Source organism: Anabas testudineus, chromosome 9, assembly GCF_900324465.2.
Source record: "Anabas testudineus chromosome 9, fAnaTes1.2, whole genome shotgun sequence".
NCBI lineage: Eukaryota > Metazoa > Chordata > Actinopteri > Anabantiformes > Anabantidae > Anabas > Anabas testudineus.
In genome coordinates, this window is record NC_046618.1 from 21,359,617 (window position 1) to 21,503,795 (window position 144,179).

Here is a 144,179-nt window from a genome sequence, read left to right on the forward strand (position 1 = left end):
TAGAGAAATTCTACTTTCTCCTAAAACAAAGAAATATAACAACAGTTGAACGACTTCATTTCTTTAATCAGTGAAACGTAGTGCCATAAATTCACCAGCACATACATTATATGCTGCTTTGTGATGTAGCTTGACATTAGTTTTATTTAATCAGTATGTTTACATTAACATTCAAATGGTAGAAGCTGTCTCTATGTGTCACTTTTTGTTTTTGTGGAATTTTACTATGGAAGTTTATCTGTACATCTCCGCTGTCTCGCAGTTGAATTTCAGTCTTTAAAATCTTTATCATGCTCATATGCAACTGTAAAAAGCTGAAACCGGCTCAACATATATGTGAGCAAAACCTGTGACTGGGAAATTCAGGTTACTCAAGTTGTCTCCTCTGATTACGGAAACCATGCTTCTCATATGGCAATAACAAAAAGGGTTACATGGTCGGATACAAGCAGATACACTGAAGTGTTGTTTTTAGGTTGCAGGGGGTTTAGATCTGCACCAGGAGCGACCAAAACCTGCTCATTCAGGTCAAATCTTACAAACAAGATTAGAAAATTCACTCCCAGCATTGTTATCTCCATTTTTCTACAAACAACATTTCGACCGGTTTGAAGTGGCATCCAATAACAAATATTTTCTCATGCAGGTTTTTGCTGTGTAATTACTTTGGCTCTTTAGCTTCAGTCAGCCCAACCTGTAGCCTGATATGAAATCAATCAGCTGTTTTTCTTTCATCATATGCACTGAGGAGCATTGTGAGACACTATGAACATCTATGAGAGGGTCTTTAACATGAAACGACCTCAATCGAGCGGCGCTGAGTTAATTAAAAGTCTTTTAATCACAGTTTTAGCTGCAGAAGAAACAAAACATTGATCTGTTTGATTCCTGATAGAGGCAATCACGTGAGGGGCGGGGCCTGCGATGAAAACAAGAGGCGGACCAATCAGAGAGCTCGGTGCACTTCCTTATAAAGTCAGTGGGCCGAAGCCGAAGCACAGTTCGTGTTCCTCCGTCTGCAGCCGAAGATTTTACAGTAAGTTTCACATTTTACCCTTTTATTCGCGTCTTTATGTCACATCAGGAAGGTTTGATGTGTAAATGTAGCACAAAAGGCAAGAAAATAGTACTGATATTTGTGTTTCTTTGGGATTTTTTTGGGCGATTACGGTAAGATTTAAAAAAAAAAACATCCCAGTGTTCGTTTAAAAAAATATATGCTTTAAGATGCATCTCGCTTGTGTTTGTTTTTTTAAGTGAGACATGTTGACATTTTTATTGTTAACATCCATCCTTGACCACCTTTTTTCATTCGGCTGCCTTTGTTTGTCCACCAATTGTTGCTAAAGGAGCCGCTATTGCTAATGTCTTGGTCACGGTTTGAATTAATTAGCAAAGCTGTGAGATCAGGTTGAATATGCCGCTAATGGGCTGCTGCCTGTTAAAGTTCTGCTTTTATTTTCGTTTTCCTGGCTGTAGTTTCGGTGTCCAGGCCGACATGGCACCGGTTTCCTTGCTCCCAGATCCCGTGACTCTGCACAAAAACAACACGGGCTCCGTTTATTGTTGGGATCTGTCCAAGTTTCAGCTCCTCGACTTGAAGGAGGAGGAAAAAAAAAAAGTCCCAAACGCAAAAAAAGTCGATGTTTTCTGTCGTGCATGTTATAATTTACCATACACACAGTCCAGTGGTCATATTTAGCGTTTTTTTTAGCCTGAATAACTTCGGATTTCGACCGAGCAGTCGCCAAATGACGGTGCTGCTGTCGGGAATGTGCACTGCAGCAATAACACGTCTGATTCAGGATGAATCATGCAGGATAGTAAACGTCAGGACGACTTCCTGTTTCCCAAGAAAATAAACTTGATTCCTGCTGGAGACTCGTCATATGTGATAAAAGGCTTCACTGGAAGTTGTGCACTAACTCTTCTATATTGTTTATTTCCCTTTAGGAATAAATGATCATGCTGCTCCTCGGTGTTTTGGCCGTGTGTCTGAGTGCTGTCCTCTCGGCCCCGAGTCTGGATGCACAGCTGGATAAACACTGGGAACTGTGGAAGAACTGGCACGATAAGAAATACCATTATGTACGTGTTGTCTGTTTGTGTACATGGCCACATGATTCTGCTGTGTCATCGTCTGTGGAGTCGGTCTAAGCTGTGGTGGTTCTGTGCAGAAAGAGGAGGGCTGGAGGAGACTGGTGTGGGAGAAGAACCTGAAGAAGATCGAGCTGCACAACCTGGAGCACTCCATGGGCAAACACACCTACCGCCTGGGCATGAACCACTTCGGAGACATGGTAAGACCAACAACAGAGACCCATATCTCCAATAAAATCGATTAATATTATATTTATGCTGCATTTATCCAGAGATAATCACTTCACTTTCTGTCTCCACAGACACACGAGGAGTTCAGACAGGTCATGAACGGCTACAAGCACAAAACTAACACTACACGCAAGGGGTCCCTGTTCATGTCGCCCAACTTCCTGAAGGCTCCTGATGCTCTGGACTGGAGGGAGTATGGCTACGTCACCCCCGTTAAGGACCAGGTACGGGCCGTTTTCCTTTTGTTCCTCTCTGGTAGCCACCTCTGAGTCTCCACATATAGTTTTGGCATCTGCAGTGAAGGAAGATGAAGTAATGGCAGCTTCTTGGGTGAAGATCTTTAGATTTTAAATTAATTTGGAACAGAAACAACCCTAGAACTAAGAAAATGTCCTCATTTGAGTCTTTTTATGACAAACAAATGTCTGTAAAGCAGGTGGCTCCTGTAGTTCTGCTGGACTCGCTGTGAATCAGCTCGTTGTTGCGGATGACCACACACACTTTTGTTAATGGTTGTCTGGCAGGATCCATAAAGACACGGCCTGCTGTTGATGTGATTCGGTAAACACGATGTCACGTGTAATTTTGGACTATTGCGTCACTGTAAATGGGCTTGTTTGCAGCAGTGAGGCCACTGTGTTCACTGAAGTTAATGTTTGCTGGGACAGAAAGATAACGTGACCAGTCGTGGGTTGTTTTTTTATTATCTTATGCCTCACACACCATTTTCTTTCCTCTCCACCATGACTGCTCAGTTTGTTCTCTCCGCCCCTTTCAGCATATGTTCACTCTGTAAGCTGAAACCCACCAAACAGGTTTAGCGTGGAGTAAACAGTCGTGTGCATTAGGTCATCGTGTTTATATATAGAAGCTTTGCTGAACAGGAAGTTAAATGTAACGGCGATCAATATGCAGGTTTTAATAAGAACAGGATTAATTTAGTAAAGCAGATAAAGATAAATGGAAGAGGATCCACGTTATCCAGTGTTAACTTATCCCATCCATCCCCTCTGTCTCTCAGGGTCAGTGCGGTTCTTGCTGGGCTTTCAGCACCACTGGAGCTCTGGAAGGTCAGAATTTCAAGAAGACTGGAAAACTGGTGTCGCTCAGCGAGCAGAACCTAGTGGACTGTTCCAGACCTCAAGGCAATGAGGGCTGCAATGGCGGTCTGATGGACCAGGCCTTCCTGTATGTTGAGCAAAACCAGGGCCTGGACTCTGAGGAGTCCTACCCTTACCTGGGAACGGTACGTATCTGATGAGGGTCACCTGGATCTTTAAACATGGTTTTTAAAGGCCTTGAATACAGTTCCCAACACCCTGTTCACCTGCTGCTTCTGTCTTTCAGGATAGTCAGCAGTGTCGCTACGACCCACAGTACAACTCCGCCAGTGACTCCGGTTTCGTCGATGTCCCCAGTGGAAACGAGACCGCTCTGATGGAGGCAGTGGTCTCTGTGGGACCTGTGTCTGTGGCAATTGATGCTGGACATGAATCTTTCCAGTTCTACCAATCAGGTTAGTGTTACATGAATAAACAACACGTGACTTGTAATGAAAATAAGTTTACAGCACAGTTTGTTTTAAGCCATTGCTGATTGGATCTTTGTGTTTTTAGGAATCTACTATGAGCCAGAGTGCAGCAGTGAGGAGCTGGACCACGGCGTGCTGCTGGTGGGTTATGGACTTGACGAGTCTGGCAAAAAATACTGGATCGTCAAAAACAGGTCAGTAAGAGAAAATCCTCTCTGCTGTTGGACATGTGCTGCAGCCAGATGTTTAGAGATGTGAATTTCTAAAAGGGCTTTGTACCATACTGTATGTTAGGATAAGTAGACACGGACTATGAATGGAAATCCAAGCTCTTGCTAACTATGTTTGTCCACTTGCAGCTGGAGTGAGAAGTGGGGACTCCAAGGCTTCATCTACATGGCCAAAGACATGAACAACAACTGTGGCATTGCAACAGCGGCCAGTTACCCTCTGGCTTAACATCTGCACCGTTTAGTGTTTTTTATTTGTATTACCGCCGTTTGGCTGAAGATGGGAACGAGGCTTCAGTCTGAGCGACACCGGCAGGAGAATCTGCAGGAGAAGATTTTAAGAGGACAAACACTGTTTTTAGGGAAATTGCGCCTTTTTGTTTTCAGTGATTTTTATGCCACTTTGTTTTGAAAAGATTTTAGTTTAGTCTTTTATTCTGTAAATACGTTTAACTTGGTGACACCGTAACACTTGCTCTGGTCATTGTAAAGTTTTTGTTTAGTTTTTTTTCTTAAATTCTTTTACTGTGATCAATTAAAAAAAACATTGAAACACTAGTTTGGTCTGTTTTGCATTTGTTGTTGTTGCAACAATTATTTTACAGTCGAATCCCTATTTTGAAATTAATTAGTTGCAGCTCTACTGTGATGTGAATGTGTTTCACCAGCACAGTTGGGAAAAGCTCAGACATGTTGCTCAACTGGGACAATGAGCACATTTAAAGTAGTTAAATATTGTAGAAGTGTCTTGATACCTGTTAGAGGTACTTCATATAAATCAGTCACCCTCTTAATCACATTACCTTCAGATTCATCTTAAAACCTTCACTGAGGAGGTTTTCAGATGGTGAATGGTAAATGGTCTGCACTTATATAGCGCTTTTCTACCTAGCTTTAGTGAACTAGTCACTAAATCATTTCTGGACTTGGTTCTAGTTAAACAGATTGTAACTCACTAAATAATCCATCGTGCTGACTTGACGTGAGCACGAAGACGGAGTCACATGATCCCACGTAGCCGTGCTGCCTGACGTCTGGTGCTTTTAGGATCTTAGAGGATTATTCATGAGTCACTACTTTACTATGGGGAAAGCAGTTGATTAATTGAAATCAAGGTGAACTGAACAGAGAAATACTAAAACGAGAACAGTTTGATTAAATGATAATTTAGCTGACATGTAAGGAAATTATTAAAATTGTCTATCACACATTCAGAAAACTCAAAATAAAGGTGTTCAATTTTACACACTGATATAAAACTACAGCAAATCTTACCATACGTTTTCCTCCTTGCTTGACACAAGACTTAAATCTTGTCTGATTAATCAATAAAGTTGTTTTAGGACTATTAACTGCAGATAAAGCTTAGCAATCAGCAATCAAAGGTCACTATAGAGAAGTTGTTAAACATTGCTGAACCAGGATAAGTCCAAACTTAATATCCCATCATAATACTTTATTACGTTATATTTTCCCTGTGATACAAATTTGTGTTCTGTTGGGTTTTCACTTCACCTCTGAGTTTGTTGAGCCGACAGTTGGAGCTGGTGGAGTGTGATGTGCATCCTGAGAAAAGAAGAAGAATGAGGAGGACTGAAAGAGAGATTAAAGGCTCAGTTCACCCAAATTACAAAACCATACTGTAACTTTTCACTCACCCTGGTGATGCTCCGGCCATGCTGCTGGTTTTGGTTTCTGAATTTCCTGCTTACAGGACTCTGAAAACTAAATTAGTTGAATCCAAATACGTCCAGACTATCAGACAAACTGTACATAATATTATATTTTTTGTTATATATTAAATGTAATATCGAAATCATATAAATACAGTGTCTTTGGAAATATCTCATCTGACCACTGATCAGGTTAACTCAGTCAGTTTAATTACAGTCATGACATTTTATATTCATATATTTATATATACATATTTTTTAAAAAGTGAAGTTTGTTCCAAGCAGTAAAATAAAACCCTGCAGTTCTGTAATTTGTTGATTAAATCTAATCTATCAGGACATCTGCTTCAATAAGATGAAACACGATGGACCTGAATGTGAATGAGGTGGGGAACTGTAGCCGCCCTCCTTTATTAATAACTCACTAAAGAGCAGCTTTACAGTAACAACCGTGCCTGGACATTACTGAAAATAAAAATCTGCTGTAAGCACGAACATTTCATGTCTCCATAATGATCTAAAAATATCAGATTGGTGAATAAGAAACTGGACTCTTCCTCTTTCTTCTTATGGAAATCTATGCCTGGTTAACACTACATGAGAGTAAACGCATTAGAAAGTGGTTGTGTGAAAGTACATGTCCAGATATTTGTGAAATTTACTTAGACCTGATATATAAAGTGCTTTGTTTTGGAAACAATGTTTGCTTGTGATAACAAAATCATTACTGCTGTATAAATATAACTTTATTTTAGATTTATTTGTTTTTCTGTCCTCTGGGTCTTTCTGTTTTAGGCTGTAAACAATGCTGCACAGCTTCATGAGAACTTCTTGACAAAGGACAGGTACTCGTTGACGTCATCGGGGGAGCCGACCACGAAGGGCACCCGCTGGTGGAGCGCTTCAGGCTGCACGTCCAGTATCCTCTGGGTGCCGGTGGTGGCGAGGCCGCCTGCCTGCTCGATGAGGAAGGCGATGGGGTTGCACTCGTAGAGCAGCCGCAGCTTTGGGGGACAGCCCATTTAGAAATTATTAGAATAAATGATTTAGAAGGTGTAACTAATGTGCTGAAAGTAAAATGATGTGACTGAATATGATGATGTTCATTCACAGACTTTGGTAGACATGTAATCATGTAGACACCTGGTCACGAAAGAGTTTTGCTTGTGATGTTTGCTAAACATAATATATCAAGGTAGTTTCACTTCCCAGTCAGCACTGACTGACATTAAGTCAGATGTAATGTGGTTTAAATGTGAAAGTATTTTGGTTTTTTTGGTCTCTTGGTTTCATTTTACTCTGTAACTAAAAATCTCCCTTTAATTTTAAACTGTTATCGTTTCCAATTCCATTTTAAGGCTCCAGTTGTGCCACATGTCTTTGTTTTCATTCTTATTCTGCTTTCTATCAATTTGTAAAGCACTTTGAACTGTGACCTGATGGGTTTTCAACATGCTATGTAAATAAATTACCTCGCTCTGCAGGTATATAACATAAAGTTAAAGGTCAGTGATTAGGATCTGAGTTGTAACGAGACAAAAGTCCTCAGTGCTCGAGGAAATCACTGCTCAGAAAGATTCCTGGTTGAATGTTTTGCAATGATAGAATACTTTTTGTATTTGTTTGGAAACACAGGTCACAGAAAAGTTACTGGGAAAGAACAAAAGAAGAAGGAAAGGAAAGAAGGAAAGGTTGTAGTTTCTCTAGTAAGACCAGTCTCAGCTGTGCCTGAGCTTTATTTAACACAGGATAAGAAAAACTCCTCCAACCTCAAGTTACACTGCTGTACGTAGTACAGTGGTACAGTCTCACTGGAGGTATGTGTGTCGGTCAAAGGCCTACATCTGTGCAGTTACCTTTCCTTTGGGGCTCTTCTCGTTGGCGGGATACATGAAGATCCCTCCGTAGGCGATGGTGCGGTGAATGTCTGACACCATGGAGCCCACATAACGAGCTCCGTAGGGGGAGCTACCATCCTGCAGAGGGAAAGATGCTTCAATTATTAGTTCAGGGAAATTACTAAGTACAAATACTAAGTTTAAGCTCTAAGCATGGAGAATTCATCTGCACATCCAGACTTTACAGTTTTAAAGTTTGACAGTAAGGTTCCTCATTTTTGATGTAACAGATGTGTCATCCAGAGATCACAGGTTCTGCTGTTGAGAAATAAATTATACAGACAGGTCACATTTCCTCTGCAGCAGGTGCAACTTCTACTGTATTACACCTGCTAAAGGAAGGGACGCTCTGCTTCTACATAAAAAAACTAAGAGGAAAAGTCCAGTCTTGATGATAGTTTGAGTAATTAGTTCAACAACTCGCTGGCATTATAACCACATGAAACGCCCCAGTGTCCTCTCGTACATTAGAATCTGAGCGCTGCCCTGAAATGAGCTTCGTGTTCAGACCGGCACAATGTGAGACAGAGTCATGTGCTTGCTGAGTCACATCCCAGTAATCGCATGTGTGTGTGTGTGCGTAGTATTTCTGAAATTGCACACTCACTAATACACGCTCTGAAAATAAAAAAAGGGAAACCACATCCAGCTGTTCACAGTAGAGACGCAGTGAAACTTCCTAAAGTTAAGAAAAGTAAATGAATAAGGCGACGGTAAGAGAGCACGGGAAAGTTTATGTGGCTAAGATTCGTGTCAGTGTCAGTAATAATCATTCATTCATTATTTGCTTATTTCTCACAATTGGATTTTCTTTTTTTCTTTTTGATGAAAGTTAAATAAAGAATTGCTAATTATTTAATGTTAGTTTCAGAAGTTACACACATCACTGCTTTGCAAAATCTAAAATAATGATTACAGTTTACGACTCTGCTTCTGTAACCTGTGATGCTCAGATAAACAAGTTGCCAGTAAACTGGGTTCAAACTTCCCTTTGGGTTTTTTTCCAGCTACATTAGCATTCCAGTTAAACCTCGTGAGACACGTTTTTGGTATTTCACAAACTCATGTGCATCACAGTGACAACCGTGTGGTTACTGGTGCCGGGTCATGTTGAGACAAAGCACATCTGTTCACCCTGCGTACTTTTAGGTAGAAGATACACACTGTGGCACGATGTCTGACATATTTTCATACTCAAGATAAAATAGCAAGAAAAAGTAAGTGACAGTCTTAAAATATAGTTAGTTAATCTATTTTAACTCATTGAATTGTTCTTGTTCATGTTGATCATTCAAACATTCACAAGTCAAACAGTGACGTGGGCTGAACCTAATATGATTAAAAAAACTAAAATACATTAAAACCTTTTCAGTTTTCTATTCACAACACAAGCCAACCAATCAGGCTTTGTGCTGGGAGCTTCTCTTGGTTGTGCAGAGGAGGAGGATGCACTGTGCTGCACCTCCACAGCCTGCTGGTCCAACACTTTCAGAAAGAGGCTTCTGCAGATCTTGAATGATTCACTTTACAAGTCAAAGAAGCCTCTATATTGTAACTCTCCTCTGTGTCGAGAGGGATTTCTTATTATTACACAATTTACAGGGTGGTGCAGCAGGAAATGAAGTAAATCTACTACAGAATAAAAGTAAACCAGATTTTGGAACGGCCTGGCCAATTAATGCAAAAATATAATTAAAAAAACAGAGGATCACATACTTTTTCTTGCAATTATACTACATTATCTATGACCTAAACAAGTCTTTAAGTACCATGGGACATTCAAACTCTCCACTGTAGCTGACTAACCAACATGGATTAAACTAGAACATGTTTAACGCATCTTTAAGTGACTGAGCCAGAAAGTTCTCTGATAACAAGACGACAACTTACATTTGCAAAAACACGATTTCCCAAGTTTCATATAAATTAAATATATAGCCTTACATACAGGTCAGTGACACCTTTAAAATGAACGATTCACCCTGATTTTGCGTCATAGTTTTAAGGAAGTATTCCTACGAGATGTGGTGTGTAATCATATCAACACAGAGGAAACAGTTCACACGCAAACTGTAAACTTCACTGTCAAGTTTGTGACTGTGTTGGGAAAGTGCTGAGTGTCCACATGTGGAGCTGCTTCAGTTTCCTGTGGAACAAGATGTTTCCTTTACTAACTGGGTCACCATCCTGAAGTCCAGGCCGCCCTTCGTCCTCTCTGCTCAGACTGGTCACGCTCAGCTGACTGTCACATGTTTGGGTCAGGATGTTTACTCTTTGCCCACTCGGACCTCTGGTACCTGTCCGCACAACGTCTCCTCACCTAGTTGTTCCCTTGCATTTAATTTTTATGTTGCATTAGTATTAGTAGACTTCAAAAAAGTCATATGATGTTTGCAGCATGGCTAAAACTGCTCCCAATGAGCGCAGAACAGGATACTCACTTTCTGCTGTTATAAATTCACATATTCATTCTACAATTATTTTGAAGGCTTGAACCATATAGATAAGAAGACAAAATAGAAACTGAGAACACAAAGTAAATAAAATATGCTTCAAGAAATATGTAGAAAGCTACAGGTGCTGATGTGTCTGAAAAATGTTTTTGCTCACATGATGAGTGTGAGAAGCCGCTGATGTTGGACATCCTGCCTCTGAACCATGCAAGACTTTAGCTGTGTGTCAGCGAAAAAGACGAGGACACAGCACAGCTTCAGTTTAGGTTTTCAGAGCACACACCATGAACACGAAGCAAAACCGGTGGCTCGAGTTAACGGGGAAATGTTGTAGGTGTGTCTCAGATACAGTGTGTGTGTGTGTGTGTGGGTGTAATGTTGTAATATGTTCGCACCTCAGGATACTTCTTGTGCTTTAGGTACTCATTGATGGACGGGTGGAAGTACTTGGCATAGCCCTCGTTCAGACTGTAGATCTTTCCCTTGGGCTTAATCTTCACATTCCTCTCAGTCAGGATGAATTCACCAATGGCCTGAGGAACAAAAACCCAACCTTTAAGTTTGATCATCTGAGATTGAAACAACCCAATGCAGCCTGTGTAGAGACTTAGGGAGATTTAATTTGTGCTTATCTGGGGAGATTTGAGTTTATTTAGATGAATTGTCTAAAAAGTGCAAAATATACTCATCATTTTCTTATGGATTAGGCTTTAACATTGCTTTTACAAACTAAATGTTTAGTAATTTACAAAAAAGCCATAATGTTCTACAGACAGCAGTGACCTTTCTGAGAGAAAAGTGTTCTTTACTTCCTGTCACTTCACCATCAGTAGGTTCTGACATGCAGTTGTCCACTGAAAACCGGAGACATTTCACTGCAATGACACTCACAGGATCCAGCATGAAGAAGTTGAGGCCGGCACCGGTGCTGAGCGCTACCAGGGTAGCGCTGCCATACAGAGCATAGCCCGCACACACTATGTTGTTCCCTGGCTGTAGGGCGTCTTTATCCGTGGGTTCCCCTTCTGTTATCTGAGCGGCCAAAAGTGAGAAAACAAATGCAGAACAGAAACAGAACAACAGCATCCTGCATATGCTCCAGATACCACTAACCAAGAAGTGTCCACTAAAGAAGACAGGTAAACATGTAACAACAAAAGTGGATGAAGAGATATCAAAGTGATGTGGAGATGAGAGAGGCCACGTAACATCAGAGCTTTGCTGAATTGTACAAACTGTGAGAACAATAAACCAACACCATCAAATTATGTTTTAAAATATAATTATTTACTCCTGTCTTTATAAAAATTCCAGTTCACATTAAAAAGGTGAACAAATATATTTATTCCAAATAAAGCAAAACAAAAAATGAGCAGTAAGCATCTATTTACTGAGAGATACAGTAACCTCCCTTATTACAGTTCACTAACTGAACCAAAACCTGGATTAGCTGCACAGCAGCGCTCTCTTGTGTCTGCAGAGTCTAACTGTGTTTAATTCTATAAATAAACCTCTAAATCTGCAGGTGCTGTTTAACCCTCAAACTACTGTATATTAAATATGTTAAAGTGTATATTTTTTCAGTGACTGTGTGGTTTGTGTTTTTTTGCACTGACCCGTTTGTAGATTGCAAATATGGTGCCGATAGAAGCCAAACAGTCGATGTTACTGGAGCCATCCAGAGGATCAAAACAGACGACGTACTTTCCCTGTAACAATAAAACCAGGCCAAGAAATTAATAAAGAAAAAAATAAAAACACTACAGCAATGGATCAGAAATTTAAAGTTTGTGCTCATATATACTCTCAAAATATGAAAGTACTGCAAAGTTTTAATAATATTGTCAGTTTTATTCCACTTTATTTCACATATAACCAGTTTCAAAGGGGGCAGTTTCAAACTTTTATACTCTATTGTCTAACATTAGTTGCATACGCCTAACATTACTGCATACTGTTTAAAATATTTTACACAATAACAATTGAAATAGTCATTATCACCATCTGGCTCTACGTAGGGATGGTGACAGTCATTAAGAAAAAAACATTACCCAGATGGAGATGTAGATGTGACACTTTTGAAGGATATTTTTCTTTGGGAAGTAAATGGCACTCAATTATTTTGTTGAACAGAATCAGAATTTGTACAAAATTATTTTTGATCATTTACTGTGGTGCTGAAATGAATTATTTTGTGGATTCTTTAAACTGCCTCTTCGTCGAAATTCACACTTTGCAGGGCAACGAGGACTTCTTTACCTAGAGGTCATGTGATGTGCTATCAGTAAATTTGACTGTCAACACATTTGTCTAATACAGAGTAGCTTTAAAGTGAAAGATATACATTAGATCCAGTGCCTTACAGTGCTGTTTTGGTTCCTATTGAACATCGTTTATTTACCACTTACCCTCTTATCCTTGGGAGTGATGATGAGCTCCTTGTTCTCCTCAGACACCATGCAGCAGGTGCTGTAGGAGGCCTGCAGCATGTTGATCACAAGGTCATTAGAGAGCACATCCAGCTTCTTCACATCATCCCCTGTCACGTTCACTGAGCCCGCCAGGCCCTGCCTGCACGCACAGACCAATCAGCAGCCAAGCTTTACTTTTACACACAAAACAACTGCACGGAGAGGGACAAATTTCAATGAACATACAAACAAGAAGATAGAGAAAACGGATCCCAATTATCCTCTTCATCAGCTTGTGACTGCCAATTACCTTTATTAAAACAACGCTGATTTATGCTTTGTTTTTAGTTTCTGTTTGTGTTAAACTCACTGAAAAACAACTCACATCTTCATGAGTTGGCAGAGGTACAGGGTAAGACCTGGTAAATCTTGTGTTTCAGGTTTGTTCATGTTTTTTAGAAACACAACTTAGACTCCAGAAACCACAAACCAACATTTCTATCCATAAAGAATTCACAATGATCCAGGTAAACTGCAAAGTCGATTCTCTCAACAAGATCTGGTTACTTTTCAACAATCATCTCCTGCTAATAAAGGCTTCGCAATCCCACACAATCTTTTATCACCTTCGAGATTAGAGTGTTGAAATGAACCTAAATCATACAAAGTTCGCCCTCCTGCTTACACCACACAACTTGAATTCCTACCACTTCTACCACCCCTATTGTTTCACACCTTCATTGTTTGAGTGTTGAAATCAGAACAGACGTATCTTCTACATCCTTGACTTGAGCAAACACTGTCTCGAGCCTCTTGGCTCTAAAATCTATTGTGGGAGTAAACATAATGTCAAACACCCACCCTGAACATGACACTGAAACTCTACCCGCTCTCTGACCGCTGTTCTGCAGCTCACCTTGACCCCTGACCTCTTTGTGGAGACGTGCAAGGAAAAGACATCATATTAACTTCAATATTTTCGCATGGTTTTAATAAATATCAAACAGGTACATTAGTATTTAGTTTTAACTGCACATAGGGTGCACAAAAGTCCCATTCCAGTACCTCAGTACTTACAGGTGGGCCAGACCTGCCTTGCGCACAGCAGAGGAAATGGCTTTAATGGCAGTCAGCATGGAGTTAATGAGCTGGGTCAGCTCACCGGTCGCTCCTTTAGCCTGGCGGCCAGTCTCGATGACAAACCGAGTCAGAGTCCATACGTCCGTGTCAAACGCCGACTGATCAGACATGCTGGGTTCTGGTTTTTCAGTTTCTCTCGCTGAGCAGCTGATTGCGTGTACGCTGGGCCGGGTGTACACAGCAATTGAGCGACCTCATCACCAGCCAAGTCCTTTTCATACTCAGAGCCATGAAGGGAAGCCAGAGGATCTATTTGTGAGTGCAGCCCAGTGGAAGAGTGAGTGTGTGGGTGAGGGGGTGTCAGGTATCAGCTGTCGAGATAGAGCAGTTTAATCCTGCACGACGAAGCAGATATCAGCTCTTTCTTTGACTTTGTCAAAAAGCTTGCAAAATGTTAGACAATAGCAACTCAAGACTTGAGTAACAGGAGAGCTCTTAAGTAAATTTCATAATATTTTAAACATATTGTTTGCACATGAGTCTGAAAACAATCTTGTGTTGCTGCAATAGTGGAAAAACTTCCTTACTACTGTCCAGAATCATATCAACAATAATTTGTGAGTTTTAAACGAATCTAATATTTACATAATAGTTATTACTAGAACTTTTATTCAGTAATTTATTGTGTGTCTTTCTGCAGGACACTGTGTTTAAAGACTGTAGGATGTGAAAAAGTTATTATTTTAATATTAATGGAGTAGAAGCAGACTCACTTGCTACGTTTTTAGCACAACAGCAGCTACAGTGAGCTCTAAATGTCATTTGGGCTCTCAGAGCACCAACTGACCTTTAGCTTAAAGGTCGACTCTTCTGGATTAAGTATCTTTAGGTATTGTTCCCAGTATATCTTCCAACTTTTTAAATTTCCAAAATTAAAATAAAATAAAATTTTTCCTTGCGATACTGGCAATTTAAAACATGCAGGATGCACGAAACAGGACTTGTGTTTTTTGAAATACTTTGAACATTGTTGCATTTCTAGGCATTTCAAATCTATAATCAACACATATACTACAGAATAGTGGATGCATAAAACTTGTAAAGACAAATTTTAACAATTGTAAACAACAGTGATTCTGTATTCTTAGACTTGTTTGGATTTATTAGCAGTGGAGTCATCATTCCAAACAGTAGTCCACATATTAAAGGCATCTGGTTTTGCATAGTTTTATTTGGTCCTTCACAAAAGTAGAATGTACGTTCATTCTAATTAAAGGCACAAGTGGAGGTAAACTGAGGAGTAAGGTCCTTCAGTTTCATTTATTCAAAAGCATTCATCTTTGTTTTTGGCACATATTTGGTCTTTGGTACTTTCTATGTTTGTGGAATGTTTGTTCTGTTTGTAGCTGAGCTTATAAGCTACAATATTTTATCACCAGTCAGTTTTATACAAACACAGTAGAAATATTACTGGTACATATGACATGAAAACCCTGCAATTCCAAGATTTAAGATGGACGGTGATGATTATGCAAGTGAATCGGTGTGGCCTCACTTCTTGGCATGTTTCTGGCAGATGGCAATGTACTCCCGCACATCCTCGGGTGAGCCCATGGCCACAGGGGCCCTCTGGTGGATGCTCTCAGGCTGGATGTCCAGGATGTTCTCGAAGCCGGTGGAGGCCATGCCGCCCGCCTGCTCCATGATGAAGGCCATGGGGTTGCATTCGTACAGCAGCCTTAGCTTTGAGCAAGAGGGGGGAGTTTAGTATCTAGACACAATGTCAAACTCTCCAAAAAGCATAGTTTTAATTTAAAACTGTAATATTTTACAAAGCTGTGATACGTTTAGCACTTTCATACTCATTCAACTTGCTTGCCTCCTACAAAGTAGGTCATCACATAAACACTGAAACAGGCTTTTCTTCCTGTAATGATTCCTCTTATTTGTGCAGTAAATAAAGAGAGTGTTCTTATTTACAATAAAACACATTTTCTAATAAAGCGCAGGGACTTTTTACTTCTTTAACAGATAATATACTGATTTGATCAGCTAAACTGCACGCTGTAAGTAGAGGTACTGAGTTACTTTACACCTTCTCTGTTGTCAAATTCATTAGTCAACTGCCTTCTAGCTTCTCAAAATCTTATTACAAATATTGGAAGGATGTGAAGAGTGAAGAAACAGCATTGTGACACATTGTTCAACATGGTCTCATGTTACAAGTGACACTGTGGTCAAGTAAAAACAGTGTTTGTCTGACAACAGGTACATGTCAATTTAGAATGGATCCTATCAGTGTATCCAAATCAGATATATTGTGTTTCTCTGGGGTGTAGAACTCTATTGTTGTACAAAATCAAGGTCAAGATCACAGATTACCTCTGTGTTGTGGGCTTTGTGTTGTCTACACAGGTCTGTGGTTGTTGTGGTTTATTTTGCTTTGCTATGATAGAGGCTTTATTAGGTCTTCAACTTTAACACTTCGAATAGTTAGATATATAATGTGAGGTGGCAGGAAGAGGAGAGATCAGTAGTAGGTCCTTACCTTTCCCTTAGGACTCTTCACATTTCCTGGGTATAAAAAGATGCCTCCATACATCAGTGTTCGATGGACGTCTGCGACCATAGAACCAATGTATCGGGCACCGTAGGGCTCACTGCCATCCTACAGTCATTTCAAATGTGGCATTAGTTACTGGACAATATCCGCATTTAAAGCTAGAAACATTTTATCAGTGTTAACAACAATGAAGAAAAGTATCTCAACAAAAATACTTTTGTAATATTGATGGAAACGTTTTGTTGAATTCACAGAATTACAGTTAGGAGACTAACTGGCCTTTATATTAGTTTACACTTCACTAATGAATGAAAATGAAGAACAAAACATTTCTTAATGCTAATATTACCTCAGGGAACTTCTTCTTCTGCAGGTATTCTGTCACAGAGGGGTCGAAGTGCTTTGCGTAACCTTCATTCAAACTGTAGATTTTGCCTTTCTTCTTGATCTTCACATCCCGATCAACCAGAATAAATTCACCAATTGCCTGATGAGTAGATGGAAAAGAAATGTTAAAGCCAGAGTTTTTGTACAAAACACAATTTTTAAGATTTATTATTTTAAAAATATGAAAGTCTTGAAGAAAGTACTAACTGGGTCAAGCATGAAGCAGTTGACTCCTTGTCCGGTGGAGAGCACTATCATAGTGGCACTGCCGTAGAGAGCGTAGCCGGCTGCTACGAGCTTCCTGCCAGGCTGCAGGGCGTCCTTCTCACATGGCTCAGTATCTGTTGTCTGAGAAAAACAGTAAAATTAGCACAATAGATTCATAACTTTACAATTTCAAATTTTAATCACTTATTTCCTTCATTTTATTTTCTATTTACTATAATACTGACAACTTGCGTATAAAGTGACTTGTCTTAGTCTTCAAAAACCCATGGTAACTTTTTCTTTACATCTCATAATATTTTGACTTCAGAAATGCATGCGTTGTCAGTAGAGCTACATAAGAGCTGTCACTTACTGGAAAATATGATAGTAATGACTGAAACATGTCTGAAATCTGTAGTTCTCATTAGAAAGTAATGTTTAGCTAATAGAAAATGAATGGACTTGTGCCTCCCAGCTCTAGCTTGATTGAGGGTGATGGCACTCGTGGAGTAGATCACAATTTGTTGTGGCTAAATCAAATCACTCTCTGATCATTTGGCTTTAGTCTATAAATATAGAAAATATAAACACAATGTACCTTTCTGTAAATGGCGAAGATGGTACCGATTGAGACCAAACAGTCGATGTTGGAGGATCCATCCAATGGATCAAAGCACACAATGTATTTACCCTGGAAAAGAAGGAACAGTAACAAAATATATCAATAATGTAAAATGAGCTCACTCACAAAATGTTGTGGTTTAAAGTGATTTTATGGTTTTTATTGGTTCTGACTTTTCACATAACCTATAATTTCAAACAAGTAATTTAAGTGACCTTGTGCTACTCTTAACTTTAAGCTTCTATGTAATAGAAACGTCTGTAAGATGGTCACTGTGACAACTCACGGGCTCAGTCTGGTTATTCCAGTAATTCAAGCTGGAACCTAACATGTCTACTCTCTCCTTACCACAAGAAATAGAAATAATTTCTATTACAACATGTCACTAAAGTCTATTCTTTCTCCACTCGTCACACACACACACACTTACCCTTTTTTCTGGCTCTATAATGATGGCTTTGTCATTCTCTTCAGACACCAGCACACAGGAGGTAAAAGATGACTTGATCATGTTGATGACCAGGTCATTGGACAAAATGTCCAGCTTCTTCACCTGGTCACCTGTCACATTGGTGGTGCCATCAATACCGTAACTAAAAAAGCACAAAAGATTAAAAACAGTAACTTCTCTGTATGCACAAACTCAGATTATCATAGTATCCTATTTAGATGTAAAGTGTAAAAACTGCAATCAGTGCATGACACGGCATTTCTAAACTGCCGAGTTTTGGTGGTTAATGAGTCAAGTATTGCATCAAAAACACATGTAAAGTCTGAGTCAAACAACTGTATAAATAAAACATTTCTGCACACAAAAGGTAACAGGATACTACACAAAGTTATAAAGTGCACATAAACAGTTACCATTTAATTACTAATTATTATAAGTCTAATTTTAAACTGAGAACTGGCTGTAAAGGCTTGATTAAAGAAACTTCATGTAGACCAACACAGCAGACTGGATTAATATAGAAATAATACAGACATAAAAAAAGTACCTAAACAAATAGAGGTATACCTGAAGGTAGTCTACCTCATTAAATATACATTGGGTAAATAATGTCAAAGTGGGAGTGACACTTTTCAGGTATGAGCTTCCTTATGCACACACACACACACACACACACACACACACACACACACACACACACACACACACACACACACACACACACACACACACACACACAGTGTATCTCCTGAGTTTGTGCCAACGTGGAGGGGAACGATCTCACTCAGTTCCACGTTTAAACATCTGTGCACGACTTTTTTTTTTTTTTTTTTTTTTACCAACCACTGCTTCTCAAAAACCTAAACTACGCTCCTCTCAGTGACGCGTGTTCACTCACAGGTGAGCGATCCCCGCCTTGCGCACTGCGCTGGAGATGGCCTTCACGGCCGTGCACAGCGAGTTCAGCAGCGTCGTCAGCTCCCCTGTGCCCTTCGCCTTCCTGCCCTCCTCCATGACGAACCGGGTCACGGTGACCACGTTGGTGTCGAAGGCGCCGCGGTCAGACATGGTTGCAGAGGGGGGGTCTCCTGCAGCCTGAGAGTACAAGTTTGAGGAAATGCTGCAGCACTTAAATGCACAGCAACGCGGAACTCGGTGGAGGAGTGAGGCTGCAAGGACCAATCCAGAGCTGCAGGAGAGGTGTGGCCCCCTGGAAACACTGATACTGATAAACCAACAACAGACGGATGTGACCTGCACAATACATGCGTGGATTTATACTTTTCTTACGAAACACGTCGTGTATTGCATTTTTCTGCAGTTTCACAACTTTTGCAGATTTCCATAGTCCCATTCTTACCTCTGCACTGATTAACTTTTCAGCATTCTGGTATTCAGCTATAATCTGAACAAAAACGTAGAGCAGTGGGCAATGATGTGCAATATGCAATTATTGCATAAACAGTTCTCCAGTTTGCATCAGTTAAAGTAAAACTCCTGCAGAGACATGCATACAATATCAGTTTGGGTAAGTTACCCAACTTTGTGCAGAGCCCAGGCCTCAACCCCCATCTTCTGTGTGTGTATGTAATATCTACTGCAACACCAGCATGTCCCTTTTGGTCTCTATCTATCTTTTTATCGTTTTTCTCCCGTGTATTTGTCTTTATAGACTTTATAATGTCATATAGTATAAGACTGAATAATACTGTGACATAACCTGAAAGAATGAGAAATGTAATAAAATAGTAAAACCACCTATTTAGTCTAAAATAAACGAACATTACAGCACAGATTGTAATTTATTCTACATTAAATAAATCACGAATGCATAAATAAATGCATTATTATACTAAAATGTGTTAAACTACTGTAGTTTACACTGAATGACACAAGATGGCGGCCTCGGCCAGTCAACCCTGTTTGGGACGGTGACTCTGTCCTAACATCCAATATAGGTGTAGATATATGTGTGTGTGTGTGACAAATAGTAGATTTAGTCTTATTCTACAAAATAATTACATTATGGCTTTACATTTTTATAATCGTGTAGTTTAACAAGTTGTTTAACAACAAACTCTTCTATGAAACCGTTCATATTAGCCGACGGACGCACTTCTCTGACTCATCACAATTTAGAATTGTTGATATCAATGCGCAAACCGCCCCGTTCACAATACGTTTCTAGGACTATATTGTCAAGCGGAAGGAAAATGTAGTTAGCTGCGATAATTGTCACAACAAGTCGAGTTACTTGTGCTTATTTGGTTTATTTACACAATGACAGCTTGCTATGTTTTCTTTTTAATGAATGCGGCGTGCGACTCGATGGCTTCTGTGAGTACTATGAAAACTAAAAGGCGTCAACGTCTCATTAAAATATGAAATGAATTAGTTGACGAACAGCTAATGTTAGCTAACTCGTTTGACAAAGCTAAGTTAACGTTATTCTAATTCAGAAGATTCCCAGCAGTGTTTGTTTGTCATGTGATATTTGTGGAGATAATATCCTCGTAGCAAAAGTAGGCTAAACCCTCACGGCAGGTGAGCTACACCTGGAGCAGGGACTGACCTTCATTGGCGGACCGAGGAGCTTTGCCCCGGCGTCGACTGCGCATGACCGCGGGTTAACAACTTGCTGCCGCAGCGGACAAGTACAAAGCAGCTGGTGTTGGTGTGGACGGGACGTGGTGTGTGTCCCCGGGGTCCAAGTAAGAGCTCCTACGCTTTTATGCGAAGTTATTACTCTAATCGGACGAGTTCACCTGCAGGAGTTTGACACCAAGGACAAACAGTCGAGTTATCAGACAGGAGGAGTTGCATTCAAGTCCTAAAAACCTGCCTGGGAGACACACGGGTGAGTGAGACGCGTTGCAGTCGCGTTTTCTGCTAAATGCACCGGGTTGTGTTAAAAAGCACCTGAGAGCAAACTTGCGTGGATGTTTTTTTTCCCGCTTCAGCTTCACTTTAGTCTTTGGTTTAATCCCACTTGTGCGTCTTCGGTGCATGCTCTTCGTCAGGTGGTCCTGCGGCGACCAGACCAGACCAGACCAGACAATCCCATGAAGCGCTGCTGGTTAAGCGGGATTATGGTTAAAGTCATATGGTGTTTGTTGGACCTGCTCCTTGTGGTAATCCTGTGTGTGCTTTTTCTTCAACACTCATGCAATCAGCAGTCATGTTTGCCCCGAACAGGTGTTGCAAGTGTCTCACATGCTGCTGTATGGGTTGAACTTTGAGCTCCAAAGAAAAGCATGTGTATTCATTAAGATTTAACTTGTGATCCTTATTTTTTGCTCTTTTGACACTCTGCAAACGATGACCCATCTATCCCGTGTGACTTAATTATCCCACACCATTACATGATTCATAGTGACTCATCTTTCCTATGGATTTGACAGCTTAAATTGGGTCTCACTGTGGATTTGCACCGTCCCAAAACATCCCCATCAGCCTTTAAACTATACTGTTGAGTTGTTTTTCTTTCTTCAGCATGCAACTGCTCATTTTCTCCTTGTCAAAACTGCACTGAGGAGCTGAGGCATTTGTGTATTGGAATAGCGGGAACATAAACCAGGATGGTGGTCCCTATTGTGATTGTGAAGAGCTGGAGCATAATAGAGGGCCCTTCATCTTTTCCAGGGTCTGAAGCTTTTCCAGCTTTCTTTAGAGATAAAGCTCTGAATTGATATGTCAAGAGGAAGAATATGAGCATTGTGACAGTGGTGTAATGAAATTCCTAAGCTTCCACTGTGGCACTTTTGGCATATCCCTGACTTAATCTTTCTACACTTGAGTATATTAAATACAGATTATATCAATGCTTTCCTCCAAGAGGCCAAACACAACAGTCCTTCAAACTTAAAAGTCTAAATCTTGGTTATCTTGGCTGAATTTGTAATCAGAAAATATTTGTTTAGCATAAATAATTTTGAAAATGCAGATGTTTGTGGCCAGACCTGTGTTCAGCTCCATTATAATTCATTAAAGGTTTGATTGGTCCTTTTTTTGTATAACTTTGATCTACAGTGTTAATGTATAATTTGTGCCATAATTCAAGTTTAATTTTCCTGCATTGATAAAAAACCTGGAGATTTAAGTGCTGTCGTTTATATCAAACCAGCTCTTCTTACAAGAAACAAATATAAATTTTATCTGTCGTCACATTCTTGAGTAACAATAACTTGAGGACAGTGATATATTTTTTGTTTTTAGTTAGAAGCACAGTGATATCTAAATATGGGAAAGGCTGAAGGAAGTTTAATACCATGCAGCATGTACCCCCAAAACCAGAACAAGAGCGTTTTGACCTTGATAAACCTGAAATATCAGTATATCAATATAACTACATGCCTTTTTTTAGTGTGTAGGCAGCTCATGTGCCTCTTGTTTATTTCCCTGATATTTTCTAAGCTCGGACTTTCTCATAGGGTAAAAAGCTTAGTGTTAAATCTGTACGTTGTGCACGTCCTCCAGCAACATGCAGGGCATTCCTCAGCCTCTCACTGTTTTCTGCTAACACATAAGCAGATCTGGTGGAAGTACACCCTGGTGTCGGTTGGTACATGAGGCTTAGCAGCACTCTGGGTCCACATCATCGGGACAGTCATTCAGCCTTTGTGGACATATGGCAGAGGTCTCTCAATTAACACCTTAGTGAGATGGCCCTTGTGTCCACATGATCAAAGCTGGGCCTCTGATGTGCCCCCTCCCCAGCCATCGCCTCTGTGTGATTATGACTGCCATCCCTCCTGTGTTTGTTTAGAGAAAATGACTTCCACTCCACTGCGCTGTCTGAGTGGGTTGCACGTCAAATCTGGCCTTGCTTTTCTTGCCGCTGTTCAGGTTTTGTGGAATCCTAGTTGTTGCGTTTTCTCTGTAATTTCATGTAAAGAGGGTGCTGAGTTGTAATTTTAGTGTTGGTTGAACATCTGTGCATGCCTCTGTCCCGGCTCTGCTTTTCTTGCATGTTTCTGTGCTAAAAATACTACGTTCTTGGGTTGTCTAACTTCAAAAGATGGATTTTTATTTACTTATATTTTTTATGTGAGAGCTTCACTGCTGGATAACTCTAAAGAAACCACTTTTACTGCTCTCAGTGTTTGTGGAGGTGAAGGGAGTTGTTACAGCTGTTCCGGTTTAGAAGTGTGGGATGAAGAGCATCAGTGACTGCCCTGTTATTACCAGATCAAATCTACTTTGAATAGTAGATCCACTGACACTAACCAATTAGATCAATTACAACTGTACAAACTACCATAAGTAAAAAAACTAAATCTGTTTAGTGAGATATTAGATTATATAACATAAGTAGTGTGTAGGTATGGATCTGGAAGAACAGGGCACAACAGATCTTAAAAGGACCTGTTGAATTTAATAAAAACAACAGGAAAAGTCAAGATTCAGGGAATCCTCCTAAAAGATTTTCAGAGGCTGTGGCAGCGGCTGGGCAGCACCGCATTGTTTGCAAATTCGCTAGGAAGTAATTACTGGAGTGATCAAAGCTCTGGCAGAACAGCTCAAAATCTTTTTAAATCAGTGCTTGCTGGAATTAGAGGCTTAATGGAGTTGGAGTGGCCTGAGATGGATTTGGAGACATTTGTGTTGGGTGGGTTAGGGTCCGTCATGCATTCAACAATCACAGATGATATGTAGAATGCTGTAAGGCATCATTTATATACCTTTAATTTACCATTATGATGTAAACAAGGATGAGGTTTATGTCCGATTATGTCAGGTTTATTATTATTTATTTTTTTAAATGGATGAAATAAAAAATATAAAATATGTTAATTTGTGAGATTTAGAGGTAGTTTGTTCTACCACTGCAGTAAAAAGTTGTTAGTTTTTTTGTACCAGCACTGACCTGGAAAAATAGAAAAAGCAACATTCTGCCTCCATTTCTCATCCTATAGTAATATGTTGGCCGTTTTATTATCTTAAGAACTAAACTTTCATACCACTGTGACCTGTTTAACAGCTTCAGTGCTTCTTTGTGTCCAAAACAGTTTGAGGAGAGGAAGCTGTTGTCTTGCTGATGGCAGACTTGATAACCTCTGTTGCCCTTCAGGCCTGCAGAGCTGTAGCTTCAATCAGTGGCATCTGCTGAGTTTGTGAATTTAGTTAAACAACAATACACTTGCAAAACTTAGGCTGTCAAGTGGATGTGAATTGAAATGTTCCCTTCTTGTGACCTGGATAGGCTTTCATCTGTTTCAGGAGCTCGTGGTTTCCACTGTATGTTGACCTGTTGGATGATTCAGTTGTACATGCTGCAACTTGTGCAACTTCCATTAGCAAGAAAACTGTTGCAGTGAACATGAATGAGTGAAGATTTGACTCTGTGTAGCTGAGATTATACCCAGCTAAACCTTGAAGTGTGTTTCACAAAGTTTGTTTCCTCATATGTTAAACCTTTTCTTTCATTCATATATTTTCTCAATCATCAACTGCTCCTTATACAACAGGTGGCCGATGAGTCATGAACTGTTGACTTCTCTTAGATGGATATCATTTCTCTTGAGCCCCAACATACCAGATAAATACCTGCTGAGTTGTTGCCAAAGCAGATTTTATTTTGACCTACCTTTCATAAACATCTACTTTTATCATTCATTCATTAGATTTAGGGTACGGCATGCACACAGTTACCACTTCTATTATCAAAATACCAGACTGAAGACAGGTTATTAGCGCTGTCTGTACAGGCATGATGGTGGCAAACCTGAAAACCAATTGCAACCTGTGCAAGGCTGTTGTTTGCAAAGAAATAGAAACTGTAAACACACAAGTTCCCTAAAACCACAAATGTCATTTTTACATCTGTTTCTGTTCATGTTAAATCAGATTTATCTTAATTTGTGAGTTCTATTCTAAAACAAACCCTACGTCTTTAACTGATGCTCAGACATGAGATCAACATATTAATGCCTCTCCCTCTCTCTTGGAAACAGCAGCTCATAAACATTGTTTGAAAATCATTGAACTTAATAACTTTGAAAGTTATAAAACACTTTACCCACAATCCTTCACATTTTTCTAAACAAAAAAAGAAAATCCTTTGTTTATTAAGGATTTTTTATAGATTGTAAACATTTCTTGTAGGACCATTGTGTTTTCATGGTCTTTGCTAGGGCTGATCCTGTTAATAAAATAAATTACACTCTGAAATGATTTTCTGAAGTGAATGTACGCTGCTTGAGCAGGCTTGCTGTAAATGATCGTTTTGATATTTGACCACAATGGGAGGAGTGCTGTGGTGAAGCAGACTTCTCCACAACACTCTCATTTGCTTTCATTGCCTTTCCCGTACTTTGAAAGAAATACAGATTATTCCCACTTGTATTTCCTGTTGAAATTGGCTAGGTGATGGAGAAGAGGAAGCATGCCCCAAAAAGACAACCATCCAACACACTGGTCCAGGCATTAAACCAGCAGTCTTTTTGTTGTTACTGGTCCACTTATTCTAACCATAAGACCACCACAATACTAACTTTTGCTATCAGTTTTCATGATCTGGGGATCTTAAGTGGAGCAAAAATGATAGAGATCAGCAAAACATTCAGCACTCGTGTATACCAAACATCCATCGATGCCTACGTCAGGAGGAAGTGTTAGTTTGCAGAAGCAGCTCAGACTTAGCTTGTCATTATGCCTTCAGGTCTGCTTGTGAATGAAAGGCGAGTCTTCTGACAAAGGGAGGAGTGATACATCCCGCCTGTTTCTTGTACTTTAAGCAGGACAAGGCAGGTGCAAGGGGGAACCTAGGGCTCAATTGATACTGTGATAATCCCTCAGCTATGCAGGCATGCACAGACTTTCCCTGTCAAGCTGAAGCATTCCACGAGAAGGAAGATTGGACTTTCTGATTCAATTTAGCCAGAACTCAACCCTTATCGGGAGAGCTAAGCAGGCATAAGTATGTGGCATGGAGAGCAAGATGTCACAGAGGGATATAGTCTAACAACTTGGTAATGTTAGCTTGTGTCAGACCAAGCAGTCTAAGCTGTCTATGATGTTTTCTGTCAAAAGCCTAATGTTTAATTTTACTGCTTTTCTTAATAGCTGGTAATAGTAAAATGAAAACATCTTGGATTTTTAGCTTTTGTATTGTTTGTCAAATAAGCAAGTTAAAGACTTTAGAACATTAGATAGTGATTTTTTTAATAGACTAAATGGTTAAATAAGACAAAAACAGCAAATGCCTGTGCATAGACTCTCCCTTCAAGCTTACACATGGTGTGTTTAATAAATAAAAGATATATATTGGGTGGAGTATGACTTTAATGAGAGGTGAGGCACACTTTCCAATAGAAATCTTGCCTTGTGCAACCTTTTACCCAAAGGCTATTGGAAACACCCCTGTTCTTTTGTATTTTACTCATCCTCTATACTACATAAAGATCTGCTGAATTTGTCTCCTGCCAGGGATGCCACTGTTTACGGCTGAGAGAACCCCAGCGCCTCGGCCCACTGGTCACCAGGCTGCTCATATTACAGCCTCCCTCACTGGCTGGTGTGGTCAGGTTACAATGTGTGTGTGCTTGGTGTCTGTGCGGCTGTGTTGTGATTGGCTTGTGATCTGCCGTGTGAGACAGCGCTGGGTGACGTCTCCATGTTAATCCCTCATCTATCTCGTGGATGTTTTCTCTGTGGTTATACTGGGAGCTGCCTGTGAGTTACACGGTACAGAAATGCACTCACAAAATCACTCTATAACCTGAGGAAGGTGAGTGCAAAATCTGTTTTTAGGTTCGTAATCTGTTCCTCATACAACTGTTGCATTGTTTTGTGAAGATGTATTCATTAAAAAAACTTACCTTCTGCATAAAGATATAAGTAACTTCCTGGGAACACAAGAAAAATACATTTAGTGTCTGGACACACCAGTTTTACATTTTGTTACTTGTTTTTTCTTGTAACAGATTATGCACAAGGAATATGAGTTTATGGAAAGTTTTACTGTCCTGGAGACTTGTAACTATTAGTGTTGATTTCTTTGCTTAAAGAGTGGTGTGAGTGTGTGAGGAAAATGGATTAACTAGAGCAGCACAGTTGTCTGTGAGATGGTATGGACTTGATTGAGGGTCTGGTCAAGGATTTGTGGGCGAAGAGGGGGAGTCTGTTGTGTCTACAGCTGCTGCTCTAGACACTCCTATCTAGATCCAGTCTGTCTGACCTCCACATTTTTGTATTGCATGTGTAGCTGAACAAAAATGTAGATGTTATTTAACAAGACACTTGTTTTAGGATAAGAATGCTTTCACAACTAAATTGCTTCTAATGTTTACCTCTTTGGATCATGATGTTTAGGCTGGTGTTCAACACAAAAGGTGCAAAAAGTGAAGTGCCCACTGCAGATAACTAATTTAATGAGTTTAAAACTAAAAGTTTCTAACTAAAACCATTGTATGCTAAAAGACTCCTCTTTTTTACCCTGTTTCTACACGTTCTTTGCATTATGTGGTATATCTGTTGCTTTACCTGTTGGTCTCAGAAGTAAAAAGCACATGCAGTGTTAACAGACACACAGTATAAACTACAGGTTAGCTGCACATGACCTTGACAGTACTGGCATCTTGGCTCTTTATATATATCAACTTATTGCTAATAAATTGTTATATCAGCCACTAAGTAGCAAGAAGTTCTGTAGTTGGAAGAACTGTTCTTATACCAGTCATGTTATATCACATCCTCTGTAATTGCAAACTGCCATCTGGTGGGGGGAAAAGTCTGTAGGAATCTTTGTGGAAGTAATTAGCAGGATACTGTGGAATTTGTGTGGCAAATTTCAAGACAGGTGGCAGCCAAGGAAGATGGTAATCGGGTTACTGTAAAATACACAGTGATTTACACTTTCAAGGCAACAAGCAACATCAATATCTGATGTCCACTTATCAGGTTAGAAATTATTAGTCACTCCGACTGGTCATCAAATCTGAAGTAAAGCTTTTTTCTTCTCCATGAAGTCAACTGTCTGTAGCCCCATGGCGTTGATTCAGTGTAAACATCTTCCTGAGAAGGTCGGGCGTTCCTCAGTAAACTGTTGCGCTGCAGTAGTAAATTATTTCCTCTTGCAGTCAGCAGGGCTTTGTTTACAGGGGAGATTGACTCCCTAGTGACACCATTGATCTTATCTCCTCTGGTGAAAGCTTCTGTGCACATGAAGTTCTGCTGTCGGCACACCACATGGGGAGTGTTTTAATATGAGGCTGCATTTAGAGGAGGCCATATTTTAACATCCCACTGTAATTATACAGGGGAAAATACTTGTGTGATCTGTAATCAACACATAACTGACTAAGTAATGTGTAATGATCTGCTGTTTTATTGTGATGATGGCTTAAGTTGAGACTTTAATGCGTTCTTTGGTTTGAAGTAGGAACATTTGCTGCTGTTAGTACAGTGAACAGCTCTCTGACTGTGTGACTTCAGTCCTCGTTGCCAAGCTGTGGTGACGTCAGCTCCACAATGGCCCTGCATCCTCTCAGGTTTCAATTTCCACAAAGTGAGGGGCAGATCACCCTGGTAACGCCGTCCACAGGTTTCCTGACCCATCCCATGTTTCCCTTCTGAGGAGAGTGAGCACAGGTTGGCTTTTTCTGCCTGGTGCCTGTAATCAACAAGACTTCAGGGAATCAGAGGAGAATGTTTTTGGATGCTTTTGAGCTGAACCTCTTGTGAGGGGACATAATATAAAAGCATCAACACTATTAATATTTAATTTAGAGGACTCTGTTTGATGTAGTTGACTTGACTTTGGTCAACATTTAACATGTTGATTTAGGACTTGTGTGAAAGCTGCCATTCAAACTGAGTCTGCTAGAGATGCCAGTAAGGGGATGGGGGTTCTTAAAACAAAGAAGATTTTATAGAGGAACTTTTGCATGTGTTATATATTTGAATATCTTCATACATAATAAAACAGACTAGTCTGACTAAAACTTTTTACTCAGTTTTCATTCTGGTATAGCATTCTTGTCGTCAGGAAGGAATAATCCAAAAATCACTCATGCTTTTTCTACTTCCTACATTATAACACTGTTAAAACACAACAGTTGGCAGATAAAGTAGATGGTCAAAAACTTGACAAAGAACAGAATCCTAATCATTTCACTACATGAACACTATGAAACACTGAGTTTTGTAACCACAATTTATACAATGTCATTTCAGTAGCAAAGATAACACATGACCACAGGATTTTTTCTTTTCAGGTGGTTTGAGGGTATTGTTCATGCTATGTTTACACATACAATAGAGGCAATGGTGATACAAAACACAGATGGGAGACTCGTGGAAAAAGGCAGAATGCTGTCCACATTTCAAAATAATAAATAATGGTAACTAATAATAATTCTGATTGGATTCGTTTTTCAATAACTACACATACAAACTTAAGAATGATAAAATTAAACATCACTCTGTCCTGCTGCTAGGGATGGTGAGTAATTACAGTCCTGCTTTGATGTAATAATGTTGTAGATGTTTTATGAGATTGCGTTGTAACATACATTTGTGTTATGTTTTTGTAATGGTACAAACAATAGTTTTATCTGACCTTAAGATGGCCACGTGCCACTTGAATACATAACCACCAGACCAGTTTAACAAGCTGCTGAAAGTCAGTCTGTTTTGTTTATTTAAATTAGAGATGGCGACTGCTCTTCTAACAACTCAGCTGTCTTTAGCATTTGTGCTGTTAGAAAACAATCCAGTAAAATGATTTCTGGCTGAAATACTTTAACAAGTGGTGTATATGGCTCCCCAAAATCATATTTATTACAGGCATAACGTAATAAATAATGTTTAAAAAAAAAAAAAAAAAGAAGAAGAATACTCTAATTGTTAAGCTCAACAAGATCAACATTATCTAGCTCAGCCTAACCAGCTTACTAGCTAACTTAGCCCCACTGCTCTGTTCTTGAACGCATCACAGCATGAATGACCTACACTCTTTATGGTCCCTGAACACCTCACCAGAGCTGATGCTAACACTCACAATGCTTTCAGTATAGACACAGTGTCACTTTCTTGTGAGCAAACCTGCAGACAAAGCAACTGATAGGTCCTTGTATGACAAGAAATATTACATTTCCTGGATATTACGTCAAACTTTCCAGTGAAAAAAGGAGCAGAAGGTGGGATGCTGATAGCAGCAGGTTAGTGGACAGTCACACAAGACTGCAAATGTTTGTGTTACAAATTTAGCCTTGGTTTTATAACAATAATTCCTCCAAAAAACTGTAAAACAAATGTATGAATATATTTTTCATGTGATCATTTCAAAGTGCAGCCGTAGACTGGTCTTGCTGAAATGACAGATGTTGCGTGCAAGTCTTTATCAGCAGTGACTAATGTTAATTACTAAATGTAAACAAACATTATAATGTGCTCTTTGTAAACTTGGGTAGATATTCTCAAAGATGGTTTAATATTTTATCCAGTAGTTAGTTTGTAATGAAAACTAAATGTTTGTGGTAAGGTCTCTGGCTGACTGGTCTGAAAAGAAGAACCCAAAATGCATTTATTTAATATTTTGTAGTTGCAGGATGATTACTTTTCCAGTGAGCTCATATTTGAAGGACATTTTAAACAAAAACCACTGTTTCCTCTGTTTTGACCACAGATGTAATGATGTTTGACATGTCTGTTGTTCATTGTTTATATAACTACCCTCCCTTCCTCTTGTCTTGCTGTTTTACATATTCAGTGACATCTGCCACCAAAGCTTTCTACCAGCAAATGCAGATTTTTTTTCTGCTCCCCCGCATCGCTGAAACAATGGCATAGCATGGGTCACCGCTCAAGTCAATATTTGTTCATGGTCAGTGTTGGGCAGGGGATGCCTGTTCATTAGGGATGACTAGTGGTGTTTGAATTTATAGTAGAATATGTTTTCTCGACTGGCTTTAGCCAAATCTTTAGATCAGTTAACTAATAAAAAGAGTTTGTTGTGGGGGTAAAGTAATAAGTCTGATTTTAAAATGAAACATGACATAGTTGTTTTGTTTGGCTCTGAGGTTAATTAGGTTTGTGGTCTTGAATTCTTCCCTATAATATCTGTATAAGAGTGCACACGATTTACACAGGGTTGATTGTGCGTCTATGTCTGTACATAAGAATATTATTATTATTAGAGTATTACTTATTCAAAACCTGAGAAACTGCTAAAGATTATAAACAATGTACTCAAACCAAAGATGCAGTTGCTCGACTTGTATTTTCAACAACACCCATGCAGACACTGAAACCAACAATGAATCACCTCTACTTGCCCATAATGACTGTCAGTCTGCAACTTGGATTAGTTTATTTATTTGTGCCATACCCCTGTTGTCCAAAAACATGTAAAAACACGATGGGGATTTGGAGTATCTGGGGAAATCTTTTAAAAATATCTAATAAATAAGTGTTTTGTACTGAAGAAACATGTCACATTGTTGCGCAGTGTGTCTATGATTAAAGATAATTGTTAGGGATTGTTGAAAATGGTATTAATTTAGAAAATTATCAGAGTTGTCCTGGTTAAATTAGCAGTTCTGTAATTAACCTCTTTGGTCTTCACCTGGGTGCTTCTGCCCGGTACAATGGTTATAATTGTAATTTTCTATGCAGCTCTATAAACCTTATTCTGTGATTGCAGTGGTTTGTTTTGCCTCTCGCTACTTAAGCAATAGATCAAAATTATATTTTCTTAAGTTGACAACTATTTTTGATGGCAGATGCTCAACAGAGCTAATCTAAAGAAGCAAAACATAGCCAAAAAGAAAATGATTAAATAGGGAAAACATTTTGACATAACATATTTTGTTAATGTTTAGGTATATCAGTAAAACTAAACTTGACTTTTAATGAATGCTAACTTCAGCAGTAGTTTGTCTTTTTTAGTCTCTGAACCATTCCCAAAGGTGATGTAGAAAATTCCCAGAATGCTGCGAGAGATAATCTCTTTTGTTTTGGTGGAAGTGGGGATACTCCCGGTGAACAGAGGGCAGCCATAATGCCACTGTGTTCACAGTGGAATGTCACTGCTATTGTCGACTAGGATGACTCCCACTGAGAAGACACCCACCCTCCACCATCCTCACCCCTTCACTGCCAACACAATACAATGTGTTGCATTATACCTATGAAGGCATGCTTCTGTTTTCATAGTCTGTGACCCTGTGACCGCAAACTCAGGCCAAGAGAATGAAAAGGATGACCCGGAAGTTATTAGTTAGTCCCACGGTTATTACAGCTTCCTCTGCTCAACGACGGCTGGGAATCCAAGCTTTTATCATTTCCAACACAGAACCCTACCTAAAGACACTGCAGGGAAAAAAACCCAGTATGTTTAGTCGGTAATTTATATAAAAGTATTTACTGCTAAAGTTCACTTATCAAAAGTAATGGGACCCCTCTCCAAATGATTGGATTAAGGTGCACAAAGTAAGGTCCATAAAGACATGGATGATCGAGTCTGAGGTAGAGGAACTTGACTGCCCTGCAGAGTCTTGACCCCAACCTGATAGAACACCTTTGGGTTAAAATGAAGCGCAGACTGAGAGCCAGGCCTTCTTGTCCAACATCAGTGACTAACCTCACAAATTCTCTTCTGGAAGACTGGTCAGACATTCCCATAGACACACACACTCAACATTACCAGAGGAGTTGAAGCTGTTATATCTGCAAATGGTGGGTCAACTTCACATTAAACTACAGACTAAGACTTAAAGTGCATGTGCATGTGAAGGCAGGCGTCCCCATACTTTTGATAATATAGTATACTTTGTGGTGAATTTAACCAGTATATGACAGCCTAAAAATATCCTTGCTATTTTAAATATTTTTTTTCTGTGTGAAAGTGTGCATTTGCCTGTTTTCCCAAAAAGTAATTTTTAGCAGCATAAAATATGTGTTTCGAGGTGATTTTAGTGGACAGATTACACCAGTACTCAAAGGCAGTGTTTAGGGCAGCAGTTTCTATTTAGCTTTTGCCATGCAAGTAGGCCAGAGTGGACTTTATTTATGTCTCTCAAATACTGCTCTATTTCCAGTCATACTAGTTGTGCCAGCATGGTAGACCAGTTTCTAATGGCATATTTGCCACTCAGCTTTTGTCTTATTGTGGTTTTTAGTGTTTCCATGTTCACTGCAGTGAGGCAGTATCCCAAGCTGAGATATAGATATGAGATATGCATGTTCACATTTTAACAGCACAGGTACAGTTAAATTATGGCTGATATCTCACATTTTAGGGAAAAAAAACTAAATTTTAAAATTGAAAATATACCCATCTGACAAACTAATAGATCCAGATTTGTAGGTCCAGCCCTAGTTCCTGTACACAGCCAGGTTACCATAGCAATCATTACCATGTCACAATATGCATAATGCTTAATTTTATTTATTTATTTTTTTTTGTGTGTGTACAACTATTTTAAAGATATACAATTAAGGTTATACAATTAAGTCTTTTTTTATTAATTCCTTTCAATCAAAACCTGAATGGTTTGCTGGATACGACATGAGTTGGTAAAAAAAAAAAAAAAGACTGTTTTGTTTGTTTTCATGTTGTACTCTTTCCGGTATCTTTCTTCACTTTGTCCTCTCCCTGAGCCAAACACCAGTTTATTCTTTCAACAACTTCCTAAAGCTGTTGAAATTTACTGTATGGAGTCAGGGAGTCTATTTGTTGTCATTCTTTGAGAATGAAATCAGCCCAAGTGTCTGTCAGGCTGTTGATACTGAATGACACACCTCTCTGACTATTATACCTTCTTGTATGTAATCAAATACAGTAAAATACTAATAGTTTTAACAGTTTTTTGTGTCTTTTATAGGAGGTGGTTTTGTGGCTTAATCTGCTATGTCACCAGCCCCATCCACTCTCTCTCTCTCTCTCTTTTTGTTCTTTCAGTTTTTGTTACCCCCGATGGCAATAAATTAGACTTTCAAATGAGGGAATAAAGTGGCGTGTGGACAGCTTTGAGTGCTGTCAATGAGGATGCCGGGGTCAGCTACCAAAGAGAAGAAAACCCTTTGTATTTGGAAGATGTTTGTGCCTCTTTGCTACTGTCATCCCAATGTAAAACACACCCCCTTCCTTCTACACACTTTTTTTTTTTTATCTCCCTTTATCTCAGTGGAACAAATCATTTGGCTTCCATCCTAATGGGATTAGTCCTCTGTCTCTTATCCTCTCTTGTCTTCTTCCCTTTACTTCTTGAGTCCATTGTCTGCATTTGGAAAAACACAAGGGCTTCTTCTCAATGAAAAGCTTTAGAGAATGAAAACGGTGGATTAATGAGTGGTAAATTGAGGATTGACATATTTCTATAGTGCTATTTTGCTTCCTACCATCTACCGAATTAATTTTAGCATTTACTGCTAAAATGTCCATAGCATTGATCTTATGGATAAGGTGACTTTTTATTCAGTCCTTCTGCACTTAAGGCCAAATAAACTGCAGTTTCTGTCATCACAGGGCATCCCAGGGACTGAGCAAGGATAACTGCGGGTCCCCCGGATTAACATGCTCAATATCCCTGATGACAAATGCTACTAAAGCCAATTAATCAGGCCTAACCACTGATGTCACCACATTAAGCAGTGCCGTCCTGACCCCGCCATCATAAACAATGAGGCCAGCTGAAGATTACACAAACCACCCCGCACAGGGCAGCTGAGGCCGAGTGCTCAACAGATGGACACAAATTTATTTTACATTTAAATTGGATGTTTTTGTGTTCTATACAGAGCACCTCACAATAAACCAACTCTGGCAAATGGCATGATTACAAAGCAAAAGAATACATTTCCAGTCACACAGTAAATTGGCACAAAGTTGAGCATTAATATTTTTAATCAAATCACTGTGATGGTGTGCCACCTTTCTCAACCATTAAGTTCATTTGTATTTTTGAGGTTGAGCTTGCACTGCATTTCCACTGGAGCTAATTAGATGACTACTTGGTGAACTAGTTTGTGTGTCATGCTTAGAGCTCTATGTGAATGAGGATGATCTGCAATTGGCAATTAAATGTGATGATGAAGTTAATTATGAGACTGGTGGGGTCTGCATTTTGCCTTACTTGGGGTGCTGTGACCATGTATGTCTGTATTATATTGGCACACTGCATGTTCTCTCTGAGTGCAGATATGCAGTACTCTGTTCAACTAATCTACATTATGCATGTTCAGTTTGCTTTATGCAAAACAAATGACATACTTGACATAAAAAATGTCAGTGGGCACATTGTTAAAAACAACCCCTTACATATGCATGTAAATATCTAAAATTATGTGTTTTTGTATGAATTTTCAGGTTATTGCTGTGTGTGTGTGTGTCTGTATGTGTGCCTGGATCAAGTTCTTCAGTCACCTGTTGGTCACAGTGTCTGCCTTGTGCTCTGCCTTGTGTTTGCATGATGATACTGATCCATTTAATGATCAACTGCTTCCACAAGCCAAGCGGTTTAATGACTCAGATAACGCATTCAGTGCAAAAAGCTAAATCTTATCTCTTGGATGCAGCATCATGCTCATCTTGTGGTTGAACTCCACTGAATCTGGCAGGTGTCATTCCCACTCGCGGTGATGCTTGGCTGTCTTTTGTTCCCAGGTCCTGGACCATGGCATGGCTGGGACTGTGGCTCTGTGAGATGAAAATCTGCATCTTTACTCAGAGTTGACTGATTTTGAAAGAGAGCTTCATAAAAACATAGCCTGGTTTCCATTCTAAATGAAATATGTGTTCTTTTTCATTTGAATAAAATAATAAGGGGAGTTTTTGTGATGTTGCTGATCTGTAGTTGAACCTAGAGGAGGATAAGAAAAGCGTATTTCCCCTTGGGTCTCACGTCATAGAGCCTTGACATGCCAGTGCAGGTCATTTTTAGAAAATGGATCAAAAACAACCTTTAAAAAATGAAAATAAGTAAAAGATCATAATGTGTGGGAGCAGGCCAGGCCATGAAAACTGTCTTGTCTTTTGATGTTTCTTCCATTCAAATCTTTCCCAAAGAAACCTCACTTACTTTACTTTGAACACATGATCATGTTCCAAAAATGCTCCATAGTTTTATATACTCTCTATTATTTCAAGTGCCCCGAAGAGTTGTTAAAGTGGAACACAGTACACTAAGGATATTGTGATCCAGCTTTTTGGCCCTAACACCATTTATCTCTGCATGTCCTCAGTACAACAGTGTCCCATCATTAGTCGCACTGCAACAGGTCGCATGCCTACGTGACAGCTTCCCTGCTTTTCAATGGGTTCCTCTCTCATGATGTCTATGCAGCTCTTGATCATTATGGGACCCAGAGCGCCATCTCTATACATTATTGTAACACTCCCACCACCACTCGCCTTCCCCTGGCAGAAATCCAGCACTACATGGACCGTGACTCATTAACACTATAATTTGTCCTGGAGCTCAAGTGTTTGGGGTGGACTGAACAAAGAAAAGTCTAATCATGACAGACAGGTTTTACATTACATTTAACTGTATGATTTTGAGCTTATTTCCGCTGAGAACAGACGATTCAACCCACAACAGTGCGTTTGAATAGGTATAAAAGGTTTCTTTGTAAGGTAATAATAATAATGCCTTGGTGTTTTTAGGCTCATTTCTGTGTCAGTTGGTTAAGTTTAGTGAAAGAGTGTCCTTTGCCTCCATCATGCTGTCGTCGGTTTAATTAGCTTGTTCTTCATTGTCTGGCAGTTGTCAGAGACGTGCAGCATTGGACCTCGTTGGTTGGTCTCCAAAAGGTCAGCAGAGTGGGCTCATTTGGCACAAAAGCAAACAAGGGAGTGCTTAAAATGGGGAATTTCTCCCACAATGCCTCTTTGAGCACTCTGACAACAGTGAAAGCTTTGGGAGTGGCCGTGCTCTCATTGTGGCAACAGACTTCTTCTGGAGTTCTGATGATTCTTGGAGACTTTTGAAGCACATTTGATATATTTTAATAACATTACAGTTCTTCTTCTATGTTCCCATCTTCAAGTAATATTTTTAGTGTGTTATTAATCATGACAATCAAAACAATCCAAACTTCATTGGAAGCTTTAGAAAAAGCAAATACTTAATGTTTTGCTTAAATAATATCAATAGAGAGGTGGGCTGCAGAGAAGGAGCTCTTTAATACACAGGCCTCACATTAAAGTGGTAAATAGGCGTCCTGCAAGGCCTGACACTATGAATACTAATGAAACTACCCCAGTTAATGGAAGTGCCCTTTTGGGGGACTTTTGTAATAGTGACTGGAAAATATTTTATCAGTTAATTTTCTTGAACTCTTACTAAATCAGTCTCCTCTTATTATTCCTTTCCCCAGATCTTTAGGCATTTTCTCCTCCTTTGTTGATGTCGGTGCATTAAAATATTAATAAATAAGAGTAGCTTAACATGTTGGAGTTTAAACAGTCCCTGCACGTCATTGTAGTCGGACAACAAGGTCATGTCATGCACAATATTTCGGCTTTAAACTACTTGTTAGGAGATTATAGTCAGTATTTTGAGACATATGCATTTTAACTTGTTTGGTGGGTGCCCTATTATGGAGGGTCGCTCTTCATGGGTTGGTGGGGAATGAGTGGTTGGTGGTGTTGATCTGTCTGCGGCTCTCCTCCGCCTTAGTGGCTCCACTCAAGAGTTAAACAAATAAGTGGCTCCAGCCTGTCCTTGGTCAAGTACAGGCCAGTCAGAGGAGGGCATGTGTGGGGGTGGAAGGTATGAATCAGGGAGAAGGGGGGTAAGAGAGAGAGAGGGTTGAAGCCAGTGGGAACAGTGGAATCTTTAAAGTATTCAAGGCCAGATTGAACAAGTGATTCAGGGAGGTGAGGATGATGAACAGATACAGAGATACAACAACTACAGAGACACAAGGAAAGTTTTATTTTTGCACGTCTGACTCTGCTGCTGTTGGGAAACCAGCTAAGAACTTAAGTCTCTGTTGGTAAGAGACACTGTAAAAATTACAGTGAGCCTCTTCTGGGACCCTCTAAAGCTCAAAACAGGAGGTTTGACTTTCAAAAGAAGTTCAAAAAGGTCTAGATAGTTTTGCACCCACATGCCATTATCTCTTGTCTGGCCTAGAGCTTAAATGTCTACTCCTTAAACAAGCCATATCATGGTATGATAAAAAAAAAACTGTTACAGACAAGCTACGAAAATGAATTGTATTCCTTTTTATTTTATTTTTTGCAGTTAGTTTTCATTTGAGTGTTGGTCAGACAAATTTTTTACAATTTACTGATAGAGTATTCAACACAATAAGAACATATTAGGTAGATTGTTTAAGAAATTAATCTCTAACTACAGTCCCAATGTGTTTTTATTTGAAAAAAATGTTTTACTGACAAATGCTCTGAAATATACCCAGTGACTGTGGTTTTAGAAGGTAAACATTACTAGAGTTGTCTTCCTGTTGTTGAAGTGGTTACAACAGAGCCACTTGCACCCTAAACTTCAGTTTTCCTCAAGGGGGCAGTGTTGTCAACAGAAGGAGTTGCTGGACTTAGATAAAAAGCTTTTGGAAAAGTCATGTGTCTTGACAGTGTGTTTCAAAATCACTGCTCAGGGCAACTTTATGCTTCAGTGAGCTGAATAGGCTGATTAATGATATACCTCATACCTCAAAGTGTCTGGTCTAAAGAGTAAAGTTATCCTTTCCCTTTGATTAAGTATTCACCAGTGAATGAGTGAAGATGAAAGATGAAATTAATACCTGGGTGTCTGAGGGTTAATCATTGTTTAAATGAAAGATGATAAATACTGAGAGAAATTGAAATGTAGCCTAAATCACAGTAAACTGTTCTAAAACGTTAGTATTGGTGCGGATAAATTACACCTGTTTTGTAAATGTTATTACTTTAAACAAGCTGAAGGCTTAAGCTGGTTGAACAAATAAAAGATGAGGAAAAGAAAACACTTTGACAACTTGGCAGAAACTTGAATTGTAGCTTGTCAGAAATTGTACCCAGATTGACTCCTGCTGCAGGCGGAAAAAAGTAAATCTCAATAAATCATAGGTGGAGTACAGCGCAGGGATTCCTCTGCCAGACTTTTATCCCACAAGCCTCCTACAGGCTGTCATCAAGCAGAATAAAATGTCAGGATAATCATAACCAAAGGTGCTCTGGAATCTGGGATAGTGAGATAGTAATGTTTTTCACCTTTCTTGTTTTTTGTCTTTTGCTTTAAAGTCTTTGTTTCAGTTGTTGAAACCTTACTGAAGAAAGATGTAGGAAAAAATCTGTGTTGTTTGCATTTGACGTCTCACTAAAGTCTTGTAAAGGAGACCTTGAACCTCTGGAGAGCAGCTGTTAAGATAAATGGTTGAACCAGATATAGGACATTCCTAAAATAGAGTTAGAGCATGTCTCAAAACTTATCTTATTGTGGAGAGGTGATGTTGATGGCTCCCACAAAGTCAGACACATGAAACAGCCTGGCAGCTGTGCAGGGATATTGGCTTCTAAAAGTTTTGTTTATTAAATAAGGCTCATCCCTATAACCCAGTCATGTAATTGAAAGTATTTGTGTGTGCTTGGTTAATTTTGCAGCTCATTCACTATAATTACCTGGAGGGCTGTGCAGGGCATGCCGGGGTGTAGAAGATGGTGGAAGAGTATAATGGAGCAGGGAGAGGGAAGGCTGGCTGGAGCAGAGTGGATTCATTTTGAGTTCCATGTTAGCACTAGCTTAGGTGGCATATCAAAGGTTTACATTGTAATAGAAAAAAGAAAGTTGAGGGTTTTTTTTTTTTTTTTTGGGTACGGCTCTGATATGTGTAAACGTGCTTTTAGTAGCCAAAGTATTCTTATTATTTCCTCGGGATGAAATAAACCTTTGGACTAAATGACCAGTTTTTGCCCTTTCACATTCTCTGAAGTTCACCTTTTTGGTACAAATGGTCAAAAAGGTTGAAAGAATGATAGCTGGGAACATGATGATGGGGCGATGCATGTATAATTTTCTTTGATTTACATAATGGTCTTAATTGAGCTTGTACATACTTAATGCTATGTTTATGCTCATGCAAAGGTCTGCGGCTTCACCATGGGAAGAATAGCAAGTGATGAAGCCAGAAATAACTTGACGTGTGATTATACAGTAACAGGACAGACTGAAGGTTGAACAGCCCTCTCGCTTCATGTGAGCACTCTTAGTCTACTGAACTGTTTTGTTATACCTGTGGCTGAACACATCTGATTTTTGAGCACTTGTAGTAGAGATAAAATTTTTGGAGACCTGTTGATTTGGCTTCTTACCTTTTGACAAAGAGTGGATCAGTCTGTTGAGGTACAGTTCTTGTTTTGAGCATTATGCATGTAATAACTTCTGCATCCTTTGTCCTTACTGTACATGCTAAGTCTTTAGGTTTTGGATTGGTGAAATGCATTTTTGATGTGTGTTGCTTCCTGATGAAGTTTAAACAGTACAATCACAGTGACTGTGGCATGTTTTTGGTTTTTAGTTGGAAGGAGGTAGATGCATCTAGAATAAATAACTAAAGCTGAGTGTTAATCAGTTTCAGTAAGCCTGATGACGGTAAGTGGTTTCATGAGGTCAAATGTAAATTTTTCACAAATACTTGCAAAACTAATAACTAATCCCATTAAAGCTGCAATGATAAGTGATGTAACCAATGTAAATTATTGTATTAATATGATAAAAGTTACTTTTTTTACTGTTCGATCATGTTATATATAAAATACCTAAGTTACAGCCCCCATTCCTATCCATCTTTTTATTTAATATAGATTTAACTAATGCTCACTTAAATTTCGTTTCTGCTCATTGTCATCTCTAATATACAGTATCTCTCATTTTAATCATGCTAACACACTACAGTAAGACAATGAACAAAGTTAACATTATACCTGCTAAACACCAGCATATTACTATTGTAACTCTGACATTAGCTGTAGTGATTTTGCAGACCAAGTATGTATCAAAACATATGGATATTGCACTTAAATAAGTGCCCACTGACTGACAAGCCAAAAAAACAGTAGATTTGTGTTTTTCCTTTTTACCCTGACCACACGTTCCCACTCAGACATATGACGTCATCTAAATTAAAAATCCACATTAAAGCTCAGGGAAAGATTTACAGATGTAAAATGTGACTCCTGAGCCAAATGGCAGAACCCAGCTCTATTATTTATATTTTTATTATGCTGTGTTTAGACTTTTAACCAAGTTCCAATATGAACTTTGGACAACGTCCAGAGAATCAGGTCCGGACATTGTGTTGAGTTGGTTGTTTTAGACGCTTTTTCACTCGTATAATAACTTAGAGTGGCACCGCTCACTAAAATCAAACTAACATAATACACAACTTACAGTATAGTAGCACCGTCTTATTCACAGCACATTGTGGTACATTGTGTCATATGATGGAAACGTCACCATACACCCCCTCATTTGCAGTGAATTCTCCGGTCAACTACCTGCTGTATTCTAACATGGGCTCAATCTGACATTACACAACCTTTGTACAAGAGAGCTGGCTTTGTCCAGTCAGTTTAGTATCTGGACATTTGCATTGTTGAGTGTTCTCCAATGATCTTGTTTGTCATAAATTGTTCCAGCTTTTTGAAAAATGTACGTAGAGTAGAGTAGAGAGTAGATCCATAGAGTTTGGACATTATATTGGGATTCCTGTAGATGGAGTCTTAGACCTAAGAGGATACCACCCTTGTGACATTAAACTCAAAAGTGGAAGGCAAAAATCCCTTCGCCTGACTTTTCATTTCTACTTGTTCCTGCCTCCTTGCTGGGATAATTGAAAAGCTTTGAGGCTAGATTTCTGAGGTGAATTCAGCCGGCTCACACGGGGCATCAAAGGGAAAAAACAGTTGGACACCACAAGCCATCGTCCATTCCTCATTTAACACTGCCAAACTGTAGTGAAAGTTAGTATTGAGGCGTCTGGTCTCCTCATCCGGCCCACATCTTCCCCACAGTCGGCACAGCAGCTTCTCCTCCAAAACTTTCAAAGGCATTTCCTAATGAGGGCCAGATGCAGAGCTGAGGCGACAAGTAACCACGACTTGTTCTGCAGATATACACATTAGCACTTCTCTGTGCCCAGTAGCATGCAGACTTACAGTATTGGGCAGACATTGGACTTTGGTTCTTTTCCTGTTTTTAAAAAGAGACCTGATTAATCAGAAATACAATGCTCTACATGATGCTGCACAAACAGTTTGTGTTTTCACACTACTGAGCCCGTCCTGATGCTCTTAAGAAAAACATTCAGGCCTTTTTTCCTCCATTTAATCTGTAGCCTCAGCTTTTATTAGGGGAAAACAAGCCTGTTGAATATTCAGCACAGTGGGTTTGCAACCTTAACAGCCCTCTCTTAACTTTTAATGCTGTTTACTGTCGACACACAAGCTACTGAGTTGAAGCTTTGTTGTTCGGAGTGGAAAATGTGAACTGTTGCACCACATCCTGTCAACACCACAGTTTTTTCCCTTAAATTGGTATAGTTAAAAATGTGTATACACATGGTGCTGACTGATTGAACAGTTGAATAATTATTTTTGCTCCTGACTTGATTATCCACACAACTGATCCAATAAACTATCTTCAGCAAAGTTTTCAGAAAACATTTTATTTAAGAGGTGGTAATCCCCTGTTTCTGTCTTTGCGACATTTGTTTTGTGTGATTTCTTTTCCACAGACCTTATTTGCCTCTATATTTCTACTTGGCTTTGGTTATGTGACAGCTCTGTCTACTTTTAAATGCTGTGGTAGATCTCATCAAACAGTAAAAGTTTGATATTTAGTCCCTCACATCTTGTGTTTTGTACTCTCATAATTACAAAATTGTAGAAACTAGTCAATACGTTGAATACATTTTGGCCCAGACTTTGCCTGATGGACAAATTACACACTGGCACACATTACATTAATATAGCACTCCAATTAGCACTCATTTTTCTTTTTCTGCATTTTTTTCATTGGTAATTATGTGGTTAATAAAAAACTCTACAATGATCAGGAATGTTGATTAGTTTAGTTTAGTCAGTAAAAATAACATCTTCATATTGCTTCTTTGTTAAAGATGTTGGTTCAGTCATTTAGAGAAAGCGAACAACTAGGAAGCTGAAAAGTTTGACAGATCTTGCAGTTAATTGATTTATTCTTTATTACCAGTTGATATTCTGTCTATTGACTTATCAATCAATCAAGTAATTTTGTGTGTACACATTATACATACATATACATATTTAAAACCTTTTTTTCTCCTATACACATACACACAGTGACTTGCAGTTTCTTAACCATGAAAACACCAGCATGCTATAACAGTTTTGTGTAGGTGAAATTCAATCCGTGTTAGTTTACATCTGTCCTTGTTTGTTTTGCATGTTTAGTGTATTGTATCACAATGAACCCTTTTAACTGTGTGTCTTTTGAACACATAAACTCACCTTACTGTAAATAGGAACCTGACCTGACTCGCTGTAAATCAGCAGACTTGCACCTGGAACACCTCTCATACCATTAAAGGCGGTACGTGCTTGTTTCATATTTAACAGCTGAGGAGAAACAAAACAAGTTGTACTGGTTTGAGCTGCTTGATGTGACGTTGCCAGGCTCTTTATTGTCGTTCTTTGGTTGTGAAACGCTTTTGAGTCGTGCTTGGATCAGATCAGACTACTTATAATTTCCTTTTTTTGTTCAGGAACAAGTGAAATATGGTGAGTTTTCACTTCTATATCTTGTCTTTTATAAATGGAAATCACGGTTCGTAAAGCTTTGGATTTCTCTATAAGGTCATATAGACAGAGTGATGATTTGATTTTGTTAGATTTTTTTTTATTTTGTTAGATTTTGAGAATTGTTGCCAAAGGTTTAATTCAAGCTCTAATTTATTATGCTTTTGTTATTATCAGTATGATAAACTTTGACCTAATGTTCAAATATATTAGTAAATATGTGTTAGAGATCAACATCAATCACTATTAATGATTTTCATTGATTATTTTAAATCATATGATTTAGACAAGGATGTGCGGCGCAGCTTACAGAGAAAGCACCATAATGTACTATAACCATACTACATGGTTTGACCACTAGGTGGTGCGTCTTACCATTTAATGACATGGAATTATATGTTTGCAAACCGCTTTATTATAGAATGAATGAATCTCCTTGCCATTAAACAAAGAAAAAGTATCCGGTTAAACTTCTGTATTTTAACGTAGAGTCACGTTGATGAATTCTGCTGCAGAAAGTTTTTTCTGGCGGCTGCCCTGCCTTGTTGTGCTAGCTAACGCTATCTTAGGCTCACGCTAATACCAAATTTCAACAGAAGCAGAGCAGCTGCTTGTTAACGCAGTGTCAGACAGTGGAGAGCACCACTCTGAGTGTTAATGATCAGGATCAGTTGTGCTCTCATTAAACATCAACACTCAAGTCTATAAGCTACGCTGTGTTAATGGTTGTAGCGGAGTCACTCTGGTCATGTTAATAAAGTAGAATAGATTATATAAATTATCATACTGTATCTATGTATGATATTATTTGTTTGATATTGTTGTAGGTTATATATTGCCCTATTGCTAATCTAGCATGTTTAGTCTGATCTAATGTTTGTTCTCAAATAAAGTAATGAAGCCTTGACATTGTCCTCCGTTGTTTGTTGTCTTCAGCACTATGGGTTTCATGTGAATAATTGTTGAATAACGTCTCCCTGTAAGCACAAGTATCAGGTCTTGTTTGTTGAAATGAGATGCTCTCGGCTCAGCTTTTTAAATCTTGGTGATTTTAAGCTTTTTGTTAACACTGTGTCTTCACCTTCAGCTCTTGAGGACTGTGAGGAGACGTTACTCTATTGGTTAATAAGTAACCATTCATGAAAAACCTTTCCATTACCTTCTGTTGTCTGCCCCATTAGTGGTTTGTCATCCACGACTTGAAGGTCACTGGACATTAAAAGGCAACTGAAGAGGTTATTAGCCACATTAACCCACCATGTTTCTTACCTGGAGGCCCAGTGGAGGGGTTGGTTCTACCCAAACAACCATAAAGTCCTGTTTCCTCTTATAGGACACATATCGTTTGGCTGTCATCTGAGGAAGTCGTCTAATCTTAGCCATGAAACGTATCCCTCTTGCTTAGAGGACCGCCTGGTGTAGGCTAGTTGTCTGGGGCTTGTGGTCTCAGTCTTGTTTGCTACCTGCATGCAGTAGGAGGAAGCTAGAATGAGAGTTAAAGGTAAGCTGCATGACCTGATAGAATTGAATAAAACTCTGTTCTGGTTTTCGATGAAGCATAATTGTTGATGTCTGCTGCAGGCAGTGACCTGCAGCATTTCTCTGTTCAACAAGCCACAAAAACACCTCGTTTTCACTGCTGACCTCACATGATCTCTAATTCTCAGCAAAAAAACAGAGTTTGTCTGTTTTTAGTTTTTTATGTGGATGAAACATAAAAATATTATGTAATAACCCTTTAATTCAAACCAGGGGGCTTGTAAATGTGACATTGAAGTCTAAAAACTCTGGTTGTATTCAACTTTAAAGTAAATAAAACCAGTTTTACTGCAATATTATGCAACTGAACATCATGGAAATGTCTGTCTGTTTGCTTTTTTTTAATTTTAGTTTGTTGATTCACTGATTAGTTAATTCAAAGAAAAAGAAATATTTTAACAATTGAGCAATAGTTTTAAGTTGTTTTCAAGCAGAAAAGTCAAATATGTGATAATTTACTTTGCTGTAAAAACTGATTTTACATTCAATTGTAATTCAAATGTTTTTGACTTTTGGACTCTTGGTGAGGGAAATAACGATTGAGATGATCATGAGCAGATTAATCTACAGTATTTATTTCTAGTGGTAGTTGGAAATTATAGGAGATAATATAAATAAAAAATAAACAAAGATAGCAGTTTCCACATCTCATCTTTTATTTAGAACCAACCAAAATATTTTACTTTTAATTTTTCATTTTTGGAAAAAACTTCAAATTCAAATCTCAGCCTCTACATGCTAAATACAGTGATGCTGATTTTAATAAGGATGAGAGTTTGACTTTGCAGATTTAGTTTTTTCTTTTGCATTAAATCTGAGGACTCCCTGCTCCTTCCTTCAGGTTTACTTTCTGTCAGCCCATGGAACAGGACACTTGGGAGATGTTTGGTCAGTCTGATATTTTTTTACTGCTAGTCTACCGGAGTGAAGTTGGTGAAACGTGTTGGAGTTGCTTGTTTGGTCTTAAGACTGAATATGTTTGGACATAATTCAAGAGCCAGCATGATTTCTCCCTTGCTTTGTTTGTTTCATAATGAACAGATGTAGTGTGGTACACAAGGCTGCTGAATTGTCTGAATACAGGTTTTTGCTTCCTGAAATCTTATTTGTTGGTCAACATGTTATTAAAGTCAAATAAAACCATTGCTGAAATGATTAGTCAGTTTTATTTAATGTAGCATTGTTTCTACTCAGGAGCTTTCGGTCTCTTTTATTATCAACCTTCACTCCTTCCATGTACTATAAACAACTTTCTACTCTGGAATAACATTGTCTTCTTCCTGTTTTTTGCCCTAAAGCGGCTGATTTGTCTCTAAATGATGCAAATTAGAGGCTGACAATCTTCAAAATGAATCCTGTAATTTTTAGTTATTTGATGCACTGTAGCCACAGTCATTTTAAATGCGAAGGGGATCAGCTCAGAGGAGTCAGATGGCATGCAGACTTGAGAATCATGGCTGCCGTCTATATGGGTGTTGGAACAGTTCACTGTGCTCAGTAATAGATGGTTTATATCTCTCCTCTCTGTGTCATGTCTAGAATAGTTCCCCGGGATGACAGACGGTCAGGATTTAGACGCATCATACGTACTCACGGTGCCTGTACTACTTAATCTGGGTGCAAACAGTAATGTAAACAAAGACTTGCATGTTTTAAAAATGAATAAAAGCACATCTGTCCCTCAAATATACTGTTGTGAGGTTAATGACGGTAAATTAACAGGAAGTCTTATTTTGCTAAAAAAAAGTATTCAACTTTTAAAAGACCACTAGGGGGCTCAAACTAACTTTAGACCCAGTGATCAAGAGAACACACTCTCAGAGATAAGAAACCATGCTGTAAGAGCTGTCAATTTAGTTCCAGTTTTCAGTTTATAAAAATGCTATAGTTGCATCATTTTCATGACATGATCCATGCAAGCCTAGTCTCCATTTGTGCTCCTCCAGATGCTCTCTTAACAGCCCAGCCCTCGTTGTGACCCAAGAGGTCGACTTTTTCCCCTGTGTTGGCTTCTTTTTATAAGAGAAGAATAGCTCTTTTGTTTCTGCTCATAATGTATCCATTGATAATGACCAGAACACTGCACACAGGACCTCTGTGTTCATAAATGTCAGATGCCAACACACCTGTGGAAAAGCAGAGGTCAGCCACGTCAATCACACTAAAAGTGCTGCAGCTTTCCCAAAGAAAGACTTGTGAACATAAAGCATACGTGTCAGACAGAGATCCCTCATATCCTTATTCAAACTGCAGGAAAACTTTAAGTAGAAACTCATAACTTATGTCTGCACCCTGTGTTTCTATGTAAACCAAAGGATCTGGCCACAGGTGGTGTAGTCATGACAGGCTGCTGTAAAAGAAAAATCTGAGTTTTCAAGGAAATAATTAGTTTTTAGGTAATTTCTTTGAGTTTTATAATGCTTCTCTTTCTGATAATTATACTGTCTAGAGCTGATTTGTGATTTCTCGCAAAAACACCAGTCAGTCCCAGACCCTTAAATGTGAGGATTATTTGCTTTTCTTTTACTTATATGATTAGAAACCCAGTGTTTGTGCTGTTTGAGACTGTTAATTGATGAAAACAGGCAGTTTTGTAAAAATAATCATTACCTGCAACCCCCTAGTGACGTATTTGCAGATCTTTCTCACATGAAGAGATTTCACTAATTGCTGCTTACATGTCTGCTTGTGATTTAGTCCCTAACTTGATCTGTGACCTAATGTGTCCCTTTGTGTTTTGTCTCAGTTCGCAGGTTGCATGGTAATCTGGACTTGATGCATGGCAGTTGCATGACCACAGTAGGTGTTGTAGTGGGACTGAGAGCACACAGCTGCAGCCATGGCCCAAACCATGCACGTAAATGGCAATGGCCCAGGTACAGTAACCAAACTTTTTGTTTCATTATTTAATCATACCTGCTTTCATTTAGTGAATTTTAGATTTGAACATATTTGTAATGAATTTGTCTTGGCTTGTGTTAATTTTATTGTGATGATGTTATAAGATGCCATAAGTCCTTTATACACAGAGACCCCACCATATTGGAGCTAAATTGACCTTTAAGACACCTCTGCCTATTTACGCAGAACTTACAACTGCCCTGAAAACACTGCTACTGTGCATTTTACACAGGTATTAGTATCCCAGTATGAGCACCATGATGTCCAATGCACTAGTGCATCTCAAACAATTTTAATATGGTAAAAATGTTACTAAAACGTTAAGCTATGCTCTCAGGTTGAGACTCTTACAGCACAAATAACTGAATCAGTGTAGCGTGCCATGCATACCAACCTATGGCACAGTTAAGACATAATTGAAGACCAGGTTGTTTTGATAGCAGCCTTCAGTTCGTCTGTATTGTTGGGTTGTGTCGTTCTCATCTGGACATAGATTTGAGTCAGACCAATCCCCTAGCTAGTTGGGCACTGTAATATAATCTGTAAGACATAATAATTGAAATTAAAATATTAAAATATTTGAAGTATTTCACCTTTCACATAAGTGTGATATGGTCACATAGCATGGTACCTATTTTATTCAGGACGGTACAGTAAACCTGCCTTGAATGGTCAGTGTAAAACGGGCTATAGTTACCTTGTTCCCTGCCTGAATTACAGCTTAAACACAGCTTGCCAACCACTGCATCTCAAATTAACCCTGAACAATATGTAGTCATCCCGGCTAAATAAAACTTAGTTAGACAGGGATACAATGAAGCTAAACGTAGGTACAGTAGGTATCAAGTTTCAAGCCTAACTCGGGCGTTTATATTTAACTGTTCATCTCCTGCAGCATAAACATGAGTCAAAATTTTCTCTTGCTAAGACTTGTTGTGGTTGAAATCAGGGTTTTAACTAAAATACCCAAATAAATAAAGACTTGCACAACATCTCCTATACTTGCTGCACCTAAGACTGCCTGAAGAATGTTCTATTTAGTGTGATGTGGGCAGTTTTCATCTTCAAGAGCATTAACAGGACAAGCATGAGGCCTCTGCAGCATTAGTGCTACAGTATATGGTTACATGATATAGCAACATCACATGAAATCTTATAAACAATTTGCACCGCTCTCCAAGTAAGATCGAAAGAAACATGTTTTCATTTAGGTTTTCTTGATGTTAAGTTAGAGAAAAGTTAAATTCAATTCGTATAAAAGTTTTTTTAAATGCTAAAAAATATCTAAAGCATGTTTTAATCTGTGCTTTATGTGTTTGGTACACATTCTTCTCATGGGCATCACATATACTTTCAGGAATGTTAAACACTGGCTTACACTGAACCAAAAGAATCTCTTTTTGTTCAAACTGTATGTTTTTCCTGCATGTTCATGCAGCGCACATTTAGAGAAGATTTCCACGCTTCAGTGTGAAATAAATGCTGTCAGATGAGGCGTAGAACAGAACACACACCTGCAGACAGCTCACATTCCTGGGCAGACTAACAGGAGAGAGTGAAGCTTCTTACTTTCAAAATCCCTCCAGGAATGCACAGCGTGCAGGACACATGCACACCATCCTCAGCGTCAGGTTGCGACCACCATAGAGCTCAGAGATGATACCTTTTAGTGTGTAGATCTTCTTGAGAAAGATGTGTGGATTCACCTCAGAAGCTACAGACCATCAGAGTGTTTTGTTGTCGATTTTAAAAAGAATGTAAAAAATGCAGAGGAATGCTTTGCTAACGGTGCAAATCTCCTCCCCCAGAAAACTGTAAAAATAGCTTCACTGCAGTACTGGCAGTTAACATGCCAGAGTGGTCACCTGCTGCACCAAAAGAATTTCATGAAGACAGATGCTTAACCTCTAGTGTCGGGATGCTCAGATGCAAACAGAAAACTACTAAAAATTGGGCAGGATTCACTCTAAACTGTTTTAAATCAGAGGTTGAGATGTTAGTTTAACGTTATCTCAGCTGCCTTTGCAAGTGCAAATGATCTGGAGGTGGAAAATAATGTGGGCATTTACCACGCATGCAGAGTCTAATCAAGTTTAGATGCACTATGGGAACTATAGAGTCCTTTATTTTTAGGGAGACTCTTGTGACTACTACGACCTGCAAGGTGAGGAACACACAAGGTTGTTTGTTTCTATTTGTTGCCGTCCTTGATTTGTAATTGATCATTTTAAAAACCCTTGGTTCAATGGAAAACAATGACACATTATGAGTTAATTATTTCCTATAAAGCAACATGTAAACACACAAGCAATAACCATTTTTATTTATGTTGAATTCAGTTTTGTTAGAGACATAATTATAGGTGGTCGAAGGATGTTGTCCTGTTTATTTTTAAGACAGTTTGTGCGGTAATGCCTCTCGGATGAAATAAATGCCAAATGTGGGATGAGGGACGCCTCAGTGCATTGAGCAACAAGGCATCGAGCTCATATTTCAAATCAAACCTCAGCTGATCTCAATTTAACTTGAGTTATAGTCACTACACTGAGCTGCAGACCTGATACCACATTCTCAAAATACTATTCCATCACTGCACCAAAATCATCTTTTCAGTGAAAGGTTGGTCGTTTAAAACTTTTTTAAGAACCCTGCAGGGGCTGACTCATGTCTCAGAGCAGACCATAATGGCCTGACTCGAATGCCACCAGTCTATTGTGGACAGAAAACCCACAGCGCAGCAGTCACATTCGGACCAATGGTTTGACCCCCCTGCATTTCATTCTAATGCAGTGAACTGTTTTTCTGTCTTCAGCAGGAATGGACCCAGCTGCCTTATGAAATAGCCCACAGTCACTTTTCCTATTGTATTTGTGTTTACGTACAGTAAGTGCTGTGAGGTTATAACAGTGTGTGCCAATGGGGCAGAGCGCTGTGTCTTAACTAAACAGTGTAATGGTTTGTTTTATTCACGTTCTGACGGCTCTGGGCTCTTACACAGCAGTGAGCACTGAATTAATGCAGATCTGGCATGTTGAAGTGTGACTCTATTTCTTTGTGTGGTAATCAATCGTTGTCTGTGCTTTAAAACCAAGAATAAGTGAAATAGCAACAATAAAACACCTGATATCCACACCTCAGCTTACTCTTACTCCCAGTTTAAACACTCACAACCCCCCAAAACATGTCCAAAAGTACTAATCAGCCAGATATCATCTGGCTCACAGACTAAAACTTGCTGATGTTTCCTTTTCTTCGTATCTCCTAATGTTTTCATAATCAAAAAATGTTCCCATGTCGCCCATCTGTTCAGGACTTTTCTGTTTTGGACCATCTGTGAGAAAGTACTGAGATGGGAAAGGTTTTTCAAACTACCCCTGTGTTTGCAAAGGAAGCTTAAACATTTCCTCGAGTCTGCATCATCATGTCCAAAGTTAAGTTGTTGAATTTGGCACCGGCATCTGGCACAGCCCTGTGAGCTCAGGAGAAGCTAATAGATCACAGTAGGCAGCTCTGCCCCGTATTTCCAGCCTCGGTTTAGTTGGAAAACTGTGAGAAGGTGCAGCTTTATTGTACTTATTGATTGTTGTTTTGTTTTCTGATGGTGGCTACTGCAGTTTGAGGTGAGGATTAATCGTTGGCTCTACTTTTCATGTGAGTAATTAGTCATGTACAGCTCACAGACAGTGCCAGGAAATGCCAAACTTGCAAGAGGAAAGGGTGCGTAACCTGTAGATTTACCTCTGCACAGGCACTTGCGTCGTGCTTTGTTCTTACTTAGTATAATGCACTAAACTGAGTTACTTCAGTCTGTTATTTCTCTCTGCGGATGTGTATTAGATTTCTTGTTGATGGATTTTTTAGGTTTGTAAGGAAATATGTTTGTGGGCGTCAAAGAGAGGTGTAGTTTTTGACCATAAGTGATGGTCTGAATTTTTTATTTAAATTTTTTTATAAAGTGAAAATAAGGGAAAACTCAAAGCATCTTAAGATGTTTTCAAACCTATAGTTCATATAAATGCAGTCCTTTGTCAGATATTTAGAAGGCAGTGTATCATGTAGTTAGTCAAGGTCAAATTCAGTTTCTTCTCTGAGAAGCTGTAGGCAACTGTTCTGCATCCCAGAATGCAAGACTGAAACTTAAAGAGTTCTATACGCGTTGCATTTGGGTCAGAACGAGGTCAGATCACACTTGTTTGTGACCTGACTCCGACCACTTCCTCTCAGGGATCTCACTTCCCCCTTCAATTTCCATGAGCTCCAACCAAGCATCCAAAACAGACAAAATAATAATTTTAAAATCTGGTTTGCAGCCTGATCTAAGCAACACAATATTAATGTAATCCTGTTTTACACTGAGACAGCAGCAACAGAGCTACACTAATGTGAAAACAGATCACTGATATTCACTTGTGATAATTAAAGTAGGGGGACACTATAGTTACAAATTTACAAATAGTTCAAATATGGAGCATTAATTGTTTATTTCAAACCAAGAGACTTCTGTGCTCTTGTTGGATGACAAACAACTGGCAGACAGATTTAGACCACTGGTCTAATTTATTCTGTCTCTGAGGGTGCTGTGAATGTTAACAGGCTTTTGTCAGCTCTAAATTTAAACGTACAGAGCCAGAGCAAAAAAAGCCCGGCTTGTATATTTTGCACCAACATCAAGGCCCACACTGTCCTTCAGTGCAGTGTTTAAAGAGCAAACAGAGAAAATGAATAGGTTTAAGGTAACCAAATGGGTGTTGGAGAAAGGTTTCACTTGAATTTTAAATGAACTAATATTGTTAAAAAGCACAAAAAGAAAAATATCTTTATTGCTCAAGCAAACACATGTCCAGAGAGCCAATACTTAGATGTATTTAAATAGACTTTATGCAGAGCACATGTCTGTTAAACTGGAAATGGCTGAAACATGTGTCAGATCACTGTGTTGGTAAATTTGGCTACAGAGCAAAGTGTGAATAATTAGATTTTGGCTTCTTAGGATGTCGATGGATTCAGCTTCATTTAAAGAACAACTGTGTTCAATCAACACATGGTTTCTGTTAGAGCCTCTGGCCTGGAAATCATCTGTGACAGACGTGCAAGTAGCTGCTGGAAACATGCAAGTAAGAAATCGCTTTAGAGCTCATACAGAATATAGTGTTGGCTTTAAACTACAGCTAATGTTTGTATAAGATACATAACAGGGACTGGGAAAATGTGTGGAAAGCTCTGTGCTATTTTTTATTTTTTTTTATGTTGTAATTAAAACCCCTCCTGGTTGGTCAATTTAATCAGCTCCTGTTGAGTGAAAAGGGAAATTGATGCAAGTTGATTTTTATATTCTGCTACTTTGATTTTAATAGGGATTTCAGTTACTACATGCATAAAAAAACTAATAGAATTACAAAGTTTTCATTTTTTTTTATTTTTTTTTTATCCTTGTCATGTACTACAGAGAGCTTAGAGAGTGAAGTATAATCTAGGTGGAGATCACTTGAAATGTTGGCTAAATACTAGTGGTATTTCGTCGTTTTGGTGGAGCTCAATTTGGGAAAGTTTCAGGGGATTGGTTCATCTACAAAAAATGCCTCATTCTAACCATCGAGTTTTAGTCACAAATGGCTGAAGAAGCTTTTAAAAATGACACACATCTTGCTGTGTCCCATAGTTTTAACAGTTACTGTATGTTTAAAAAAGCAACACTGATCTGCAGATAATTCTGCAGATCAGTGTTGCTGTTGTGTAACCCCATTTAAAGTGACAATGCAACAGCTGTAGATAAGAGACGAGCTCTTGACTGTTGGCACCGTCACTGGAGCGTGACCTCTTCAGTTGTCCCGTGTTGATGAGGTCATCTCTCAGCTGTTGGGGGTCTCTGCAGGACCAGAGAGCCGCCTGTCACTCCTGTGTACGTGTATGTGTGTGACATGGCCAGTCAGCGCTCAGGAACCCTGTGCCAGAAGGGAGTCCTCCAAACCAGACAGCACAAGACCATGACTGTGCTGCTATACAGAGTTTATTTATACCAGGGGGAAAAAAAAAAACAGCATATCCTTTTTTTTTTAGGGTGGCACAGGAGAAAACACAGACAGAGCTTTGTCTTTAAAAAAGCACTCTTTTAAATGCCTGGTATAAAATTCAACATTACTTCCTAACAATAAAGCAAAACAGATTTATTTACTCATATAAATTCATAACTGTAAAAGCTGGACTTTAAAGCGTAAAACAACAGTCCTTATAATTTGTCAGGCAACAGGAGATACATTAATACAACAGGAAACTTGATTTCTGCTTATTAATGATTTATCAAGGGAATTTAAAATATGTTGTTTCAAGGTTCTTAAATGTGTGAACTTGCTGCTATTTTATGTTTTAAGTAACTGCAAATTGGATAAGATCACCAAGGATCTCTGTTACTTTCCCACAGGTTTTCCATAATAACTGATTATCTAAATAATCAACCATTTAATCAAAAGTTAAAATAATATTTAGTTGGAGCCTTTCGTGACAGTAAAGTAAGGGTTATGTTCTGTTAAAGTTTTATTGTAAAGCCTCAGTTTAATTTTATCATGTGTAAACTGTTAAAGTAAAAATCATTTAGGTTCCCAAGACATTACTCTGGGAAATTCTACCACTAAACATCAACAGTTGTTAATAAAATGACAAAAATGCTAGTAGATCTGCTTGATATAAGACTTAACTTCTTAAAAATGAGAGTTTGATTTCTACATAAATATGTAGTTATGAAACTTTGATTGACTGATAAACAACTTTAATTTAGTCAAAGTGGATGTTGTGCAAAGTTTGACACAGTAACTAAGCTTTTTGTCTTGAGAACAGGCTTTTATTGTCATGAGCTCCACTGAATAACAGGACTCTTATTTGGGTAGGGAAGCGCCTGGTCCAGAGCCTCACGGGATTGGAGGAGGCAGCAGTCCAATAGTGCGCCAGAGCAGTGCTGTGCTTAGTTTACACCAATAGTGAAGTTTTTTTCCCCTTATGGAGAGAGGATTGAGAAAGAGCACAGAGTGAAGAGAAATAGCAGTTCTGCAGCTAACAGTCTGGTCTCAGGACAGTTTATCTGGTACCATAAGGGAGGAGAAGAAGAAAAAGTCAAAATGAAGAAAGTTCACTTGGACTGAGGTGAGTGAAGCATAAACAACAAGGCGGTGAGGTTTTAGTGGTAGATTTAGCCTTGTAACTCCCTCCTCTGTTGCAGCTGAATGGAAAAGATTGACGGGAGAAGTTGCTGGAGCTGGGCGGACTGGAAAGGAAGAGCAGGGCTGTTTTATTTCAAGCCTGTGTTTGCTTTAGTCTGTGAGAGTTCCAGGCATACCAAGAACAAGACACTGTATTTAGCCAACACAGTGTGAGTGTAGTGGACTCTTGTAATGGTCTGGGAAGCGGAGTGGCTCCACAGATCTGACGGAGGGTGTTTTGAATTGAATGTGTGGAGTTTGAACTTTGACTTAAGCAGCTTTGATTAATGTGAACAAAGTGTAGAAACTCTGAAAAAAATCACGGTAGCATTCTATTGTATTTTAAATATGTGATCAAATCTTGTTAGTTTATGTTTTCATTTTATTTCTGTAAATTGTACATTTTGTATTGTTGAAATCGAGGATGGATTTTGGACTAGAAAGTATTGACATGTCTCATTGACCCCTTTGACTATGTGTTATCCAAGCTTTGTAAACAACAGGCTGTTTATCTGTCTCAAACTTTGTACTCATACAGTTTGGTTTCCTCAAACCTCAACAGGATAAATTAAACGAGGACAACTTGTAGAATGTTTGGTTGTTTGTATTTTGACACTTTCTAATTTTTGTTTGCGTCACAGTTAGTTGGATCATGCATAGTTTTGGGCTGACGTGAACCACCCCTATGCCAAAATGATTATCACTCATGTTTATCCAACAACGTTGTGAGAAACCCGAGACATGTTTGTACTTGCACTGTCAAATTATGGCTGTTGTCAGTGGCTGAGGAAACACTTTGCACTTCACCTGACACTTGTGCTGTTTCAGTCTTTCTTTTTGTCAAGAAATCGGTTTACAGAATACTAAAATTAGCCTTGAATTGTTAATGTATTTCTTGTCTAATACTGTGTTCTTGTGGCTGCTCTTTCAGATAGAGGACAAAGATGCCCAAGCACAGAAGACGATAAGGACACTGTGGCCCCCTACTATGTTGAAACTCCCTATGGTTATCAGTTAGACCTGGATTTCCTCAAATATGTCGACGACATTGAGAGGGGTAACACCATTAAGAAGCTGAGTATCCAGAGGAAGCCCAAAGTGACCAAACCCTTGGCGGGGCCTCGGGGCAGCACTCAGGCTGAATGGACCTCCACAGACTCCCTGTCCTCCTCCAACAGCGATGACAAGCAGTCCCCGGTCTTCTTCACCTCCAGAACCTCAGTTGCTGCCCCGCTCACCCCCACTATCTCTAAGGAGACCTGTGAAGTCCCATTGCAACAATCCTACTTGAGCATCACGGAGATAAAACCTCTCCTACCACCTCCTTCACCAAGGTTTGCCCCTCGTCACAACCCCCAAGTAGAGAAGACCCTTATGGAGACCCGTCGTCGACTTGAACAGGAGCGTCTGCTCATGCAGCCCCACGGCGAGCCTTCCATGCCCCGCCGCCGTCTGGCCAGCTTTGGTGGTATGGGCTCCAGCAGTTCGCTGTCCTCTTACTCGGGCTCCATTGCACCGAGCCAGATGTCCCCCGGCACCCATCAGCCTCTGCCCATCAACGGTCACCACCCCAATGGAGAGTATAATCTCTATTACCCACCATCGATGGGCAGCTCAATTCGCCACAGCCCCATGAGCTCTGGCATAGCCACGCCTGTGACAAATGTCAGTCCATTACACCTCCAGCAAATTCGGGAGCAAATGGTGGTAGCCCTCAAGAGGCTGAAAGAGCTGGAGGAGCAGGTGAAAACCATTCCTATCTTACAGGTCAAGATTGCTGTTCTGCAGGAGGAGAAAAGACAATTGGCTGCTCAGTCCAAAAATCAAGGTCCTAGTGGTTTCCGTAAGCGCTCCTACAGTGTAGGCAGTGCTGACCAAATGGAAAACCAGGGTCTCGTCCAAAAGGAACCTGAGCTGCATATTATGGAGCCTGAAGCCCAGCAACAGAGCGCTCAGCGACTGGAGGAGTTCAGGCGTCTGACTGCTGAGGTGCAAGCTCTAGAAAAGACGACACAGGACAGTAATATAACTGAATTTCAGCCTCACAGCTTCACACAAAACCAATCACAACAGAAGTCCATCGGCATAGTGACTGATGAAAATATGAACAACCTTCCTGCCTCTCAGAGGAGACTGAATAATGAACAATGTTTCCGTGATGCAGGAGTAGTGACGGAAAGGCATGAAATGCGCAGCACGTCAGTTAGCGTGACCGAGGCAATGCTGGGTATGACTAGTGAAGCTGAGAAAGAGATCGAGCTCCAACAGCAGACTATTGAAACACTGAAGGAGAAGATCTACCGCCTGGAGGTACAACTGAAAGAAACCACTCATCAGATGGAGATGGGAAAGCTAAAACTGGAGCTCCAAGCAGCTGGTGGGTCAAACAAGAAAAAAGCAGACAAAGGTCTGATGGCAAAGCCGGAGATGTACAATGCCTGCGTGGAGGCCAAAGTCCAGATGCGCAGCCAGGGAGTGGGTGACCATCTGCAGTTTAGCCATGCTAGCACAAATAAAACAGTACAATCCCACACTATCGGAGTGTCCTGCCAACCCAGTGTGCAGTGCATCGCCACAGGCCCAGATATCCCTATGGACCGGTGGGTGGTGCATGAGCGTGTGGAGGTCAAGGACCAGTGTGTAGGAAGGAGGGTGGAGACGTGCCATCAGCAGGTGGGCGTGGAGACGAATGTTTGTGAGGTGGGAGTTAACACGGAGGAGTCTGTGGACAGCTTGGCTCTCTGTAAACCCATGACAGAGCTGAGCAAAGAGTCGAGATCCGTTGGCTGTGGAGACTGTTCAGTTGATGTTATCATTAGTCCCATCAAGACACTGGTGTCGCAAGGAACTGACCCAGAACCTGTCACCAAATTGGACTCTGGTGTCATGGCTGCTCCGGAGTCAGCAACTCGGTACACCAACACCGAGACAGATGTTGCAAATAAGTCCACTAACACAAAAACCCCTCTCCTGACTGACTCCTTCACTGACATGGCGTTGACTACTTGTGACAAACACACCAACACGGCTGCGATTGAAACAAGGACGGTCGCTGCCGGGGAGGGCCTCGTCAAAGATGTTCACTCAGCAGCAAAGGTGCGATCAGTTGCTGTTGGAACCATTACAGATGTGGAGTCATTCCTTGGCAAATCAAGCTCAAGTAAAACCAAAGAATGTGGGGTGGGACCAGTTAGCATCCGTGATAATTTCTTGGTTGGCTTAAAAACTAGAAACATAGCATGTGGCCCCTCCCAGCCAGCTGCATCTGTTATAAACCACAATGGTGAGGAGATTGTGGAGGCTAAAGCAGAGCCTGCACCACTACAAGCTCAGGCCCAGGGGGGTGCTGGACTGGACCATTACATTGAGAGGGTGCAGAAGCTCCTGCAGGAGCAACAAATGCTGCTTGCAGAGAACTACAGCGAGCTGGCAGAAGCTTTTGGTCAGCCCCAGTCCCAGTTTGGATCCATCAACTGTCAGCTGGTCAATACGCTTTCGTCCATCAACTCAGTCATGAAGTACGGAAGTGCTGAGGACATCCTGAAGCTGCAGTCGGACAGTCAGACTGTGTGCTCAAAGAAAGGTGAGGGGTTTACCATATCCAGCACTGAGGATGCTGATGGTTCCACAGGCATGCTGCTAAAACATAAATGGCTCTTGGAAAGATCATGCCAGGCAATCACGGCATAGTTTCTGTGTTAGATAACAGAAAACGTACAACCAGACACACACATACAATATATCTTTCCTAAGCAAAGTAGCTGGCAAACACAAAGTCATGTATTTAGTGCCTAAGGGGGTGTTGAAGAGGGCTTGTTTTTGCTCTCTCTTCCATAGTTTATTGCACAATAGATTCAATCAGCTCCACATGTCCCTCTCTCTTTCTCTCTCATTACAACTGCTTTTTAAGGTACCCAGTAAGCTAAGACACTTAAAAGATTGCAGTTTTATCAGTGCATGCTGTCTTTATTTTACTCTGGGGTACATTACCTCAGTCACACTCTCACCACAGCCTTAAAGGTTCCAGCTGCATAACAAAAGTAGGAGGTGAAATTATCAAAATGGAATTTAATTAAAATGGAACAACTGACGGTATGTTTGACCAGTAGTACGCTGTGTATGCAAAAGATTTTATGTTTATATGGATATGAGGTGAAAAAAGATGTTGCAATAACAATGTAAATGGGTGTAAACTAGATTCAGTTTTTTTAATTATTATTTACTTTGTGTTTAAGGAGTTGTGTTTTGTTTTTAGGGAAATGTGCTTAAAATCATAATTTTAACACCCAGTGTGAAAGTTTAGGACTTCGTGCCAGCATAAGTTCTGCTGTAGTGTGGACGATCTGGAGTTGTTGGGTTGTGGCTGGAGCATTCACACACACATGGTCTAAAGAGGATCCTGATAGGATCAGACAGGCCAAAGTTATCTCTGACCCTGAAAAATGTGGAGGGGGCCTTGGCCAATAACCAACAATGAGCTCATTTCTTTTTGGGCGGCAGCAACGTCGCACCAATCAGCCACTTGTTTTTTTTGTGGACCGCCCTGCCTCCACTAACACCTCAGCACTGATGCTGATTCATGGCTCCTTCTGAGTTACATAACATGCATTCATGCTGGCTGGCAGATGAATGCAGGCCAATTGTCAGAGTGTGTGTGTGTGTGTGTGTGTGTGTGTGTGTGTGTGTGTGTGTGTGAGAGAGCGTGTTTCTGGTGATTTCAACATTTCAGTTTCGGTATAGATCTCAAGGTTCAGGTCTATCAGTGGTCGTGTCGACCGTGAACGAGCCCTTGTACATTTCAGTCTTTTCAATATAAATATATTGTTCGGAAAGATTCCAGTTAAAGAAATAAACACCCTTTGACAATCAAAATCACACTCTCTGCTGGGAGTTAGCGCAGATATTCACAAATGACTGATGTTAGTTTTAAACACTTGATCATATCATGTAGTGATATTCAAGATTCTTCTGTACCACAGACTAATAGTAGGTGGAGTACATTTATATTTTTCTGACAAATTAGACTGTGGGTCTCATTAAGGCCTCACGAATGATTTACATTTCTCATACCTTAATTTCCTTTTCCTTTTCTAGAGATCGCTCAGCAGCTGTGCTCCCAGTCTCTCTCTGTCCGGACCGAGCAGGCTCAGATGGAGTTGGCTTTATCGGGATTATCAACAGAAATACCTGCCACCACACCCACACAGCAGCAGATCAGTGCAGCTGAGCAGAAGAGCCGTATGGACCTGCAGATGTCTACAGCGCTACATGGTACGACTGCTAACACAACACCATTTTGTTTAAGTCAAAATTTTAAATGCCGAAGTGAGAGTCGAGTAAGAATCATAATTTTGCTGTCAGCAGTAACATTTTCAAAATCGTGTTTTTGTTGTGGAGGTGTTTTCCTTCAGTCTTTGGCAGTAAAACCCACATTTATATTATATACATTATATCCTGAAGATAACCAAAGATGTTTTAAAACGACACCGTAGCTTTCTAAACCAGACTCCACACAATTATAAACAGTTGTGCAAGGTTCCAAGCAGATGGTGCAAGTACGATAACAGATATTACAGCTATTTGTGTTTTTATTTTTTTTTTCTGTGAACTTAATTAAATGAGGTGGCTGTAATAATGACTTAAAAACAGATTTAAAAAATAAATATATATTTATATATGACCCAGAAGTGCATAACATCACCTCAGTACCATTTTCTTTGTGGGTTTCACATGTAGACTCCAGGCAACAAGCAAAACAACATCATCAGTCTGGATTCCTCCTGACGAGCTCCTCACGTTTCCACCTGTCAAAACACAGGAAACGTGCTGAACTGCTTTGTTGCTACTGAGTGTGTACGACCCGGTGTATACACATGCGTCTGCATGCATGTTTCTACATGAACACACACTTTCCCATTCACGCTCACGCTCTCTGTTGTACCCCAGAGCGGTAAAAGAGGCCCCTTCATCGGGACAAGTCTTGGCAGATGTGCCGAGTGCTCTGCCGCTCTCGCTGGTATTTTGGTTTTTGAAGCCTGTACTTAAAATGACTGAGATACTTCAGGGTTTAGGGCAACTTCCAGTCCCTCGCTGACAGATCTCTCTGTCATGAACATGAGACAGACGCTTCATGGCTACTGCTCATTCTGCCAAAGCTCTTGATCATGTCGGAGAAGTTTAGTGAAGCATTCAGGCGTTATCAGCCATTTGTAATGAGTCAGTGACCTCAGTGAGCTTGTTAACTTTTTAAAGTTGCAGAAGAGAAGAACTAATAGAACAAGCTACTAAAAAGACATATGAGACATCTTAATCCAAGAGAAACTGAAAGGCTGTTTTAATTTTGTCACCCAAAGAGTAAATGTTTTTCATTTTTACGGCTCTTTGTGATTAACTACAGAGGAATCATCTTGTGGTCTTTCTCTCCTTCAGGGCAGCCGTGCGGTCAGAACACCCTGAAATCCATCATGAAGAAGAAAGATGGGCGACCCGCCTCCAACGGCACCAAAAAGAACCTGCAGTTCGTCGGGGTGAATGGAGGGTGAGTGTAAAATATAATCAGAGGCTCCACTGTTTGTTCTCTAGTGAGTGTCGTGATTATTTAAATGCGTTTTAAGATGCTTGTTTGAGAATGGAGATGTTGTCATGTATTGGAGGTTCAAACATCTGATCCTTCACGTGTCTGTGCTTTTGTTGCCCCCTTATGGCCCAGGTATGAGACTACATCAAGTGACGACTCCAGCTCAGAAGACAGCAGCTCCTCTGGGTCGGATGAAGAGGAGGAGGACGAGGATGAGGAGAAGAAGAAGGAGTACGGAGAAAATGAGGAACACAAGAACAAGAACGTGGAGGGAAAGGGCACCAGGGAGGAGTTCCAGCCTGAGGGAGCAGAGGATGTGGATAAGAAGGACAATGGGGAAAGATCAGAGAAGCAGGAGACGAGAGTGAGGTGAGTTTAAAAAGCTCAGCTGGGGTGAAGATGTCAAGTGGGACCAATTTAGTTTGCGTTGTCCTGAACTTGTATTAGATAGACGTGTATTTTAAAGCAAGTGATCAGGAAGTTTAGGAGCTCTTTGTAAATGTGTATTTTTTTATAGATGTTTGTTCTGGGAGGATTTTCTTTTTAGAGGAATAACGTATGTTTTGTGTGTTCTCATGTCTATGGAGAGTAGAAGCTAATTTATCAAGGAGAAACTACACAATAATAGAATAGAATAAAATCTTTGTTCAGAGAGAGTAGATACTAGCTACTGTAGCTAAAAAATAATGCTAAATTATCACTTATACATTCAGAGTATAAACGAGGAGAACAGTTGGTACACAATCTGACAAAACAGATTTTATGTCAACCGTAAACATGGGATGCAAACATCTGACATGTTGTGATAAAGAAATGTTATTAGATAGGAAGCAAAGTAAACGCAGCAAACGGGATTCAAGTTAGTCAAATGTTAAAACAGTAACTTATGGTTGTGTTGGACCTTCATCCACAGATATGAGCTAAGTGAGAAGATGGTGGCTGCATGCAACGTTCTCAAAACTCACTTCAGTGATCCAAAGGCTGTGGGCAACAAAGATCTGGTATTGAGATTATTTTTTCTTTCTTAAACCACATGGTTCTTAATACTTTAATATATATATAAGATGGGTTATAACATTTAACAATATCCAAACAAAGACGTCTCTTTTTACTGGTCGTCACTATGTTTTCTTAGTGAAAAGATTTCCTCACCAAACCACTGTTGTGCAATCACTGTTGAGAAATGTTGAATTCCCACATGGAGTTTGGTCAATACTGATGTTTTACTGCCAAGTCAATCAGAAGACATGTTTGTACAGTGTAACCGGTTCAAATAGCTTTTCACTTTTTACATGGTTATAGCATATAATCCTGTGAATCTGAAACAGTTAATCGAATTAGTTAGAAGTTTATCAACTTCTATAGGATGAGGATTTGTTGCTTTACTCCTTACATAAATATATCTATATCAAAGACCAAACGATTAACTTAACTAAACAATTCTTCCTCAGAGAGCCTGTCTGAACACGGTGCAGCACGAGTGGTTCCGTGTCTCCAGCCAGAAGGCGGCGGTCGCGGTCATGGTCGAGGACTACCTGGGGGCCTTTGCTGCCATCTCCCCAGCTGTGCTCCGCCACATTGTCAACATGGCCGACGGCAACGGCAACACGGCGTTGCACTACAGCGTGTCACACTCCAACTTCCAGGTGGTGAAGAAGCTGCTGGATGCAGGTGAGAACAGCAGGATGAATTTTGTTTTCTTCTCTGTTGGTAAAATGTTTCACACCTTCCTAATCCGTCACGACACTGGGATTATCTCTGTCTTTCTTAAAATGCAGCCAAAGTTTGTTTTACTCCCCTGGCTAAAACATTCAGCCACTAGAAGCTTCTGTGTTCCTAAACTCTCCTCTCACATCCTCCTCTTAAAGAAACCAGTTCACTGCAAGAAGCCAACAGTAACTCCTGTAATGAAAGTAGAGTGATGACTTCCTCCACTTCTTATCTGATCACTGATCCAGATTGATCCTTGGCTCAGCGTTGTGCATTCTTCTTCTTCTTTTCCTTCTGCGTTGTTTGGAAACTAATGCAGTGTTCACGTTGACTCACATGAGAACAAATGGCCTTTCTGAGCAGAACAGCACCCCCACAAAATAACAGTACTGTATATGGTATGTGATACAAGTAGAGCCAAATAAGAGTGTGTCAAACTGAGGACGTGATGAACAGCACACATTGTTAGTTATGTGTGTTATTAATTATTAAACCAGGTACATTTGATATTTATACTTAATGTACAGCTCACTTTTCAGAAAGAAGAAGAGGCTCTAACTCGTGTGTTTTGAGTGACACAATGCAGAAACCCTTTAGGAACAGAAGGAACTTGTTTTGTAATGCACTTGAGCAAGTTCCCTCCACACCCACATGCAGCCCTCCTCCAAACATCCATGCTGTGACTTCTCTGAAGGCTCAATAGAGTGCGATGAGGTCCCGGCAGCTCGCTGCTCTAAAAGCTTTTTGTCTCCTCGTCCTTTTGTGTGACAGCATATCCACCCCCATGTTCCCATTGTAGCCTTTGTCTTCCCACCGTCCCAGTTCCTTAGACCTCTCCTCTCCTCTGTGGCGGAGCAGTCGCCCTGATACCCGCCTCACTCCTGACCAGACTCTCTTTGCCAAGACGAGGTTGGGTCTCTGAAAAGGCGGCTTGCAAAAAATGTAGGACGAGTTCTTGAAGGATGAGACAATGCATCATCCCAGGAGTCTGTGTCTGTGTTTGAAGTGTTTGAAGCATCCCGGGCCAAGTGTTGGTACATAGTGTTGTTGAGTGACAGCGGCGAAGGCGACAAGTCAATCACAGTCAGACCGTGTGAGTCCCACCAAGACCACCCGTGATTTCAAAGTATCCCCTCGGTGAAACATGATGTGTGTGTTTCAGATGTGTGTAACGTGAACCAGCAGAACAAGGCGGGGTACACGCCCATCATGCTCGCCGCGCTGGCCGCCGTGGAGACGCCCAAGGAAATGCGTATTGTTGAGGAGCTCTTCAGCAAGGGCGACGTCAACGCCCGAGCCAGCCAGGTGGGTGACTGGAGGTCAGAGGTCAGCAGGCAATGGCACACATAGTTTGGATCAGAACGACTTTGTTTACGAATTAAACGGGTTAAATCAGAAATAAAGTGAATATAAAAAGTTAAATGAATCAGAAACATGGTTCAAAATCAAAATACAAATGTTGAACTTAATAAACTGTATGTACTTTTTACTCTGTGGAAGGAAATGGTTGTACTTTGGTGCCACCAAGTGGTAAAGGAAGGTAACTATTTAATGTTTCAAAGGCAGGCGGCCTTCTTTAATCCAGTTAGTGCAAGATACAGCCAGGTTCTCATGTATGAATAATGATGCTTTATAATATTTAGAGGAAAGCTGTATTTTTTGGGGTTTTACATTTTAGTCCGACTACAAAATGTCAACTACAATATTCCAGAGCTCAGGGGTAATGTGATGTTTAAATCAGTCACATTTTAACGTAACAACTTTCAGTCATTGATAGAAAATAATTAGGCAGCAGCCTAAACTTAACTGTTATTTCTGAGAATTGTCTAGTTCTGCTTTTCCTAATATGAAATCTTTCTCTGTTCTTTCTTTGTTATATGATGATAAACTGAAGCTGAAGTGTTTAAGTCCAAATCTTAACTCCAGTCGAGTTCAATCTGATTCCTCTACTGTGCTGCTGCTGTTTTTTCCCAGGCTGGTCAGACGGGGCTGATGCTGGCGGTCAGTCACGGCAGGATGGACATGGTTCGGGCTCTTCTGGCCCACGGGGCCGACGTCAACATTCAGGACGACGAGGGCTCCACGGCGCTGATGTGCGCCAGCGAGCACGGGCACGTCGAGATCGTCAAACTCCTGCTTGCTCAACCTGGCTGTGACGCCACGCTCAGCGACAATGTGAGTACCGGTAACTCGGGGAGAAGGGAAGCAACTAATTTTAATGTCTACGTTTCACTGAAAAACTGACATGATGCAGCTGACAAAGCAACTAAAGTCTGTGGCTGCACATGGAAAACACTCTCAAACAAATATAAATGATGAGCCCTGTTTGTATTAGCCTTAAAAATAATGACCAGAAATACTTAATAGTTTGTTTAAGACATCTGGGCTGATAATTCCTGTAAAACTTTATGAAACATTATAAAAAGAATCTGGATTACAGGATAATTCACGACTTAAACTAAAATCCCACTGACAGAAACTCAGAGGAAACGACGTCTTAGTCCTTGTTTATTCTCCTCCTCTGGTCAGTTTCTGAAGTAACAGAGTACCTCTTCATGTTGTACTTGCGTACGGCACATACCCAGTTGATGTATATTAAGAAACAACTTTGTGATTTACTGACGAATCTCTAATTTCTCTGTCTTCTCTTTGTTCTTGTTGACTTCCTCCTTTAGGATGAGAGCAATGCTCTGTCCATAGCTCTGGAAGCAGGACACAAAGACATCGCAGTGTTGCTTTATGCACACGTCAACTTCTCCAAAGCCCAGTCACCAGTAAGAGTCCAGAGGCTTTTTAAAATGTTTTTGTGTGATACAGATGTTACAGAAACAAATATTAATGATCTGATTATCTTTAGTATGATTATTACGTTTCCATCTTCCTGTCTTCTAGGGAACGCCTCGCCTCGGCAGGAAGACGTCACCCAGTCCCACACGGAGGGGCATGTTCGATTAGTGGTCCCGCCTCTGCCCACAAACCCTGTGCTGCTATTGGTTCACGCTGAACGATGCCTTACCCACAGCTGGATAAGGGACACGATCCTGAGCACCAATCAAGTCATTCAACCACCCAACCAATGAGATTTCTTGTTTTATTTTAACTTTAAGTTCACGCTTGCCTCTGTCTCGAGCCCAAAGTGCCCTTCCATCACTGCATGAATGTAACCGGTGGACGCTTGGAGTGATCACAAACCACTGGAGTTCAGGCCAACACGGACACAAAGTCACCGACTAAACGTCACTTCTCCCTCTTCTCTCCATACTTTTCTTCTGTTTTTAAATTTGATCTCTTTTTAATTTCTAAAGCTCAATGTTGATCATTCGAGAACACGTTTGTGATTTCTTTTCTTTTCCTTTCTTATTTTTTAGACAGATGGAGAATAATCCAGCCCCGTTTGAGGAAATATCTCATGTATATATTGTTCTCCTCGACATCACACTGCACAACTCATGTGGATGAACGCATTAATGAATAGACGTGATCTAGACTGGAGAAATTGTACTTTTATACAAATCCTTTTTATCTATTTAAAAAGAAGAATCACAGTATTTTGAATATTTCCTATTACTACTTAACAATCGATGAAGTTATGTATTTATCAAAGTATAGTTTTTAATGCAGATATTATGTATTTCCTTGTACATACGGTGGTCGTTAGAGTTTAGTTATTCTCCTTTTTGTCTGTGTCCAAGTTCTTTCTCTCTCATGTGTAATATAAGCTCTTCTAGTATTCATCAAGGTACTGACGTTCATCTTCATATGAAGTGCCTGACACTTTGCCATATAATAATAAACGTTAATTAAAGAGTACAGATCAGCGTCTTCTCTTCACTGAGCCCAAACCGAAGTATTATGTGAATGTTTTAAGTCATTAAGTACAGCCACTGATGGACTGTAGCTGAGCACAGTTTTGAGGTACTTGTACTTTACTAAAGCATCTCTGTTTTCTGCTACTTTATAATTCTGCAACACTACACAATTATAAAACTACACTAATAATTACTAATAATGTTTTAATAGTTCTCTGCACCTGCTGAACAGAAGAATGTCAAATTAACTAAATGTTTCCAAACCTAAACAATACATCAAGACAAAAAACATTTATAGCACAAGCACTGTAGGAAAAACACTGTTTGAAGCGTCAGTTAAATCAGATTAATGTTAAAAAAACATCAATAATTTCAACTTTGCAGTTTTAAAATGGAAGGTTTATATTTGTATTAATAGATCAACAGTGTAAATCAGTGTTTTACATTTACATTACATTAACAAACACTTTTATCCAAAGCAGCTTTAACACATGTTGCTACATGATCCTGAAGAAGTCATTTATATTATTACATCGTTTGTTTTATTTAATTTGTATAAAATAAAAAAAGTAAAAAAAAAAAAACCTTTCTGGGATTAGTGTTTGGACAGATGTAGATGACAATACTACTGTGAGGGTCACAAGGAAGTGAGACCACAAACCCCAGGAAGACAACTACACCACATCGTCACGAACAGGATTCGAACCTGTGCGGGGAGACCCCATTGGATTTCGAGTCCAACGCCTTAACCTCTCGGCCACCGTGACGTGTTCTGTCAGTTCAAGTTGTGGCCAGAAGCGACGGAGCAGATTCACTGTTTTCCACAGGAGCAAATATTTAAGTAGGAGACAGTTGATTTATGTGTGGAGACAGGAAATCGTGATTTCTGAACCAAACACTAAAAGCTAAGAAATCAAATCTAAATCAGAAATCTAAACCTCAAGCAAAGAAATGTGAGACCTTTGATTTGTATAGTTAAAGATAAATATGAATTTTGTGCCGTGAAACACATTTTCTCTAATATTAAAAAGATTTTTAGCGTTTTAAATAAGTTACTGTTATTTTAGTTTGGTGACTGAGTGTTTGGGGGTCACAGAGGCAGCAGCTGAATCACTGAAGTATATGGAGCTGGCTGTTTTGTTACTGGATGGTTTCCTGAGAGAAAGAGCAGAAGAAATATACAGAATATAAAAATGTGAAAAGTATTTGTAAGCAGAGTCTCTGCATTTTGATTATTTTCGAACCAAGTGTTGATTAAAACGAGAATAATTAAGTAGAGTAAAGAAACCTGTGCAGAGGTGTTCCCGGGCTCCAGGACCCTGCTACCGTCTTGGAGAGCATGTCTTTGTGCCTCCGTGCCGGAGGGGGTACAAGACCAAGATCACCTGGCCTGTAGCGGGCCAACTGGAACTGGAAACTCGAAGCTGGGTCCAGATTCACTGTTCTGTAAAAGCACAAGGCCGAGCTGGTGACAGATACAATGATCCAGTTCTGATGAACTTTTTCCGTTTTACTAAAGTTAAGTTGAGAACTATGAAGATCAGTCTTTTAGGTAATATTCAGCCTAAACAATTACAAAAATAAATACTTTAATAAACTTAAATCCTTTTTTTCTTAACATCTGTAATTACTCCTCTCTGCCTCTGTGGGGCAGTGCAGTCACACTGCAGCTCATAGAGCCACTTGCAGTCTTTCCCAAGAGCGAAGACGATGTCGTGAGAGTGAGTTTAATACCTGGCTGCTGCAGGGTCGGAGCTCTGCTGGTCATTCAGCTGCTCGTCCTCAATGGTGGAGCTGGTGGCTGCATTCAAGACCACCAGCAGCTTCTGCATCAGTTTCCTCCACTGGGCGACAGACTCCTGCTCAGTAGGCGCCTCCTGCTGGAAACAGAATCAGCATCTTAAAGTTCAAGTCATGAAAACAGTTCTAGGAGGCAGATAATGTCTGTTAATCTGTTGTAGATTTTTTATTTTTTTATTTTATTGAATGGTTTGGTTGGATTTGATCACCTTCTAGCTGTACTCAGGCTTTAGACTAATTTAAGAAGGTAAAGATAAAAGTTAACATTTTTTTAATCTGTAAATAAAGATGAGTATTACCTCCAGTGTTGCTTTAACATAGTCTTATCTTACATCAACCTCCCTGTTTAACTCAGCAGTAGAACAACAAAAATAAGTTTAAATTAGCCAAAATGATTGTCCAATGATGCATCAAAATTGGTCCAGTGGGCTGAAAACTGAAGATCTTGTTGTGAACATGTTCGTGTGTCCTGATCTTCCTGAAGGAGGATGTTAGTGGTTAAGAACTGTTGTTTTACCATCAGGGCTTGTCTGAGGGTGGCAGCTGCTTCCTGCATGGTCCTCTTCATCCTGCTCCTCTTCCTCCTCTCCTCCTTTAGCTCAGCCTCCAGCTGATGCACCTCAGCTCTGCTTTTCCTGTGCTGTTCTGAGACTGAGGCTCGCTCCTGTCTGAAAACACAACAGTGACAGGCCACTCTGTCAGTGGGGGTATAGCTCAGTGGTAGAGCATTTGACTGCAGATCAAGAGGTCTCTGGTTCAAGTCCGGATGCCCCCTGAACTTATAGCAGTTCTTCACATGTTTGACTTAATCGTTACTACTCTCGACTGTGTATCTGATTTCAGTTTCTAAAACAAATACTGCCAAGTTTATACCTTTTGTTCTTGTGTTGTCTTGTGCTGCAGTTTACTAATTATTATTTTTATCATTCAGAGAAAATGAGAGTTGGTTTTTATCATATAAAACATTATTTACTTTTGAGTGTGAAATTTACATTTACATTTACATTTCAATCAGACAGGTACACAAAATAACCATGATAAACAGTCTTGCACATGTCAAATATGTTGCTGTTATTACTCACAGCAGATCAGCTTATATCAACTCTACAAGTTGTAGAAAGTTGCAGTGGTCTGAATGGTAAGATCCACCATGATTCATATGAGATGCTTTTTTAGTGTCACAGGTGTAAGAATATATTTTAATTTGCAATAATGAAAAGAAGGTAAAAGTAACAGTTTAACCGATCAACTCGCCTCATTAGTTGAACTGTTCTGGTGATGAAGTCATTTTTGAGTTGATTATAAAAGGCCGCAGCCTAAAGCAGCCAATGAACAATATGGCTGACTGCAGTTATTTTCAATGAGGGGTTGTGGAGTAGAAGAATGGTTTGTGACTAGCTTAAAGACAGGTAAGTGCTGAACAGGTAGAGCGAGCTCAACGTCAGGTGTATGGAGTGTTCATTGGTTGTGTCTGTTAAGGTGAGGAGGACTGTCTTAGTACCAAATTGAAAATGGCCAACAGTAGTTTCTTGCTCACGTGTGGTAGCAGAAGAGTCTTCGCTGCTTTGTTTGATGTATAAAGATGGAGTTTATTTTTTCTTGTTTATTTGAAATATTTGGTCGTTTGGGGAACCATGCTGGCTAGCATGACAGGATGCTAACATGCAGGCTAGCTTGTTGTGTGGCCTAGCTACTTGATGGTTTGACAGACTATCGGGATGGGTTAGCATATAGCATGGAGGGTTGTGTTGAGTGTACAGGTGCCGCTAAAGAGAGAGGGTGTCCACACGCTGTTGTGGACCCAGCTCAGCAGATGCATCATGTATCATAGAACCACAGACTTGCACATAATGTATCACAAAGCCATGTGTTACTAAAGCTAGCATTTGATTGAGGGGGTTGGTATGTGGTGGCTAGTGATAAGTCAGACAGTATTATACAGTAACGTAACATCAGCTGCAGAGTAGCTGCTCTTTGTGTACAGTAGAAAGCAGTTCAGTAAAGTCAAGGTTAATGCTGGAAACGTCACCCAGGATTCATGCATAAATCAGTATAATAAACTATAGAAAAGAGTACACATTGACCTGAGTGCCTCCATCTCAGCCAGGGTGCCTTTGTGTTCAGTCTGAAGCTGCTTAAGTTCCTGCCTGTTGTCTTTCTGCTCTGCCTGCAGCTGCTGACACTTCTCTGTCAACTGCTCCACCACCTAAGGGAGAAAAGAAGTTGTTTCTAACATTAAAAACCAAGTACAGGAAACTTAAAACTCATGTTAAGTTCATGTGGTGGTGGGAAGGACAAATGAAATTTAATCGTACCTGCCTTTGTCTTTGATAATATGAAACACACAAACAGGTATCTCTTATTTCAAAGATGATATGTTTTGGAGAAGATTATATAAAACTGAAACAGGGGACATGATATGGAATAAATTGGTTGTGTCAAACTGCACATATACACTCAGCCATATTTGCTAACCTGTAATTTATTAAACTATGTGTCAAAGTTAGCTGGTCCACAGAAAATGTTGTATTAGGATGTTATGAGTTAAAACACTCAGTAAATGGGACTAAAAAGTAATTTTCCACTTCCCTTCTTGCGGACGCAGCTCTGGCGGGACAGCTCGCTGAGCATTTTCTCAAGGATGTCCACATCCAAGCTGAGTTTGCTCTTACGTTCCTGGAGGCCCGAGTTCTCCTTCATCAGGACCTGTGCCTGGTCTGACAACTGACACAACTGAACCTTCAACTCTGTGTTCTCCTTCATGGCCATCCTAGTCGTCTCAGGAAGATTCTGCTCCACCAGATGCTGCACCTCTTTTGCCATGGCAGCCACGTGACTCTCCATCTCCTTCTCCAACCTTTTGTCAGGGAAAAGAATCAAAGAGGGAGACAGAAATTAATCTAAAAGTTATTTTTATTAATTGTCTGGGCCCACAGACATGGGTGAAGAACTTAGGTATGCTGAACAATGTATATTAAAAATTTTTCACTTAAATTCCAACGTCTGCCACAACTTCATTGATATATCTACACCTGCTGTATGTCTTTCCATAGCTTTAAAATTATCACGCTATAATTATATTGTCAATAGCCCAGACTTGCCTCTTCTTTTCGAGCAGTGCTTTCATCTCTAGGTTGTGGATGTCAGTTTTGTGCTCGTCCTTCTGACTGGCCAGTTGCTTTTCCAGAGAGTCCATGTTGGACATGAGCTGTTCTTTCTGCTTCTGAAACTCCTCCAGACTAGCCAGCTTTGCTCCTGTGAGAAGAATAGAGTTAAAGTATGTTATGTTACGTTTTGATTACCTACAGTGCTACATGTAGTACATGTTTGTACATTAATACATAGTGTACATAGTGTTATAATATGCTGTTCTAGTGACAAAGATTTTTCAGATGGTTTTCTGTACCTGTGGAGTTTTATAAAAAACACATTTCCATTTAAAATATCATAATTTTACAGTGTTAAATAGTTTTTTTAGGAATTCAAATATCTGTTATAGGTTGAAAACAAGTGTTCAACATGCTATAGTAGGTTCTGTTTTACCAAGCGCAGTCTTCTCCTCAGTAAGTTCCTCTATTCGGCCTTGAAGCTCTTTCCTCAGCTGGTTTTGCTGCAGCTGCATGGCATCTCGCTCCTTATCAGCAGCCTGCCGCTGATTCTCCAGACGATCTGTAAGTGCATCCACCTCATCCTCCTTCTCCAACAAGGAGCGTTTGAGAAACTCAACAATGTCCTTCTTCTCTTTCTCCAGTGTGCTGTACTGGGTTTTTAAATCTTTCTTCTGTCTCTCAAGTTCATCACTTCTCAGCTGATATCTGGACGAGAACAAGGGAAAAGAGACGTACAGTAAGGACAATGTAATGATTCTTGCAAGAGATACTGTATTTTAGATGGCCTTGACTGGACATCTTTACTACTATAACTATGATTACTGTACACTGTATTATATTATAGTAATTTGTTTGGAATTAGAACTACAGTATATTCATTTGGCAAGTGTGTTTGTACTGAGTAAACTATAGTAAATGTATTCAACCTCAGTAGAAAGACAAGAAAAAGCTTCATGTCTTCAAAAATGCAAGTGCTGTTTTGGAGGTTAGGATTTTTGGGCAGAGAACTTGTAACTTTGAGATCAGACCTGTGCTAAACTTCAGTGTAGAACTAAAACACACCACAAAGACCAAACCCCTGACTCTGTAACAACTAAAAGCCCTGCACTGAAAATGTTATTGAAGCATCTAAGTAAATGTACTTAAAACTGACCTTGTGGAAGCTGTTAGCCAACCTATATATGTATTGTATTCTTAGGTTATTAATACCGGTTTTTATGCATTTTTATATATAATAATGTTGTAAGTGAGGCTGCATATAATAATTATTTTACGTAGGAATTTATCTGCAGATTATTTTTGCAAATGCACATTTACCAAGAGTCCAAAGTGGCATCTATAAATTTCTCATCAAGAAATGGTTATAATTGAAATAATTACAGGGGAAAAGCTTGATATTATCATAATCATATGTTTAGAAACTGTCTTATGAAACACTACTTAAACAAGTATTAAAACACTTGTAAAGTTACAGATCTTTAAAGTCCAGTTAGCTATTTAATGACAAAATATAGTTGTTAAATGGTTCCCTTTAAATTGTACTAAGGTATCAGTAAAGTAGGCTGAACTAAATTCAGGAAAGTTGTTGGATGAACATTAAATAGCAGGTGAACATCTCAATCTGGTTAACATAAACAAACAACTTGATTGTGTTTATAAACCTCCAAAGAAACTAAATTTAAAGTGTTAAACTTGCTAACAGACATAACTAGCTAACACAGAAACAACATAGCTAAAATGCTAACTTACTTAAAACACATGACATAACTAATCTAACTATCCTATAACTAATCTAACTATACTATAACTAATCTAACTATACTATAACTAATCTAACTATCCTATAACTAATCTAACTATACTATAACTAATCTAACTATCGTATAACTAATATAACTATACTATAACTAATCTATCTATACTATAACTAATCTAACTATACTATAACTAATCTAACTATACTATAACTAATCTAACTATCCTATAACTAATCTAACTATCCTATAACTAATCTAACTATCTTATAACTAATCTAACTATCCTATAACTAATCTAACTATCCTATAACTAATCTATCTATCCTATAACTAATCTAACTATCCTATAACTAATCTAACTATCCTATAACTAATCTAACTATCCTATAACTAATCTAACTATCCTATAACTAATCTAACTATCGTATAACTAATCTAACTATCGTATAACTAATCTAACTATCCTATAACTAATCTAACTATCCTATAACTAATCTAACTATCCTATAACTAATCTAACTATCCTATAACTAATCTAACTATCCTATAACTAATCTAACTATACTATAACTAATCTAACTATCCTATAACTAATCTAACTATCCTATAACTAATCTAACTATACTATAACTAATCTAACTATCCTATAACTAATCTAACTATCCTATAACTAATCTAACTATACTATAACTAATCTAACTATACTATAACTAATCTAACTATCCTATAACTAATCTAACTATCCTATAACTAATCTAACTATACTATAACTAATCTAACTGTCCTATAACTAATCTAACTCTCCTATAACTAATCTAACTATCCTATAACTAATCTAACTATACTATAACTAATCTAACTGTCCTATAACTAATCTAACTATCCTATAACTAATCTAACTATCCTATAACTAATCTAACTATACTATAACTAATCTAACTATCCTATAACTAATCTAACTATACTATAACTAATCTAACTATACTATAACTAATCTAACTATACTATAACTAATCTAACTATCCTATAACTAATCTAACTATACTATAACTAATCTAACTATCCTATAACTAATCTAACTGTCCTATAACTAATCTAACTATCCTATAACTAATCTAACTATACTATAACTAATCTAACTATACTATAACTAATCTAACTATCCTATAACTAATCTAACTGTCCTATAACTAATCTAACTATCCTATAACTAATCTAACTATACTATAACTAATCTAACTATCCTATAACTAATCTAACTATACTATAACTAATCTAACTATACTATAACTAATCTAACTATCCTATAACTAATCTAACTATACTATAACTAATCTAACGATCCTATAACTAATCTAACTATACTATAACTAATCTAACTATCCTATAACTAATCTAACTATCGTATAACTAATCTAATTATCGTATAACTAATCTAACTATCGTATAACTAATCTAACTATCCTATAACTAATCTAACTATACTATAACTAATCTAACTATCCTATAACTAATCTAACTATACTATAACTAATCTAATTATCGTATAACTAATCTAACTATCGTATAACTAATCTAATACTATAACTAATCTAACTATACTATAACTAATCTAACTATCCTATAACAATCTAACTATACTATAACTAATCTAATTATCCTATAACTAATCTAACTATCCTATAACTAATCTAACTATACTATAACTAATCTAACTATCCTATAACTAATCTAACTATCCTATAACTAATCTAATTATCCTATAACTAATCTAACTATACTATAACTAATCTAATTATACTATAACTAATCTAACTATCCTATAACTAATCTAACTATCCTATAACTAATCTAACTATCCTATAACTAATCTAACTATCCTATAACTAATCTAACTATCCTATAACTAATCTAATTATCCTATAACTAATCTAACTATACTATAACTAATCTAATTATACTATAACTAATCTAACGATCCTATAACTAATCTAACTATCCTATAACTAATCTAACTATCCTATAACTAATCTATACTATAACTAATCTAATTATCGTATAACTAATCTAACTATACTATAACTAATCTAACTATACTATAACTAATCTAACTATCCTATAACTAATCTAACTATACTATAACTAATCTAACTATCCTATAACTAATCTAACTATCCTATAACTAATCTAACTATCCTATAACTAATCTAACTATACTATAACTAATCTAACTATCCTATAACTAATCTAACTATCCTATAACTAATCTAACTATCCTATAACTAATCTAACTATACTATAACTAATCTAACTATCCTATAACTAATCTAACTATACTATAACTAATCTAACTATACTATAACTAATCTAACTATCCTATAACTAATCTAACTATACTATAACTAATCTAACTATCCTATAACTAATCTAACTATACTATAACTAATCTAACTATCCTATAACTAATCTAACTATCGTATAACTAATCTAATTATCGTATAACTAATCTAACTATCGTATAACTAATCTAACTATCGTATAACTAATCTAACTATACTATAACTAATCTAACTATCCTATAACTAATCTAACTATACTATAACTAATCTAATTATCGTATAACTAATCTAACTATCGTATAACTAATCTAACTATACTATAACTAATCTAACTATACTATAACTAATCTAACTATCCTATAACTAATCTAACTATACTATAACTAATCTAACTATCCTATAACTAATCTAACTATCCTATAACTAATCTAACTATCCTATAACTAATCTAACTATACTATAACTAATCTAACTATCCTATAACTAATCTAACTATACTATAACTAATCTAACTATCCTATAACTAATCTAACTATACTATAACTAATCTAACTATACTATAACTAATCTAACTATCCTATAACTAATCTAACTATCCTATAACTAATCTAACTATCCTATAACTAATCTAATTATCCTATAACTAATCTAACTATCCTATAACTAATCTAATTATCCTATAACTAATCTAACTTACATAACTAATCTAACTATACTATAACTAATCTAACTATCCTATAACTAATCTAACTATCCTATAACTAATCTAACTATCCTATAACTAATCTATCCTATAACTAATCTAACTATACTATAACTAATCTAATTATCCTATAACTAATCTAACTATACTATAACTAATCTAACTATCCTATAACTAATCTAACTATCCTATAACTAATCTAACTATCCTATAACTAATCTAACTATCCTATAACTAATCTAACTATACTATACTAATCTAACTATCCTATAACTAATCTAACTATCTATATAAACTAATCTAACTATACTATAACTAATCTAATGATCCTATACTAATCTAACTATACTATAACTAATCTAACTATACTATAACTAATCTAACTATCCTATAACTAATCTAACTATACTATAACTAATCTAACTATACTATAACTAATCTAACTATCCTATAACTAATCTAACTATACTATAACTAATCTAACTATCCTATAACTAATCTAACTATCCTATAACTAATCTAACTATACTATAACTAATCTAACTATACTATAACTAATCTAACTATCCTATAACTAATCTAACTATACTATAACTAATCTAACTATCCTATAACTAATCTAACTATACTATAACTAATCTATCCTATAACTAATCTATCTATACTATAACTAATCTAACTATCCTATAACTAATCTAACTATACTATAACTAATCTAACTATCCTATAACTAATCTAACTATACTATAACTAATCTATCCTATAACTAATCTATCCTATAACTAATCTATCCTATAACTAATCTATCCTATAACTAATCTAACTATACTATAACTAATCTAACTATCCTATAACTAATCTAATTATCCTATAACTAATCTAATTATACTATAACTAATCTAATTATCCTATAACTAATCTAACTATCTATAACTAATCTATACTAAAACTAATCTAAATATCCTATAACTAATCTAACTATACTATAACTAATCTAACTATCCTATAACTAATCTAACTATACTATAACTAATCTATTTATCCTATAACTAATCTAACTATCCTATAACTAATCTAACTATCCTATAACTAATCTAACTATCCTATAACTAATCTAACTATCCTATAACTAATCTAACTATACTATAACTAATCTAATTATCCTATAACTAATCTAACTATCCTATAACTAATCTATCCTATAACTAATCTATCTATCCTATAACTAATCTAACTATCCTATAACTAATCTAACTATCCTATAACTAATCTATCCTATAACTAATCTATCTATCCTATAACTAATAACTATCCTATAACTAATCTAACTAGCCTATAACTAATCTAACTATAACGATCTAATCCTATAACTAATACTATCCTATAACTATCTAACTATCCTATAACTAATCTAACTATAACTAAGTCTAACTATCCTATAACTAATCTAATACTATAACTAATCTAACTTATAAACTAATCTAACTATCCTATAACTAATCTAACTATCCTATAACTAATCTAACTATACTATAACTAATCTAACTATACTATAACTAATCTAACTATCCTATAACTAATCTAACTATCCTATAACTAATCTAACTATCCTATAACTAATCTAACTGTCCTATAACTCACTTAACGTTACGTTACCTCTCCAGCTGCTCGTTCAAATATCGGATTTGAGTCAGGTATAATCCCTTTTCCTTGTCGTCAGAGCCGGTGTTATCTGCAGTAGTGTCCCTTTTCGCAGTTTTCTTGTCTTCCTCTTGTTTATCGCCCTTTTTATTCTTCTTTTTGGGCATTTTTACAGAAAGTTTACTAAAGTTTACGCTGCGAGAAACTGGTTTCGGTGTTGCTAGGCAATGCTGCCTTCAGGGGCTCCTCGAAAATCGTACTTCTGTGTCTTAAACGTTGAAATGCCAGGAGGAAAAAATGTGATAAATCATGTTGTTATCGGGATTTTAACAGATATAGATATGTGTTTTAAATTTGTGGAGTTTATTATAATGGTTGATCGGCGTTTTGACCGTGTTTTCAGTGACATTTATTCTTTGGTTAATTCAATTTACGAAGTCGGACTATTGTAAATCTATCATGACATTTGGCCTGACTGAGAGGTAAATAAATAAAAATAATGTTTTAAGGAAATAATAAAATGCAAATAAGAAGATGTTAGATATTAACATATGGGTTTGTGTTTTGAAAGTGCACAAGAAACTGTAAGATAATGATTGTCTGCTCATTTATTGTCAAAATAGGCAACACAACCATCTCCTGACACACAGTGGTGGGAAGGAACACAGCAGCTCAAGTAGTATCATTAAATATTTGAGGTATTTGTACAACTCAGTACTTTGTACTAGACTAGTTATTTGTTCACTTTTCCAGCTACGATTCTAAAACGGCTAATAATGTGGATGACATTATCATCTAAACTAGTTAAGTTAAATTAAGGTACATTGAAGTCTATCTTATCTAACTGTATAAACAGTTAATCTGGGATATGATAATATTACATAATGAGTAGTTTATATTAGTTTATAGTGCTTTTTTAGTTACTTGTAATGTGGTATTTTTATGCTATAATTTACTTGAGTGAATGAAGTTCACTTTTGTAAATTATAATAAATAAATAGTTATTCTACCTCACTGTGATAATGTACTACAAACTAAAGTTTGTCATTTTTATCATGTCATAGTTCCCATTACACAACGATTCATCCGAGTGACCTTGACCTTTTCCCTCCCTCAGATGATTCCCAGTTCTGTTTAAATGCAAGCATGGTTTCCTTGCAGAAACAATCCAAAATATGTTTTAGGTGTTCATATTTACCTTTAATGTCTTTACATGTCAGCTCTTCATCTTTTCAGAGGAACACTGACTTTGTATGCTTCACTCTACTGCCTGTTAGTGACTTGGAAAGGAGTCAGACTAATAGAAATATTAAATGTGTTACTTTATTACTGTATTATAACTATTATTAGCTTCCACTATAGAGGCAGTTAAACTCAGTGTTATAACCCTGCAGTTACTCTACAGCACCAGGACCTGAGCCAATGAAGTGTAGCAGTTATTTATCTGGACAGGGTGATTTGGAGCTGTGTAAACGCCTGCTTTTTAATTGCTAACGTTTCATCCCTCCCTTCTATTTGGCTGCAAGGATTTTAATTGGGTGCCGGTGTGTCTCATCTCACTTCACTCCCTGACTATAAATCCACTCAGCTGACTGTCCGACCACTGTGAAGGTTAATTCAGTGGCAGCTCAATCAAGCCCAGTAAATTAAGAAGAGAGTATCAAAACACTCCATAGCTTATCAGCCGTCAGGAAAAAAAGAGCTACAGTAAATATATTAGTAGGACACTCAGATATTACAGAAACTACAAAGTCAGGGAGCATATCACAGTGATACTAGACACAATACTAGCTCCTGTAGGGAGGTCCAGTGGTATTTAATGAGGACACTAAATGTCAAGCATCAAGAGTTGTTCAGTAGCACTTTATTCCAACAAATTACATTAAGGAATATTTATTTATCACAGAAAATCTAGTTATGCAAACATTTTTGGGAGTTGAAAGTCAGAGAGGAATTAGAGTATATTTATCTGGGAAATGTAGATCTCTAAAAACACCTCCCAGACACCCAACAAAGACTCAAAGACTGTAAGACTAACATCTGGGAAACAGATTCACATTGTTTGGTTAAAAAAATGACAACATTTGTCATCGTCTGGTCCACTGGCAAAGATTTGTTTGGTCCTAATTTTGGGTGTATTTTCTGAACTAACCAATATACATGTGAATGAAAAGTATGATGGCCAATATAAAGTAAAATGTGAAAATATGAATCTAAAATAAATGTATAAATATAGAGATATATGAACACTAAATGCCACCCTTAAGCAGGATGGTTAATGGGTGGACGTATTTAAAGTGGAAAATAGTGATTTAACCTTAGTAATATCACTGAGTTGTCGTTTATTTAGGAATAAACATACAATACTATAAATAAGTGAAGGGGTAGAGTTGCTCCAACAGAACAACATGTCTCACTAATAATTAAAGAGTGAAGCAGAGTGATGCCTCCGTCCTGACAGCCTGCTCCCCCGCTTCCAGCTTCTTTCCTCCCAGTGGAGTTTGGAAAAAGTCCCAAATGCCAATGGAAGAAAAAAATAAATAAAAAAATCCCCATCGAGGCGGAGATCTGACCGTGTTTACCCACCTCCAGCCCATGATGTTGGACAAACTCAGACAAAGTAGCTAAAATCTGTCCGGAGCAGGTTTCTGTTTCTCGCTGTTAGCTCCGGGTTGTCTGCTGTTTCATTTCCAGTAGCCATGAGCAAGGACAAGCAGAGCAAGCAGGTGCCGGAGTCCCCTGGACCTCTGTCCCCGTCCAAAGGCCAGAAACCCCCGAGGATGCCCAAGTGCTCCCGCTGCAGGAACCATGGCTACGTGTCTCCTCTGAAGGGACACAAACGCTTCTGCAACTGGAGAGACTGCCAGTGTCCCAAGTGTAAACTCATAGCCGAGAGGCAGCGAGTCATGGCGGCGCAGGTAACCGTCACTTTACCCGTTAGCACTGCTAGCTTGAACACGATGCCTCAAATCTCACTACTTCTGTTTTGTGAAGCGTGAAATGCAACATATTACTGTTTGGAAACATGTTCATTGATGTTTATACACTTTTTACCATTGTGGACAATCTTACTTTAGTTGTTTTTTTTTTTTTTTCAAAATTGAAAATAAGCGCTAACACACAGACAACCTAAAGTCAACCCAGCTAGCATTAGCTTAGCTCACAGCCAGCTAACTTTAGCTTGACTTTGGAAACTGTTGCGGATGTTTTTTGCTACACTTATTACTTAACAATACAACAGGAACTTTATAAATACTGCAAATATTTAAACTGAATCTGTTACATTGTGGTGCTTTGTGTTAATTTACCTTCTAACTTTGTACTTTGTAATGTTAGAAACAAACACACCTCTATAAATTGCTATGTGAGTTTTTATGCGATTGTGGATTTTAATTTCTTGAAAATAAATGTGTGTAAACAAAAGTAAAAACAGCAATTTTGGGGCTTGATGGCTAAGTTTTTAGATTAGCTAAGTACACAGAAGGATAACAACAGTGTACTGTGACTGTAACCCACCAAATCATCAATTGTCTTGACTATAAAATCTAATAAAATAGTGAAGAAAATGCAAAATTTCAATTAAATTCCAATGTAGCATCTAAGCATTTAATTAACATAATTAATTAAATACTTAGATCCGAGCTCTATACATTTTAAAGCTATATTATACGTTAATTCACACAGATGAACATTGTAGAAAAACAGTACTTTATGTACACAAATGGAAAATAGACAGTGTTAGTCACAAAACTGCAACGTTTATCTTGAACCTCAATTATGTCCAGATGATGAGCTGTTTGCAGAAAAAGGCACTGAGCTAAAAGCTTTATTATAATGAGGTTTTCTAATCGGCCTCTTTACATAAATTACACATTTTCAGCTAATTTATAGATTAAACGTTTCACCGTTTAGATATTTAACATTGAAAACATAAAGTTACAAGAAGCAATTTATCAGTGAAATGATGTACTTGTTAGACATACTGTATTTCTTTGAAAACAAATTTGTGGTTATCGTGAGGGACAAGGCAACTAACGTATTTATAAACCTACAGTGTAGAGTTTATATGTATAGTTTTATTGCAGTACTAACTTACTGTATCTATGTATAAAATTCAGTCATTTTCTAATTGTGTCAAAATATTGTATTGTAGCAAGATAATTGTGAGTTTATTTTGAAAATTTAGTAGATAAGGCTAATGTTTTGTTTTATACATTTTCTTTTATCGGGCCTTTCCTTTCCTCCCTTCCAGGTCGCATTAAGAAGGCAGCAGGCACAGGAGGAGGAGCTTGGTATTTGTAGTCCTGTATCTCTTTCCAGCCCTGAGGTTATGATAAAGAATGAAGCTGGAGCAGACTGCCTGTTCTCTGTTGAGGGAAGAGCCCCGACTCCTACCACCACCTCCACTTCTTCTGTTGCTGCTACAGGTGAAGTATTGGCACATGATATTCTCTTGCTCGCTGGTCACATACTTTCATCACCCTCTAATGTGTCACACCACTATTGGTTAAATCCCAAGATGTGGGAGTAGTCGGTCACCCTGTGATTCCCCTTACCTTAATTTTGAATCATCATTTGGCCTAACCCTAACCACTTACTGTACCTCTCTAACCTTTGAGCCACTGAGATCTAATGACCACCACCAATGTACAGTAGCTGACAGGTGATTATATAACTGTGCAGGTGAGTCACTGTATCCAGACAACATCTCTAAAAACAAAACAAACAGCAGTCAACATCTGACACTGTGCATTCACATAGAAAACAGCTGAAATAGTAAAGAAGTGTTTTATCCCATTTACCTTTTGTGATAAGAAATATTTGACCAGACATCTTTGATGTTATCTGTGCGGCCTTGTTACCAGAACAACCACCTTTCTTACATTGATGACACATTTTCTGTAACGTCCTTGTTACAGGATGCATCAGGACACATTAGTGTTTACACTACAAAATGCAGGATGAAATGTGTCCCAGACCATTACTGCAAGTTGGTTGGAGCGATAAGATCACAATCCGTCTTGGTAGTTGTCATTTTAACATGTATATTAATTATTAATAAATTCTGATTTAATTACTGAATATTGGGGAGCTACATGTACTAGTACATATCTTGTTTGACATGATTTGGACCATTCATATGGAAAACAGCTTTAATCTTGTACTGAAATTCAGGCCCTGTGGACAATTCTTAAGATATGTGCATCTGTTGTAAACAAAGTGTTTTGGTAATTCTAAGATGCTATCAGAACAAATGATGTTTCAGTGATTATGAATTTTAGATTACGACTTAAGATAATTTGTTGTACATTAAAATACATTTCACAGAATGATAAGCTTATTTTAAAACCCAGTCAATAGATGGTTAAAGCTTGACTTATCAATTTCACATATTTGTTTTCTGTACTCTCTTTGTTAAATAACCATTTTCCAAAGACTTGTTAACAAGTTTGTCATAAGAGGAGTGGGATGGAAGCTCCTGTGGTTTTCCATAACAGCCAACACAGCCAAAATGTGTTTATTTATGTTTTTTACCTTTACATGAAAATCACTTTAGCATCAAAGAGTAATTTTCTGTGTTAGTGTCAAACAGCCTGAACTAAGCTACATGGTTTTCATTATTATAAAGCAGACATGAAAAAGTCCACAGCCATCCTTTATTTCCTTGTTGGTGCGGAGGCAGAAGCAGATACCATGTATCTCTTTAGTGTGATAGCACATTTTAGGAGGTGGTATAGGCCTCTGTGGTCAAGGCTACCAATGGATTGCTCTGGCTCTTCTTTGTACGTGTGAAAGAGTGAACTTTCGGTCCCTGGCTTGGTAGCAGACAGGGAAAAACTGAGGTGGAAAAAGGAGTTGAGCACTCCACGATTCACCGATGACAAGAGGTTGAACAGGGACAACAAATGTCATTATCTATGGCGTCAGTGGTGCACAGTGTCTTCATTGTATAAGACTGAAAGATCACAGTCTGCTTGAGAAAAATGTGGCCTTGTTGATAAGAAAAGTACACCAGATAATAAGTAATGATGATTTGATGGTCTCATTTGTCCTGTCGGGACAAGCCACATTTTTTTTGTGATGCTGCTGATTTGACACCAAATACAGTCAGGTGTCACCTGCAGATGGTGCTGTTGACAGCGGTTTGAGCTAGAGGTGCCATGACCAAAACCCAAACAAATGTTAAGTTTTCTTGTCAGAAGATTGATCAAAGAAGTGAACACCTAAATGTTACTTAAATAAATAATGTGCAACATAATTGTTATTGTTGATTTTTTTGTTTTGTTTCCAGCACCAGCAAAGCTAATCAAAGAAGTCGGGTTTAGGTCTGCTGATGGAGGCACATTTGTAGCTTGACTTGATCACTTATATTGTTACAACAAAAAAAACTAGTGCTTAAGTCCATACTCATATGTCCAGTGTCCTGGATCTAGAGACCCTGAAATGCAGCCAAAAACACTGCCCTTTAGTTTCCAGTTTGATGTTTGTTATGTGTTTTGGCCCAGGTGGTCGTTCTGCATCATCCTCCAGCCCGCCGGCAAGTGTCAGGGCTCATACCGAGGGACCATCCGACCTGCTCCTGGAAACCTCCTATTATAATTTCTACCAGCCTTCACGCTACCCCACCTACTACAGCAACCTCTACAACTACCAGCAATACCAGGTGACTAGCAATAACCACACTTTTCAAAAACCTTGTTGGTAAGTGTTTCTACTGCTGTGTAGATGTGAACACACCCCTAGTCAAAAGTGCAGTAACGCATTTGTATGATGTGTGACGTTGAAATTGTTGATGCTGGACGTGGTGGCTGTCTGGGCTGACTTGCCTCAAGGGAGAGTTTTTAACTCCAGGAGTGGATGTGTGTGAGAGAGACAGACTTAATATAATGTCCATTTGAATGTCCATTTGAATTCAAAATCTGTTTTTCTTTTGTCCTGTTACATTAAAACTGACATTTACATTGCATTACACTAAGTCAGTATATTACTATGTTTACCATGCTTTATATACTTGGCTATATTCACAAAGTTAATTATAAACTTACTGGCCACTTTATTAGGTACAATCTAAAGCAGTCCAATACAGCAGCTCTGCCATGTATTCTGTAGCTGCTGTATTGGATTGGATGAGATTATACAGGTGTACTGTAGTAATGAATGACTGCGGCTCTGGAGGACCAGGATTGGTGATCTAATATTGAAGCTGAAATTTAGGGAAAAACATCTTTTTGATGAGGTTTTAATTTATATTTTTTTGTAAAGCTATGTCACTTGAAGTTTTCAAGTCATGTTTCCGTGTATCACATTTTGTGATACAATTTCATGAATGCACTTTTAACCGTTTTTACAACAGCTGCAGAGATTTGTTTTATATCTCAGTGCAGTCTCTCATTCAACATTGATTTCTGTAGGAAGCATTTAAGACAGATCTACTACTGCAGTTGTAGATAAAAGTAGAAACGTAAACCTTTGTGATTTCAGCCATACAGGCAATTAAAGTGTGTCATTGTACATTGAAACTTGGTTTCATCTATAGCCATAAAACCTTCAAACACTATCTTCTAAAATCACTCCTTCAGCCTTTGAGCTGTAATTTCTGCTGCCTAAACACATTTAGTTCAGGTCTTTCTGCCCTGTTGTCTAATTCATTCAGTTAAAATTATTTTCTTAAAAAAGTCAAAGCCTAACCTCTAAAATATTAGAGAAGCTGGAGCTAGAAAATATTTAGCATCCTGACACTTACGAAAAATTTGAAAATCACAAATACTTTAAGACCAAAACAATGTGAGCAGTAGTTTCCAATATTCAGTCTTTACATTTAAAGCTAATTTTATAAAATAAACAAAAACAATAGAATTTAATTTTCTTTGCATGTGGTATTGATTGATTTAAGCTATTTTTTGTTTTCTTTAGAGATGGATTGCAGTGTCTGCTTCAATGTTGACACTTACGGTGTAACGTAGGACACATCAGGCAGAAAGTAAATCCCACACAGGCACACATGCTCTTTCATTCACCTGCTGTATCTGTTTTCACTGATTTATGCTTAAATGTATCTCTAGTGTGTCAAATGAGATGAGCTTCTGTGTGAGACAAATTAGATGCATAACTCTCCAGTGCTCTCTGAAGAGGTGATTTGTTTTTTTTATGAAGAACGTTTGTCCACCCCTCCTCTTCCCCATCCACACCACCAACAGTTCCCCCCAGTAGCAACATCTAGTTTTGGGGTCACTGCCTCCGCTAACCTGCCAGTGCACAGCAGAGGCTGAATTGCAAAGGTTAATGGTATTGTCTGTCGGCAGAGGAACAAACTGCTATGCCTCAGCGCTCAAAGGAGAAAGTGAGCACATTAATGCTAATCAGTTAGCACTCTTTAGCATAATTTAGTCATCCTCCTTTGTGATTTATGGTATTTTCAGTGAAGTTGTCAGGTTTAGAGGGTTGTGTGCTATGGTTATTCAAATTCAGGGACCCTTTCTTTATATTTAAATTAAGATGAGTTTCATCTCCACAAACACACAGTTGCACAAATTGTAACTCATTGTTTTCACATAAAGTGATGGAATATTTAACAAATAAATAAAGAAGTTTATTTATTGCTTGAATTTGAATCCTCCTGTGCCTTCTGTGTCTCCTTTACCTGCCCTAAACCCCTACAGTTTAATGGGCTGTAGACGTTTTAGTATCCTCTGCTCAGGTGATTATCCTTGAGTTAGTCAATTCAGATTTTGTCTCCATATTTGCTGCTTATCGCTGCAATCTTCCTGTACTATCTTTTCTCACTGACTTTTTATTCATTGAGTAAGTTTTGAAAAACTGTACTATATTGGATGTCCTCTGTCTCTATGGAAAGTGTAGAGTGAGCCGTCTGTCAGCTTCAGCTCTCAAGAGGTGTTCAGCGACAGCACATGTATGTATGTAATCTGCGATGTGAGGTGTTCAGGTACATGACAGAGTGTAGGTCTTGTGCGTTTCAAAACTGCTCAGAGCCAAGTAGCATTTAGTATTTAATAAAACCCTGCACCAAATAAATGTTGATGTTTTGAAAGAAGTCCAAAAAAATTATGTATGTAGTATATTTTACTAGAAATGAGCGGGGAAAAAGGTACATTTCCTTGAAATCCTTAAACTAACCATCAGTGATCCATAGGTCTTGAGTTTTATCCACTACTAAATCAATACTCAAAGAAACACTGTGGTTCTTATCAGTGTAAGACCATCTACCTCCTACTCTCTTCTACTGTACTCTCAGTGATGCTTGGCTGTAATGCAGGTGGTTGATGATAAAATAAGGGTGGTGTGAAGCTTCCAGACAGGAGATGGTGCCAGATAAGAGGACAGGCCCTTACAGGGAGGTAAAGAAGCCCCCCCAGGAGTCAGCAAGTTAGCTAAGGAGTTAATCCGTTTGGTAACATTCTTCTCAAAGAGATTATATTATGTGTCTATGTTCAAGAAGCTCCTGTAGCTCCTTACTTTACATTACAACTATTACTGAGCTGTTGTTAATCACATATAGCTAATACTGAACATCTGCCAACAACCTATACCTCTATTCATCACTTCTACCAGAATGTATTTCGTAATGCTCAGTGCCATGTGCCAAGTGTATTTTATCAGATTTGTCTTATCTCAATAGAGGAACTAAGTACAGCACACAAAAGTTAAGGTAAAACCTGGTTATGAGTTCACTCAAAAATTGTATTTCCTTTTCATTTATCTAAAAATGTAGGTGCTCAAAAATATTGTATTGATTTTTAAATTACCAGTTTATATGCAAGTCTAAGACTAGTTTGCAAGTTTACAAGGACCTGTGGCAGACAGTGGCTCATTTTGTGTCGTGTTTGAACCCCTGAGTATTAAATGGATGTTCAGTCCACAGATACCTTTACATGACTTTACAACTTGTTTACGGTTGCTATAATGTACTGGAAAAAACAGGATGTAAAAGTCTTTTAGCTTTGACTTCCCGTCTGCATTCTCCATAACATAACATAAAATCTAAACATACATATGGTTTAGTGTAACACTCAAGAAGCACATATTCAAGATCTCTGTGGCAAGACCATTGTCTTTTGTAGACGAATTGTATGTGAAAATGAATCATTATTAGAGTGTGAACTGGAATATGAACGCATAGTATAATAACAACTTGGATTCTTAATAAAACATACTTCATTAGGGGTCTGGATTAATGTACAGCTACTACATGCAAACAGTGTGCTTAGCTGACCTTAAGCCCCTGTTTTGTTTGAAGTGTGTTGCATAAATACACCTGATAAGCTTCAAGCTGTAGTTAAAGTAGTATTCACCCCACTAGCATGCACAGAGAAAGGTTTATACATTTACAAATATTAATGTATTACATTGACAGTTACAGTAACATCCAGTGGTCTGCCTACTGTATGACCACTAGATGTAAACCTTTCCTGTAATCATGGCAAAACTTGTCTTTTCTGAGAAACTCTAACAAAGACAGTTTTGTTAGGTGCTGTGTATGTTCTGCAAACTGTAAGCTTAGTGCACTTTCAAGACTCCAGTCCAATCTCTATTGTATTTTTCATGGCCTAATACAAGAGCTGAGTGTAGCTTAAATAACAGTTTATAAAGCTGTCGGAGAATTGATGGCGTGGACAATACGGGTGACATATTACAGGCTGACAGAAATCAAATTCCATAAAAGTGAAATTGAAAACCCTCAGTGAGACGGCCTTGCTGCTGAGTAGACAGCTCATTTTAAAGTTTTCAGAGGACTGAAGAAAGCCAGGTCTGCGTGTTGCAGCCCATTTTTAGAACAAGTCATGGGACCTGTGTATTGAAACACTACTAATTTTCTGTAACATATTATATTTTTATTTCTCACTGTCAGTTTAGGTTTTTATCACGTGTGTTTCAAGAGGACAGCCAAACATATGTGAAGCGAGTCAAAGAACAGTGATGTTTATGTCGTACTGAACATTTCAAATGTAGAAAAGAAAAGGAAAATGAAACAATAAATATGATCAGAGAATGTATGGTTATCTAAAATACATTGGTGCTGTTGGGGTTCACGTTGATATGGAGGAGCTGTAAATGAATGGAGTAATATCCTAAATAAATGAAGGTTCAAGTGGCTTTACATGGGTTTCCATGCGTTTTGAAAAGGAATAAGGAGATGCCTGTGTTAGAAATGTTTATGAACTAGTCTGGCTTCATTAGCTTTGCTTTCTTCCGACTTTTCTCTCCTGTGATTATTTTGTGTCCATGAGCATCACCTCGTGGCAGGTGGATACACACTACCGGCACCTGATTAAACACAGCAGAGGTTTATTGCAGTATTAGACATGCAAAGAGGGTTTTTCGCATGACACACAGAGAGAGGTGTTTTAGAGTTAAAACATTATTTTTATATGATCAGATAATGACATGAAAAGGATTATGTTTTTTAGATCTTTTTGTTTTGTATTTCTTTTAATTAATTAATTAATTAATTAATTTTTGCAGTGCTAATTACTACACTACCGGAAGCTTCACAAATGTGACTGCATTTCAGTCATATGTGACTTTGAGCTATTGGTCAGAAAAAGCAAGATTTATTGTCTCATATTGGACTTTTTGAAGCTGAAATCTGATAATTAGCTTGTACAAATTAAGTACATTTTAATTGTGTGTAAAATGTATTTTATATTTTCTTGTATAAAGCAGATGCCCCATGGTGATGGCCGCCTCTCAAGCCACAACGTGTCCTCTCAGTACCGCATGCATTCCTACTACCCAGCAGCTACCTACCTGACTCAGGGCCTGGGCACTGCCACCTGTGTGCCACCTCACTTCAGTGTAGATGACAACAACAACAACAACAACAACAACAACAGCTTCTCTGAGAACATGGCAGCCTGTGAGTGACACACACACACACACACACACACACCCACATACACACACACACACATAAACACACACACACACACACACTTCTCAGGCCCATTAAGTTTTACCCAGACTTTATCAACAGTGTGGTTAAGTACATTCCAGGGAGGATTTCACTCAAGTCAAGAATGTCATAAAAGTTATAGGCTGAATTTTGTCTAAAAAGAAGTTTTTTTACTTTTAGAAGTTTAACTTTTTTCCTTTTTACTTTCCTTTCGATACGGAACTGTGCATGTATGTCATGTGCTGTATTCATTTTATATCCCAGAATTTGAATGAATGAAATTAAATAATAAAAGTTAGAAAGTTACATTGCAACACTCTCCACCATCGTTTAAAAGATGACAGAAAGTTCATGCATATAAGAAAATTCATAAATTGAATTAATGTAAATTAAGAACTCACACCTATTGGCTTTTAGTCACAGCCATCATGGAGAGAGGAATCCATTTTAAAGCCACAAAAGAGAGTTTCTTTTTGTCATGTTTCAAGATGAAGTAGATCTAATCCCTGATTTCTCAGTATGCAGCAGTAGATTTCTAACCTCAGATGGGAATCGCAGGTGAGCATGGTTGCTGCTTGCCTGGATTTTCTGCCTTTCTCAGCACCTATGAATGTGGGTAAATCAGATTGTGTTCACTGCTTAATATCGTCAGGAGAGTATTTATGGAACTTTGCAAAGAGAGCATGTACACGATAAGAGCGAGATAAGCGGAGAGATCCAGTAAAATGCAATGACTAGCATGCCTGTTCAATTAGAACAGTACTGTGAATTGAAAGTAAAGTTACTCCTTGTCTTTGAGTTTGATTTAGTTCATAATGCAAATAAGAAAGTCCGTTTTCACAAATAAGTGTTACAAACTGCAAATACATTTAGATAACATTGTAAATCACAACACATTTCCAGAAACAGAGTCTCTACAGCTTTGGTGGAAGTCACTATTTGTCCTGTAATCACTTTATTTATGCCAAATGAAGGCACCAATTTGAAGCTTTAATTCTTCATTTTGGACAGTCTGGTTTTGTTGATGGTGTTTTAGTGCTCTATTTATGTAAGATCGAAAGTGATAGTATATGGGCACTTATACCCACACTGGGACTCTGGATTCACCTTTTGGCTGTGTGATGCTTTATATATACATTTTTGTGGTACTGGCAACTAATCCAGAGTCTATGTACACTCAGTGTACTGTACACTGATCAGCCACAACATTGACTGACAGGTGAAGTGAATATATATTTTGGTTATTTGACGATGTTATCTTAGGTTCTGCAAAATTGTTTTGGCATTCTTGACAATTTTGTGATGTTTTATATGATGTATATCTGATGTATCAATGATGATATAAACATTAATTTAAATTGAAAGAAGGACAGTACTGTTAGTCTTGTTACATTTATAGAGTCAAGGCGAGAAATAAGTTTAATTCAGATTTGCACATATCTTTAATAAAGGATATATGGTGCATGTGTTATGAAAATAATAATTTGATTAGTTCTCTTACAGCACAGCTTAATGTATTGCTTTAACTTGAACCGAAAAATCATTTTCTTTTCAGAAAATAAAATATGGTGGTTGCCTTTCTACAACAAAATTGTGCTGCACATTATTACTCATTATCGTCTTTTCATGACACCACCAGCATCACAGACCTAAATACCCCCGCATCTCCCCTTCTACCTGTATTTGTTTATGACTTTCACCTGTCCCTTTCCTGTGAGGGTCCCATGTCAGCCTCCTGCCGTGAATTGCCATGCTCCATTACAAGACAACAACACTCGCAGCAGGTGGTCCCACATTTGGTGGTGACACAGACTTCTGTACTAAAGAAACAAACCCCTTTAATTTGTTTCCCGTTCTTTTTTTTTGGTTCTGATGTGTGACCCCTAAAATCAGTGTAATATTGGATACAAAACATCTATTACAGAATTAAGACACTGAGGGATGTTTCGGTTAGAAGAATCTATTAAAACTGCAGTTTATGTATTACTTTAATCTGCACTAACATGTGACTGGTGATTACTAAGCATATGATGAGCAGATGAAAATGAATGTCCTTTCTCATTCTATTAACCGTTACATTTAAGTCAGGCTGGAGGATGTCTTTGCTCTTGTTACTATGATGCCTTATACTATAATACTACAGGATGTAATTGCTGCGAAACAATTTGATTTCGGTATCTGCAGTTATATTGAGCTGAGAATAGAGGTTTGGTGGCCTTGATTCAAGTTTAGCACATTGTCAAATCCACAGCCAAATCTAAAAAGCAGGATGCCACAAAGTGAAGATGAACCTTGTTTACTATGAATGAGTCTTTTTCACAAGAGTCTCTGTGTCTAAGCAGTCTGTAAACCTTGTTTAGTCTAGTTGTGTGTGTATGTGTATGTATGTGTGTGTGCGCAAACCTAAGACTGTGGCCTTGTTCCAGCGCTAACACACATCTTATCCGCTGGAGCCACTCAGCAGAGTTATAATCATTTTCTTGTTTTTTTTTTTCTTGTGAGCATCACATTATGACCTTTCTGTTTATGTAATGTGACAGCAAGTATTTTGCAAGTATTCTTGTTACTCTTTTTACTTGAGTTTTCTTTGACAGACAGATACCAACTTTGATACAGTTCTATTTATAATTGGAGCCATAATGATTACCAGGAGATTGGACTGCAAATAACGGTTATTTTTATTTATCAGTTAAACTGCAAAAACATTTTTGATTTGTTTTATAGTCTGTAAAATTATGGGGAAAAAATATCAAAAGTTACATTTTTGTTTTGAATCAAAAGAATTCACAGAATAATTAATTTTAATATTTTATTTCACTTTGCTTTAGTGAATCTAATTCAGCCCTGTATCCTTTTATTCGTTCAGTTGTTTCACTTTGACCGTACATGTTTTGTACCTCTGGATCCATCTGTGAGGAGGAAATAGCTGTGCACTCTGAGCCTAGCTTCCCTCCCCTACCTGGCTGCCAAGCAGCGCCCTGTCAGATTTATCTCCCTCCTGGATAGGGCTAATCAGTTGGCCAAATACAGAGATCCAAATAACCTTCAGGAATGCCACGCTGTCCTTTCCCCTCCTCGCATCCCCTTCCTCTTCTTCCTCCCCTCTCTCTGCCCTCCCCCTCCGCAGGCCCTGCTGTCTCCGCAAAATTGCCTTCTGGAGTTAGTGAGCGGGAACAGTTAAGATTTACAAACAATGATGAAGCTTGTCATGCGTCTTTCTCCATCCGTCACGGCGGGCCGGGCGGAGCTGTGGGGAGAGCCGTCCTGGTGTTCTTCATAAAAGCCAGCTCTCTGTGAAATACGCCCCTGGCCGGCCTGTTTACTGCCCCGCACTCGTCAGCAGCCCTGCCGCCGTAAATCGCGGAGTGGGAGGTGACAGCGCAGTCCATCAAACTCCCCCCGCCACCCTTCATATATACACACAGAAACACACACACTCATACTGTTTCTCCACATACACCCACCCTGCCTTCTCACTAGATCTAACCAGGGAGGTTCAGATGAGCTGCCCTAAAAGACTTATGGCTTTTTCAGTCTTACAGGAGACAGCCTCAAGCCGAGTCTGTCAATGTTTATGTTCTTTCTTTTTTGTCCTTGTCTAGACTTTTTCAGAATTCACAACTGCTCGGAGTTTGCAAGCTGTTTATCAGTGCTGCAACTCACTTCTTACTTTTTTGAAAACAAGATTTATACTGAAGTCAGACCGCAGAATTGAGCGTTGCTGTGCTGGCTATACATTTATCTGCTTTGTTATATTGGTGTCAGCACAGAGCGTACAGTAATTTAAATGCAAATCAGATTGTTGAAGTATTGCAGATGTTAATCCTGCTAATCGATAGACCTGTGTGAGCCCAAGTTAGAAATCCATTACTATCTTTCTAGATGATATTCTTATTGATTTTTCTTTCTTCAGTCCATACCGAACTGTACAACAAAGTGAGTTACTGCGTATAAAGTCTGTCGTTTCAGGTTCTCTACCTCCTCAGGATAAAAAAGAAGGAAAAGGAGAGAGATTGGCATCAGTAAGTTTCTTTGTTTCGTGTGTAAAATGGGCTTTACCTGCTTTCAGTTCAGATTACTTCAGACTCTACACCCACGCACTATCCCACACACAGTTAAATCCCTTCACATACACACAAACACTGCACACTCGTGGCCACACTCATTCTGGAGATGCCAAGAAGACCTCTCACTCTTTTGGATTTATTAAACCCGAAACAAAGCGGTACTTCTAACCTAAGAGGTGACCTTTTCAAAAGGAAGTGCTGTTTCATGTCATGTAGCAGCCAGAGTTCATTTCCTTGGTCACTGACATGCTGAGAACATCACTCAGTTCAGTTCATGTACTTTTTTTTACAGTACAGACTGAGAAAAGCAGGAGGTAGAAACCAACTTAACGCTGTAGAATAAGAAAATGTTGTTAACATTTTGGCCATTTAAATTTTTATTTTGCATATGATTAAATTCAAAAGTATCCCAAGTTTATGTGTTAAAATTAGTCAAATAATGAAAGTTTTTTATTTGTTTTAACATTTCTGTATGTAGTTAGGCCTGGCTTCACTTTAACCTAAACCTTGGTCTTTTGTGTCAGTTGATAGTTAACTCTGAAAATCAGATTATTTCTATTTTATAAATTATATTCGATTAAATGTCTTTACCTTTATTAAGTTAAACAGGAGACAGAAAACATGTTTGTGCTTCAAACACACAACGACAATGTACAGTAGGAATTATCTTTCTGCACGCAACCATTAGAATGCTCTCTTACATAGGTTCATTATATGTAATCATTTTCATATATTTTGTGATTCATAAGTAGTTAGTCAATATTATAATCTGTAAGTAAGGGGCAGTGGCAGCGAAATGATACCCTGCTGAGGCAGACAGTTCCCAGAGAACATCACTGAAAAGTCTGGCTGATTAACTGTCTTTCCTGGTTCTTAGTTACCGTGGAAAAATCCTGTGTGGCCTGTCAGATTGTTTTCCCCACCCTGCTGTGCTGCTAAGTGCCCTGATAGCCTCTGGAGCTGTGGATGGGCTAAATACCAGTGTAATTGTCTGCTCAGGGCACAAGCACTGTTGTAATGTGTTGTACAACACCACTATTAACACAGGCCTGGGGCTGTGGAGACGTTAAATGGCCAGGGCTGTGTAGTTTATGTCCTCTTCCCCCTCACTCTCTATTTCTCCCTCTCACACTAACACACACTCTCACACTGTCCGGCTTTCAGGGTCTTGAAAGGACATTGTGATTCTGTTCACTTATTTTATGTTGGATCTTGTGTCATTTTTTAACAATATGTTAAATATTGAAGGTGTGACTTTGTTTTTTGTAGGTGCTGGGTAAAGTAAAGCTTGTTTTTCAATTAATTACCGTGTATAGGTTACAAATGTATATTTATAAAAGTGCATTCTTACTGTACACACATTACCATCCAAGATCTGACAGTAATCTGCTATAATAAAAAAAGAGGGAAAAAAGTATTAATAGAAATTATGATTTAGAGGTGTCTATAATGTATATTTTCATCCCCATATAATTCATTAAATAGCTGTAGGGGTCTGGAGTCGATCCCATCTAATACTACAAAAGGCAGTATGTGTGTATTTCTTTTTCTAAAAAGATGATGGTGCACTTTTAATTAAAATATGGGGTTGTGTCTCTGTTAATCAAACTCAGTTTCTCTTGACCACTTATGCATCTTTAAGTTATCTTAATTGAACCCACACAAGAGTGATAAGTATATATAAACTAAGTAAACTATCACAACAATTTACCTCGTTTTGAGTAATATCCTTAAGGAATTTATTTAAACACTAGTATAACTGTAACCTTTAACAGTAGAAAGCAGAGAATTGGCACATTTGCTGCATACACATTATGTCATAATTTACTTGATATAAAGCTCTGGAAAAAAATTAAAGACCACTGCAATTGTTTATGTATGAGAATGTATGCATTTCTATGAAAATGGTTTTTATTTGATGCCACTGTCTGTTAAAGTCCTACGCCAGCACATCTAAATCTTCTTTATGTGCTACTGATTATGTGATCACCTAAATCATGTATTTTTTGCAGGAGTTATATACAATTACCTAACGGCAATGTGAAAAACTACCAGCCAAAATCCATGGAAGCAGCAATTCAGGGTTAATCAGTTAAATGCTAATTTCTAAGGGTTCTTTAGTGAAAACCCTTCATCACTCTCTTTACATGTGAATAGATTTATTTTAGTTTTCTAGTTGAGTTTTCTTTGAATGATTCAAATTCTGCAAACACTGCGCCATTCTTGTTATTTTTATGTGTTGTCATTTTTTTTAAATGAGTGTTCTAAATAGCAGTAGTTTTATAAGGAATTTAGTAGAAATGTTGTCAGCAGTTCACCAAAAATAAAACAAGTACATGCACCTATAAAGGATAAATCCTGATAAACTGATTATTTTGCAGTTGGTCTCTTATTTTGTTCCAGAGCTGTAGAAGTCTCACATCTGTACACATATCCAGTGCAGTGAATGTTGTTTTCCTGTGTATAAAACAAACTTAGTTAGTTACAGTACCTTCCTACCTAATCATGCTCATGTTGTCACTTTCCTTGCGTTGTTTTGTGCAGTAGTGGCTCGGCGTGGATTGACAAATGATGTTGCCTTGGCGGCTCTCTGAAACAGCTCAGCGACTTGGATAAACACATTTGGCAGCTTTAGCACCCACGAGAAGCGTCCTCCTTTCCATAGCAATATATTTCACTCTTCCTGTGTCCTTTACTTGGGCATTTTTCTTACCCTGTCGCCTCACAGTGAATCTCTTGTTTAAAATCTAATGATAGAAAAGTCCTGCAAATATTGATCGGCTGCCTCAGCTCATTATTGCATATCCATAACTTCTTGACGGACAACGTCAGAAAGCCCAATGATAGACTGACAGGCCATTTTGTGAGTTGATGAGGCACAGTAGCCGAAATGGAGATTTAGCATAGGGACGAGGGCTGTGTCACGCCTCCCTGGCAGTCATCTTCACCGGGGACAGATTGGTTAACAATGCAGGAGCAAAGGTTCCTCTGTGCTTAATTAGCCTTTGACCCCGACACTGATGCCTTCTGTCAATTTGAGTTGGCCCTCCGCTCTCTCTTTAGCTCCATTGCAAACCAATAATGAGCATTTAAGTGTTTTTTGACCCTCCATAATGTCTGCATAAGAGACTGCATCCCTTTGAACAGTTGTCTTAACAGCTCTTTGTTGGTGAGATTAGATGAGAAATATGTGAAAGATTTAACAGCACGCACTGTAAAATGAATAGTCCTCATTCATGATAATGCAAAAGCTGTTGTTTGACTCATTATTTAGTTCTCTGATTCAGCTGTTTGATGTGGCTTGAAATTAGTAGTACTAGAGGCTTCATTTCCAATCCTACTATAAGAGCAGTAGTCGCAGTTTCTTTGTCCAGCAGCAGCAGCAGCAGTAGCAGCAGCAGCAGCAATGTTTCAGAAGGTATAATTAGAGTGCTGAATGCATTTGGTGGGTTTTAGTGAAGCTTAGGTTGTATTAGGGGGTTACATTAGAGTTGTGTTAAAATCTAATACAGCTCGTTGTACACCCATCCTTACGCGCTACACCTTTTCATAGCCTTGAAAAAAAATTGCTACCATATGCAATTAAATTAGCAATTTAAAAAAATTACTTTTACAATCTATTAGCTAAAACCAATTAGTATATAAATCTAACTTTTGTTCATTCATAAACATATAAACTAAAATAGTGTATTTTACCATAGTTTTCAACATCACTCTGGCTTCATGTTGGTCTCGGATATTGGTCACATCATAGAAAATTTGTTGAATAAACGCTGATCTGAATAAAAAATCAACTCAGTGATTTGAAACTGAGGGTGAAGGTCTGTGGTGTGAACATTGGCTGAGTGGCATGAGCCACCACTGTTCAGTGCTCAGTATTTAAAGCATGCCTGCCTGTCTGCTCTTTGACTCGGTTTTCCGGGTCATTAAGTCCTGCTGCTGGCCTGATGATGAGGTGCCAGACACCCATATAGTTTCTCAAGAGGGAAGCGTCCATCTCTAAAAGGGTCATCCTCAGTTAGACACACATGGGACCCTCTCAGATTGGCCAGGGACTGTTTTTTTTTGTTTTGTTTTTGTTTTTGTTTTTTTAGACACAGCTCGTATCATTTTAATGGAAGCCATTTAATCCCAAGCCAACCTTGTCATGTGACAGGCAACTCTTCATTCTTAAGATTGAATTTTTGTACCCTTGATAATGGCCTCCACTAAGCGCTCCTGTCCCTGGACAGCACTGACACAATCAGAAAGTTGATAACTTTCAGCTACAGTGTGACACAGGAAAGAGGACGTGATGAGCTGTAACAGAAAGATCCAATAACCACTGTGGTCAAAACTGGGTGTATAATTTGTGCAGAACAAATTGACATAAGTGAACATTTTAAGTCACAGGCTCATCTAAGTTACCTGAATTTCATCACAGCAACTCCAAATGTTGCTCAGACGTAAGTGTGGCCCCAGCTTGCCTGTATGTACTCTTTACAGCATCTGGGCTCCTGATGAGTGGGCAAATAGTGTTTGGCAGATCTCAAACCAGCCCTGGATGAGAACATCAGTGGGCTACTGGACAACTTGGTGATGTCAGATACATCATACAGAATCTTAATTTAATTTAGGTTGAGGGAACCTGAGGGCCAGTCAGTGGCATTTATAGTTTTTTAGGAACTGCCTACATATTCTGATTCAACGAGGCCGGCATTGTCCTGCAACAGGAGGAACAGGGGCCCACTCCACCATTCTGGTACCGCCAGAATGGATGCCAACAGCTGTCAGCATAGCACTGACTATTACTGGAGGCCTGTGCAGCCCCCCAAAGATATGCCTCTCCAGATCATCACATCAATGAGGGCTGGTTCAACTGCTCAGCTTTTCAAGTGTAACAACTGGTCTCCAGGTATCTCCTTCATGTTCCTAAGTCTGTACTAGGAGACACAGCAAATCCTATTATGCACTGCACATGTGGATTTGCCATCTTCGAATATTTGAACTACCTGTGCAATCTGATTGGAGGGCAGGTACTGCCTCATGCTACCAGTAGTGACAAGGACACTAGCAAAACACAAAACGACGAAGAGTCAGTGAGGAAGAATAAGGAGAGGTCTTTGGCCACCACATGCAAAAATATTTTCATTTTGGGGATTGTCTTTCTTTTCCCTCTGCATTGCACCTGTTGTTTTCATTTGTACCAAAGCAGGTGAACCTAATTCATAATAACTAAATGGACAGATTGATATCCCTGAAGTTTAATTGGCCTGTTATACTGGGATAATTAGGTGTGCCCTTAATTGTTTGTGTAGCATCAGAATTTGTACTGTGATTAGAGGTTGTCAGAAGATGAATTCTACATATTTTAGCAATTTCCTGACTGTATGAGATTGACAGTTTTGCCTTTAGTGAAATGTCTTAGCAATTTAAATGGTTTGCCGTAACGGTTAGTACAGACATTCATGGCCCGTCCTGGGTAAATTGCACATTGGTGTAATGTCTGAAACGATCAGTTGGTAACTGGCTATTTTTATAATCTAAAGTTTTTTTTTCTAAATTCAGATACAGCTTGTCAAATATGAAAATTTTCTTCTTTGATGTATTATTTGTGGCAGTAAAATAAATATTTTTTAATTTAACTTTGAACACTGTTTAGCTCTTTAACTTTGTGTGTCATTACAGTTGTAGGATATATAGTAATTTTAATAATAATAAACACATCACTTCCACTTTGTGAATGTGGGATTTTGACATGTTAGTTTTGAATAGTTAGATATGCTAGTAACAATTAACGTCTACTGTATTGTTGTAAAACTATAACTGCAAATTTTTATATTTAATGTATCATTGTGTTTATTAGGATGTTAATGAGTTTGTTTGAGGATGCTCAAGAAACTTAACTCAACGAAATCACCACAGTGGTGTGTGTGTGTGTATGTGTGTGTGTTTGTGTGCGTGCGCATGTGTGTGTTTACTTTAGTGTAATCTACCCCCATGACCCTTGTGTACGGTGGATGAGTGTAGAGTATGAAACCCACAGAGAGAGCTTATCCCTGGTGGATCAGACTGAATTTCCATCGCCTCTCACATCTGGGCTTTTGTTCCCTTTTTTGGCAGCAGCAGAAATGATTGCACCTTCATTCACTCCCTCCCTCCTTCTCTTAACAGGACAAGTGGGAGGTTAAGAAAGCTTCCTTTTGTTATTCCACACAAAGACTGTTTAATAGTTTGGAAATCTTATATAGAGTGCTGAGTGACTGGGAAAAGGGCAAAAGTTCATTCAGGAGTATAAATGCTCTTTCAACATCACTTGCAGGTAAACTCTTGTCTTGTTACAAATGAATTCTTGTACACAGCGTGAACCTCAACTAGACTATTAGAGCCAAGAAGGAGATTTATATATTTATTTAATTTTTTTAAAATCATTTTGCATTTTGAGTAAAAAGTCAAAATGTTAAAAGATAAAGTTGAAATGCTGGTGACATTGTACTTCAGAATTGGTTTTAATATCAACAAAATAATTTCTCTTTTAGTCCATGAACATGTTATGGTAATACGAATTAGCACTTGAAGATGTCATGATGATGCAGTGTATGTTGTGTAAAGTGTATCAACAATGGCTTTATCAGCAACTCATGACATTTAAGGCTGATGTGATTATACAGCTGGGCTAATTAATTAGTCTATCAACAGAAAATGATTTAACCACAATCATTGATTTATGATGCCAGACATGATGTGGCTCCAGTTTCTCAGATGGGGATTTGCAGCTTTTGTATTTTATATTATTGTAAATTGACTATTTTTGCTCCATAGATCGAAACAAACAAGCAATTTTAAATGATTTGTTCATGCAAAAGTCTAAAGAATATTTTGTTTACACTGTGAGTCATTACATTAGTTTTACTGTTTAAATTAGATGACTCCTCTCTTTGTTTTACAGATTTCAGACACGTTAACAAAAACACCAAAATATTCAATACACCTAACAAACAATAGAGAAGAAATTGGCAGTGAAAATACTCCAATTGTTAAATTAGCTGCAGTCAGATGCTTGACTGCTAATTGAGAACAAGGCTTTTTGCTGTCTTGGACATTAATCTGTATTAAACAGGAGAACAGGCGACAGTCGGATGCAGCAGATAACATGTGTACTGCAGTGTGTCGTGATTTAACATCCCCAGTGAAACTAAAACGTCCAGTTGCTTTCAGCCTTTAATTACATCATAGATTTCCTGCTGATGAACAGGCAAAGAATTAACAGTGAGCGGCTAATTCACAGCCGCTCTCCCCCACCCACAGGCCGTTATTGCTGTACAAGTCGACCACTGAGGGGGAAAAAAAAGAACAGGGTGCACTTAGCTACACAAACATTAGTATTAACGATTGAGCTGCCAGTTTGAAATTGGTGACAAACTGCAGATGGACAAAAATTGGAGTCCGAAACCAATCAGGAAGTTAATGAGGAGAAAAATTACTCATCTTTTCTCCTCCCACCACTGCTGAGGAAGTGAGACAAATAAAGAGAGAGACCGAGGAGGGTGAACGATGAGCGAAGCAGAATGGGGCCAATCAAAACAGGGGATTCTGGGAAACACTGTCTTGAAACTCTTGTTTGTGCTAATGTTATTCTGATGGAGGGATTGTAAGATAACCATCTATATATTACTGTTTATTGTAATCAGAACTCAAAATGTTGAATTTGATAATGGACTTGATATTGGATTTAAGTTGAGTAAAATGCTAATCAACTAGTAAATCAATCGGCCGACTAAATCACCCCAACAACACAACAAAAATCTGTTCTTAAATACTTTTTCAGTGTCTGAGAAACTTCATGTGATGTTCATGTGATGTGGCTTGTAAGAGACAAAAAATTAGGATAATTGTTTTAACGTGAAGAAGTGTCGGAACGAGAGTTAAACATTATGTGACATGAATGACTGTAGAAACACAGCAGGTTGCTCTTAACCAAACTACTACTACTCTTTACCCTACTGATGATGTGTTGTTGCAATAGTAATCCTAAAACTAAACTAGCAGGCATGCTGGCTTTAGTTTGCAGTAGCTGCAGAAGGAGTGTTAAAATGGGTGGGTGCACATAGCTCTCATGTTAACTGTGGAAGAGCTAATGCTTTTGGTTTGTGTTTAGTCTTCCCGTTTTGTTGACTGATTCAATTTGCTGTAAATCCTGAGCTTTGCTAAGAATCATTTTACTGTACACTCATATTTATATCGGGTGAATACAGGACCATTTATTCTGCAGTGCTGATGATAGGACTCTGCTGTTTTGTCTCTCACTATAGTATTTCTCTTCTCCTTTTTATTTACCTCCCTCACAACAGGAAGACATTTGTATTTTACGCGTGGCGCTGTGCCCTCCACCTACACAAGGCAATATGAATGTATCACATTAATGACTTTGAGGTGCATAGTTGAATTTCATCTATTTTTCAAATGCATAATTCAGTAAACATTATCCTGGGAGTGTAATGGTCAAGTTTGAAAAACAGAAAACAAGCACTCATATTCCATTTTCATTTTTTCATTGGGAATTAGTGACATGTTGTGCCAGAAAGTGATAAACAACTGATTAACAGGCTGTGTTAAAGACATTTAAGACGTAACTCCCGGTTTATCTGTGACTACATCTGCTTATCAAACAGTCAAAAAGTGCAAACGCTGTTGATTTAATATATCCCTGTGGTAATAGTGATGATGTCTTTGTAAAATTTGATTGTTCAAGGAAATTTTAACTAAATAACCACAGTCAGAGAAACCCGATGTCATGTAAAATGCCTAAATCGTACCTGTGTGTGCAGTCGTGCAGACGGCAGACAGTTTCTGGCAGTCACTTTTTTGCACGTCTCTAATTCCCAATGAAAAAATGGAAATGGAATATGAGTGCTTGTTATCTGTTTTTTCCATTTTTGATTTGAGCACAAAATCGAGTTCAGGTTTTCAGGTTTTTCTGTTGTAAGACCAGAGTGAAACGTATGACATATTTATACCAAACTATGACAGTACAGAAACTTTGTACCAATCCATCTATTAGAAGTGTACTCATTTCACTGTGAAAACTCTGTCCTGTTGATCACATGGATCAAGGATAAGGTTAGAATCACTAGAGCTTCTCTAGCTTGGAATGAGCCTTTTATATCTACACAGGTAGCGTATCGACTTTCACGGATGCCGCCATGTCTTCTACTGCAGATACAGAATGGATACTGGCTCTAGAGAGGGAACTTCATCATCAAGTAACCTCGTCTCTTTACAAATTGTCACTTGCTTTAGTCGTAGACGACAACATGGAACCAAGTGGATGTAACTGTTATATAGAGTCATGTTTCAGCAAGTTAGAAAAATCATACACTGCTAAATAATCTGATTGATCAAGATCGTTAGTCTATCTGTTGATCTCTCATCAGGATTCTTCTGTCTCATCTCTGCAGCCTTCTCACCCAGCAGCATCCCCACTGGTCACGATTCCACCATGAGCTGCAGGTCCATCAGCTCGCTGGTTAACTCCGATGTCAAGGCTGACTGTGAGGCCAGCAGCGAGACGGCCAGCTTCACCGTCAACTCCATCATCGACGGTGATGGCACCAAATAAAGAAGCTAAGAAGAGCCGTTAGCCATTTAAGCATTTCAAGAAAATCTTAGCAACACAGTTGAAGTTCTTCCAAAACTGTTTCAAAGTTCACTGTTGTTTCACGTTTTTCTATTTCTGTCCAGAAGACACATTAACATACATTTCATTAATTTTTGTGTGTGTATGTGTGTGTGTGTATTTTTAGTTTAAAAGAAAACTCAAAGTTCTCAAATGACAACATGCAAATAGCACTCTCCTCAATTGGGCCGCTTGGACAAAGCTTTTGTTAAAACAGTTTTAAAGTTGACTAAACGTATTACGAATACGTTATTTTAATCATCACAAATTGAGATTGGACTATGTTATTCAAAGTACTGTAGATTTGGATTTAGTGTATTCTTTTAGTTGTACGTTAGCTTTGCTGAATAATGATTTGAAATTCTTTCTAGCTCAAATAAACAAATAGTGCAGCTTCCACAAGTATCAGTCATGAAGTGTTTCTTTTAACAGTGGAAGAGCAGAGATCAGTTAGATAGATTTTTGACAATCAGACTTGAGGCTTGCTAAGATAGATTCCCTTTTTTACTGGAAAAAAATTTTGAGTCACTGTTACTGTAGATATCAAACACCTATTACTAAAATGTGAGAAGAGATATTTGGCCAAACAGAGAAAGTCTGTGCTCTCGTTCTTGTGATTTTCCCAAAGCGACAAGAATAATACATGTGCTATAAAGTATTACAGTTAGTTTTGTTAGTTTGACAGCTTTTGAAATATGTTAAATCCAGCTGCTAGTAAACCAATAAATGGAAACGATAAGATTATGTTGGAAGGTTTTTCTTTCTTTTTTCTTTAGAGCGATTTGCTTCTCTCTGTTTCATATTAGATATTTAACATATTTATCTGAACTACACAGTTTAAGACGTCACTTTAGACAGAAATACAACATATTTTAATTGATATAAAAACAACCACTGCCTGAAGGCCTACTTTTGTCTTCAGCTAAATGAGGAGTTAAGCAGTAACAGGATTTTCACGTGGGATTAAGTTACATGTATTTGTTGTTTCAACAGTATTTTAGTGACTTCCTTTCAGTGTGTAGCTAGAATCTGCTTGCAGGTGCAGAGTAAACTGAGCAGGATAAACTGTAATGGTGACAATTTATCAGTTAAGGTTTAGTTTTTAAAGAAAAGTTAACCTACTGGAATACTTCTTTGTTCACTTAAACTTACTATTACTCAAACTATTTACACTGAATTAAACTTAAGATTTGAGGTCCACGTGCTCATAGATTGAGATTTTTGTATTAGTCCAGAGTAAGACTCCACTTTTTCTCCACCATAACGTGATCTTTTCCAAAACATGCTCTGGTTTGTGTAAATCTGAAAATGCCAACTTGGCGTTACAGTGAGTACAGAGAAAACTGAGCTTTGTGCTGTTTCAACCGTGACTAAACAGTTGTGGCAGTAGACTGCTCACCAAAACAAGTATACTGTTTCATCTTAGCTTGTTTTCTGGTTGGTTGGTTGGCTTGCTCCTCTCTTCTTTATGCAAGTCTAGAGGGGCGAGAATTCCTCTTTTCATTTTGGTAAAATCAGTTGAAACACCTGGTTTAATGAATATAGCCGGCTTTGTGTTGAGGTAGTTTCAGATACACAGCCTGTTACATGTGCAGCACAGGCTGAGGTGCTGAATTTGTAGAATCAATGTTTACAGCTAAAACTAATTCATAGTTGATCCTAAATATCAATCACCGATTCATGGGCAGATTGTGAGACAAAGATACAGATAAGAGAGAATCGTCATTTACGTAGTTTTATTTATCTTTTGGTTGTTTCATTGTCTTTGGGATAATTTTGCAACAGTTTTTTTCTTTAGGTTTTTCAGGGTTTTTTTCTTTGAAAACAAAATCTATTCATGCGTATTTTTAAAGGCCCTTTTTTTAAGCAACAAAAGTAAAAGATTTGTTGTTTTCACGTCTTCGCTGCAGTTTTTTCTCAACTGCTGGACAAACAATCCTGTATTGCCAGTTTTGAGTTGTTCTCTAATTATAAAAACAACACAGCAGTTTTTTTCCCCAACTTTTCTGCCACTGTGAAGCAGACTAGCACACTACTATACTGTACATTTTTTGTGTTTTATAGAGATTAATTTCCAATTGCATGCTTCAAAAGTGTTTATTTGTGTTTGTATTTGAATAAGACAGCAACAAAAGTAATTTGGAGTCTTGGAGTTTATGTTGCTACAAGTTTTAAGGGAAATAAAAACGCTCTTAGTGATGGAGTGTAAATGTGATGTCGTGCTGGGAACAACAACATAAAAAAAGACAAAGAAAATTACTTGTATTTTCTTTCTGCTGCGCTGTGGGAACATTCATTGGATTCTGTCCCATCTGTTGTAATCAATAATGTGACCATCTTGTTTTTTTATGAAACGCACTTACTCTTAATTTCATCCACCAGTGGTTTTAGAGAGAAGAATGTGGAGTTACCTATAGTGCTCTGACATTATAAATCACCTCTTGAGACCAGATTGTACAGCAGTATCGATTGATCCTGATATATCACAGAAATTTACTGTCACTTCTGTTTTCAATTAAAGATACAATCAGTCAGATAATGACTTAATTGGATTTTACAGAAGATTGAGTTTTACTGCCCTGTGCTTTACGAGTTTAGTTAAGGAAGGCCATTTTATCACGTTTGTCAGGGGCGACCGGCTGCCGCTGCCTCGTCCTTCTGTAGCTGCTGCTGCTGCTGCTGCTGCCCTGTGTACAGCTTAGGGGAGAAAGTGTCACAGGTTTTCCTTGAGCTGCCTGTGCCTCTATGAATCATGCCCTCCCATAACAGATAAAATCTGCTCAGATCCCACTATAACTCCACCGCCAGGAAGTGAGGAAGAGGACGCTGCAAGCTCAGAGACCTAATCTTTTAAATTGTACAAAATTCAAGTGCAAACTTTTAAAGTATAGTTCAGCTGTATATTTTAAGCATACGTTCATGTGAAGACAGAAAAAGAGAAGCCAGAAAAAAAGTTAATTATGTCTTCCATCTGTCATTTTAGGGCAAGAAAATGGTTTTATCCCACTTAAGTCCTTTGTTTTTGCAAGACCTTGTTGTATCTACTGTTGAGTGTTTTCAAGCTCACTTCTTCAGCTCGAGGTGGATTTGGATAAAACAAATATCTTAGATAGTTTGCCTTTTCATTTATACATTTTTGTTTGTAGTTGATAGTGGTGTTTTGGTAGCAGAGTCTAGTAACTTCTATTAGTGAATTTCCTGCTGTCTCATTACAGGAATAATACGAGAGTGCAGTGTTGAATCATTGTTAGAGGTTTTGTGGCAGGAAGCAGAGATCTCAAAAAATGGTTTAAAACTTAAAAAATGTATTTTTTACTTTTTTTTTTTAACTTCATTTATAAAGTACAATATACTCAAAAGTTTTTCTGAGTCGTGGAATTAAATTACCATGAACGTCTTTTAACAACTGGGCTGCATCTGTAGTTTGTTGTGTTTTTAAAAAATTTTTAAAGATAAATTTGCTTCCTTCATCCCATTTTCCATAATGTTTACCCTTTGGTGACCAAACCGAGACGTTGATTCATTAAAACTTAACTTTTTGTCTCTACAATATATAAATCTGTCCCAGTGAATCTAGGTTTTTATATTAAATTATACAATAATGTCATAAAGGCACAGAACAATTCAAATTCAGACACGTGAAATGTTCTTGATGGATAAAAACAGGTGATTACTGATCATCAACACCTGACCACCTCACCAGGGAAACTGCTCCAGGTGTCTGCCAGTCTCTCATTAGGAGGTAACAAAAGGGCATGTTTCTCTGCAGCAGTAGCAACAACACTTTTAAAGAAGAGCCGGCTGCAGGAGACATGTTTGCTTATGTGTTCCAGCCTAGTTTTTAATATGACTTTTTATTTTTTCTTTGGTTTATTGTAGTTAATTTTATGAGATTAATGGAGGCTAGAAACCGTTCATTTATTTATTTGTCCTAAAGATGAACATCAAATTACTCAGTGGGAGAATACAATCTGTCACAAGATAAAATCAAAGATGAAAAAGAGAAAAGGTGGATCAATGTTTGAGAATTCAGGACAATTCACAAATTTAAAAAGACATTTGGTTCAAAACTGATAAGTCATGGAAATGCATTATGTAGAAATAATAATATTCAGTCTCTATCATTTTGTTCAAATAGGTCACAACAGAGAAGACAAATTAAAAGTGGTGACATTGGCCCACATCTTTGTAAAAATATTACAAAGTACAATAAGCCAAAGAAAAACTGATATATCTCTTTGCTGGATTCTTAAAATGTTAATGAGGAGACTCAGTAAACTGATTTCTGGTAAATAGGTGATAAAACAAAAAATCAAGAATTCGGCAATGGTTTTCAGACTGAATGATGATCTGGAACGTCTTTGCAACCAAATACCCAAGATCAACAAGCTGCTCTTCATCTCTCCAACTCCACCACTTGTAGGGAGAATAGCTGAAAACTCTTGTGAAGGTGTGCAAGCACCTTTCAGTTTTTCTACAGCAAACATCACATTTGAATTATTAGAAATGCTCGAGTCCTTCACTCTAACAAACTCCAGAATAAAAACTATATTTAAATAAAAGCATCTTGCCAAAATTAAAAACATGGAAATATAGAAATGTTTGCAAAACTATTCATATAACAGTAATAGTTACATTCTGCTGGGAATGATTCTGCGTATTAGAATCTCACTCACACTATCCTATTATCCTGATCCAACACCTAAAACCATCTGTAATTGCCAAACACCAAACTCCGTCCAGCAGCATGGAAGTATCCATGTCATGTCTAGTGACTTGCAGCTGCGTGTGATCAGTGTCAAGATAACGCTAGAGTGGCTTCAGGACAAGTGTCCGTCTGTCCTTGAGTGTCCCAGCTAAAGACTTAACCACATACTGTACAACTGCAGAGAGATCTAAGGATGGGAGTTCAGACTCTTCCCATTCAAGGAAGAGGAAGAATAGGATAATCTGCCTAAATCCAGGTGTGAAAACCTTGTAGAAAACTGTCACTGAAAAAGAAAGACGGCAAGAAAAAGTGTGTGTGAAGCTTTTGGAATTTCATGGTTTTCTGCATTAATTTGTCATAAATGTGATCTGAGCTTCATCTAAGTCGAGTATTAACGAATATAACGTTCCTAAAATAATAACACAAAAAAAATCTTACATTTATTGAGATTGACCATAGGATAGTGCCAGTGGAATAAGGATGTGAACCCTTGGAATAATGACCTCCAAAAAGCTGATTTGAGTAAGCCATTAGCATACCTAGAAGAGAATTAGCTTAATTAGGTGTGGACTAGAGCTGCTTCGACTGAACTTGTTTTTGAGTTTGCTCCACACAAGAAGATTAAGCTTATATGAGCCAAGCCTTGCCAAAAGGAGCTTTCAGAAGATCACTGCATATCATTATGAAAGCATCATCCCAACTGTAAAGTATGGTGGAGGAAACGTCATGATTTGGGCCTGCTTTGCTTAATTAAAACACTGAATCAAAGAATTATTTTGTGTTATTTTAGGCATATTATATGAATTACTACTATTGACTTATATCACAGTTTATGCAGAAAACCATGAAATTCCAAAAGGTTCACATACTTTTTCTTGGCACTGTAAATGAGACTTCAGCTTTATATTGTTAACTTTCACTTTTTCATTATGGGTTATTGAGTGTAGATTCATGGGCAGCAACAAAATGAATAAAAGTGATGAGAGATTTATTTAATGTGTCAATAACTAAGCATTTTTGCAGAAACCTTTTCTTTTTCCCTGGAGGCTGGTGGGAGTGAAGGCTGATGTCTGAATGATGCTCTGTGATTTCTACAAACGTCTCACCAATTCAAGGGTCCAGCTAATTCCTCTGTAGGAGCTCAGTGTCCTGCTTCCCTGGGGAGACTTAAATCAGCGCTTCTGTGACAGGACTTCTGAGTGGCAGCAACGCCCACAATCAGCACCTAATAATAACCCCACTCAGCAGAGGTCAGCTCCTCCTCCCTCTCTAAAGGGGCCCGGCTGGAGAAGCTTCCTCTGCTTATATAAACATGACGTCCAAGATGCCGAGTTAGTGCCTGAATTGTTAACTGCACAAGCTGTGATAATAGGTAATCAGATTTTTTAAATGTTCACTCACTCATTTTTAATTTGTTTAATTTGTGTTTCTGCACAGAATTGATATACAGGGTCCTCCTTGTGTAATAGTCTGAGCTGCACTTCCAGATGCAGCGCTGAACTGTTATTAGTTAATTTCAATGATTTCTAAAGTATTCCTGACTTTGTGGCTGTATTCACCACTGACCGTTTCTCATGCAGCGCCACCTGAAGACCTGAAAGTCGTCACATTGCAGTTTCAACTTGGACTTTACGCACTGAGCCCAGAGTCTCTGACTTTTTTTCTAGATGATTAAATCAAATTCTAAATCTAAATTATTTGTTTAGAAAAATATTTTTGAACTAACAAATAATTCACAGATGAAGTTTGACACAAACTGGTCACATCTTCCCGTTTCCTGTTGTCAGTTAACCTGCTCGTTTTAGAATCATCCAGAGCTAATCTCATATTTAGTTTCTCTCTCCCACTGTTTTTGAACATTTTTTTTTTTTTAATCTAAGTGAACAAATAACAGATTTGAGTCATTGTTTTTCTATTGTAATCCGTGAGGCAGTGGTTTTTATTAGACACATGTAGTTTTATGCTGAAAGCACAATTTTTTTCACACTACAACCTAAGAGTTAATACTTCTATATATAAATGATGATTATGTAGCATGAACACTGTTAATTTTATTTTTTAAACTCTTCTAAACTTGAACAATATGTTCAATTATCTTCTCGTAGTGCTTTAACTTAAGGACTTTTAGTCTGAGATGTGCAGCAGGGCTTTATTCTTATTTACCCACCAATTGAAAACTTTCATCCAAACCAGTGGAACAGAGACTATAGCAATGAAAACAGAAAATTAATTAAATTCACTAATCAGCATTGTGATTATTAAAACTGATGTGCTGCATTGTTACCTTAGACAAAGGTAGAAATTACTGTTACGAGTAAGAGTTTTGCATTCAGACTGTTTTAGTATCAAAAATACAGTTAAAGCTCACTCTCCTAATAAGGTGGAGCTGATTTCTAATAAATCGTGTGCTGCTGGGAAATTAAATCTGCTAAAGTCAGTAGTGTTTTGCTTGATCACACCTTATTTCTAAAAACTTTAATCACTGGGAGCCTCTCCATTGACATCCTGTCTATAAGAGAAACTGCTGCAGGAGACACAGATATATATAAGAAGGTTCATAACATCTTAACATCTCAAACTGACATCTGCCTATTAAGAAAAGCTGCAGCTGCTGAGTCAAGATTCATGTTTGCAACTGAATAGAAACATGTGAAACTCTCTCAAGGCAGCAAGAAGGAAGTATAAGCACGTTGTGTTTGCACTGTAATCAGAAATTAACCAGACTACATAAGGGCCAAATACTATCAAGGATTTGATGAATTTCTGCAGCTACTGGTTAAATAATGATGTTCAATAAAATGAAATCACAGGCTGCACATGAACGCATCAGTTTATTTAAAAACAATGAGTGGTTATCATTTGTATAATATGTAAATATGTCGTGATTTTTGCTTTTGAAGCCAAATTGAACAAATATTTGTTGACTTGATGATCAAAAGGAATAAATTTCACATGGACTGGTATATACAAGTATTTCATGAAGGAATCTGTTCAATTTAATAGACTATTAGAGAAATGTTTGTAGTATGATTTTGATTTTTAATATTTCCCACTGCACTAATCATCTTCAGGTTCATCTCATGACCCTTTGACCTTCATGTCGGTAGAACATCACTTAAAAGTGGGATTAACGTTGAAATGTACTAACCAGCGTGTTTTCCTCATCATATGTGATTTAATTAGTGTGTGTGTGTGTGTGTGTGACCTCAGTTCCTCCAGGGCCTAATGTGATGACAGAGTAGCGGCCTCCTAACACACGGTATCATTACATCTAAAGGGGAACGCGCGCACACGCACACGCACACGCTGCGTTTCGTCTTCCTCTGCAGGAATTCAACACTTTGTGCACACTCAGCTCGCTGTGCATCAAAACAGAAAAAAAAAAGAAAAGGCCAGGCCTCATGCAGCCCGTGGCATAAACTTTTATTCCGGTTTGTGTTTTACTCTTTATCAACGAACAACATGAATAAATTTATTACGCGCTCAGCCGCCGTCTCCCACTCCCACAAATCTACTCGTCCGGCACAAACTGCAAAGCCACTCTAGTCACCTTGAAATTTCCTCTGCTATTTTCCAATTAAAAGCTTAATAGCCCTGGAGACGGGCTTCATGTGGGGAAGTTTACCGTGCTCTTATTCTCTGGAAGCCGCGCAGCTCGGATCCCATTATTTGCTTGAATAAACCTATTTACGGTCAGAAACGGGCCCCGGCTTTGTCCGGTGTTATGTTTCAGTGCCCTCTATTAGTCCAGCAGAGGGGACAGATCAGCATCCTCGACATAGTTCCCAAAGGGCTTTTTACACATGTAGAGACCTAATCATCTAAGTTATGTACGATTGTGTAAAAAGGTGCGAGAAGCAGCGCGCACACGTTTTGTGGGAATTAAGTCTTAAAGCCTGGAGGCGACAGGGAGAAGAAACCTGGACCCGAGTCCACAGATTGAATTAAACACAAGTCTTTGAGTTTTATAGGTGCTCGAGTTATTTCACAAATCCCAGTTTGGACAGCTGATGATAAATATTTGAATATTCTGGGATCGACAGTTTTTATTTCATACAACAGTGTTAAAGTCATTGTTTCATTTCCTGCATCCTGCGTAAAGTGCGTCCGTTTTGACACCTGCAGATTCTAATGAATGAGTTAATATATTAGTTTGGATGTGAACATGTCTTTTCACTGTCTGGAGTTTTGATTCTATTGTAACTTTCAGTGTTTTTGTCTTTTGTTAAGTAAACCCTCGTTTTTAATGTCCTGTTCCAGGCCTGTCCTGCAGTTAGGACGTGTCCTGCAGTCATGTTGCAGCTTCAGTGTTGGTCTTTAAACTCTGCCAACATGTTCAGCTGCAGCATCCAGTCTTTAAACTCTGCCAACATGTTCAGCTGCAGCATCCAGTCTTTAAACTCTGCCAACATGTTCAGCTGCAGCATCCAGTGTTTAAACTGTCTCCATGCAGGAGGGCAGATCTGTCTTCTGGAGTCTTGACGGAAACGTTTCCCTGATCTCTCAAAGTTATTGTCCCGTTGTAAAAGGAAACTCTACAAACGTGTGAACCACACAAGGAAACGCAGGTTCTTCCATCCTGACTGGCAGATTTCTTTCGCCCACTTCAGCCTCACGTAGACTTTTTTTTTTTTTTTTTTTTTGCAGCGCGCAGACGCTTTGACGCGAGTGACAGCGTTTGGTTACTCGGCTCCATAAGTGCGTGTCAGCCTGATGCATATCTGTGCTGTCAGCCGAGGGAAAGGTGGATCCCCCACTACAAGCCAACACCTCTTATCCTCCTCCTGTCATGCGTGCAGCAGAGCAGCTCCATCTCTCTGACTGCTGCTGCTGCTGCTGCTGACAACACTCCCACCCCGCCTCAACTCTCCGCAGATGCACTTGTGCGTCCTGGAAAACACGCTGCGTCTGACAGAATGAATGGCTACGGGTCCCCGTACTTGTACATGGGGGCTCCGGTGTCCCAACCCCGGGCCCCGCTCCAGAGGACCCCCAAGTGCGCGCGGTGCAGGAACCACGGCGTGTTGTCGTGGCTCAAAGGTCACAAGCGCTACTGCCGCTTCAAGGACTGCACCTGCGAGAAGTGCATCCTCATCATCGAGCGGCAGCGCGTCATGGCGGCGCAGGTGGCGCTGCGCAGGCAGCAGGCCAACGAAAGTCTGGAGAGCCTCATCCCGGAGTCTCTCAGAGTGCTGCCCGGAATTGGCATGGCCGGCTCCGCCGAGGGGAACCAGGGAGCCCCGGCGAGGACCGAGGAGCTGGAGCTGAGGTGGAGCAGCACGGAGCCGGTGCAGGCCGGAGCACAAACATGCACAGGTGAATACTAAATAATGAAGAGTGTTTATGTTCCTGTTAAATAATAGTTATGAAGTGAAGACGGTGTTTGAAGAGAGACGAATTAGAAATAAAATAAATACCACAAATAATGATAAATAAACTACAAACTGGGACAAAAAGATCTCATCTACAGCTGTAGGTCAGTACACTGATATAAAACTGGACATAAATAGGTTTAATCATGTTCGGATGGCATCTTGTTTGATGATTTCATTTATTTTTAACATTTGTGTGATTATTGTTTCATATCTCGAACACATTTTCAAATATTGTGGTTTATTCAAAACTGTTGTAAAATCATCACAAAGAGAAAAATATCACTTTATTAATTAATCATCGAGGGACGAAATTAAACAACATATAAACTAATAAAAGAGTGAAATAAATGCACAGTTACTGTTATATCTAACTTTAAAACAAATAAACGCATCAATGTATTATTTAGAATAAAATGAACCAGGCGTGTTGTGATCAAGGTGAAATATGTTAGTGACATTTCACAATTGGGAAAAGAAATAAAAAATGAATTTTATTCTAAAGGTAAAAACATTTTATTTAAATTGATGTTTTTACGTTTTTAACTAATTTAACATTTTTATATTTATATTTATATTTATTGGCTATTTTCCTGGTTATTATTAGGGAACATGAGAGTATTTTATTTTTCCTTTTATTCATTAAAACATTAAAGATAAAATTTAATATAAACACAAAACAACAAACGATTATTCCATTAATTATTGCTGCGTATTACACTTTGATGCTGGTAAATATTCTTTTAAACTAGTTTATTATCGAGATAATGTTTTAAGCATTTGTTCAGGATTGTTCCACATCCTGAAGACCTCAGTCAGGTCTGATGACTGCTGGTGCAGCAGCTGAGACACAAACGCAGGAATCATTTTTCAACTTCAGATGAATTGTTTATGTAGGATAAAATAAATCCTCCAGGATCTCTGTGTTGGAGACAAGTTGACAAGCGATTCATTGGGTTTCTTTTTTGTCTTGAGGGAGTTTAAACCCTGTGGGATCTGGTTTTAATTCAGTAAACGTTCAGAGAAGACGCGTTTCTGAAGTCAGATTAGTGTCTGAGTCGTTTATGACCACATCAGCTGAATTGTGTTTCTTGTCCAAACGTGTCCAAACTTTGTGCGTCTTCGTCTGACAGAGCCGGCGGAGGACGGAGCCGACGAGGTGTCAGGAGGTGAGAACGGAGGCAGCTCCAGCGAGAAGGAGCAGGACCCGGTCAGCTCCCCTGAAGGCTCCAAACCAAACTCCTGCTACACCCCGGAGCCCCCGGAAACCCCCTCCCACCAGGAGGAGAGCCGCTACGGCCACTCTAAAGCCGGCAGCGCCGAGAAGGAACCCAAAGCCGAGAGTCCTCAGAAGTATCCGCTGAGCCCCGGAGAGCAGAGCGTGCTGATCGAGGGCCTGGCCGGATCCATCAACCTGCCCTTCAGCCTCCGAGCCAACAGGCCGCCGCTGGAGGTCCTCAAGAAGATCTTCCCCGCTCACAAGCCTCCGGTGCTGGAGCTCATCCTCAGAGGTTGCGGGGGGGATCTGGTGGGGGCCATCGAGGTGCTGCTGTCCAGCCGGGGCCCCGACGGGAGCGCGCAATCGCACGCTGACGCGCACCCGGAAGCCCTGGTGCTGCCCTCAAACGGACACCTGTTCGAGCACACGCTGGGCTCCTACCACCCGGTGTCGTCCTCCGCAAAGTGGTCGGTGGGCTCTGCATTCCGGGTCCCCGAGTCCCTCCGGTTTACGTCCGACTCCGCTTCGGGCGTGGTGTCCACGGGGCCCCTGGGGGTCCCCCTGCAGCACCCGTCTTTCCCGCAGCCTACGCGCTACCCGCTCATGCTGCGCAACTCTCTGACGCGCAGCCAGGCCAACCCCTTCGTGCACAACGACGTGACTCTGTGGAATACCATGGCCCTGCAGCAGCAGTACCAGCTCCGGTCTGCGGCCCAGTACGTGTCTCCTTTCTCCCCCGCAGCCCCTGCTGGCCCCGCGGGGTCCGTGTTCCGCAGCTCCTCACTCCTCCCCTCCAGACCCACCGAGGAGCAGCGCAGTAGCATCCAGGAGGAGAGCTGCACGCTGGGGCACAAACAGGGCCTCTACTCCCCCGATGAGGAGTACGAAGAGCGCTCCGACTCCGCAGACTCCCGCATCCTGAACTCATCCACATAAACCACATGCGGATGATGAACTTTTACAGCGGTGGAGAACCAAATATGTATTATTGTGAAAGGACATCCTGTGTGTGTGTGTGTGTGTGTGTGTGTGTGTGTGTGTGTGTGTGTGTGTGTGTGTGTGTGTGTGTGTGAGGAGGTGATGTTGATCCTCTAACATCACGCCTCATGCTCAGATGTCACTTGACTTCACCAAAACAGCTGAATGTAACAGACTGTGCTCACTCGTTTTATTTTGAAAATCCATCATGTCTTTCCTGTAAGCATGTTTATTACTGTGAAAACCACTGCATGTCCAGCATATGCCAAATAAATCTTAGTTGTCCAAATGGATCGGCTTGCTGTCGTGAGTGATTTTGACTAAATTAAAGATTTTATTTCAGGCTTTAACAGATTTATAGACAGGTTGGTGTTGTTCTTGTGCTTGTTTACAAATGCTTGGAAGTTGTCCATAACAACATGAGCTTTATAATAAGTTCTTACATCATGCAGCATTTCAAATGAGCTTAAACATAATAAGATGTTTAAACTAAATCAAATCTAAACAACAACAACAAAAGAAAAAAGGATCATGTTCAAAATGCATCCAGAAAAAATGTCTGATAGAAAAACAAAACTAAAGTATAGATAATATAAACACACATAAATATCATATGTAAATATCACTTTACATCCTGGTACAACAACATTTGAACACTGCAGGATAACTTGGTTTGATGTATGTTAAACGAAGTGGTGAGATACAGGTTATAAGAATTAAATATATTTACTCAAGTTTCCGTTTTCTGATACGTTATTGTTTAATTCCACTAAACTTTATGAGAAAATACTGAACAAATATACTAAAAACTGTCTGTAGAAAAATTCTATTACACAATATAATCAACAAATCCAGTGACCTCAGTATTTAGCTCCTACCTGACAAGTACTTTTACTGTTATTAGTTAGTTTTGATGCAGCATTTAAAGATTTTAGTTCCTTTCACACTGGATTAACACATTCAAAGTTTCTTTGCTTTTGTTTTTAAATAAAACAGTTTTAACCCACTGACATCCTAAGTTTGACTCGACACAGGGAGTATTATTTTGGCTGATACTATAAAGTGCATTCATCCAGAATGTGCATTCAGAAGTGAGCAGGTCTCAGAGTTTGGAAAAGAAAAACCAAGCAGTGATGGATCAGGTGAAGTGAAAGGAGACGGTGAGGATCTTTGTTGCTGCAGCCTGTCTGCAGGTGCAGCAGTGCGATGTTGAAACTAATGTCTGTCTCTCTCTAATCCACAAACCAGAGTCCAAATATCAAACTGAAGGAATTTACTATAATAATTTCCTGCAAAAAAGTGACAAAGTGACATCAGCTGAAGCAATAACACTGAACTGAGAGGCTGAAAAACAAACAATAAAGTGCTTCTAATAACTAAAACCTGAGGCTGTATCAAACAGACAAAACCAAATCAAATGTACTAGAACAGGAGAAGACAGTGAACAAACATGAACGGACCGTTGAACTAAACACACATCCAGCTCATCAGACGAAGACACTTTTTACTTATTCCTCAGGGACAATGTAGCAGCCAACAGCACCTAATAAATGAATAATAATAATAAACTAGATTTCTCACACTCATTCAGTGATATAGAAAGAAGTGACACCCCAGTGTTGACTCAGCTCATGTGCACAGACTCCCTGAGTGTTTCCCTCTCTGTGTCTCTCTGGTTGAATCCTGGCAGATGCTGCCATCTAGTGGTCGGAACAGAGACACAGCTGCTCAGACTGAACCTGTGGCTCAAACAGATGAAGATTTAAAACGAAGCATGACAAATGAATCAGATGAAGGTTTTCTAAAAGTTGCATGTAGGGATAGATTTGTCTTTTGATTTGTCCTAAAACATTTTGTCCCTAGTGGACACCGACTGCTCACACTTTTAGGGTTCATTGTCTCCCTCAAAGATCACCGAAGGTAAAATTAATGGGCAAAATGAAACAAACAGACTCATAATGACTTTCGGGAGTGTTCAACAGCAGCTCAGGTTTAGTTCGAAGGGTTTGAACCGTGAAACCTTATAAATCATCCAAACTGCATTTCTGCTGGAGATGCACAAAAGCATCCCCGTTGATTTTTAAGAGTCATTTGTCTTTTAATTGACGCTCACTGACTCAGCTTTCGAATGTGAACAGTGCAACAAAACTAAATGAAACTTTAATCAGTCTTAATCTTTGACCATCAGGTTTTGAGCTCAGTGTTCACTCTGTCTTTATATTTACATTTGCACATTTATGAATGAATAAAGATCAGATCAGTTAGATTCCATTTGTTTACTGTTTTATGATCATTTTTCAAACACATTTCTTCTTAAAGTCCTTCACATTTCAATACAGAACTTAAAACATGATGAACTGTGACAAACAATAAGAGGATTTATTAAACATGTGACATTATTTTTCCTTCTTCAGGATCTAAAAGTTTAAAATCTACACTAACCTCTAACCACAGGGTGAATAATCCCTGTCCTAACAATTCATTTGACACCAGTATTTTCTAATTGTTTATTAATGGATGAATATAACCTATTATAAATAGTTGTCATGTTGAGGTTCTATGTGACAAATTGTGCAGAGACTGTAGATGTGTCCACATCTGAGGGACACGTCCTGCTCACTGTTGCACATTAGCCATGAGAGGTCGACCTCTGCAGACAGAGACAAATGCCGCCCCGCCTGGTTTTGTATTCAGCTGCATCTGTTGTCGGTCTATCAGAGGCTAATTAACATAACAGGATCCCCAGTGATCCCACACTGCTCGTCTGTCTATACACAGCTCCTGTTACACTTTACGACCTGCACGGCGGGATGCTTCCAACAAGATGCTGTAGTTTCAATCAACCCTGAAGGTTAAACTGTGACAGTGCGTGTGAGAAAGTGTCATTGTGCGACTGCGGCTCTCCGCGGGTTGTGGCCATTAAAAAGAATCAACCTGAAGCCAGTTGAAGGCCGAGTACTGAAATCAAGATGAAGTACTAGTACTACTACTACAGCTACTACTACTACTACTACTACTACTACTACTATACCTGCTCCTGTGGGGACACAAACGAACCACAAGATCTCTTGTTATTCTACATCTTTTTTTTAATCATTTTAAAATTTTAATTGACGTAATTTTTTTATTTTTACATCTTAATACCTGAAATCTCTTCAAGGATTCATACAAACCACTAAAAGAAGCCAACACTTCCTTCACTAATGCTGGGAACTCCTTAAAGGATCCTTGGATCTGAAGAATGACCACACCTAAGAAAAAAGACCTTGAAATTATTTTATTAACACCTGGAATCCATCCATGGATTCAAAGACCCCAGCCGTGACCCTTGAAACTCAAAGGATTCCCAAAGTTGGAGCCCTAAAACCGTGTGGAACTTCTCACCTTCCTTCCTGCCTAAAGATCTCTGAAATGTCTGTAATGATCCTCTGACCTTTCAGAAACTGGAACTGGAACTCTTAGGGACTCCTGAAATCTCCTCAAGGTCCTTGAAAAGACCCAGGAAAAAGATTTACATGTGAGGTGAAGTGATATCTCAAGATCGAGAATTTTCTCAACACTCAGGAGGATCTTATGGTCCTTGAAGAGCCAAAAAGATCCTTGATTCTCATTGAGTAATGCCTGAAACCCTTTCAAGGACTCCTGAACCTCTGTAAAGATCCCTCCAAGGGTCTCTCCAAAATGACCCCTGGAGCCAAATTAAATAATAATCTCCTACATGCCCAATTGAACCTCTAGTAGACTGTCCAAAACCCCCTGGAAGTCTTTAAAGGATGCCTGGAATCTCTTCAGCAGACCCTGAAATGTCCTAATAGGCCGATGGGAGCTCATTCAAGCACCTCCAGCCTCCTCCGTGATGATGCAGCCGACACAGACAACACATTTCAGTCAGTCGATCCAGCTCCTGTCCGACCGTCCAGGCTGCTCCCGACATCAAAGCATTCCTGATGTGGAAACGACGGGTCGGGGTGGTCGGTCGTAACCTCCGCAGTAAATTAAGATGAAGTGGCAACTGAAGCTGCACCTGCGACACGCACAGGAACGGAGTCCCATCTGGAGAAAGTGGAAAAACACCAAGAGGAACCGTGGAACATGATATAAGATGAACATTTCTCCACTTCAGGTCCAATCGGGGGGGTTCACAACTCTGGAGCTGCAGAAATGTTTAGATATGAGACGCATGAGTCGGAATCAGACACAATCAGATGTTTCAATATGAAAATGGGAAAATCGAGCACAGTAATATTTCTTAGAGGACGCAGGAGAGTTTCACATCATTCATCATTCACCTTATTCAGTCAACCTGAGTGATCAAACAAGAATCACACACGTTTAGAAAAATATAAGATCAGAGACAAAAACAAAGAAACTTTAGAGGAAAGAAAATAAAATATATACTGAGAAAAACAAAGGAATCAATCTCTGCTGTGTTCTGCTACAAGAAGAAATACAACCTAAGTACAAAATACTCCTCTCCTCTGTCCTCTATCCATTCAAATGCCAACATTTCATGTCATTAACGTTGTGTCTTCTCTCTTCTCTAGTCGTGCTTCCTCCTCTCTGTCCCCCTCTCTCTGCAGGTTTCCTCAGCCTCCAGCTGTAAATCTCCAGAGTCCAGTTACTGGTTTCTGTAGCTGTACAAAAAGAGTAAAATCACTAATTCACTATGATGAATAGTCTTCATGTAGCAGCTCCTTTCAGTTTGCACGGATCATACCACATCTATTTGGTGCTGTATACATACAATTGAATTGAGAAGTGCAGGAACTAAACATGGAGCTCAACAGGCTGTTTCCATCTGCTGTACGTGAAGATCCACGCCTGCGTCGTCTTCTCTTCATTTCAAAGTCAGTTGACTCTGAGTAAAGTAAAAAATAAACACGACCTTATTTAATCTGAACTGTAGTGAATCATTTTAAACTGTTAAATGAAGAGAAACATTTGAGCAGGTTAGAAGAAGCAGGACAACGAGGGAGACGGGGAGACATCAGCATGGAGGCACTGAGGGGTGGTCGTGTTAAGTGTGTGCATTTAGCATCAGTTGAAGCTTGAGGCTGACACAGTGTTTTCATTTTAATTTAATTTACACCGACTGATAACAGACTGTATCGGCCTGCACCCGTCAGCTGCTCTGTGTAAATATACTTTGTGACAACAACTCAACAAAACACCGGAGGCACAATCTCTGTTTTATTAAACCGACTTACATCAAACTGGGAGTTTACAGAGAAGACGATCATCCTGCTGTTTATCTCTAATTATACGTATTTAACATAATCTTTATATCAGACTGCACGTTTGTTTAGTAGAACCAGTCCTGGTGCCACTAATCCAGGGTGGAACGGAGTTTATTAAATGTTTAGTCAGTTAACACAAAATTAAATAATAATTTAAGTCATTTTTAAGCAAATAAAAGTTAAAAATTCACTGGTATAAATTCTCAAATTGCTCACTAACAAACTCTGCCCCTTTTAAAATGATTTACTGATATTTAATAGGTTAAATAATAAATTAATTATTTAAAAAATGAATGAATCATATTAAAAATAGTTTTTTTTGTTGTTTGGTTGCAGCTTTAAAGTTTCTCCTTTTCAACAATTTGAGAAATTCTTGTTTTCTTCTGCATAAAAGATAAAGAAAAGTTCAACTGTCTGTCAAACACGTTGAGTTTTGTCTAATTAGCTGTGATAATAAAATATGTAACATCCTGCTGCCTTGAAAGTTAGTTCATCATCACTGTGTAAAAAAAAAAAGAACATTTTAAAGATAAAGTTAAATAAAAATAAGATTTGGTTAAGAAGTATAAGATTTATCAACGACACAGGAAATCTGTTAAACTTTCTTACATTGATTCATGAAAAGACCTCAAACAACTTGTGTTTCTACAGTCGCCTGAAAATTAAAAGTAGGATTTTATTTCACTTGAATTCAACTTGAAATTAGTAAAAGATCCACAACAGCACCACAGGTGGATTATGAGGAAACAGACGGGCTCCTTCATCTGGATTCACTAGGTTTTATTACTTGACATCATCATGTGTCTTTATTTTGTCTTTTCTTTATTTGATTTGTGTGTGATTTTGTGAACTGTGGTTGTTTTATTTTTGCACCATGTGCCATTTTTAAAAACCTTTTATAACAATTAATAAATAAAACCATGAGTTTTTATTTGACCTTTGTTTGTTAAATTCTTCTTTTGGCCCTCTCTGGTCTCAGTTTGTGCCTTTCTTTGCTGCCATGTGTCTCTATTTGCAGCCTTTTCTCCTTCCTTGTGCTCGTTTCTTTTCTTTTTTTATTATTTGCATCTCTTCTCAGTCATTTTGCATCTTTAAACTGAGCTTTGTGACTTTCAGACACATGTATCAGACTCTTTCTCTCAGAGTAACTTTCACTTCAGTCGACATATTTCCAACAGATCACTGAGCTGTTTCACCCAAAACGGAACTCGTTACTCCAGAAAAGTAATCAGATTACTATTAAGAGTCACTAGAAGGACTTCCCCACAATCCCCCGCCCCCATTGGAATAACTGCTCGTACTCCTATTGGTCAGTGGGTGTTGCGCATCAGCCAATCCAAGGACAGGGAGCGCGCACTGACGCAGGTCATAGGAGCGGTGCTCGGTGCGTCTGCTGCAGAGGAAAAGTTGGATTCGTCCGGAGTGTGACACTCAATCATCGGTCTGCTCAGCTCACACCTCGTTACAGATCCACTCTGGAGGTCGGACGGTGTTTTTGTCCTAACGACGTGGTCCCGCTTTCCCGCACCGCTGCTGGCTGCCACCCCGCAGGACCGCTGCGCCAACCTCAGGAGGTGAACTGGACTCTTGTGTTGTTTCTTATTCATTTATATTTTTAACAGCCAGCTGTTCACAGTTAGAGACAAACTGCTGAGATTTCTATTTAATTCTGTGCTGTTGATATTTGTCATCAAATTCCTGCGCGAACAGCAACAGAACGAAACAGAACCGAAAGTATTTCTTAGGATTTATGGGATTTATTTTAGTCACGTCGTCCAGAAGCAGAACTCTACTGAACTATATGGTTAAACTCGATTTACTTGCTCTGTTTTCTTGTTTAATTGTCGTCATGGTCATAAAGCTGCAGCCACATCAGCAGGTCTGAGCTCAAACCTTTTTCTGCTTTAAAGAAAATCCAGTTTTTTTGTTTTTGTTTTTCTATTTTGCACATTGATAAAAATCTAAAATATAAACCTGCAGCTATTTGCATCTCGACCCTGTGGATTTAACTTTGTGTAATTAATAAAAACAACTTTAAATCCTAAAGGCCAATAACCAGCTTTATATAATTACACGTAGTGACCTGGAATTAATAAAAACTATTGAATTATTATCTGTGTTTGGATATTTTTAATTAAACGTGTTTATATATTATAGATAATTAAATGACACCTCTTTAAATATGATACTGATGATTGAGATATGTATAAAATATTATGTCTAAATGATTCATCTCTGTCTCCAGATAGAAACTGTGCCGGTGGAGGACACCGTAGACATGTCAGACAGCGCTGGTTGCGAGTTTGAAATCGACGTAGAGAGTCTGGAGACGGAGAGCGACGACCTGGCCGAGTCCTCCAGCCGACCGGGATCTGCGCCTCCGGGCCCCGGCGCCCTGGAGGACGACGGAGACGGCGGCAAGGCAGACGAGAAGCCGGCTCCTGGCGGCTTGTGCGCCGGGGACCAGAGGAAGCTGAGCCGGACGCCGAAGTGCGCTCGGTGCCGCAACCACGGGGTCGTGTCCTGCCTGAAGGGACACAAGCGCTTCTGCCGCTGGAGGGACTGTCAGTGCGCAAACTGCCTGCTGGTGGTGGAGAGGCAGCGGGTGATGGCGGCGCAGGTGGCCCTGAGGAGGCAGCAGGCTACGGAGGTAGACCCGGTGTGTGTGTGTGTGTGTGTGTGTGTGTGTGTTTGTGTAGCCTACATGAGCTATAAAAGGCTGCAAACGTGCTTCTATTCAGCCTCAGATCATTTAGAGGCAAATTAGGCAAAAGTGATTTCACTTTATTTCTCCACATCAGTTCAGTCAGCATCTCTTCCCTCCTCCCTGATTTGTTTACTTCCTTGGTTGGAAAACAAACACAGTCTAGTAAAGTGTTTGAACTATGTTTGTTGGCGTGGGGAGATTTTCAGGAGATGATCTCTGAAGCACTGAGGCGATTTTTCCAGCTGCTTTATTTACTTTGTGAATCGAGTGGTTCACTCGCTGCTTTTCAAACACGCAGAGCAGAGAGAGAGAGAAACTCATGTCCAACACGTAAAGAGCTCTTTAAAACCAGTTTCAGTGTCTGTGCTGTGATGACCACAGAAACAGAAATAAATATATAAAGTGTTTGGTGCTTCAGGGCGCCTGGATTTAAGTCTACTGCTTCAAGTGAACCTCATAATTAACCGATATTTGAGTTCATATTCAAGCCAAACTTGTGTTTTTTGCACTTATTGGAGCTAAACTGCAACATAGATTTACTACATTTAGAATTACAACGGCCTTGAACAAGTTTTCCTAAAATATCTGCAGACATCTAGCACTGTTTCCTGAGCTGGGTGCAGATATGTGTTGAGTAAATGTGAATTATCAACAAAAATGCACCAGGGAAGGTTTAAAAACAGAGGCCTTAGTTCCACTCAGTATTAAATAGTTATAATTACAGGCCTCACATGGATTTCCTTCTGTTCTGAGATGACCTTCTAAAGTTTAAAGATAATATATAGTTAGTTTTTTGGATGGATTAAGATTTATCAGAGTACAAACTTGTATTATTGTCTGTGTTACTTAGTTTTTTTGCAGAGTGACTTGCACGCAGACAGTTACGGCCGTATGCATATTGTACATTAGAAACATCTTTTCAGTTAATGTGTGTGGGTATGTGGCCATACTGTGTGTGTGTTTAGAGGTCTGCGACATGCAAATACTGGAGCACGTCAGTTGTAAAATAACAAACCAGGTCAGCAGCAGGATTTTAAAGATGGTCGATTTCTGGGTGTGTTGTTGTTGTTTGTGCTCGTTTCGACTGAATTCTATCCTGCAAAATATTGGTTTGAAGGAATGCAGCTCAGAAAAGACTCAACATGTTCCTCTAAATACTGCAAATATATGTGTTTTAAACAAAAGGCCCAAAAGAAAACAGTAATGTTATTTATATTATCAAACTGATTATTATTGAGATGTCGACCTTTATCATCCGAAACACAGATTAGACACATTAAGTGTTGTTTTAAATTCAAGAAAAAACATCCTGAAAACACTTTACTCATTTCTGTTCTCCTTCTTCCTCAGGATAAGAAAGGAATATCTGGGAAACAAATTCCAGCAGAGAGGAGGACGATATATCAACGACACATTCGACCATCTACCATGCTCGCTAAGAGCATTCTCGAAGGTAACAAGATTATTGACAGTAATCATTTCTTTGAATTAGAAGTTTCTGGTCTTTGTCTTTCTGAACTCATTTTCTTCTGCAGTGGCCTCAAGTTTCTATCTTTTTACTTTAACAACAGCAAACAAGTGATACGGACTTGCTAACATCTGTAAGCAATGCACTGTTTAACATTTTCAGCATGTGATACTAATTACACTCCACAGCACGACACTTTATTATTAATATGCTTTATTATTGAGTTTGATGAATGTGCACTTATAAACCAGTCAAGCTGTGCTGCATGTTTGTCAGTGTTGTTTTCTGCGTGCATGCCTGACATCATCTGTGATCCAAACACATGAAATCTCATCAACCTTGAATTAATGGGGGTTCTTTTGTTGACAGGATATCGCCCAGTACAGTCTGATCCATTCCTGCCGGCCAACCCGTCTCTGCCCCCACCGCTGAGCGATCGAATGAGGAAGAGAAGGGCCTTCGCCGACAAGGAGCTGGAAACTGTCATGCTGGAGCGGGAGTACAAAGAGCGAGAGCTGATGGAGAACAGCCAGGCGGCCACGGCCTCTCTCGTCTTCCCTAACAGCATGGTGCACCATGCTGCGGAGTACAACTCCTACAAGACGGCCTACTCGCCAGCAGCTCAGGTCGAGCCTCAGCCTAAAGAGCTGTGCAACTTCCTCGGCCCTAACTGCTTGGATCTGTCCATGCAGTACCCCGCCGCCTCAGCCAATGTCGAGCTCATCTCCTCCAACGTCAGCGTGGCCACCACGTACCGCCACTACCCCCTGCAGCCGCCACGGGGAGGCTTCGTGATGTGGCCTCGTGGTGCGGCCAACCTGGGCGACGCTCTGCTCTATCAGCAGTGTCTGTTCAACGCCACAGCTGTGCAGAACATGAAGCCAGGCGCCGTGTGGGAGCCCAAGATGATGCCTGCCGAGAGCCAACCCCCGGAGCAGGAGGCTGCGGCTGCTCTTGCTTCTAAGCTGGAAGGATCCCGTGCTGCTGCGCCGCAGGACTCATCAGACCCTCAGCGGGCTGATCCCAAACCTCCCAGCATTGTCCACGGAGGGCAGAGGGAGTGCTCAGCCTTCTCCCCCCCTAAGAGGAGCTTTGGACAATCCTTCCCTAACAATTCTCATTCCCAAAACTCCAGCCAAGTTCTGAACAAGCTGGGCAAGGACAGTGCTAAGCTTTCCATGAAACTCAACTCCTTTCACTCCCTCATCCAGCACTCGCTGAGTGAAAAAAACAGCGGCGGGGCCGGGCCGGAGCTCAGAGCTCCTTACTGCAAAGAGCTCTTAGAAGAGGCCGCCCGCAAGTTCAGGGAGGGCCCCGCCAAGGACATTCAGGCTGTAAAAATCACCGACAGGTTTGCCAAAGACTTTCTGTCCAAGCCCGTGGGGACCAAGGTGGCATCCGGAGAGTCTCTATCCTTTTCAGTGGAAGCCATATTGAAAAGACCCACACCTGCCATGAGTCGAGCATTCCATTAATTTTGATCTAGTGCCTGTTCTTGCACTATAAACAGCGCGTTCGAGTCGGCGAGTGGGCATCAAGTTGTGGTTTTGGGGTCAAACTTAATCGTAAACACACAGGCACTGCATCCGAAAAGAATCAAGTTATTGAAATGAAATGTTTTCCCTTTGTAATATTTATGTACAGTATATTATATTTTACATGTGCATGTTTAATAACTTTATTCTGTAGAGTGTTTAAACAGTGTCTCAATGTTTCCAATCTGATGTTAATAAACTTTATAAGACTAAACTATTCCTATAAAGCAGCTTGTGTTTTGTTTTATGCTCAAGTTATGAAACGTTGAACTGTGAACAGGTGGCGCTTAAATCAAGATGTCATGTTTATTTTGACACTTTAAAGTTCAACACATTGTTGAAAAAATACATTTAAATTAAGATCCTGCTAAAGATCTAATATGTTTCTATAAACACTGCAACCGTACTTTATTTTCACGCAAATATAATAAATGTAAAGAGAATATTTTTGAATGTTTACAGTTTAATAATCAGCTCTGTGGGATTGGGGGGGTTTAATTCAGACAATAAATGAAGTGTCAGTTTTGATACCAACCCTACAATAAATTATGTAAATCATTACATCATTATGTTTTCATAACAGAAGAAAGTAAATGTGTTCAGTTGGCCTCAGCAAAGTCATTAAATTGATTTTACATAATTGTTTTTATAATTTTGCATATTTGAATAAACACAAATGACCCAAACAAAACACATAAACGAAGCAGACGTCCACTAACAACATTCTTCAGGGGTTGAAACTTGAGATCAGACCATGAATCCGCGTGCGGCATCATTTCATCTGTTCAAGATTCATTTCTCCACTCATTCCTTTCCAGTTACAGGCTCTCAGTACAATGTGTGTGTGTCTAAGTAGGTGTGTGTGTGTCAATGCTGAAAGACAGCTCCAAACACGGGTTTCACATGAGCTGCAGAACACTGATCCGTGCAGTAATGAACAAGACGAGAGGTTAAAAAAACCCCTCTAATCTCTTCTTTCTGGCACAAATGGTCCCGTTTCATCAGCCTGAGTCTGCAGCCAAACCACTTTTCTCTTTGACTAAAGCTCCTTTTTCCTGTCACTTGACTTTTTTGGAGCCCAGAGAGAGAAATCCCATGTCAGGTGGAGATTGTGGATGTGTGATGGTTTCAAAGAGTCCTCTTGTTGCTGCTGTAATTGGATTTGGGCTGATGATGACATTTAGTGTCACCAGAGAGCGATGACTTCACCTTAAGTGGCCATTGGTATCAAATGTTTTTTTTTTTACTGTGTGTGTGAAGAATTAATTCTTCTTCAGGCTCTTCCAATGTGCAAGAGCCTGTGCCTCCCACCGTGCTTGTTCTGTTTGTAGGCATTCACAGTGTGCATGCAAACATGTCATCATGCAACTGTTGTCAGTATCACGATATGCAGGATTATTAGAATGGGAAGAAATTATCATGATATGGAAGAAAATTTTTTTAAGGAATGTTTTAGTTTCTTTATATGTTCACAAGTGAAAAGATTGATACCACTTTTATGCACTTTGTCTTTCTATTAATTATGAAGCAGGTTAGCTTTAGCTTAGCTTTGCTAAGCATTTTGAGCAGAGAGCAGCTGTTACAATTTGTTTTTCAATTTTAAATCTTGTTTATTTTTGTTTGCATATCTGCAAAACAAACAAACAGTAGAAATAGTCTTGCACAACCCCCAACATGTTATTTTATATATTTATTTTGTAAGTCTTTTGTAAGTGTGTCGCCCATGATTTTAAAAAGTTTTGATGATCTCCACCTTATTCTGACTCTTGTCTTGGGTTTACCTCTGTCTGTTTATCATTTGCTGCTGTTACAATAACACAAGTTTCTGTCATGTTTTTGGATAATTTGCATGTTTTCAGTTTTGCTTACTTCGTCAACATTTGGTTGAGATCATTTTATGGGGGTTATTTTACTTTTATTTTGATAGTAAACAGCGGAAAAATAGTGGAATGAAAAAAGTGTAAACATGAAAATGTTAGTGAGCCATCTCTATGACAAATGAGTGAACTCCATTAGCTGATAAAGATGGTCAGATAATAAGTTTAATAATTGAAAAGCTGTGGGGATAAGATGTAAACTGATGTGAGCTTCCGTTTATGACTGGACATTTACATTCTTGTTTTTATCTTTTACATTGACACTTTTCAAAATATACGTATATGGCATTTGGCCCTTATTTGATAGCATACAGTGGAGAACTGTGGATAAAGAAGGGGATGACATTTCACAATGTTATGGATGTTGGTATTGTTCTATAATGTACAGTGGATTAACACTTAAAAATTACCCAACCAAATGTCCACCATTCAATTCAGCTTTATTTGTATAGTACCAAATCACAACAGAAGTCACCTCAAGGCACTTTACAGTGTTTAAGACCTTACAAAAATATAAGTGTATACAAAATTATATAGAAAATCCAACAATCCAAAAACTCCCTTTAAACTAGGGTGGGCGGCCATCTGCCTCAACTGGTAGGAGTGAATGGAAAGAGAATAAAGAAAAGAACTGTGGGAAACAACAACAAGCAAGAAAAAGGGCCAGTAACTCTGGAAATATTCAGTTTAGAGTTCGAGAACACGTCATTTAAGCACACTGCATAAATACAGTACTTTTATAAACCCAATCCACCCATGACTGGAACAACGTCTACAAACGTACCTAACAGACACTGTTCTATCTCATAATGTGTATAATGTAACTGCATTTAAATAGCATTTGAGATTTGTCAAAGTTTGCCTACTTGAACCTTTAGATAAATGTATATACAACATACAGAACATGTGATGAAGAGGTTGCAGCCATAAAGCCACAGAGTTAAGTTGGTCTGTTTTACTCGGTATAATCTGGATATCATAAGCGTAGAATTTGATTTTCCCACCTTAAAAAGAGCTTAGAGGGAAAAGGAGGGATTATGAGTGACTCACACATGCAAGGTGGAAACCATAATTCCCTTTTTTCCCTCAGCCTTAAACATTTGCAGCCCCGGAGTATCAAATTCAGTGATATAACAAGAGCACAGCGTAGACATTGTTTTGTCTAGGACTTAACAATATGTGTGTCTACATGACCACAGCTCAGTGTGTGTGACTGTGAGTGTGTGTATTCGTGCACGGCCGCTCTGACAGCAGTTGGCTGCTGAGCAGAAGGTGACAGTGTTTGTCTGCACTAACTGCCACTGATAAGTATCTGCTGAAGTCCTTACAGCCTCATTCTCAAAGTGTGAGATTTAACATGTCAGCAGAGTGAACTGGATTGTTGACCCACCCTCCCCCACTTTCCTCCCCACTGTCCTCTTATCAGCAGTTGTAGTTCACACAGTAGCATTTTGTTTGGGGCACACAGGTGTCATTTGCCATTTAAGAGTTTTCAGCCACTTTCCTTCATGCTGTGACGCTGGGAAAAGAAAAACACACATGCACGTACAAAAAAAGGTCTGGGAATTTTGTCTTTTGTGGGTCTTGTTTCAAAACTCACTGAGACAGAACAGAGATCACAGAGTGTCTCTACTTAAAGATGTTTTATCCCTTTTAATATATTATTAGGACTTATTATCAAATGTGCATCATGTTTCTGTTGCTCTGCTCAGTACAGGTAAATTCTTAGTTTGCAAAATTATATAAACATATATATAAAAACTACATGACTGCAGACTAAAAGCCTGCAGGGCAGTAGTACATTAAATCAGATGTGATAGTACACACATGTACAGTATGATATATTACGTGATTTTGTGAAAGGATAATCTACATGCCTGATAGATGGGGGCGATGTGGTCAGCAAAGCTTAGTTGGTTGTTGACCTAAGTTAATGCTGATGCTGTGTTGTATGGAAAGTTTGACTGGGGAAATTCAATTCAATTAAATTTTATTTGTATAGCATCAAATCACAACTGAAGTCATCTCAAGGCTAATTACAGTGTTTAAGGTTTAAAACCTTACAAAATAAAAGAAAGAAACCTCCAGGAGAACCAGGGTCAGGGTAGGTGGCCATCTGCCTCGACTGGTTGGGGTGAGTGGAAAGAGCCAACAAGCAGCAAAAACATTGGGCAGATCAACTGGATTCTGGAGATGTACAGCTCCAAGGCCGAGGATACCTGCAGAAAAGTACAGAGAGAGGGAGACAGAGAGGAGGAAACACAACTACAGGAGAGAGAAGACACAAAGTTGATGACATACAATGGTGGCACTTGAAACCCGAACCTGTGTCTTGGAGAGTTAAAGGTGTTTTGTTTCTGATCCAAGTAGAGACGTCAGAGAAACAGAAAGAAATACATATACAGAAATAATTGGAGTCATGTGGTGGAAATGACAGGAAGAGCAACACGTCATCAGCATAGCAATGATGCAAAAACACAACAGCAACAGAACAAGCTCACCGTCAGCGTGTTAGTGTCATTCTGAGCGCGTCAGCATTACAGCTCAATGTACGGCCTCACAGTGCTGCTAGCACGCCTGTAGACTGAAACATACGAGCGTGAAGAATACTTTTGTTGTCAAGTCTGTTTATCGGTGTGTTGAAACAAAAGTTCAACAAAATGAAAATAAACTGTGATCAGTGAGCTGATGAAATATGTGGTGTGGACTTCCCCTGCTACAACACAACAGCTCCATTCTTCGTCTGCCCATATGGTGTTTGGCTGCCCTGCCAGTGACTGTGTGGCTGGTTTATTGCTTTATCACTGCCCGAGTTGTCGCAATACACATACACCTACAGGCCCTTCTCCAGGTTTTAAAGCAAGCCATCCGTCCCACTGTTGCTGTTGTCACGCCAGGAACTCCCTGCCCATCTGATATGCCACAATCTTTTGCACATTAAGAATCTATTAAGAACCACAAAGTCAAACACACATACACACGGTGGGTTATTATGACTCTAGGCACATGCTGTATTTTGCATTGGTGATCAGCGGGCGTGAAAGAAAGGTAGGATCTCTATTCATTTTAATCCACGTTGCATCTCTTGAGCTCCACTAGCAGCGGTTAGAGGAACAGCAGCCGGTTCCTGCATTCTTTCTTAACACCTTGTAATCCAATAAGAAATGTGTAGCACTGCAGCTTTTTGACAAGTAGCTCCCACTTAATTACTGTGTTGTTGGAGCTGACAGGCGTGGGGGTCGATGGGGGCAAACGTGTGGTGGTTCAGAAAGCAAGAGGGCTGGGAATATCCTAAAAACCCATACTGGCACATTCAGGTACAGGCCTGTGATGAATCCAGTATCCCAATGGCTTCACACACTTGTTACTGCCTGACCCTCTCTGCAGCTTGTGCACAGCTCAGTATCCGTAGTGGTTACTGTACATCCATGTTGTAGTTGTTGTAGTATGTGTGGAAAGCAGGCTGGTGGATGTTTTATTATACATTAGTCATTTTATTAACTAAAACTAAGCATGTAACCAACTTCATAAACCAGTAGATATTAGCACTAGTTATTAAGAAATGTTAGGGCTGAACTTAGCCTGAATGATTACCATCATATTTCTTGTCTGGCCGTGACTATACTGAACTGCTACACCTAAGTTTGGTTTTGTTTTAGGTTAATCGTTTGGTTATTTTTATTTGTGATGTGTTCAAATGCTGCTAATTGTTACAGTACATGCTGAGTGTAGCTGTCATGTTTGATTTTTGTCTCATTAGCAATAAGCATCATTGAGGGCTGGTTGTTTGGTTTTGAACCAAAGATCTGTTGAGTCAGTGTTTGTTATTGTTCTCATATTTAAATTTCCCCCTATGCGCACGTTCAGCTCCTGTGTGTTATCTCCATGCTTCCATGGTATAAGGCTACTGTTTGTGTGGAGGGGTGGATGTTTGGGGACAATACACCCTCATAAAATCAGCACAGTGTTTGTAGTTGGGTTGTATTTTTTGTAATAACCCTAATTTTAATGTGTCCACTTGTTTCTTTGAATTTCACGGATACCAACAGCTCCACTGAAACACACTGACAGCTGGAAATGTTGACACACTCCTATAGAAAACTGCAACCAGTTAGGCTACAGACGTTTTCATTTTATAGCAGTTCACAGTTTTTTTTTTATTAAAACCTCCATTTTGCTATATTTACACATGCACTCTGGGTAAACGTGAACACAATCTGTCCTTTGTACTTCTACCTGTTGCGTCCCGAGGCTTGAAAATGATCATTTCTACCAGAGACACCTGTGCTCTTGTTTTTGTTGTTCCAGTAGCCTCCAGCATCACCCTGTACATCTGCTCACAGTGGGGAAAAAAGAGATGTTTTTGCAAGACAAACTGACATTTGGAGCACAAAACAAGACAACTGAACAGTCAGTGTGTAGCTCAAAGAAAACAGTAAACCTTGTCCCTCGTCAGCTTTCCCTGATGGAGAAGTAACAATAAAAGAGATTATTGTGTAGCAGGATGAGAGCTTCCATCACCACTTACACTGCATTTATCTTTGTTGCATTCAGCCTCTCTAAAGACAAATTGTTCCCAGGGAGTCAGCGTCAATTTGCAAGTTGAAGGTGTGTCTCGTACTCTCTGGAATAATTTTGAAACATTCACGCAAGGATCAAGGAGAAAGGCAAATTCGGTCACTTCAAATCCAGATGATAGTGACATTTGCAAGCTTATGCAAATAATTGTAAATGTCTGAGCAGCCAGTGTTTGGAAAGGTGAACCTTGAGGGAATAAGAAGACTGAAACAATCATCTTCTACTGTATTTGGCGTCTATTTACTCAAGCAATTAAAAGAAAAACTGAACGTGATGATCCACTTCTCTCATTGTGTCCTGTTCTTTTGAGATGTTGCTGATTGACATACTTTTCATTGAAAAACGTGTCTTTATTTTGCGACTTATACAAACATCAGCGTCTTCTCCACCTGCCGAGCTTCAGCAGGGTATTTGCCAGTCTAAACATTCATGTAAATGTTATGGAAAAATGCTTTGTGTTGCATTGTCACCCTAAGAAAATATCATTCTCCTCAATGTGCTGTCACACTGGGCCGTGCACATTTATCACAAATGTTATTTCTGTCATCGTCGTTGTGTCTGCTGCCTCGTGCAGGCCCTCCGACTTCACTCGCTGCACTTTGTATCCACAGTCCAAATGGAAAAAGGAGATCAGTTGCGGCTGGTGCAGCACCGCTCTGCACGCAGGGGGTGGTGCAGCTGTAATTCTACTAACGCTGCGATAAATGACCACAGCACCTGGCGTACAGTGACAAGCGTGAACACCACAATTACCAAGATTAACACTTAAAAGCTCCGATTTGCATAGACATATAAAGTAGACGCAATAGTCAAGTCAAACAACATGTCTGTGTTTAGACAGACGTGCTGCTGTTGCTGTTGTTGTCTTTTACTGGAGATAAAAACACTGAGTCATGAAAATACATTTTAATGACTCGTTTAACTAGTTACATGGAACTGCATTTATAGAATGAATGGAAAGACACTAGGTATTAAGTTATCTCTTTATCTCTTTTCTATTCATGTGCAAATGACACAGATAAGGAGGAAGATGATTTGGATCAGGCTCCTCTGTCTATTTGCTGCCCCCCCTCCCCTGGCTTTTTACTGGCCTCTTATTCCAGTGTTTAATGTATAAAGTGTGATTAACAAAAAAAAAAAAGTGTTGCCTCTCTACATCTGTCTAATAATGGTGCAAAATGACAAAAAATAAATGTATTTCCTGTACATCAAATGCAAAAATGTTAAAATCAGACATGTCACAAATCTGCATCTGTTTCTAAATCATTTGATTTTTAATTAGTTTGTTTTTTGATGTTTGTTTATGATAAGTTTTCCTTGAACGGACAGTAAAATAAATTGGCTAAACTTACTGTGTAATTACAGTGTGTAGATGGCACCTTGTGCACAGGGATGTCTCATCACGTCATGATGAAGCAGCTGCTTTTGCAATATGTATTTCCACAGTGGAAGATGGATTTAATAATGTGTCCTCAAACCAGAAGTCAAACCCCAGACTGGAACTTCCTGTGTCTGCAGGGACGGAGTGGGACACTTTTACTGGTCCCTCAAAGTCGTGGGGTTTAAGAAGACCGAAGTTCAGGTCCTGTCTCAGAAAATCGCAGTTGTTCTTAATTTTCTTTATTGTTTTTCAAATCACCAACACAAAAATACAACCACAAGCAATTAACATGGTCGACCTACTGTCAGATGCCCTAAGAGAGAATTATCCCCCATCTCTCCAACTGATCTGAACTCCTTGTTTTGGTTTTCCAGTCTGCATCTTTACTGTTTTGGTTCACTCTCCCTTTCAGTTTGTAGCTGCAGGGAAAAGTCCACTGTTCATTACAAGCAACAGACAATCAAAGCTAGCAACTAGCTTAAAGACTGAGAAATTGTTTTGCTTTTTCACGTTAGGCGCCACGTTTATCTGTTGCATCATCACAACTTGTCACAACCCTATTTCTCTAGACAGTGACTGTTTGTGAAATTCAGACATGAGCCTATCAGTGTAGAATAATTTCAGTTACAATACATACTCCACAAGGAACCAAATAGTTGTGCTTGCCTAAACTCATCATATCTTATGATCCATTTACATATGGAAAAATGTTTTCTCATTTTGCCTGATCAGACTGGTCTGTACTTAGCTGGCATGTCCTTGATTTCTCTGTTTCACCTGCTGCGATGAGATTTTTAAAATTCTTCTTATTGTTGCAGTGAGTTTTTAAAAGGACCTTCAAGCTTCAACATGTTAAAAAATGCGTTTGCTGGTCATTTCCTACTGTTTTGTTTTGTTGTCAGGTTGTTTTAAAATAAATAAATATATAAAAACATTGTTCTGAGTGTGCAAATAGTTACTGCATATAATTTACTGTGTTGTTCGCAGCATAAGTTGATTAAAATGTGTGGTTACCCATGTGTGGTCACACGCTCCTCCATTAAACAAAAACTTTGTTCCTCATTCCCACCTTTTCAGCAGGATTTGGAACAGTGCCTGTTCTCCAGGTTTTTCGGTGTGAATGTTACCAAAATAAAACTTTACGTCAGTGGAAAGCTGCTGAACCGCTGAAGTTGCAGGGTGAAGCTTTAACCTTGGAGTTGGCCTGACAGAACCTGTTGCCACTGTGACACTTTGGTGCTGTTTAGTCAACACTGCCTGTGCTATTCTCACTGTTTTCACATCAACACATTTTGTTTCCTGGACAATACAGTATGAAGAAACTGGTTTCCATTATCAGCCCGCGTGTTTGAAGAGGCTGTTTACGCTGTCGCCCATGGGTTTTATGACACACGAGAGTACAGGCCGGCGTCTCTTGCTGACAGACTTTAGTGGTTCTGATGCTGGAACGCTCCTATCTGATAAATCTATTTGTCTTTTTTCTGTTGAGCTTTTGCTTATCTGACACCTGAATAAGACAGAATCTGCTTACCCCAAAACTTTGCACAAAGACCAGGACAGAATTAAGGATGTTGTTTCTTTTCGTAATCTGCGAGTTCATGTGTAAACAACAACTTTTGTTAGTTTCACTGAGGAGGGGTCACAGATATCTTATCATAAGGTCATTTCTACACATGTATACAAATACTATTAATATAAAATGTACTTTAACATTTAGTATCCTGATGGCCTGAGGTGTAAACCTACCATCAACTGCAATGTTTTTGGTTCAAGTTAGGGTCATTAGCTGTCATCCAATAACAAAGGCCCACATATGTTCTTAAAATATATTAAAAAGATTCACTTGTCTCTACCCATATTTCCATGTTTTGGAGAAAGTGATAAGTCAAGGTGAACATTTGCCAGATGAAGAAGAAGTCGAAGCATGTTTTTTATTTGACAGCCTGCAGAGTCTGCAGCTCTGTGACCTTTTAGATACTGTGCCTGCTCCACCTGCTCCTCCACATATATCAAACTGCTTAAGTAACGTTACAAGATTAAAAACAAAGGGAAGTCAAAGTGTGATCCAGCCCGGCTGAAGATACTGGGTGTCACTGGTCATGGAAATGAATGATTACATGGTTTACATTAGGAATTTTGGTCATTGATACCTGTGCTCCATTGAGGAAGTTGCACACAGGGTACAAAATGAAATCCAAAGCCTGCAGATGAAAAATAAACCCCCCAGATTCGACTCCACCTTTAGGTTTTTACAGGACTTCTCCTTTTTTTCACCGAGCAACATGAAAGTGTTTTATGGATAACCTGCGTGACACATGGGGATACCACCTCTGAAGTAGAGTTCGGACACTCGACTCATCCAATACATCACCTGTAAGTGTATCTTTGGGAAAGACAGCCAACCTGCCTTTGATCAGGAAGATCGTAGCGTTGTCAGTGCCTTCGGTTTCAGTGGGGTGGGGGCTATTCCATACTGTACAACACAAATCACACATGTCACATGTTAGCCCAAGTACTGTCTCATCGTGCATGTCATAGTTCACATTTAAAGTGCTTTTAATCTTTAAGCCACTGACAAGACTTTGAGGGATTGTGAGGGTTTTAAATGTAACAGTATGTTAAACGTGTCTGCATCTGGAAAATTGTCCTCAGCTTCTTCATTTACAGCGTAAATTAAGGAACAAAAGTGAGGTCATTGAGGGCAGACACTAGCAACATAACACATATATGCAGCACAGTAAATGCAATTATATGGTACATGCATAAATGAAAGGAAAAAAGGAAATAGTTTGCCAATAGTTTAATTTATATCAATGATTCTATATGTTTTGTAAGAAAACCACATTGTGTATTTAAAATCATAATATGCAAATCAACCTGTAATAACTGTGAGATGAGTAAAACCTTCAGTATTTATCTCTGAATTGTGGTGGAGGAGACGTACATGAATAAAAGTAGATAAATAAAGAAGTGCCTGAAAATATACTGGAGTAGATGTACTTAGCTACAGTCCAGTACTCATCTTTTAAATGTTAATTTAGTCTGTGTAAATCAGGATGGTTGGATTATATTCGATATGTAATTTCACTTTTTCACTCTCTCGTCTGCCTCTTTTTGGCTTCACCTCAGACAAACTATCACAGAGCAGAATATTAACACTGAAACAGGATCTTCAGTTTCCTGTCCAGCCGGAGTTTTTTTTGTGGCCCCCGAAAGGATTTCTACTGCAGAACTCATTATCAAGAGCCAATGAGGCTTAACATATTCTCACCTGTAGAAAAAAAGAAGGTGTCAGTGTCTTGAGACAACTTTGACCGGAGTCATTTTCCCTTTTGAGTGAAATCTTATATCCACTCTGTGAAAATGAACAACGGATGTACAGAGATTAAAAAAGAAAACCTGACGAGGAAAAAAGAAAATGACGTATGTGCTGCCTCAAATATGCCGAGGTCGAGCCGGCACAGAGGTCAACCTGCACATCAAGTTTAAGTTCACTCCCCTAAATAAACGCATAGTGTACTTTTGTGCATGCGAGTGCACTGTAAACTTGTCCACCTGTAGAAAATCTATCAAACGGGTCTTTGAAAGACGGCAGGGGGTCTTTAAACATGTGCTACTCAGCTGCTCGACTTTTCAGAGGAAACGTGCACAGGTTACAATAATCGAGAGAGAGAGAGAGAGATTTACACCCTTGCCCTGAGAAGAAAAAGAAAAAGTCACCATCCACCACCTAAACTCTACAATGTGATTATTGCTCTAATTCGAGGAAGTGTGTTACACTCAGTGATGTAACAATATGCATCTGTGATGCATGTAGAGCAATGTCCCATCTCTCAAAAACCTGCTGCCGTGGTGCTTTTACTTGTCCTCCGTCATAAGTAAAGTGTGCAAAGCGTGACCCTAGTGGTCGAACGAATCGAGGCAGGAAAACTATCCACTTCCTCTGGGCCTGAGAGGAAAGTGTTGACAGCTGGAGACTCCGCCGCTGCTCCCAGTCCTCACGTGAACAGACGTTTCATTGCTGTTAGACGTTGAGTGGAGTGTGGAGAGCCCTCTCCCCCCCCCCCCCCCCCAAACACACAGTGACATCAGTATGTTAATAAATGCTGTGCTGTAGTGTTGATAGACAGATTTGTTAAACACATTTCAAAGCAGAGAATCTGAATCAAACCTTTCTACCACCAGAATAACGTCAGTTCCTTGAGTTAGAGCTTCAGTCTCGGTTGAGGTTTTTCATTTTTTTATCTTGGTCCATCTGCACCTGTTCCATTTACAAATGTGTCCCCTGCTTCCAAAGCTACATGAGACTGGAAGAGTTTAACATAAATGAGCAACATGGCTCCACTGGACCAGTTTGAGGTTGAGAGCCTGATGTGGTGGGAGCTCTGATTTCGTCGCTCCTCTATAACCGTTGCCATATCTGCTGAGCCACAGGTGAGTCGAGCTCGGCTCTGGAGCCACGTCCTGCATCTACTATACACTCGCGACAGCTGCAGGTTTTACATGTGAACACATGATATGAAAAAGGCAATAATGTGATCTGAGCGGCATTGGCAAAATCCCCATCAGTGCAATAAAGACTCACAGCGCAGAACCCCAAAGATTTATCTGGATTAGAAATAACCTGTAACGGTATTAATGCGAGTCTACAGCAGCTCACGCTGAGCTGAAAGACGCAAGTGCAAGTATGAGCAATGTGATTTTAGATGGATGTTAAACCTTCCAGAAATGATCCTTAATAGCTCAGGGTTTGTCCTGATCTCATTCCCTTCAGTTGTAGTTTAAAGCTACAGTATGTAGTTTGTTTAAAACATTTAATTTAGAAGAAACATGCTCCAAAACGTATTTAACAGTAAATTACCCTGCTGATGCCGAATTGAGGACTGGACGGACTTGGAGCCACCTGAGTCGTGCCCAGCTTGTCCACAGGAGTGATGGGAAACCCATACGCCACATGCTGTGTTTTACTGTGAGCTGCTCTCTCTGTTTTCTTGCTGAGAAAAGACCTCACATCCATGAAACACACGTTTGCCTTTCGGTTGCGTGGCCGAACAGGAAAGGGGGCTATATAGGCTATAGCATGACACGTGTAAGCAGATCTAGCAGCATTTGAAGTTTTAAAAGCTTCTGCCTGAAAGATTTAGTACAAAAAAAAACGGGGGGTGGCTGTATACGACACCCTTGCAGGACCCCTTATAAATTGGAATCAATTTTTCAAAGGAAATCATAAAAGCCCTTTCCTTTTCCTCTCTTGCCGTGCCATGCTGATGACTCCATTTAAAGTGGGGCAATCCACATTCTTTCACCATTACTGCTAAATATCCGCCTCAAGCGTTACCTTCAGTGGCAGAGGGTTTGAGTCAAGGTTAGAGCACTTTAATGGCCCAATTTGAGCCATTTTTACATTACATCAGGATATGTTGTGGTATTGTTTGGAATAAGAATAAGAAGAATACAGGGCCGGGGAGAATGACAAAGCCAGCCACTTCCTCCAAATTGACCTGGCTGATGAGAAAAGCAAAGCATGTGTAACAGCTTGGACGGCTTCTAAAAAAGCCCATATGTCTAAAGAGGACGGTTAAGCAGTTCTAGTCCCGTCACGCTTCACTCGGAGAGCTTGTAACAAAAGAGGAACTCTCTGGAGTTAGCGGTGACGCAAGAGGATGGAAGGCTCCTGTTCACTCTTCATCTCGGTCATCACTGCTTTCATCAAGATCCACAAACGGCCTAATAACGTTTAGCGCTTTGGTTTATAGTTTCTCTACTCTGTGTTGAGAAAATGTCACTGGCTGTGTAAAAATTGCAGATGAAAGGGAGGTTTTGGAGAACAGACAACCCCTTAATGTGCTTGTGTTTTAGTGGGCTGCAGACTGCTCAGCCTCCTCTGATTCCTCTTAACGGTCATTTTCTCATAGGAACTCTGGACGATGTCCTGAGAATCACAACACTGTCTGGAGACGCCCGTTTACACATGTAGTGCACAATAGGTCCAAGTCAGACTCACCTCACCTGTAGGAAATACTCGGTTTATGTGAGGGGTGGAGCCTGGGTGGAACGTGCACAGGACTGGATATGACACAAAAAGTATCTTGATGTTCCTTGAATTTGTTTCGCTGACTATATCAGTTTTGTTTTAGTTGCTCACAGCACTTCAAGATTAAGCAAAGTTGCACGGGAACATAGTCTTTATGAGACAAGGTTGCATCAACATGCTCATTTGTTCGCCGTGCATGAGAGTGACCTTCTCTAGTCACACATGGGCTCAATCAGACACCACACGGACACTGTACTAGGGAGCTGCATAAAGTCTGTTTAATGTCTGCTCCAGATGATTTTGACATTTGTGTTCTAACATACAGCTCCTCTGGGTAATGTCTAAACAGGTTCAGGGTTGCGGTTTATGTCTGAACACACCTGATGTCAGGTCACAGGACATTTTAACATCAGCTGCACCACATTTCCAAACAGAGTTGGACAGAACTGGTTTAACGCAGTATAAAAAATATAAATATACAAATTTAAACGAGCTGGAAAATATATGTTAACTATATGAAGTAGTCATCCTAGTAAATTAGTGATTTTTCTTTTTGGAATCTAGATGTGAGCCTTTACTAACTCTTTCAGGGCACATTGTTGTGTTGTGCCCTTAAAATATTCATGATAACAGTACAAACAGTCCTCATTTTAGATTTTCACATTATTGAGTGTGTGCAGCCTAATTGTGTATCTCAAAAACAGATTCTTCCCTTTCCCCCTCATTCTCCTCTTCCTTTCTTTCCCACAGGGATCTAAGAGTTAAATGAGGCAGACAATGAGCTTCACCTCCTGTAAAGTGTGTTCATGGGATGACTTGATAGTGCAGAGACAGGGTGGTCTCTGGAGGTCCAAGTCCTTGTAAAGACGAGGACCTCCCCATCTGCACGCTGGCCTCTCTGCTTCTCGTGGGGCCCGGCTCTTGCAGCCTGATGACCCACGCAGCTGGAGCTCAGACTCCTAAAACTCACTATATTAACATTTACTTTGGAAAATGAAGAGCGTGGATGCTCACCTTTACAGGTGGGCTGCAGGTGCTCACAGGATGGGTAATGTGGACTTGCGGCTGAGAGCGGCCGGATAGTGTCGTGGTATGATTGGTACAGATGAATCCACAGGAAGTAAAAAGAAGAACAGTCAAACCTTCATCTTCAGTCTAATGTTCACAAGGTAACAGTGGTGTCACAGTGCCTGTCACAGTACATGTAATAGTTGAATTTTCTCTGTGCAGTGGGTTTGTTTTGAAAGCAGTCCACAGATTTGTCAACTCTGTGTCGTGATCTATTTTCCACTAAGAAAAACAATCACCATCTCTGAGAAACAGGAAAGATTTGGGCTGATTTCCTCAAACTGGTTTGGACCTTACCAATAAAAAGCCAATGAAAACACAGAGACTTCATGAATTTAATTTACCTTCTCTGTGATATGACTGATGACAGATACAAAGATTGAACTGAGTTTGTGTATTGTTCAAGGTGTGTAAGCGAATATACAGCTGTATGCAAACGTTTAGACAAGTTCTGACGGCCACAGGTATGCACACACGTATGCAAACTTGCATGTGTGCAATGCCTGCTCCTGTTTCATGTCCAGCTGAAGCCAAACATAGAACTTTCCAGACAAAATAAAATCGAAATATAGGTTTCCGTACAGCACAGAGTGACATGGAGACCTTTGGCGACCCCTAAAGGGAGCAGACGAGGGAAGACGTTTCCCTCCAGCTGTGACATGAGCCTCTCCTCCCACAAAGACAGAGGTTTCCCCTCCCTTCTCTCACATACTTTCCAGTGCGACACCCTGAGTGGCCCAGCAGGGTTCCTGACACACACACAGGCTTGACCGATATGGACTAATGGCAACCAGACCCTCTTCCTCTCTTCTCTCTCTGCATCACCTCTGTCAGTTTTGCTCATCCTTCACTCTTTCTTGTCTTAATTCCACCTTTCACCTCCCTCTGCATTCACACGCTTTCGCTGCACTTTGGCGTCCAAACCGAATCCCTCAGAGAAGCTTGATCAGGGCTCTCGTCAATATAGTTTTTATACAAGTGAAGCCTGATAAACTGTCACCTGCTTGGGTCTAGTTTTGTTTTTCTGGTCTTTTCTCCTCCCTGTCTCTCTGGACGTTTCCCTTCTGATGCCCATTCACCCGTCTCTGCTCACCTGTGCACCAGATCTCAATGGATATTTCCAGTGTTTTCCTGTATTGTGTTCTCGGACTTCTGTGTTTTGATTGGATTACTACCTACGTGTTCAGTGGCCAGGGCAAAATTCGATAAACTATTTAATCAACATATGTAAGATTTATGTGTCAGGAAGGAGCTCAGGCTGCTTTATTATCAGCTCAGTGTCCTCCCTGATCATTTTTATATTGTTGTCACTTATTATTTAAAATATAAATCTACTAAGTAAATCTACTCCTCCTCTGTTCCTCTTCCTGAGGTTTCTTCTATTTCTTTTACCCTGTTAAAAAATTGTTTTGTTGTTGTACGAGCACCATTGAGGCAAATTAATGGTGCTCACCCTCTGAGCTTCTGCTTCCCTGGTGTGCAGCTGGTTGTCTCAGCGCCCTTCGGCTCTGTTGGAAAGGGGAAGACCTGCTCCTCTCTCAGCCAGAAACCTTCCTGCTTATCTATTACTCTGCAGCTCCTTCAAGCTGCGTCCACGGGCTGCTGTGTAAACATGGCTGACAAAATGCGTGCAGACCCACAGGCAATCACCCACAGGTCTGAGCTGCCTGGTGAGAAACGGACTACAAATCACTGCAGAGAGCTGCTGTTTCCAAAAATGTGTTGGTACAGTATTTTGTGTAAGC

The 144,179-nt window shown here is 39.1% G+C and overlaps 8 protein-coding genes and 2 non-coding genes across 15 annotated transcripts; 6 read left to right on the forward strand and 4 right to left on the reverse strand.

Annotated features, from left to right (window-relative positions):
* Positions 1–951: 951 nt before the first annotated feature.
* On the forward strand, positions 952–4,650 carry ctsla (cathepsin La). The gene is made up of 8 exons (XM_026343639.1): positions 952–1,036; positions 1,954–2,088; positions 2,178–2,300; positions 2,403–2,555; positions 3,353–3,577; positions 3,679–3,847; positions 3,948–4,056; positions 4,222–4,650. Exons 2-8 carry the CDS (start codon positions 1,960–1,962, stop codon positions 4,319–4,321), a joined length of 1,008 nt encoding a protein of 335 aa, XP_026199424.1. The 5' UTR covers positions 952–1,036; positions 1,954–1,959; the 3' UTR covers positions 4,322–4,650.
* Positions 4,651–5,522: 872 nt separating this feature from the next.
* Positions 5,523–14,611, reverse strand: fbp2 (fructose-1,6-bisphosphatase 2). Its single transcript, XM_026343647.1, has 8 exons — positions 13,605–14,611; positions 12,525–12,687; positions 11,733–11,825; positions 11,008–11,148; positions 10,512–10,649; positions 7,622–7,741; positions 5,751–6,769; positions 5,523–5,658 (listed from the first exon to the last, which is right to left on the reverse strand). The coding sequence occupies exons 1-7, from the start codon at positions 13,775–13,777 to the stop codon at positions 6,584–6,586; spliced, it is 1,014 nt and encodes a 337-aa protein (XP_026199432.1). The 5' UTR covers positions 13,778–14,611; the 3' UTR covers positions 5,523–5,658; positions 5,751–6,583.
* A 207-nt stretch (positions 14,612–14,818) lies between these two features.
* fbp1a (fructose-1,6-bisphosphatase 1a) lies at positions 14,819–18,990 on the reverse strand. Its single transcript, XM_026343646.1, has 7 exons — positions 18,736–18,990; positions 17,817–17,979; positions 17,363–17,455; positions 16,765–16,905; positions 16,520–16,657; positions 16,156–16,275; positions 14,819–15,350 (listed from the first exon to the last, which is right to left on the reverse strand). Exons 1-7 carry the CDS (start codon positions 18,903–18,905, stop codon positions 15,159–15,161), a joined length of 1,017 nt encoding a protein of 338 aa, XP_026199431.1. The 5' UTR covers positions 18,906–18,990; the 3' UTR covers positions 14,819–15,158.
* Positions 18,991–20,184: 1,194 nt separating this feature from the next.
* On the forward strand, positions 20,185–67,292 carry kank1a (KN motif and ankyrin repeat domains 1a). Of its 4 annotated transcripts, XM_026343644.2 has the most exons (13): positions 43,419–43,545; positions 44,897–45,064; positions 47,849–47,978; positions 56,125–58,776; positions 60,288–60,464; positions 61,623–61,731; positions 61,903–62,139; positions 62,684–62,771; positions 63,222–63,441; positions 64,643–64,785; positions 65,455–65,655; positions 66,156–66,254; positions 66,373–67,292. In XM_026343644.2, exons 3-13 carry the CDS (start codon positions 47,942–47,944, stop codon positions 66,433–66,435), a joined length of 4,026 nt encoding a protein of 1,341 aa, XP_026199429.1. In that variant the 5' UTR covers positions 43,419–43,545; positions 44,897–45,064; positions 47,849–47,941; the 3' UTR covers positions 66,436–67,292. The 4 variants fall into 4 exon arrangements, with proteins under 4 accessions (XP_026199427.1, XP_026199430.1, XP_026199428.1 ...); XM_026343642.2 differs by lacking the exons at positions 43,419–43,545; positions 44,897–45,064 and adding an exon at positions 20,185–20,694; XM_026343645.2 differs by lacking the exons at positions 43,419–43,545; positions 44,897–45,064 and adding an exon at positions 26,479–26,565.
* A 542-nt stretch (positions 67,293–67,834) lies between these two features.
* On the reverse strand, positions 67,835–78,849 carry LOC113150936 (cilia- and flagella-associated protein 157-like). The gene is made up of 9 exons (XM_026343694.1): positions 78,655–78,849; positions 72,633–72,904; positions 72,191–72,344; positions 71,679–71,946; positions 71,174–71,295; positions 69,607–69,757; positions 69,024–69,169; positions 68,578–68,733; positions 67,835–68,444 (listed from the first exon to the last, which is right to left on the reverse strand). Exons 1-9 carry the CDS (start codon positions 78,804–78,806, stop codon positions 68,348–68,350), a joined length of 1,518 nt encoding a protein of 505 aa, XP_026199479.1. The 5' UTR covers positions 78,807–78,849; the 3' UTR covers positions 67,835–68,347.
* trnas-cga lies at positions 67,975–68,056 on the reverse strand. The gene has a single exon. It is a non-coding gene; the product is annotated as a tRNA-Ser (tRNA).
* On the forward strand, positions 69,793–69,864 carry trnac-gca. Its single transcript has one exon. It is a non-coding gene; the product is annotated as a tRNA-Cys (tRNA).
* A 2,372-nt stretch (positions 78,850–81,221) lies between the features above and the next one.
* Positions 81,222–105,206, forward strand: dmrt1 (doublesex and mab-3 related transcription factor 1). Of its 2 annotated transcripts, none has more exons than XM_026344241.1 (5): positions 81,222–81,557; positions 82,892–83,066; positions 85,146–85,303; positions 90,319–90,514; positions 104,055–105,206. In XM_026344241.1, exons 1-5 carry the CDS (start codon positions 81,339–81,341, stop codon positions 104,213–104,215), a joined length of 909 nt encoding a protein of 302 aa, XP_026200026.1. In that variant the 5' UTR covers positions 81,222–81,338; the 3' UTR covers positions 104,216–105,206. The 2 variants fall into 2 exon arrangements, with proteins under 2 accessions (XP_026200026.1, XP_026200027.1); XM_026344242.1 differs by having other exon boundaries at positions 90,322–90,514.
* Positions 105,207–113,819: 8,613 nt separating this feature from the next.
* Positions 113,820–116,830, forward strand: dmrt3a (doublesex and mab-3 related transcription factor 3a). Its single transcript, XM_026344240.1, has 2 exons — positions 113,820–114,296; positions 115,486–116,830. Exons 1-2 carry the CDS (start codon positions 113,897–113,899, stop codon positions 116,505–116,507), a joined length of 1,422 nt encoding a protein of 473 aa, XP_026200025.1. The 5' UTR covers positions 113,820–113,896; the 3' UTR covers positions 116,508–116,830.
* A 6,335-nt stretch (positions 116,831–123,165) lies between these two features.
* Positions 123,166–127,713, forward strand: dmrt2a (doublesex and mab-3 related transcription factor 2a). Of its 2 annotated transcripts, none has more exons than XM_033326168.1 (4): positions 123,166–123,360; positions 124,032–124,445; positions 125,844–125,946; positions 126,331–127,713. In XM_033326168.1, the coding sequence occupies exons 2-4, from the start codon at positions 124,065–124,067 to the stop codon at positions 127,434–127,436; spliced, it is 1,590 nt and encodes a 529-aa protein (XP_033182059.1). In that variant the 5' UTR covers positions 123,166–123,360; positions 124,032–124,064; the 3' UTR covers positions 127,437–127,713. The 2 variants fall into 2 exon arrangements, with proteins under 2 accessions (XP_033182059.1, XP_026199868.1); XM_026344083.1 differs by having other exon boundaries at positions 123,167–123,360; positions 124,032–124,436.
* Positions 127,714–144,179: the final 16,466 nt, after the last annotated feature.

Bases quoted from the DNA above. Each gene is read 5' to 3' on its own strand.
- dmrt1 (XM_026344241.1), top strand. From the start codon at position 81,339: ATGAGCAAGGACAAGCAGAGCAAGCAGGTGCCGGAGTCCCCTGGACCT. The intron at 81,558-82,891 runs GTAACCGTCACT...CCTCCCTTCCAG, and splicing joins AGCGAGTCATGGCGGCGCAG to GTCGCATTAAGAAGGCAGCA. The intron at 90,515-104,054 runs GTGAGTGACACA...TCATCTCTGCAG, and splicing joins CTCTGAGAACATGGCAGCCT to CCTTCTCACCCAGCAGCATC.
- ctsla (XM_026343639.1), top strand. From the start codon at position 1,960: ATGATCATGCTGCTCCTCGGTGTTTTGGCCGTGTGTCTGAGTGCTGTC. The intron at 3,578-3,678 runs GTACGTATCTGA...TCTGTCTTTCAG, and splicing joins CCTACCCTTACCTGGGAACG to GATAGTCAGCAGTGTCGCTA. The intron at 3,848-3,947 runs GTTAGTGTTACA...TTGTGTTTTTAG, and splicing joins TTTCCAGTTCTACCAATCAG to GAATCTACTATGAGCCAGAG.
- fbp1a (XM_026343646.1), bottom strand. From the start codon at position 18,905: ATGTCTGACCGCGGCGCCTTCGACACCAACGTGGTCACCGTGACCCGG. The intron at 16,658-16,764 runs GTTAGTACTTTC...TCTACTCATCAG, and splicing joins ACTGCTTCATGCTTGACCCA to GCAATTGGTGAATTTATTCT. The intron at 15,351-16,155 runs GTAAGGACCTAC...TCTTGCTCAAAG, and splicing joins TGAAGAGTCCTAAGGGAAAG to CTAAGGCTGCTGTACGAATG.
- LOC113150936 (XM_026343694.1), bottom strand. From the start codon at position 78,806: ATGCCCAAAAAGAAGAATAAAAAGGGCGATAAACAAGAGGAAGACAAG. The intron at 72,905-78,654 runs GTAACGTAACGT...GTTCTCGTCCAG, and splicing joins TTGAACGAGCAGCTGGAGAG to ATATCAGCTGAGAAGTGATG. The intron at 69,170-69,606 runs GTAAAACAACAG...TTCTGTTTCCAG, and splicing joins CCCTCAGACAAGCCCTGATG to CAGGAGGCGCCTACTGAGCA.
- dmrt2a (XM_033326168.1), top strand. From the start codon at position 124,065: ATGTCAGACAGCGCTGGTTGCGAGTTTGAAATCGACGTAGAGAGTCTG. The intron at 124,446-125,843 runs GTGTGTGTGTGT...CTTCTTCCTCAG, and splicing joins AGGCTACGGAGGTAGACCCG to GATAAGAAAGGAATATCTGG. The intron at 125,947-126,330 runs GTAACAAGATTA...TTTTGTTGACAG, and splicing joins CGCTAAGAGCATTCTCGAAG to GATATCGCCCAGTACAGTCT.
- fbp2 (XM_026343647.1), bottom strand. From the start codon at position 13,777: ATGTCTGATCAGTCGGCGTTTGACACGGACGTATGGACTCTGACTCGG. The intron at 11,149-11,732 runs GTCAGTGCAAAA...TTGGCCGCTCAG, and splicing joins TATTTGCAATCTACAAACGG to ATAACAGAAGGGGAACCCAC. The intron at 6,770-7,621 runs GTAACTGCACAG...TGTCCCCCAAAG, and splicing joins AGAAGAGCCCCAAAGGAAAG to CTGCGGCTGCTCTACGAGTG.
- kank1a (XM_026343642.2), top strand. From the start codon at position 47,942: ATGGCCCAAACCATGCACGTAAATGGCAATGGCCCAG. The intron at 47,979-56,124 runs GTACAGTAACCA...CTGCTCTTTCAG, and splicing joins CGTAAATGGCAATGGCCCAG to ATAGAGGACAAAGATGCCCA. The intron at 61,732-61,902 runs GTGAGTGTAAAA...CTTATGGCCCAG, and splicing joins TTCGTCGGGGTGAATGGAGG to GTATGAGACTACATCAAGTG.
- dmrt3a (XM_026344240.1), top strand. From the start codon at position 113,897: ATGAATGGCTACGGGTCCCCGTACTTGTACATGGGGGCTCCGGTGTCC. The intron at 114,297-115,485 runs GTGAATACTAAA...TTCGTCTGACAG, and splicing joins CGGAGCACAAACATGCACAG to AGCCGGCGGAGGACGGAGCC.